Source organism: Mesoplodon bidens (genome assembly GCF_964165515.1).
Source record: "Mesoplodon bidens genome assembly, chromosome: 9".
Classification (NCBI taxonomy): domain Eukaryota; kingdom Metazoa; phylum Chordata; class Mammalia; order Artiodactyla; family Ziphiidae; genus Mesoplodon; species Mesoplodon bidens.
The window spans coordinates 57,982,923-58,127,101 of NC_138166.1; the positions used below are offsets into that span (position 1 = coordinate 57,982,923).

Below are 144,179 nucleotides of genomic sequence, written 5' to 3' on the forward strand. Positions count from 1 at the left end.
GGTTGGAGCCTTCTTGTCAGTACCCACGTAGAGGGCTCCTCCCAGGCAAGTGCACCTGCCTGAAAGATGCCGTCAGGTGTATTCCCCCGTGGAAGCTGAGAGAGATGTAGAAAAGGGCAAGTTGGAGGGGGATCTCCCTATGAGGAAATACTGTGTGTGTGCATGTGTGTGGGTGCGGGGGACGGGAGTGTCAGAAAAGGGACCTGTAAGGCCCTCCAAGGCCTCATGTATGTTCCCTTGAGAGATACAGAATGCATGTGACCCAGCTTTCCTAAGGAGTACAGGTGTCTTGCTTGGTCACAAATGGATTTCACTGGAACCCTCTCCCTAGCAATCTTCACAAGCAGGCAACTCAACAAGACCTCCTCTTTCTCCTCAGCCTAATCAAACCCATCTGGAGAAACACAGGGCACGGCCTCCCTTTACACCCACTATCCATCTGAATTACCTGGACAGGACCTGGAGTCCTGGCCAAGTCAGTATGAAATTGTCCCCGGACTTTTTTCTAACACTTACCAGAGCTGGAACTTTTTTTTTTCAGAGTGGAATGTCTCCAAGGTGACATTTATACGAGTGTGCTGATTTGATCTGGCTTCTAGGAAACAGGGTAAGGTTGAGGTCCTTGGCCTTGACAAGGCCAGACACAGAGGCTGAAGGTTATTATTTAAACCCAAGTTCCCAAATGAGCAAGTTAGTGTCACCAATGTTTACAATACTTAAAAGCATCTCTCATAAGCAGAACGATGCTGCTGCAAGCCAAATAGACCACTGCCCACCATCAATTCATTGCCTTTTTGGAAGGTCAGAGTTGAAAACTTCTGATATCATTTCATTTTCTTTAGAAATTGTTTATTTTCAAAGTTCTCAGTTGTCTCTAACTGAGCTGCCCATTTGTTATCTATTCAAGGATGAGAGTAAGCAAAGGTTGTCTTTTGACATTTTCTTCACTCCAAAATTTAAGGAGAGAAGATATTCTTGATTTCTGATAGCAAGGCAATTACTAGTTATTCTGAAAATCAAAAATAAAAGTGCAGTTAGACTGATCAGAGGATCTTTTCTCTCTGGGAATACTGGTCTTACTATCTCTCAAGCAAAGGGCTGCTAACTAGCGGAGATTTTAGAACGTGTGCTTCCTTTCCTCTACTGTTCCCATTTCTCCATAATGGTAGGCTCTAGAAGGTAGGCTCCGTGAAGGCAGGGCTTCTCTCTGCCTTCAACACTGAGGGAGGGAAGCCCAGCCCGTAGAACACAGCCTGGCTCCAAAGAGGTCCTCCAGAAACTTTGGAAGGTAAATAAATATTTGTGGTCTGAGTCTGCAGCTCCATGTTACCTTTTCTGTGATAATTCAGATTAATCCTCCTTTATCTCTCAAATAACATAGGAAGGGAGAAAAGCCTTTTTGTAACCCAATTTTAAACTCATAACCTACGTCCTTCATTATATCCTTCACCATTTGGAGCAAGCAAAACAGGTCATCATTTTCCCATTAGCTGCTGACAGCAAGGGTTCACTTTATATGAATATTCTTTCCCTTTCCCACAAAGTAATTACCTAAGATTTCTAGCTAGAAAAAAAAAATGGTGTAATTTCTAACCTGAAACGGCATCGCTCATTAAGGTTGAAAAAGTGACTGGGGCTTGCTGAATCCTATGCAAATCAGTCCTGATGAGCCCTTAACTAATCTGTTTACAAACCAGACCTGCTAGACAGGCCTCAGTGATTTTCTATCAAAGCAAAGCACTGCTCTTTATGGGCATCTGGCTGTCCCTGAATGGGGAGTTTAAACATAGACTCTTTCTTTCAAAGTAAGATCAAAGGCTTTATTACTCTTAAATGAGTGCATTATTTCCACTTACTACCTTCTTGTTTGTAATCTGTGTTTATTAACAGCACTGTCTCAGGTTTACTTTGTGAATTACTAGTCTCTGAGAACAGTATGGCAGTTTTATGGACCACAGTATACATTGGTGGAGATTATGTAGCATATAATACATAGAATGGCCCATCAGATAGGACATTATGCAAAGAAAATTCTCTGCAACGATGACAATACCTGACCATGCAGAATTCATTTATGATTTCTTTTTTTAAGAGGAAACCATCTGGGGACTTCCCTGGTGGCACAATGGTTAAGAATCCACCTGCCAATGCAGGGGACACGGGTTCGAGCCCTGGTCTGGGAAGATCCCACATGCCGCGGAGCAACTAAGCCCGTGCACCACAACTACTGAGCCCGCGTTCCGCAACTACTGAAGCCTGCACGCCTAGAGCCCGTGCTCCGTAACGAGAAGCCACCGCAATGAGAAGCACACACACTGCAACGAAGAGTAGCCCCTGCTCGTTGCAACTAGAGAAAGCCCGCGCACAGCAACGAAGACCCAACGCAGCCAAAAATCAATCAATCAATCAGTCAATAAAATTAAAAAAAAAAAAAAGAGGAAACCATCTGGCATAACAGGTCTAACATGAGAAAAGATTCCCCAACTCTAAAGAGCTGGAGATGAGGTAACTCTTTGACTGCCTTGAGGAGAATTTTCTTTGAAGTTTTATTTCTTCCGAAGAGAGCAAGTATGCCAAGCTGTACCATGGATGAGGGATGCTATCAGTACTGTTCCAGGAGAAGCACAACCAGGTATTTTCAAAAGATAACACGCAGATTGTTGTTAAAAACCAAAAATGCCAGCGTGTGACTAATATCACTAATGGAATCCTTCTTTCAGAGAGTCCTTTAAGCCAGCAGTCTCCCCAGGGCCCGAGTGCGGGAGGACAGAGGCTGTGCCCTCCCTGGTCTTAACACGGAGGTCAGAACCCTGTCCTTCACTCCCACCCTCCAATTCACCTTAGGAGGATGAAGCTGCCAAGAAAAGTGCATCTTTTAAGATTTGTGGTGACACAGGTATACAAGCTTGAGGGTGTCACTGACCTACAAAAGGGGCCAGACTAAACTGCTATGAGCACAGTGCAACTCAGAACATGCAACGTCAGAAGAGGCAGCTTTTTTTTTTTTTGCAGTACACGGGCCTCTCACTGTTGTGGCCTCTCCCATTGCGGAGCACAGGCTCCGGACACGCAGGCTCAGTGGCCATGGCTCACGGGCCCAGCCACTCCGCGGCATGTGGGATCTTCCCGGACCGGGGCACGAACCCGTGTCCCCTGCATCAGCAGGCAGACTCTCAACCACTGTGCCACCAGGGAAGCCCGAGGCAGCTTTTAATGCCGCTAGTTGGACCAGCCAGAAATTAAATGGGATGGCCGGGAAAGGCCATAATCAGGGATCAAGCCACTGTTCAGAGTAATATCAATTTTTAATAGTGTTTTGTTTTGGACACTGAAGCAAGAATAAATTCACAAGGATAAAAATACATTTGTCAGAACCCCATGGTCAGACCCTTACCAACCCAAAATGAGTTGGGCTGAAAGTGGAGAGGCGGACCACAGGGGAACTAAACCTATCGTAAAGTCTCTTCCTGCTTATCACTTTCCAAGCGTTCTTGATGGCCCAGGTATGCCACTGCAGAATTGAAAAAAAAATCAGATAATATGTATTAAAAACCATGTCAAAAAAGCATTCCTGCACACACAAACAGGATCAGAAATTACGTTACAGAGGCTGAAGAAATAAGACATTCAGACCGCAAAGTCGCAAGCTCAAAAAATATTTAACCTGGAGACATTATGACTCCTACAACTCAGAAGAGGAAAGTGGTTCTGCGAAACAGCACACTAGGGCGTAACTGCACAATAAAATATGTTCTTAATGAACATTTGTACTGTTATCTATAACATGGTACACATATTTGTGTGCAGAGGCACAGAATACAAAGACTCTCTCCTTCTCGAGCAGTTTGCTTTATCTTTCATTCCTGGGTAGTGTCTGTCTCCTGACTGGCTTGTTAATGTTAACTGTTTGCATCTCCTTTGTCTAAAATATGGACTTTTCATCTCTGAGACAAAGGGCCAATTCTAGGCAAAAGTAAAAGCCAAATAAATGAGTTAGGAGTTAACTAGTCGAGCATACTTATATTAGCACAAATAAGCTATCAGGTCTCCCCTGGTCATCTTGGCTCATTAAAGGGACAAAACTAAACCAAGCAAGGAGAATGAATCATGTTTGGCACTTATAGAGAGCAGGCTTGGGGTCAGGGTTAAGGTCATTAAGAGGAGAGAGGGATTAAAGCTACATTTGCCCTTAGGGTCTCTGAGATTGGAACTCTAATGTGAAGTTTCTGGAGAAAAGCTTCAAATTGTCTAAAATTACCATAGACTATTTCAAGTTCTATCCATAAATGGAATGAAAATTAAGTTCAATAGGCATAAAACAAATGTAAAAGAATAGCGAAATTGATATCATCTGAGCTCTACTCAGAGGGGCTGAGAAGCTCCATCTGGAGGTGAGTTAACCCTTTCAGGGCACAAAGCTATCTCTTCTTAGAGTCAGGAGGAGTAATCCACCTCCAAAAGGGCCAGACTGTACATTTTTATAAGGAGAACTGGCGACAATTATGCCCAATTTCCTATGATTTAAAGGGAAAATCATGAAGGATTTTTTTAATTTTCTGATTTGACGATGTCAGTGAGAAGTTTTCTACTGTAGGATAGCGTTTGGTCCTGAAACAATATTTGTTCTAACCTACAATAATCCCAACTCTCAAGCATTTTAGGCATTTATCATTTTTAATGACTATAGCAAATGCCAAATTTTGTCCTTTTGAAGATAAAATGCTACACTCAAAAAGTCACGGGATTTGCATATACAGCCAAGGCTGAGAAACACACCCCAAACCTGCCCTTTGATTTTATGAGTCTGGCTGTGAGGAAGGTTTCCATAGTCTCTCCCTCTGCCAATGTCATTATTTTACAGAGAGGCCTGCCAAAATGCAGCTCGGAGCTAAGCGTGTGTGTCAGGTTTATTCAAGTGGCTCATTCTAGATGAGCTCTCTTGCCATCTCTTTACCAGGCATGACGGACTATCATTAATAAAAATGTATTGATCTCTGAATCTATTCCCAGCTATATATATAAAAAAAAACTCTAATACATGAAATGGCTATATGAGCAATAAATAATCCCTAACCAGACAGAGTCCAAAAACTGTCAGAAGCACATGCCTCACATTTTCTTAAACCCTTAACTAAGAGGTATAAGAATTTTAAGCTAAAACAAACCTCGGAGATCAGTGCAATGCCCTCATTTTAAACAGAAGGAAACTGACCCATGGTATTAGACAGGTGAGTGCTGACGCAGGGCTAGAACGCAGATCTCCTGTCTCCCAGCCAGGGGCAACTCTAGGAACCAGGACACTTGAAGTCACTCCCTACAGGCTGCTTGCAAAGCGCCTCAGCTTTACTGTATTTTCCTATTAACATTCTGAGAGAGTCAAATTCTAGTCTGAATGAAGAAGTCTTCATCCCTTTTAGGTATTCTTGAATTATTAAATGATGAATACAATTAAATAGTAAAAGGTCATCTTCAATCTCTCTGCCACCAACGAGAGACGATTCCCCGTGCACATCGGCGCGATGGACGTGCTGGTTTATGGGCCTGACACCTTGCACGGAACGTTACAAATCCCTATGATGTCCTTAAGCTCCCTCTTCAATTGAACTGAAAGATGGCTAAAAACCCTACTCAGGCAGATGACTCCCCATTGGCTGGCCATCTGAGAATGCTCAAGGGGGCAGTTACTCCAGCTGAGGCTGGTGGTAACCTGTGCGCTTTTCCTGAGCAGCAGCAGGCTTCTGACAGTAGCCTGGGTAGGATTTATGCACCTGGATAACACCGCCCCCCATTCTCTGCCCGCGTTTGCCTTTCTCTCCCACCCCCCCCCACCCCCCCATAGGAAGCAGACAGATCGCACACATTTCTGAGTGCTTAGAAAACAAGTCAAGATCAAAATCCCTGCAATGAGAAGAATGGCCAAAGAGTAGACCCAAACCATTTGGGGTTCACTTAAATACAGACCCAGCTGTGCCTGAGCATATGCTCCATCAACATGGTGTCAGATCTCTAGGATAGCAAAAGAGTCTCTCAAACACCTAACTATTCACAGAACCCCTTGAATAAATCAAACTTGTGTTATTATGAAATTTACCTTATGCCTCAAGGCCTAGGCAGCACGGTATAAAAGATCCCATTCGGAACTGCTGTGCTCCTTAAAGGGGAATATGTGTGCTTTATCTGCATTCAAGTTGACGTTTAAAGTACATAAAAACATGAGAGTAAAGCTTGCTATCAAAAATGCATATTTTGACCCCATAAGTTTCTTCAGTCAAACAGCATAAGCTAACCTTTTGACTAAGAAACCTTTGTAAAAGATCCACATTCTGCAAGACTGCTGTGTGTAGCAAACTGCATCATTTATAACCCAAAGGAAAATAAACTTGATCTGCTAAGGAAGAATCTTTCAGGGAAAAGTTCATGCAGTTTGTAGTTGACCTAACACAAAGGCAATGCCGCCGCTTCCGCTCACTTGGTCATTTATTGAGCTCTTATTCAATGCCAGGTGCTGTCCTCAACAGGGGGACTCAAAGCTGAATACGACACATTCTATGCCCTCAAAGAGCTCACAGTCTGTTGTAGAAGACAGATGAACATAATGCAAACATAATGTAAGAAGTCCTATGATGCAGGCTGTATCAACAAAGAGCTATGGAAACATAGGGGAAGTGACTCAGCCTGAGGTGGCCAAAGAAGGCCTTTCAGATGATATGGTGCCTGAGCCAGTCAGTCAGGAGTGGAGGAGAAGGGCATTTCAGGTGAAGGAAGCAGCACGTGCAAAGGTCCTGAGGTGTGAGAAACATGGCATGCTTGGGAAATGGCAAGTGCTGTGATTCACAACCTGTTGCCCACAGGGTACCATAGAGGAAGCAAAGGGCAACAGCGTTGGTGAAGTAAAATAAGAGCCAGAGCATGAAATTGAGGGGTTCACACTGCACCCGAGACTAAACAGTTTGATGCAGGTGAATTTCAGCCTTCCACTTCCCATGCAGCGGGGTGAAAAATGAATTGTGGAAGAACCAGATTGGTGCCCAAGAAGCAGCTGCGAATCTACAGAGGCAGAAAGATTAGTGGTTGCCTGTAGCTTCGAGGTTGGGGGAGGGAGAGAATGCGAGTGACTAAATGAGACTTTTCAGGGAGGGGGTGGCAGTGATGGAAAACTGGATTGTGGTGATGACTGAAAGTCACTAAATCATACATTTAAAATGAGCAAATTTTACTGTATGTAAAATTATACCTCAGCGAAGCTCTTAGGAAAAAAAAGAGAAGCAACAACAAAGCGACAGAAGTATTCTAGACAGGAATCCATGAGGGTGTGAAGTAGGCACCAGAGATTTAGAATTCGCTTTGGAGAGTGAGTGGAGGAGAGAGCGGAGTCAGGGATGGCTCCTGGGAACCTGGATGGGACAGGGACCAGGAGGAAAAGCAGGTCTGCTGGGGAGGATGCAGAGCTTGGGTTCTGATACACTGAGTTTAAGATACTTGTGGAATATACACCTGAGCAAGGTTTCTCAAACCCCCTGTTATTGACATTTGGGGCAGGATTATTCTGATTGAGGGGGCCTGTCGTGTGCACTGTAGGATGTTTAGCTGCATCCCTGGCTTCTACCCACTAGATGCCAGTAGAATCCCCTCCCCCAATGTCTCCAGACATTGCTGTATGTCACCCAGGGCAAAACCTGGTTGAGAATCACTTATCAATAGAGAAGGATCTTAACTCATGACTTTTCCTTAGTTTTTCTTTTTCAAAGTTATTTCACACACCATAAAACTCACCATTTAAAGTGTACAATTCCATGGTTTTCAACACATTCGCTAAGTTGTGCAACCATCACTACTAATTCCAGAACATTTTCATCACCCCAGAAACCCCATACCTAGTAGCAGTCGCTTCCCATTTCCCCCTCTCCCCTAGTCCCTGGAAACCACTAATCTACTTTGTCCCTGCAGATTCACCTTTTCCCAACAGTTCATATAGAATCACAGTGTGTGGCTTTTTGTGACTGGCTTCTTTCACTTGGCATCTGTTTTCACAGTTGATCCATGTTGTAGCGTGTATCAGTACTTCAATAAATTTATTTCTTTATCTATTTATTTATTTATTTTTGGCTGCATTGGGCCTTTGTTGCTGCATGCGGGCTTCCTCTAGTTGTGGCGAGCGGGGGCTACTCTGTTGCAGTGCACGGGCTTCTCATTGCGGTGGCTTCTCTTGTTGAGGAGCACGGGCTCTAGGCGCAGGCTTCAGTAGTTGTGGCACGCGGGCTCAGTAGTTGTGGCTTGTGGGCTCTAAAGCGCAGGCTCAGTAGTTGTGGTGCATGGGCTTAGCTGCTCCGCGGCATGTGGGATCTTCCCAGACCAGGGCTCAAACCTGTGTCCCCTGCACTGGCAGGCGGATTCTTAACCACTGTGCCACCAGGGAAGTCCCTTCATTCCTTTTTATGGCCTACCTTCCATTGTATGGATATACCACGGTTTGTTTATGCAATCGTCAGTTGAGGGATGTTTGGATTGGTTTCCACTTTTTGGCTATTTTGAATAATGTTGCTATGAACATTCATGTACAAGTTTTTGTGCAGATGTATATTTTCATTTTTCTTGAGCACTTTCTAGGAGCAGAACTGCTGGATCATATGGTAACTCCATGTTTAACCTTTCGACGAACTGCCAAACTATTTTCCAAAGTGGATGCAATGTTACGAGGGTTCCACTTTCTCCACATGCTTGCCAACATCTGTGATTGTCTTTGACTTATGTTTTGTTTCAAGTTTCCAAAAGAGCACTTAATATTAGGCTACACTGTTCATAACTTTATAGATGAGAAAACTAATGGTCAGGAGGGTGACTTACAGGGGTAAGGCTTAGAGGTCAGGGGTAAGGCTTAGAGGTCAGTAAAGTACTTTCCAGCACTAAAATTTATTATTCTCTGTTGAAAAACTGTATAGTTAATTACAATACTACTCTATCCTTCATATAAGATGCTGGCAGCTTGACACATGGTGTCTGTGCTGGGTTTTAGTTTTTAAAGCTCCATCCATGCTTCTACCCTTCCTCTCTCAACTACTCAAAAGATACCACTTAGCAAGTATCCTCTTTTGTGCATCATTACTTTTTCCCTCTATGTGATCATTCCACCTCCATCAGCATAACCCCATAACATCTCCCATCCTAAAAATATAATTAAACTTCCCTTGACCCCATGTTCCCTACCAGTATCTATCCCATTTGTCTGTTTTCTTTTTACAGCAAAACTTGAAATTTGTCTCTATTCACTTCTTCCAGTTTCTTTCCTCTCATTCCCAATCTCGTTTCTAACACTCCACCAAAGCACCTGTCAGAGTCAAAGACTTCTATTTCACCAAATCCAAATGACTAATTCTCAGCCCTTACATTGCTCAACTTATCAGTAGCTTTTGATACAAATTTGCATTCCCTCCTTAAAGCGTGTCTTCACTTGGCTTCTAGGACACTGTTCCTAGAACTGGTTTTTACCTACCTTACTGGTCACTGAGTCTCATCTGCTGGTTCTGCCTCATGTTCCCAACCATTAAAAGCTAGAGTAACACAGGGCTTGGTCCTTGGACCTGTTTTTCTCTACTCACATGTCTATTAGGCACCTCAAATAAACTCCTGATTTTTTTCTCCTACACCTCCCCCGATCCTACCTCAATTCTTCTTCTACAATCTTGCTCTCACAGAAGATGGTCTTTCTTCCACCTTCTCCACCAACCTTGGAGTCATCCTTGACTCCTCCTTTTCTCTCTCTCCCCATCCATCAGTTAGTGGCTCTATCTTGTACGTTCAGAATCTGACGACTTCTTGCCTCCCATCTTTATCATTCTGGTCCCAGCCACCATCACGTCTCACCTAGATTATTATAACTGCCTCCTACCTGGCCTCCTTGCTTCCACCCTTGCCCCAGGCTCTATTCTCCACACCACAGCCAGAGCGATCCCTCTAAAAGTAGCTCAGAGCACATCAATCCTCTGAACAAAATCTCCCATGGGCTGGCTATGATATTACGGTGTTTGCAAAATGGCCCCCCTACTGCCCCTGTGTCCACACTCTTACGTAGTCCGTGTCCCATGCTAACTCTGGGGTTGGCTAGGTGACTTTGACCAATGGGACAATACAGCCATAAAGCAAGCAGAGGCTTAAAAAGCACTTGTTCATTTGGTCTTGTCCTATGTTGCTGCTGGGAACCTTCTGCCACCAGGTCAGCAAACTTGGGTTAGCTTCCTGAAGGATGAGTGACCATGTGGACAGAAGCCCCAACCATTCCAGCTGTCCCTGCTGAGTGAGGCCAAACTAGACCCTTCAGCTCCAAATGAGTTAGCCCAGTCAGATGAATAACACAGCGCACCTTGAGAATCTTGAAAAATAATAAACGTTTGTTATGTTAAACCACCAAACTTGGGGGGTGGCAGTGTATCAGTTAGCTTTTGCTTTTGGTAACTGACACACTGCCTGTTTCACTCAGAATAAAAGCCAACGTCCTAACATGGCCTCCAAGGTCCTACACGATCTGGCCTCCCTCATGTTATGACACTTCACTTACAGCCTCGTTAGTCCTCCTATCTGCTGTTATCCTACCTCAGTGCCTTTGTACTTTCTGTTCCCTATGCCTACAATGTTCTTTCCCCAGATACCTACATGGCTTGTTCCCTCACTTCCTTCCTATCTCTGCTCAAATGCCACCTTACAAAGATACCTTCCCTCGCCACCCTAATAAAATACCCCAGGACGCCCCATCCATCCCCCTTACCCTGCTTTATTTCTCCTTTTAGTCCTGATTATCACCTGACATACACATTAAACATTTATTTCTTGTCTGTCACACCTCCTCACATACACACATACGAGACACCAGAATTTATGGTCTACAAGGGCAGGATTTTATCGGTTTTGCTTATCACTGCAGCCCCAGCACTTATACTAATGCCTGGAATTTTTGATCACCAGGAAAATGATGGACATAGCAGTCCTTCTGCTAAATCTGGTATCTAGGCCTAATCGCCTGAAGTATTTCTAGGGGCTGTGGTGGGGAAAGTGGCAACTATGCTCCCTACTGGGACATATTTCATTTATTGCAGGCCAAATTCCTATAGCACCCACAACCCAGAAAACACTCAAACAAATTCCTGTTAAGGATGCAGGCAGAGCAGTAGGCTGAGGGCTGTGGCCGCCGGTCAGTTCACACTCGGTTCCTCTTGACCTCCCCTCCCTTCCCTTTCTTCTCATCCTTTCCCCATTAGTCTGCAACACCAGTTTGTCAGATCATTTGACTGTGCACCAAATGGTTAGGAAGACACAAAAACTCCAAGAAAGTATTATCAGCATAGAAATTTATTTGAATTCAAAATAATATGGTTATATTTAGGATAATATAATAATTATCTAAAGCACATATCATCGTAGGCTCTGAAACAGTTCTAAAGATGTCATTCTTTTGAAGTCAAAAAATATGTAGTAAGAATGTACAAGGAAGCAAAAATATAAAAAATAAGTTTGCTGAGTATTGGGAGTTGTTACAAGAGGGGCACACCAAGGTAATGTAACAGAGTCCAAATTACGCAGCATGCAGCAAGGAGTTCTCTTGCTTTATCAAGTCCTGGAAAATAAACCGGTAACTTCAGAATGCAAAAATACCACCATTGGGTTAACAGGACAAACTTTCTGAGGGACACAGTGAGTAATTCACTATACTTCCCCTTTCTCTAACTCCTTTCCTCACACCGATTTCTTTTCTTTCCTCCAGGAGAGGTTTTATCCTGTGGAAAAAAATTTGGTTTTATTTGTAAAGTGGAGTAAATAATATCCTGATTGAAGTAGGCTAATGATGCTCAGGAATCAAACTTTTGAAAAAGGTCAATCAGCTAGCTAGCAGAGACCATCAGTGGCTTGCAGGAAAAAAAAAAATCAGATAATACGTGTTTGCTAAATAGATAAAAAGAATAAGCAGGACTTCCCTGGTTGCGCAGTGGTTGAGAGTCCGCCTGCCGATGCAGGGAACACGGGTTCGTGCCCCGGTCCGGGAAGATCCCACATGCCACGGAGCGGCTGGCCCCGTGAGCCATGGCCGCTGAGCCTGCGCGTCCGGAGCCTGTGCTCCGCAACGGGAGAGGCCACAACAGTGAGAGGCCCGCGTACAGCAAAAAAAAAAAAAAACCAAAACAGACTAAAAAAAGAATAAGCAGTTAAAAATGGGTGAAAAATCCCAGGGTTTACTGTGAACTAGACAAACAAAAGCAGACAGGTGACCTTTGATTAAGCCCATTTACTTGTGGAGTGAGCTATAATAAGAGGCTCCAAGACAGAGTTTGGTTCCCAACAGTGTCCACAGCCAAAGGGCAAACTCAGAACGTCTCCTCCTCTCGTAGAAACTGGAACACGGATGAGAAGTCTTTTTTGGAGTAGCCCTTCGCACACATCACCCTGTAGATCTGATGGGCCTGACTGCCCAGAAGGATTGGGCTCTTCGTGCTGGTAGCAGAGTCTTGTGCTAATCCCAGATCCTAAGTCAAACAAGGGCGGAGGGAATACATTGAGGTTGGTAGTTAAGGCTCACTTCAGAACCGTGGCTCCTAATGCTTGGGTTTCAAAGAAGAAAAAATGAAGCCTGAAAAAATAAGATACTTACAAGCACGATGTTAAGTTATATATATATATATATTTTATACGTCCTTTCTTATAGCTGCAAAACTGCTCCAGAGAGAAACCTTGATTTCTGAGTGGCCTCTCCACTCCTCCACCCTCCACAAAACCTATCTGTTTTGTTTTGACTTCGGCCAGGTGTTCCTATCCAGGTGAGATCACACAGGGGAATGCTTTTTCAAATCTACAGAAGCCTGTAAGCCTAAGACAAGCCCCATTATGAAATTGAGCATGATGAAATTATCAGTGATGAAAATATCCATTCGATCTCTTAGTCAACACATATTTAACAACTGCTGTGTGCTGGGCACTGGTGATGTGCAGTCATGATAATAAAACCAAGTCACTGTTCTCAGGAACTTACTATCCAGCGTGGAAGATAGACAGTAAAACAAATACTAAACTTCCAGACAATGACAAGTGCTCTGAAGAAAAATAAAGCAGGGTAAGGGGTCAGAAAGTCATACATAGCAAGGGGTGGGGTGGAAGGAAGAGAGTTCTGAGAGTTCTGATTGATGAGATGTTTAGGGAAGACCTCCCGAGGCAAAGACACTTGACCTAAGATCTGAATGTGAGGGGGCAGAGAGTTTCAGGCAGGTGGAAGAGCAAGGGAAAGGCCCCCTGGCGGTGGGGGGCATGGCTTGGATGCTCAAGAAACAGTAAGAAGGCCAATGAGGCTGAACTAGAATAAGCAAGGGGCTGGGGAGGGAAATGAGACTGGGGATGGGCAGAGGTGCAACATGGAAGCTTTATGATGTCTGGAGAGGAAGCTGGATTTTCTTTCAAGTGCAACAGACAATCAGCTTCATAACAACACTTTAACATCTCTGAGAGCTAATGTTTCATTCAGAGAGTTTTGGAAAACTTATGGTTGTTTCAAAATAGACAAAAGTTAACGTTATAAATCTTTTATAGTTAAACTGTAGTTAATGGTATCCTCTACTCTAAGAATGGAATCTTGTCCAACCTTGAAACATCTGGGGGTAGATGGAAGACAAGGAAGGCATAGTTAACTGAAACAATATTCCCCACATTTCATTTTATTTGTGATTAAATAAGTGCTGAAAACAAGTGGCAAAACCAAGACTTCCTTCTTACCATTACCATCTTCATTTCCTCCATCAATGGAAAAGCCAACAAGCAATGAAAGAGGAAGACAAGAAGCAAGATGAGGACTATTTGTATTCTTTGAGGAACACCCTTGATAACGGAGTAGTTATTGATACCATCCACTCAAAGGAGGAAATGATTCAAGGGAAAAATAAGCAAAGTTTAAAGAATGGATTAAATCTCTAGCCTCTTGGATATCTATGATGCTATAGGTGTTAACAGTATTTTGTGCTTACTTGTATAATTTTCACATGTAAACCCACAGATTTGGAAAATCTACTTAACCTTAAAGTCTTCTATAGCTTCCACTAAAAAGCAAGTTTAATTATTACCCACACACTTCACAAATGTGGACAGCTACATTATTGCTTATACCCAGACAAGCAGATAAGCCTCTTTTGTCAACATCATTTTGCTGCACATCTGCAAGATGCATTTATTTAAAAATGACAGAAAATCTACATAGAAAGACTGCCTATAATTTTTAACCTAGTAGTATAACTAGAATATAAGAACTTAGAGTAAACACAACGTATCGAGGAGAAGACAACGCTATTGAGAAGAAGAGGCTATTAGAGGTTTTCAAAGGGGCAAGTAAATATCCCAAATAATAGCTAATGAAACCAAAAAGGGGAAGCTAAAATAGCTTTGGTGGCTGCTACCTTAAAGGGTGGACATTCTAAAAAGAGAAAGGTGATTTAGTCTATAAAATCCTAAGTGGCTTGCCAACCCTGAAATGTTAGAAAAGAAGGTATCCTTTGAAGCTTGTAACATATAATTTAAAATAAACAAACACCTCACTTCACTAATCAAATAAAAATATTTATGAATTCATGAGCTCAGTGGGTGGTTCAGGAAAAAAATATAAAACAATTGCAAAAGGTTTCAACAAATTAATGGAGGACCAAATCGTTACGTATTACAAGGACACAGGTACACTGGTTGAGTAATAAGAGTGGTCATAATTTTCCATCATTTGTGCCTTAGTGGCCATCAGAAACAGACTTCTAAGTTGTGGGGTTTAGAAGAAAGATCTAGTTTTTGTATTGATTATGTTCTGATTATATACACACAATGTATTAGAATCTTATGATGTTAAGACCTAGAAATAGGGCTTCCCTGGTGGCACAGTGGTTGGGAGTCCGCCTGCCAAAGCAGGGGACACAGGTTCGTGCCCTGGTCCGGGAGGATCCCACATGCCGCGGAGCGGCTGAGCCCGTGAGCCATGGCCACTGAGCCTGCGCGTCCGGAGCCTGTGCTCCGCAATGGGAGAAGCCACAACAGTGAGAGGCCCACATACCGCAAAAAAAAAAAGACCTAGAAATAAATGTACAAGCCTCTACTTCAAGGACACATTAACATCATCTCCCCCAACACAATGAGATCTAATGGCAGTTGAGCAAAATATCTCCTAGTAAGTAAAGGCCTGATCAGCCCAAGCAGGTATGATTGCTTTAATCAATGTAGCACTGATGGGGACTTCTTTAATCTCTATCAAATTCTCTACACAAGTCTAATTAGTTATGGTGTGTTTTGCTAACAGCTATCTGAGGTGATGAAAGCATTTTTTAAGTTCCTTTCTAAATGCTTTCATTTTAAGCAAAATTCAGAACTCTTGCTCTTTATAAGGGAAATAACAACTTATAAAGAGCAAAAGAGAACAGGAATGTCCGTATGTTTTACTACTGTACTGTCTTATGCTATCTTTTATAATCAAGAAAATAATTTTAAAGGACCTCAACAGGAGCAGATTCTTCCTGGGCAGGGACACTGGAGAAAATGATGGAAGTAAAGGTGTGACGTAGAGGAGAGTCCCCAGATAAAGCCAGCACTGCTTACAGGTTACTTGTTAGCTGCTTCCTCTGCTGGAGCCATTAGCAGTATTTTAGGAACCAAATAAGCTAACAGGTCACAACCCACTTCATACATGTACATAAAGCAAACTGGGCATAAATGCGATTCTTTCACTCTTCTGTGTGCCCTAATAAACGACCCTGCAGCTTTGTGAAAACAATCCACTTAAGGAGCTACTTTCTGTTTCCAACAAGAGCAACACAGCACAACTACAAAAGCCTGCGTGGAGGATATGCAAACCTAAATACAAGGTACAGATTAGCATAAAAATAAATATTTTCTTAAATGAAACACGAGGAGAAATAAAACTACAAAATAAGAAACATAGTTTCAAACATTGCTTGATCCAATAAATATTTAAAGTGAGCCAACAATGCGCCAGGGGTCCAGCTGGAGGGGCAAGGAAGAATGAGGCAGGCAGAGGGAAGAGCAGGCGTGGAGGGCTGCCAGGGAGAGGGAACAAGAGGCCAAACGAGTTCGGTGTGGCTGAAGCAAAGGAGGAGGGTGGGAAGGCAGAAATGAGCTGGTGAGGAGAGCAAAGGCCTTTAAGACAATGTGCAGAGATGGACTTTAATCTACAAGTAACTGGAAACCACGAGAGAGACTTAACAGGAGAGATGACATAATCAGGGTTTTACATTTTAGGAAGTCCACTCTTTACCACAGAAAATGAACTGGAGAAGAAGATGAGAATGAAAGGCAAGGAGACCAGTTAAGGGCAGATGTGGTAGAATCTAAACAAGGTTCAGCCAAGGTACTGGTAGTGGTAGAGAGGGCAAGTGGGTGAATTCAAGGCACAGCCGAGAAGTAGAATGGATGAAACATCATGGGAAATGAAGGAGAGTAAGCTGAATACGGTATACAACCGTACATATTACTACTTTTGTCAAAAAGTAAATGGCAGGGGTGTGGGGAGTGGGGTAGGGAATAAGTTCTACACAAAAATCTACAAGTCTGTTTGTCTAAAAAGTATTTTCTAACGTTGAGATCACAAATGAGAGGAGGCCAACAATTTGCATTTCAAATGACTTTATACATAAATATATATATATATATTCTTAAAGTAGGAAGATGTATTTAGAAACCTAGCATCATGCGAAAGGTCCTCTCTTCTTTTGTGATATGTATATCCAATGTCATTATATTAATAACCGTCGGAAAATGCTTATTACTGCTTCCATTCTAAGGGCTTGGTAAATTAATGTAAATTTATGATGAAGAACAACATTTTACCGGCTCACATTACAAACAAACCCAAGCACAAAAGAAAAATCTCATCTGAAAGGCCAGGATTAAAAATGAACAAGATAAAAGGTTTTTATCCAAGCTAAGTTTTAAATAATTTCCAGTGGCTGGGTCACTATTTTAGTAATCTTGCCTTCTAGGATAGACGTATGCTTTGTTACGAGAGAAGTGGGGGTGGGGTGAGGTGGGGAGAGAGAGAAGGGAGGGAAGAAGAACGAGACCACTAAACATCCCCCCCCAACCCCCGCTCTCTTGGGTAGTCTCTGCCTTTACCATACCTTAGCCATGAGTGTTGTTCCGAATCCACCCTGATAGTTATTAGCCGAGGGAACTCCATCCATCACCCCAGGTACAGGATTATAGGTGTCACTTGACCAACATCGTCCTGAGCTCATATTTAGGATTTTAGCCAAGAGTTTTGGGTCAAGCCCTAACCTGTCAAAGAAAAGAAGTGTTAAATGTCAAAATGTACAAGTCACGTGTGACTTATTTACGTGTGAGGATGCTCCATCTTCTCTCTCCATTTATGATATGTCTTCAAATATCTAAGCAGACTGATGAGAGTGAAGAATCCAATCTTAAATTATAGGGTATTAAAAGCTAGTGATTAAACATTTCTGAGCCAGGACATTCTGCACTGAGAGAAAACCTTCTGCACTACCCTGCTTTTAAGAAATAACATACGACTGCATAAAAGTATTGTTGGTTTATCACACACATGGGTTTTCTAGTCTTTTGGACATTATTGCATTTATGTGTCACATAAGAACCTTAAGCCAAGATGATCATCTAAATTCTACAGTCTTTACTCACAAGTGATGTATTTCAGAAAGGAATATTGACAGTTAAATTATGTATCATGGGAGTCCATGTGGATGCATTTATATGTATGTTTATTCCTTTAGCTCTTATGAGAGAATAAATGCAAGAGATGAGCCACGAGCAGTAAAATGAGCTTAAGGGAAGTTATCATTATAAAAGAAGACATTTCTTGCTGTAAACTTTTCCTTATTTATTAAATTTTCATTAGACATTCTTGCTTATGAAGCAAGTCTGCACAGAGTTGTGACATATGCTATCTATTCAGAGACATGCATTATAGTTCTGGGTCAACTGCTGATAAGGTTACTGATCCTGATAAAACAAAGCTTGCCCAAGCGGAAACATCATTTGTTCTATCACTGAGCTGATGGCATAAACGGCTGTTCAATGTGGACCCAGAAAAAAAGTAGAATTAAAATGCTCTATTACTTTATTCCAAGTATCTTAGTGCAGCCTGGGAAGCACAGTTTTGCTACGTATCTTTGAATCAAGTTTCAAATAAAACTTTCTGCCTTTTCTTAAAACCAATCCCTTCCAGAATAAAAAAAAAAAATTAAACAGAGGCACATGTAAATATTAAACGAACTGTGCATTTTGGGGTGCTGCTTATTACTTGTGTGTTCAAAATTGTCTATTTCCAGATCAGAATAGAATGACGAGTAAAACCTTTTTCCAATGCTCGAGCAGGGTCTAGGGCTAATAGCCAGAATGTGTACGGACTTACCACATAATACAACTGTTATGTAATCAGGCTTTCAAGGAGCAGCTGTGGTTCAAGGAATACTATATGGCATGCCATGAAGATGAACTCACATGGTGGCCTGTGTTATAATGAGCAGTTTTTACTAAGATTATAACTGATAAAGATTCCATCTAAATCAGCTGTCATACATTCTGTTCAATTGTACACTGCTGGAAAGAAACCTGATGGTTTCATTCATTCTTTTATAAAGATCCAAGTTTGTTACATGTATAATTTGCTACTGATGCTTCCTTTCCCCTTTCAAATATAATTAGGCTATCAGGATGCTATGGTAACAGATGACTTAGGAAAAGATAAAGCCAATGCACTTAGGGAAAAATTGTGAAAAGTAAAATCACAAATGAACAACTAGTTAATTTGCTATAACTGCAAATATATTGTCTAAGCACAAATATGCAAGAATATATATGTCTAATGTGCTCTATGAGCAGGGGATATTTTTAAAGACCCCAAAACATTGTCTTTACCTTCCATTTGGAATATAATTCAGGCTTCCTAATTTAGATTTTTAAAAATGGCTCATTACATTCAAAGCAGCAGAGATACTCCCCCTCCTTATAACCTACCAGGTTAGACCCAACAGTGCCTCACAACACTCTTTATTGCTAAAGAAATTCATACTCTGTCTATAATACTCACCAAAATGGGAGCAAAGCTTATTATCCTTTGTAAAACACTACATTTCATTTTTCTTGAATGTTCAAGGAAAAATACTGGCGCTGATATGGAACCCTTTTTGGTGAACATATTACTATTTAGAAGCATTCTGACGGGCACACACAAAAATGAGGTGGCAGTTGTTATGTGCTCACTTTTCAAATCTGATGCTTCCCCACCATGCTGATTCTCTTTAGGAGATGGCTACTCCCTCTCCAGTCCCCCACAACCCCCCAACAGCAAAGTGTATCATTAAAAAGAGCAAGTTAGAAGTGTTTTGCATTTCATCTTTCTGAGGATTCTTTCACTGGCATATATATAACTGACAGTTAAAATTAGACATGATATTAAAATCAGTTACTGAAGTCCTCTGTCTTCCACTGTGCCCAAGGCTTGTAATGGTCTGAAACCAGCTAGAATACACAGTAATTGTCATTCAGGGAGTCTATCCTAGAACGTCATGCTTCACTGGAGAAGACTGAGTTTCATTTGAAATCAACAAATTAATCCAAGACAGGTATCTGAAAGGGCAAGTTTAATAGGAAGCAGCTACTGGGCTCTCAACCATGATAAAATGTTATTGCTGTTTCCCTGTAAATTGGCTGGGAACATATGATACTTTCTGCATAAGAGCCCCATTGCTGTTCAGGAGATATACAGCTCAAGCCGTCAAAAGGATGACAGTCTGTCAGTCCCCATAATAACTTGCCACTGGATGTGGTTCGAGAGTGTGCGCATGCATGCATGTGGCTTTACAATTGCTGGAATGTTCTCTGATATAAACAGAATGAATTCATTGCTCTGACCGCATATATAACGCAACTCAAATAAACGTCACTGTGTCAAATCTACTCACCTTTAAAACGCAAGAATTTTAAATGAACTTTTGGGAGAAGTAAAAATGATGCATAAACTATAAGAAAAATTAAAGAGAAGCCAAGTGTCTGCCTTCACTGTAACCAAGGCTTTTAAGGGCCAAAAAAGTTTGTTCACCTTATAGTCTCTCTAAGTATCTATACTGTCTGGTTTTATGTAAGAACAAAGCAAACAATGTCCCTAAACTGAGATGTTTGTATCACAGAACCAATCTGGAAATGAAACATCTAAGACTATGTCAACTTAAATCAATCATTCCGTTATTCACCAATGTTTACGCAGACCTGTCATCTAAGAAGAGGCTGTGCCTGCCCTCCAGGAGTGGGCCAGTTAAGACACCTGCCCAGTAACGTTTACCTGAGGCAGGGGAAGAGCCCCCCGACCCCCACCTCATTCGTCTGACAAATCTTCATTGAGTGCCTGTTACATGCCGGGGATGTTCTTAAGATACAGTGGTGAGGGACTTCCCTGGTGGCGCAGTGGTTAAGAATCCGCCTGCCAATGCAGGGGACATGGGTTCGAGACCTGGTCCGGGAAGATCCCACATGCCACGGAGCAACTAAGCCTATGCACCACAACTACTGAGCCTGCGCTCTAGAGCCCGCGAGCCACAACTACTGAGCCCGCGTGCCACAACTACTAAAGCCCGCACACCTAGAGCCTGTGCTCTGCAACATGAGAAGCCACCACAGTGAGAAGCCTGAACACCTCAATGAAGAGTAGCTCCCATTCTCCGCAACTAGAGAAAGCCCGCGTGCAGCAACGAAGACCCAATGCGGCCAAAAATAAATAAATTAATTAATTAATTTAAAAAAAAAAAGATACAGTGGTGAGCAGACAAAGCTCATAGAGCCTGCATTCTAGTTGGGAAGACAGACAATAAACAAACAAATAAATATATAATGCTAGACAGTGAGAAGTGTTATGAAGAAAAAAACATTAACGTACAATTCAATTCAAATACAAACCACCACCACCATCACGTCAATAACTACCATGTATTGAGCACCTACTATGTATCGGGCACTGTTTTAAAAGATTTACATGGATGACTTAATTTACTCTTCACAACAGATACTACTGCTACTGTGGATAGATACTATTATTTTTGTCATTTTACAGATGAGAAAAGCTTAAGTCTGTGACAGAGCTGGGATGTGGTCATCAACAGACACCCACACTCACTGCCCTGAGTCTCACTGGGTCATCTGGGTAGTCACTTAATCAGCCAACATGATGGCATCCTATCAGTTTAATAAGAAATTGGGCCAAACCTTTATTATAAACCTTTTGCCATATGTTATATCTATCAGGGTATACAACTAAAAGGTTTCAGTCATCACCTAAATGAAATGGCAACACCTCCTTAGGGAAGTAACCAGGAAGCTAAAATTATGCTTGTGGGAAAGTTCTCATCTTGAACGGCCTTCCAGAAGTTTGACTGTTTTAAGCTTCTTTTGGTGGAAGGAGACAATATGGCTGTTGCTAGAGGGGCCTGGGCCCTGTTGGCAATGCAAATAACTTGTTATACCACCCATATTGAAAAAAAAAAAAAGCAAACCAAACAAAAAACATAATTTCCAGCAGAATAAAAATGAAAACAAAAAAACAAAACTCACATTACCAATGTTATTCTTATGTGGTGCATGGGAATAAGACCTCTCTAACGCAAGTAAGGCCCTTTCAGTACCATAAAACTAGGTTCTGAGTCCTAAATAGATCCCAGTTAGAAGGCAGAAAGCTCTAGTAAAAAAGAATTTCCAAATATGTTGTATACCAATATTTTTTATGCTTTACTTTTTTACAGCATTTAAAAATCTCACTAACATCCATAAACACTCATTGTAAAAGATCATAGGGTCAACAGGAGTTTAAAACTATAAGGTTTTATTCTTCTATTTAAAAAAGGGAAACGTCAGTGTTCAAGAAAAGACACTGACTTATGAGAATGAAATTAATCAGAAACGATCACTTCATAGGAATAGGTAACTCAATTTGTAAATGTTGACATTAATTCTTTAAAAAAATTTTTACTTCAGAGTGAACAGAATATAAATGTGGCTGAACCACTTTGATGCTATACTACTTTGTGGGAATTTACTACTTGGGAATTTATGCTTGCTGATGCCAATTTTCTCTTTCACCTTGCAATGCTCAATAAATCGTGGCCGCTCTCTATACTCTATTAGAGAACATTCCTGTCATTTTAAACCATGTCTGTAAACCATGGAGAAAAGACAATAGCAGAAGCAATCATTTTTAGGACTTTCAAACCACTGGGAATCTCTGTAAGATAAACCGATAAAATCCTAATGTCATGAAAATAAGCAATTCATTAGTACAATGTAGTGCACCATAAACTTACAAATTATTGTAACAGTTAAGTAAAAACAATGAGTTCCTGCTTTGTGTTCAGACATGTGTGTGTGTGTGTGTGTGTGTGTGTGTGTATGTGTAAATATTTCATTTACACACATATACATCAGTAACAGTAATAGAGTTTTGGAAAAATTAAACATTGAAAGTTTCATATTTCTAAATATTGTTTTTGTAATAGTGGATCAAGGCCAACAATAAGGGAAAATCTATTTATTGCTTCTGCTCTTAATATTGCTGTTTGGAATTTTATCACTTTCTTTTCTCTTTGATAATAAACTTGCTCTAGTAGCCAGTGTATACATTTCATTGTATACATTTTATTCATATGATTCAACTGATTTTCATACTATTCTTTATTAGCTGGCTTTTGGAGTTAGACTTCCATAAGCACTTATTATACAAAAACTTCATTTTAGAATGATCATCTAATAAGACTTTTGCTAGGAAAATTATTTGAGGAATGCTAGAGGATGCCTAAGGAACATTCTAGATCCAGTGACGTTTAAAGTAAGAAGCAGAATATAAAATAAACTGGCAAAAAGAGAGGGAAATTTCAGTATAGTATAACCTAGGCTTTTACTTTTTTTATTATATACTCATTTATATCCAGAAAAAATGAAAATAAAATTCTAAAGATGCAAATGCATACTAATGCTCTAATCCTACTGTCAACACCAATTAATTTTGTATGCAATTTTGGTTCCAGAAATTTACATTTTCCTCCTCCATAAAATTAATCTAGAGGATGAACATAAAAAGTTACTAGTAACTGGTTTTTCAATTATGATAAGTGACCCATAGCCTAAACTGGCTACAATACAGACATAACACTCTGAACAGCTTCTTATATACCACCAGTTTTATTAAGGCTTTGTACAAATATGCCTTACCATCTTACAGACATTCAATTTTAAAATGTAAATGGTACAGGATATTGATAAACCAATTAGCGCTGATGCAAAGCAAATTCCTCTTTTGTCTCAATTACAACATGACAACTTAATAGGTCAAGACAGTTTAACATCTGAGCCAAGGGCAATTCAATAAAACAACAGCATCTTGATATGGTAATTAAGAGGAAATGTGAATCCATTACTGTGTTTTAAAAAATATCTCAAACACTTTGGCTCTTTTTATTGCTTTCATCAAAAGCTATGGTATGAAACACTACTCTGATTCGTGATATATTTGGCAAGCAGTTTGGGGACGTGTGAAAAAAACACCTCAGTAAAAGCATCTTTCTCATTAAGCATTTTCTAAAGTAAGAAATGTATATTTATTATATTCATGAAATGCAAAACACCCAAAAAATTAATTAGGTGATTAATCATATGTAGCATTCCTAACCCAAAAGATTAAAGGCTAAAATTAAGACATTAACCTTAAGCATTCTAAAGGATGATCACCATCGTAGGAAAAACTGAATTCCTGAATCACTTTCAGCAAAGTATGAATGCCATTTTATTTCAATGAAAAGATATATACTTAATGTAAAGTAACAAAACCCTAGGGAAGTTAAAATGAAAAGAGTTATTATGCATACGAGTTGCAGCTTCATGAATGCCATCCAGTTTATCCTGAGAATAAACAACCAAGAACACTTTTAGTGTAGATTTTGGGGACTATATTTAAAATAGATACATAAAACCAGTCACATGGTAGCATAACACCTGAATTCACTATACATTAAAACTGTATTTTAGGGCCTCCCTGGTGGCGCAGTGGTTGAGAGTCCGCCTGCCGATGCAGGGGATACGGGTTCGTGCCCCGGTCTGGGAGGATCCCATATGCCGCGGAGCGGCTGGGCCCGTGAGCCATGGCCGCTGGGCCTGCGCATCCGGAGCCTGTGCTCCGCAACGGGAGAGGCCACAACAGTGAGAGGCCCGCATACCGCAAAAAGAAAAAAAAAAAAAAAAAAAAAAAAACTGTATTTTATACAAATTTGTCCTACACTACCAGAGATTGTTTAAATTTTATAGTAAAAGTGTCTCTTGCATTTCAACATAATAGAAGAAATGGAGCTCCCATATAAAAAGGATAATGTAACTTCAAATATAAAGCACAATACATTTTATGGCTTACGGCAGAGAGCATTCATGCTCTCCAGGGTCCTATTGGTCGCCCAATAAGCAAAGTCTATTAAAGTTCAATAATGAAATACTTTCAAAATGTTCCTGGATCAACGGATTTATCTCTCATGAACATTTGTTTTCAACATCAGAAAATCAAAACGGAAAGCTCATAAAAACTGTTAGTATATGAAAATGTACTATTCAACAAACCTGATTCCCAGATTCATAGCTTCAGCAGTTCCAATCATACTAATAGCTAACAGCAAGTTGTTGCAGATCTTCGCAGCCTGAAAATAAATTGAGTACATATTAAATATCTTTATTTTCAAGCTATAACTCACAGGAAGATTTCTTCACCCTATTCCACATTTCTAAAAGTAAGAGCATTCAACTGTTGATTCTTTCAAAGGAGGAAAGGCACTTGGTGCTGCAAGCCTCCCTCTGAGCTTAACACTAGATCCCAGAGCAGACTGGGAGGGGGTCCTCTTCCCCTAGGGAAGAGCTCTGCAGTGTGGCGACTGAGCTACTCCTATGGGCGCAAGCACAACAGGGAATACTGATTGATGTGGCACAACTGCTCCTTCAGGAATGAGGCTGACATTCTAACTGGGGAAACAGGAGTAACACACCAAATGAAAAGGCAATGAACAAGGAAACACAACTAAGTGGTAAACTGTATGGTAGAAACCGTAAGACAGACAGAGTAGGAGTTCAGAGAAACCAGATCACTGAGGGCAGGTGCAGAGAGGAAGCAGAACCTGAAACCATCTCTCAGAAGGCCAGGCAGGATTTAAATAGGCAAGAGAGGGAAAGAAGGAGAGCAGGGAAAAAAATAAATACACAAGGGCATGAGATATTCCTGAGAACAGTAAGAAAATGGACTCATGTGCAGTGGTTTTAAGGAATGAGGAGAAGTTTGATAGTTAAGACTGGGTCAAGAGCTATGGAAGCTAGTGTCCAAACTTGACGTGGTACGAAATAGGGATCTATGCAAAGTGTCAGAACTGGGAAACCTATGATGATACAAGCATCTTGATGGAGTTGGTTTTGGTTACAATGTTGGCAAAGTGGTAAACCTGGTATCCAGAGATCTACTAGGCCCTGTGAGCAGTAAACAAGGTGTGAGATAATGAAAGATTGAACCAGGTAATGTGTGGAATGAACAAGATAGCCAACAATGAGAGCCACTGAAGCAAAAATCAATAGAACCTGGAGACTGACTGGACAAGGGAATGGAGACAACAGATATATCTAAGATCATACCGAAGTCCTGAATAAGATAAAGCTGGTACCACTGACCAGGACAAAGCATGAAGAGGAGCGAGTGATAGTGTGTGTGTTGGGTGGGAGGGGGACAACCAGTTTGATTTCAGAGTTCATTGTAGTCATTCACCTCTACCTGATTAGAGAATCGATATAACACATTTCTTAATGAAAATGGTCTGGTTTTTTAAGAAAAAGACTAAAGTGCATAGGTTGCTTCTACCCGACAGTACTACAAATAGAGCTGTGGCGAGCAATTACAAAATTAGAGGGAAGATAACAGCAAATCAGATAACATGAGCACTTCATACAGAAGCCGTTTTAAGGATAATTTCTGTGGTCACTGGGATAAATATGTCAAAGTCTGAAAGGATGGAACTTTTGATGTCTTTTTAAATTACTGGTTTATCTCTGCTTACTTCCAACAGGAATGATGGAAAACTAACTCATTCCAAATTAATTTAAGAAAATCTGAGCAAACAAAGAATCCACAGATTGAACAGAGTAAGGAGGAATCAAATTGTGGTCAGGAAAGAAAAATGAACATTAGCTGATTCTACATCATCAAGTCAGTGTCACTGCTGTGCAGACGTTACCTGCCCAGTCCCGACGGCTCCACAATGCACCACATTGGAGCCCATGCACCCCAGAAGCTCCTGGGCAGCAGCAAATTCTTCTTCGACTCCGCCCACCATAAACGTGAGGTTCCCAGACCGAGCAGCTCCCACACCTGAATAGTTTGGGGGGTAAAGGGATAGAAGAAGAGGGATACATTTCTTCAAGTGTTTAAGTATAGTATAAAATTAGAGAAAATCCTCAAACCAAATGAAAACACCTTGCCTCCAAGTTATATTTATGTCAGGCATAAGCCTCTCTTGGAATATTTTAATTGTCAAGTAACATGCAGGTTACTTATAAGCCAAAGGGGACATACAGATTCAGTCAAACTCTGCATTCATCTCAAATATTTTGGCACGATCATGGAGTACCATGGGGATTTAAAATGTGAATTTTATTATTCCCGTGCATCTCTTAGTCTCCTGAGAAACCTATTCAGTAATAGAAAGTATATAAAAAAGATGACCTGTGCCCTGACCAGCATGGGAGCAGCCAGAGGGGTCAGCTGCCTGAGTCTGGATCTGGGGTCTCTGGCTCACTCACTCGCTCTCTGTACACTATGTACAGATGAGATCTACAAAGAGAGGGACTTGTCTCTTTCTCCCATAAACAAGTAGGCATTTCAGATGGAAAGACTCTTTGTAGGTAAAGAAAGATTCTTTGTAGGTAAAGATTCTTTAAGGTAGGGCTTCTCTGGTGGTGCAGTGGTTGAGAGTCCGCCTGCCGAGGCAGGGGACACGGGTTCGTGCCCCAGTCTGGGAAGATCCCACATGCTGCGGAGCAGCTAGGCCCGTGAGCCATGGCTGCTGAGCCTGCACGTCCGGAGCCTGTGCTCCGCAACGGGAGAGGCCACAAAGTGAGAGGCCCATGTACCGCAAAAAAAAAAAATTCTTTAAGGTAAAGAAAACAGTTGCTTAGCTAGACTGATTATTCTGATGTGCACTTTCTAATACTATTTGATTTTTCTTTTCCCTCCTGCTATACAGGCACGCATAGCTTGAAGATTTTGTGGGGTCAGTTCCAGACCACCCCTATAAGGTGAATATTGAAATAAGGTGAGAGTCACATGAATACTGTAGTCTATTACGTGGGCAATAGCATTATGTCTATAAAAACAATGTACACACCTTAATTTAAAAATTCTTTACTGCTAAAAATGCTAAGCATCATCTGACACCTCAAGGTTACCACAATATTTGTCTTTTTAAAATAAATTATTGAAGTATAGTTGATTTACAATGTCATGTTAATTTCCGCTGTATAGCAAAGTGATTCAGTTATACATATATACATTCCTTTAAAAATTCTTTTCCATTATGGTTTATCACAGGATATTGAATATAGTTCCCTGTGCTATACAGTAGGACCTTGCTGTTTATCCATTCTATATACAGTATAATGGAAAAACCCAATATTTGTGAAGAGCAATAAAATGAGGTATGCCTGTACACCTTTTGGGCAATTCATTCTTAGTGATATGTCAGGAAGAAGAAATAAATTTTAACATTGGTTTGGCCACTCGTTAGCAAAGGTTTGATGTATGTTCACTAATGGAAATGATTGGAGAAGCAACTTTTACTTCAGCACAGAAAATATGGCCTAGACTTGTCTTAAAAAGGAAGTGGGGGGGGAACTTCACTCATCTAAGTTTTTATTAACTATAAAATAAAACCGAGAGCATTATTATTACTTTTAGCATTAGAGAAATCTTCATTCATAATTTTCAAGTTAGGTTTTGTTGTTCACAACCAGGAAAGTGTGTGGAAGAGCTATATTAGTACAATTTTTGCCTTTACAACTTATTTATAGTACAGCTAGGAATAAAGAAACCATAATTGGGGCTTCCCTGGTGGCGCAGTGGTTGAGAATCTGCCTGCCAATGCAGGGGACACGGGTTCAAGGCCTGGTCTGGGAAGATCCCACATGCCGCGGAGCAACTGGGCCCGTGAGCCACAACTACTGAGCCTGCACGTCTGGAGCCTGTGCTCCACAAGAGAGGCTGCGATAGTGAGAGGCCCGCGCACCGCGATGAAGAGCGGCCCCTGCTTGCTGCAACTAGGGAAAGCCCTCGCGCAGAAACGAAGACCCAACACAGCCAAAAGTAAATAAATAAATTTATATATATAAAAAAGAAACCATAATTGTACTATGTATCAAACCTGGCCATTCGAATATAGACAGCTGCAAGTAATGGCCTACTTTTGAATTTAACTTATGCAATGAAATACACAGTTTTTAATACATAAAAAGCCAAATGAGGAGATCCTTATTTCATTCAAATTGTGAATATTTTGCTACTGCCAAACCAAGTAGCCTTTCTATTTTACAGTTCATGCTATTTTTAACTAATTATTGAGAGCAAAAGAAGTCAGCATTATGTTAGCCAGACAGTGTTGGCAGAGGAAGTGTTCACATGTTATGAAAGCCTGAGATGCTTATATATGGTTAAATTACATTATTTCACAATATTTTCAGACACTGTGGAACTGATTATGTACAAAAACCCAATTATAAGAAATGCTTTTAATTAACTCATCTGTGTCATTTGAACATTCTGATAATGTTGAAGTTTAAGTGACTGTCATTTCATTAGTTTCTAATTTACTTCACCAAGATGGTGGGATCATTAATGTTTTACAATTATTTTTGCTCAATTTCTATGGCCATTTTAATTTCAACCACATAACCAACCTTATTCTAAATCCTGTTGCTCTGACCTGGAGAAATTATGTAGACGATATAAGTCAAAGCTTACAAACAAATCCAGCACTATCCATCATAGGTCAATAGCTTTGTATCTAGATTACAGGCTGCTAAATAGCTTCAGAGAGTCATTTATTAAAGGAAAATTAATGCTGACAATGGTTCTCAGCTGGTTAATCTTTTGACAGGTGTACTTTCTCACGTGTTCAAACATGTACTTCAAAAAGAAGAAATAAGTTACTTAAGAGAAGACCACAAAAGAAAGAATAATTCATCTTTTAATTCACAAGTCTGTGGTATTTCCACTCCTTCCTCCTCTCATTATGGTGGGGTTATTATTTCCAACTTTATCATAATCTACATTCAAATGTAAGTGTCTGACTAAACTGGGTAATTCTGAAGTTTTGGCATTCCCTGGGACCAAATTCTAACTTTCCATGCATATTCAACCATATGACACTATCAAGGCTAGTCCCATTGCAAAGGCAAAATTAAGAACTAAGTTATCCCAAAATAAATGCAACCATTTTGAGCTTTGAAATAACATATAGAAAGCTAGAACTCTAAAGCTGTGTAAGACATCTCATGGATTTCAGAAGACATTGTATATAAATATTTTGATGTCTATGAATAAGAAACCATAAATTACATTGCTGCGCCATTTTAATTCAGGTCCACTCCCCAAAATAGGAAAATATAGAATATATAATTAGGCAGCTGAAAGAATATTGGGAGAAGTATTTATTTTACCTTATATTTTAGTAATTGTACATACAAAACCAAAATATGTCCTGTGCTTAATTTTATTACAGCATTTATACACCTTATTAAATTAAAATCTTTGACTTTCTTACCCAATTCCTCTGTGACACCATAAAGCACTCACAAGGTGAACACTGGGTCATGTTTATGTCAGCATTCCCTTATCTGTCACAGTGCGTGATACATTCAATAAATAGTTGTTCAGTAAATTAATTTATGAGCATGGAACAAACAGTAAATGATCTAGAGATGAAATATCTGGTTTTGGGATGTGCTGGCTATGTTATTTGTTATTATAAACAAATTATATTATAAACAAATTACATAACTTCTCTAAGTTTCAGTGTATAAAATAGGAAAAGCATTAATAACTTCTTCATAGAGTAGCTGTGAATATATGATGCTATAAAATATAAAATGCTATTTAAATGTAAGGCATTACTACTTCATAATCTGAATCTGCAAAGTGGGAGTTTTATCCGCACCTATATAATGCCTTGAGTCCTTTCCTATTTGGTTACCTAAGCCACTGTCTTTTCCAGGAAAATTTTAGCCTCTCTGGCTAAACATTGGCTGGCTTGAGCCAATCCTATAAATAATGGAAGCAGGTTGGTCCAGATTAAGAAATACGGGACTGGGCTTCCCTGGTGGCGCAGTGGTTGAGAGTCCGCCTGCCGATGCAGGGGACACGGGTTCGTGCCCCAGTCCGGGAAGATCCCACATGCCGCGGAGCGGCTGGGCCCGTGAGCCATGGCCGCTGAGCCTGTGCGTCCGGAGCCTGTGCTCCGCAACGGGAGAGGCCACAACAGTGAGAGGCCCGCGTACCGCAAAAAAAAAAAAAGCAATACGGGACTTCCCTGGTGGCGCAGTGGTTAAGAATCCACCTGCCAATGAAGGGGACATGGGTTCTAGCCCTGGTCTGGGAGGATCCCACATGCCGCGGAGCAACTAAGCCCATGCACCACAACTACTGAGCCTGTGCTCTAGAGCCCGTGAGCCACACCTACTGAGCTTGCATGCCATAACTACTGAAGCTCGCGTGCCTAGAGTCCATGCTCCGAAACAAGAGAAGCCACTGTAATGAGAAGCCCGTGCACCGCAACAAAGAGTAGCCCCCATCAACACAACTAGAGAAAGCCTGAGCGCAGCAGTGAAGACCCAATGCAGCCAAAAATAAATAAATAAATCTTAAAAAAAAAGAGAATTACTAAAGTGGTCCATAGCCAGTGATATTAAGATTACAGTGAAGACCTCTTGTAAAACCTTTCAAAAGCATCATAGCGTGGGAAAATGACAAGAATGCTGCATTTGTTTGGTTTTATTCATTCAGCAAAATTAATCTACTAAGAATCAAGCCCATGGTAAGCCCTAGGGTTATAGATGAATAACATATGTCCCTGATCCTTAAGTTACACATTTGTGATCCAGCCCCTTCTCTCCTTAGCCATCACTACCACCTGGGCTGAGCCATCACCATCTCTCACCTGAATTACTGCAATAGCCTCCTACCTGATCTCCCTTTAGCTCTTGCCTCCAAAGTCTATTCTCCATACAGCAGCCAGAGGGATCCTTTTAAAATACAGCTGACCCTTGAACAATGCAGGGGTGAGGGGCACTGACCCCCCACACAGGTGAAAATCTGAGTCTATTTATGGTCAGCCCTCTGCAGCTGCAGATTCAACCAACCATGGATCGTGTAGTACAGTAATATTTACTACTGAAAAAAATCTGCATATAAGTACATCTCCTGCTGTTCAAGGGTCAACTGTATAAATCTAGTTCATGTTCCTTCCCCTCTCTCCAGACTCCAAAGTGTCCCATCGCTCTCATATAAAATCCAAAAGTCCTACAAAGCGGTACATGATGTGGCCCTTGGCTACCTCTCCTATCTCATTTCATACCATTCTCTTCATTGCTCTCTGCTTTCCAGCCATCCTGGCCTCCTTGCTGTTCCTGAAACAGGTCAAGTAACTTCCCATCTCAAAGCCTTGCACTTGCTATTCCTTCTGCCTGGAATGTTCTTTTCCTAGATATTGATGACTTGTTTCCTTTATTTCATTCAGGTTTCTTCTCAAAATTCACCTCTTTAGAGAGGCCGTCCCTGACCCCTCAACCTAACAATCTAAAATGGCATCCTGCCACTCTCTATCCCCTTTTCCTGATTTAATTTTATTCACAGCATTGATTACCACCTGTTTATATTAACACCTCTATTTGTTTCTGATCTGTATTCCCTACATGAAAATTAGCTCCATGAGAGCAGCGACTCTGGCTTATTCACCCCATATTCCCAGTGTCCGGTACATAAGAGATGCTCAGTAAATGCAGTATGCATTCCAAGAGAGAAGAGGAAGCAATGGTGAAGGGAAGAGCAAGGTAATGAGTGACTGCAGTACGTGCGAGAGCTGCTCTCCTAGAGACACGAACAAAGCATTTGTCGTTCTAGCAAGTTTTTTCACCTATAAAGTGAGATGATCAGACAAGATTATCACTGAGTTAATTTTAAGCTTTTGAAATTCTGTAATTTGGGATTCTCAAGTTCACATACATACACTTTCCCACATCATATTAATACACAAAACTGCAGCATGTTTCATTTTATACAAATAATATATTAAATGTTCCAGATTAGAGAAAAGAGATAGAAAATGAATTTTCTCATGTAACGACGGTAATTAAATCTGACAAGCCTAAAGACTTGTGGTTGCCTTTAATGCTTTATCTAACACTTTCCTGTGATGATGTCTTCCGTGTTTCTCTCCCAAGACCGTAGAATCAGAAAAACTGAACTCATTTGTACAGACAAATGAAAAGGAAAATGCCCAAACCATTCAAAATGGGTGGCGGACTACCCTGCTTTTAAAGTGATAGACATCTATCACTTCTCTTGGTAGCAGTTTGATTTCAATCAACCTTACAGTAGAGAAGCACTTTAAATCTAATCCAAGTCTCTAAGTCTCTCCTCCCCTTTCTAGACAAGGTATCACAGGGAGCCTCCATTATCTAAACTACCTTCCTTCTTTCTTTCCTGCCACTCCTACTAATAGTTGACATAAAAAATGTGACCATTCGAAATCCATTCCTCAGTGGTTCTCAACCCTGAGAATGACAAAGAAACAGCCCTTGCCCTCAAGGAGTTTGACAACTAGTGTTTGTGGTGGTGGCAGTGTGTGGGTGTGTGGGTGTGTGGGTATGGAGATGGGAAAAGAGATAAGGAAAACACACAAATATGATGCACAATAAAAGACTGTTGGGCTTCCCTGGTGGCGCAGTGGTTGGGAGTCTGCCTGCCGATGCAGGGGACACGGGTTCGTGCCCTGGTCTGGGAAGATCCCACATGCCGCGGAGCTGCTGTGCCCGTGAGCCATGGCCACTGAGCCTGCGCATCCGGAGCCAGTGCTCCGCAACGGGAGAGGCCACAACAGTGAGAGGCCCGCGTACCGCAAAAAAATAAATAAATAAATAAAGGTATTATGAATCCACTTGTAAATTGTGTTCAGAGCAGTTTCAAATAACATGAACTGAGCAAATAATTTTGGCTGTTTATACAGACACTGAGTTCTGCCTGTTATCTAAATGTACATAATACCCTACCCCTCTTTACAACAGATTTCAGTTTGCTTACTAGAACAAAACAATCAGAAAACTGAAAATCTGAATTAAGAACAAATACCAAAATGAAACCATAAGATTTCACAATGAATTTCTAATACAGATCTCAGTTTTTTGGCAAACCCTATTTGGGAGAGAAATAAAGCAGTCTCAAGGAAAACATAACTTATCCTTGAACTAAATTACATGCTTAAAATATTATTTGGAACTTTATGCAGGCGACAGTAAATGAAGTAATGGACAATGTTCTTCATATTTTTACATCAAAAGCAGTGATAATTTTTTCAAGTTAAACTGAGCTAAAACTCAGTTCCCACTTTACATCATTTTCTGGCTAATCTTAGCCTTGTACCTGTAATATAAGTCAATATTAATAACCTCATTCTAATATTTATGTTTATCCTAATCTTTGGCATTTTTATTTGACAGAAGAACCAAAACAAGCTTAAGTCTTAAGTCATGCATTAACATGAATGTAACCAGCGGCTGAAGACATTATTCATTATTCCTCACCATTTCTATACAGTCTCACAGTTTCTATTTTTTCCATTAAGTAAAAGTTATTTTTTCTGAACTACTTAAATGTTTATGTTTCGGCAAAAAAGAGAACTACATAACTCACTGTATCTTCCCCCCTCTTCTTGAGTTGCAGGAAGCAATAACTTTCTCTTCTTTCTCCTTAAATGGTTTCTGATAATTTCATTTTTAATATTCTTCTCAATGAACTCCAACCACTACTCTGGTTTCCTCATCTACCCCCTGCAACAAAACCCACTATGCAATGCATACTGGAAACCATTTACAGTGGCTGTCATGTGCAATGACTTTTCATGCATCCATGCCTTTCCTGGGCTGTTCCCTCGCAAGAAATTCCCTTCCCTTTCTTCTTTGCCTAACTCCTGCTTATCTTTCAAGACTCAACTCAGGTCAACTCTGAGAAGCAGTGCATGACCATGACCCCCTTCTTCTATTCTTATAACATTCCTAGTGATACCTCTAATAAAGCACTGATACTAATCAATGATTTTTCTGGTGTCTTGATAAGATCCTTATAGGCATGAGCTGTTTGAATCTTAGCATCCAGCATGTGTCTGATAAACATTCATTGTCTTTTTAGGAGGTAGGCAGAGAAGAAATCAATGATCAATAAAATGACCAAGAATAGTAAGACAATGTTTTCTAGCTTATCAAAAAAGCTCAACTTTGGAGCAGCATGATTCTCCACATGTGATAATGGCATTTTCACTCACTGCTGAATAAACATGCATGAGCATAAGTGCACATGTATGGAGACATTATCATGAAGACTTAAAAAATGAACTTGTGATCTGAGTTAAGTGACCTGGAGTGAAGGTCACACCACTTGGACCAGTTACAACACCTCTCAATCTTGGTTGCTCCGTCTGAAAATGGTGATATAAAAACACTTGCCATCCTTAATTTGAAGCTCAAATGAAAGAATACATTGGAAAGACATTTTACACAGTTATTACCCTGGTGTTATAAAAAACTTAAATATAACAAAAAGTAGATCTACTCAGCTTGAACATGTCGAAGACTTTAGCCTAGCAGTAGCAAAGAACTGAAATATGGAATTTAGCCTTACTGAGAAGCTGAACCAAGGGTTTTGATAGAAAAACTATTATGCAAGTGCAGGTAACTTAGAATAACCATTTATAAGTCACAAATAAGGAGATCATTTTCGATCCTATGACTCTTGAAAGAAGTCTTCAAATCCAGAGAAGGAAGAGATGGAAATCTAAAAAGTACAGTCGAGTTAGATTTGTCTTTAATACTGTAAAAATCCTGCCACCAAAGCACTCTCATTGATATATAGCAAAACGTAGTACATCACTTAATTTACTCAAAAGAACGTAAACGTTTTAACCAGCCTGCCATCAAAAGAGATCAAGAAGAGGGCCAATGGGACTTGGGCTGCAACGTGAGCCATCTTTAAAATGCAATTGTTCTTATCATTTTCTACAGATGCAGCCTCGCAAGGGGCTGTTGTCACAGGGACCATTTACGACTTGTTATGGTGTCTCTATTGTTTACCAGCGACATTCGCTGAAAAAGGCGACAGCTGGGACAGAAAGCTGCTACTCAACGAACAATATAATCTCGTGAAAGTAATCAACAAATTTAAGGGTGTTAATTAACTTTACACTTTATCATGTTCAATTAGTTGTCCTTTCTAGAAAAGATTGCCGTGCACAATCAGTTTAGAGCGTGCCATGTTTGATTTGTAAGTGATCACTGTTTCTGTTTCAGAGTCCATGTCAGATGTTCTCTTGGGTTTTGGTGACACAGATGAATGGCTCTGCACATGTTAGGGGGTGATCTGGTTTAACATAAGCCAGCATAACATAACCCCTTGTTAACACTATTTCTGGCATTATCCAAGCTGGAAACGGAAAAGCAAAAATGTTCACTGCACTGTTCTGGAGCCAGATAAACAAAGTTTAGTTAGTTTTTTCCTGAAATAAACATAGACACAAATACATGGAGAAATAATCAATTTTTCATCATTATTTTTCAAAATAAGACTTTTCTTTTGGGGGCATGTTTGGGATCATTTCCTCCCAGCAAGATCTCAAAGCTCTGCTGCATTATGCACAAAGCACCACTGTATCCTCAGCCTTTACAAAGGCAGATAGCCTTTTCCATGGCAGGTGAACAAATGCTAGGGATGTGTTGTTAAGTACTAGCTGGTGTTAAATTCTAGAATGTGACTTTTAAATCCAGACGCTCTATTTTATAAGTGTGGGAAATCCGCAAGGGAGTATATTAATCTATGAATGCAATGTGTTTTTCTCTTACCTTTAATGCACCTGTTCCTACTTGCTAATAGCATAAGGAAAAGTTCATGACGCAGTGACAATATATTCAGTACTGCATTTTAATGAAAGTCACTGCAGTTCCTCTGAACTGATAAATAAAGCTTTGTATCAAAATATTTCATAAGTCATTGATGCAGTGAACAAAACCCAAATCTGAGGTTTGGCAAAAGGTGTCCATCTATAAGAAAACAGAAGCAACGGACATGCATCTATCTCTTTAAAAACAAAACAAAACAAACAAAACACCCATCTACATAGGATTTTGAAACATCTTCATAAAGCTGCAACTTGCTCTTTCAGGCTAGCTGTTTCCCACATAATACAAATTAAATGCATACAAATAAACTACAGCTGGTCAGCTAGTTATAGCACACACAAGGACAAAGCTGAACTTCTTCAAAATAGAAAAGTTGTTAACTCTGAAAGCTAATAATGTCCTAAGTTAAATATTAAAGAAGGAAATTATAGGCTCTATCTGAAACAGCTGAAACCACAATACACAGCAGCAGAAAACATTAGTTTTCTGCGGAAGATCTGCAGGGAGAAGGGAAGTGGTCGATAGATCCTTAAATTGGAAGCAATAGCCATTCTTCTATCCCAAGTTGGCAGCTGCTACATTTGCAGACCTGGTTCATTATTTACCCATAATGACCATCAAGCTGCAGTCAAAGTCAGATCACAACAACTGTCAGCAGCTCTTTTAATTAGCCTTGTTTGAATTCACATAAATATCACAATAGACCTGCTTATGCTGAAAGAGCAACAGAATGTTCCGCATGGAGCTGGGCTGGTTTGAGAAGGACCAACGCAGAAAAGAAGCCATCAGAGTGGGGTTTTTTAAGGGTGGGGTAAATCAGAGAATGAAATGGTTTGCTTTTATTTTGAAAATCACTTTAAAAACCAATTCTCTGACATCCACCCCAGATCAAGATGGTACATAACATTGGATTTGCTATGAAACTCTAGCCTCCTAAAAGCTACATAACTGGAGCCCAAGGAGAAAGTTAACGATGTCTTGGGAGAATGTAATTTTTAAAACTCCATCTTGCAGATAATGTATCTTTCAGCTTTAAAAAAAATCATTTTAAAAAGCCAAATAAGAAATCTGGTATTAAACAGCTTGCAGCCTTTATGTCCTTCTATTTTACTTTCTTTACAAGTTGCATAATTTGCAACATTTTTCTGTGATAGGAGTCAGATACTTCCCTGTACACTTTCTATACATTCCTTGCATTCAGCATTAACAATCACAAAGTATAGCAAAGGCTAATAAACCAAATTGAGTAATCCAATCACTGCCATATTCTACAAACCTCTGGGGTTCCCCTCCATCTCCAGTTTGCTTGAGAAGAAACACAAGCATAATGATCATCCGCCCTCTATTTTATAGAGAACTGATTGTTCACATGAGTTCTGTTATAACTTTGGGGGAAGGTAAAAGAAGTGGTGGCTGACAAAGAAGGGAGGGTAGACAATAAGGAGGAATAAGCAAAAGGCCAGGTGATAACCTGGTAGCAAATCAGAGTAAACTCAGGATAGCAAGAAACTAAAGATTATGAAGGCTGTGCTAACAAGCTACACTCAGCTAACTGGGAATTATCGTCTCCAGAACCCACTGGGGAATCCCTTGAGAATCTGGACTCTGGAATTGTGGGGCAGGCATAGTTGAAGAGGTGGCACTTCCAAAGGTAAGCCAGACTTAGTCCACTCTGCCATTCTTTCCAGCCCCTTAGTTATTCAGTACCCTTTTGCCACCATTTCTATGTTGCATGATATCATATTAAGAAAGGGTAATTATCAGATCTGCATGAGGATCAAGGACACATTACTGTTTATACAGAGTTTAGAGCTCACTTGAATAGAGAAACAATCCTATAGGAAGTAATAAAAAATCATTATATTTGTGGTCAACTTCAAGTACTAAAACCTACAGAACAAAACTTTTACTGAATGCTGTGAGACCAAATATGTGGTAAAGGCAACTACTGAATGTTGACGATGTAAGTGGTATGAGAACTCTTCACCTGGTTTCATAAGAATGAATCATGGCAGAAAGGAATGTTTCTTGCCCTACGTTTTTTTCCCTGAAAGTAAAGAATAAGCCATATACATCATCCTATCACAGATGACAGCCTTCTCCCTCCTCACCTCTTAATACAAACTACCTCCTGACGACACTCACAGCCAGCAGCTTCATTTTGTTCAGGATGCTGAGTACAAAGTCAACTTGTCAGTTCCAAGTCTGGCTCAGGGTACTTGAACCAGGATCTATTCTGTAAGAATACCAAAGAAAACCTCGTATCTGTTAGGATGGCAACTCTAAAACAAAACAGAAATATAACAAGCAATGGCGAGAATGTGAGAAATTAGAACCCCTATGCGCTGTTGGTGGGAATGTAAAACGGTGCAGAAGTACAATGGAGTATTACTCAGCCTTAAAAAGGAAAGAAATTCTAACACGTGCTACAACATGGATGAAACTTGAGGACACTGTGCTAAGTGAAATAGGCCAGTCCCCAAAGGACAAATGCTGTATGAGGCACCCAGAGTAGTCAAATTGATACGGACAGAAAGTAGATGGGCTTTCCGGGAGAAAGGAGAAGAGGGAAATAGGGAGCTACTGTTTAATGGGTACAGAGTTCCAGTTTTGCAAGATGAAAACAGTTCTGGAGATCGCTGATGGTTTAGTATTTGCAACCACTGTACGTTTAAATTAAATAAGTAAATTAATTAGAATACCAAAGAAAAAATTTTAATTGGTGGCATTCTGATTCTCACATACTCCAAAAGATCAGAGTATTTCAATGAGATGCTATTAACTTCAATATAATGAATTTTACAAATCATTAATGCAGTTACGTAGAGAAAATTGAAGACTAGAGTCTTATAACCTCCATTTAAAAAATACATAACAGTTAACGGGAAATAAGTAAGTGTACACAGTTGAGCCAAATGGCTCAAAACTAGGATCCTCTAATTTTCAATATTACGCTCATTCCACTAGGCCAAGTTGCCCCCCCAAAGAAAAATGCACAAATTCTGATGAGAGGTCAGCTAGGAGTTAAGGTGAAAAAGGAGACTGATCAAAGCACAAGGTCTAGGATCAAGAACTGGTTAAACTAAAAGCACAGGCTAAAGAAAGAAGCAAATGATTTTAAGTCCATGCAGATTGGTACTTAAATTTAAACCACAAACATGGGAGCAGGGGAAAATATCCCAATATGTTATACATGCCATATATACACATGCCATCATACATAAAAATAACACCTAGTGGCTTGACTTAGTTGGAGGGAAGGGCAGGCATGTGGAACATGAGAAAATATAAAACAAAGTGAAATGGCTTCAAGATTCAAGAGAAGGCAATAATCCCAAGATAATACGACTTGGAAGCAGAGTGACGGTTGTCTGATTTGCCTAATTATGAAGCCAGATTTAGGCCAATGGGTTAGGGTTATTTAATCTTCTTCTAACCCAAAAGCATGAGACATGATGGTGCCTTTGTGTGAACTGTAAAAAGGTACCCTTCAGGGCAGATGACCCAGAAAAAGGCAGCCCCTTTGGGTGACCAAATCAGAAAAAGGCTTTACCTTAAACAGACAGAAGAAGGTGAGAACACCAAGTTTGGCATGTGGAGAGTAAACTGAATTTCACCCCCAATTCAGGTCTCCTCAGCGGGGCACAACCTGCAGAGTGTAACACCTTGAGAAGGCACACCAGACCTATGTTCCAGCTCCAGTTCTGACAGGACAGTGTTATTTTGGGTAAATCAATTGCTTTGAGCCTTAGAGCCCTCTCCTATAAAATGAATCTCATCTCCAACTGTTCCAACCTGTGAAAATGACAAGTTAATCACAGGTAATCCACATACCCATTCAGCATTACCGAACTCCTACTACAATCCACAGCATTAGGCTAAGCAACTTCAAGACAGGGTTGAAGTCCCTTGGCCCCCAAATCTTCCAATCCAAAACTGTCCAGTCTAACGAGCTCAGCATGTTTTGTCCCCCCAGCCCTCCTCTCACACAGACCCCAACCTGGTTCTTCCTTCTGCACGTCCTTTCTCAGTTAAGACATTACTACTATCCACGTACACTAGAAACCCCACGGCAACATTTCTCAAGGCCAGTTCCTCAGAACACTACTTCTACAGGATGTTTTTGGATGTTTACAGTGATGTGGTAGCTATGTTGTTTGTTTCTGGCCAGTAAGGTTTCCCATTCTCCTTCTGTTAACAAATCCTGCCTCTCTGGCCAAAGGGTTGCTCTCAAGGACAATAAGGGTACCTCATCCTCAAGAAAACAGTACCTAGTCCATGGGGCCAAGGAAATCCACCAAACCAAGAGTTCTGTCCTGAGTTGCTAAGCTAAGGTTACTGAAGGCCCAGGTGAACAGTGTCTGCAGTAAAAGATAATGAGGTTGACAAGCAAAAGCACAGCAGAAACTAGCAGATAATAAAGACCAAAAAGGGTGTTTTAGCAGCGCATCAGGTGCTCAGTTCTAGTCACTAACACCCTGGTTCTTGAAGCTCTTCTTTCAATTTGAGAGCTACCCAGTAATTTCCTACCCTCCTGACCCCAGTCTGTCAGACTGATTAAAGGTTCTGTGGTCAAATACATACTGGGTTAAACAAAGTTAAACAGATATCTAAGAATTTAAGGGCTTACTTTAATATGCAAATATGCACTTTGAATAGTTCCAAAAGGGGGACAAAGAATGCATCATTTCTCAAATTTATTTGAATACAAAAAAAGAGACCTCCTCAGAATTAGTTTTCTCAGGAGTGATGTCTCAGGAAATGCTACTTCAGTCATCTGACTTCTTTTTAACTGTCTATATATCCAGCTACTGATTTCTGTCGATTCTGATCTGAAATTTCTACTTTGGTTAATATTTTCTCAGTGTGCTTTCTCTCCCCTTATGTTTAATCTTTTTGTATAGCTTTTTTTTCCTTACTTTCTTTCCTTTTTTTTTTTTTTGGCCACGCAGCTCAGCTTACAGGATCTTAGTTCCCCGACGAGGGACTGAACCTGGGCCCTTGGCAGTGAGGGCACGGATTCCTAACCACTGGATGCCAGGGAATTACCTCTTTTCTTTTTTTAAAATATGTTTGGTACATGACTCTTTTTGAATTATGGTTTTCTCAGGGTATATGCCCAGTAGTGGGATTGCTGGGTCATATGGTAGTTCTATTTTCAGTTTTGTAAAGAACCTCCATACTGTTCTCCATAGTGGCTGTATCAATTTACATTCCCACCAACAGTGCAAGAGGGTTTCCTTTTCTCCACACCCTCTCCAGCATTTACTGTTTGTATATTTTTTGATGATGGCCATTCTGACTGGTGTGAGATGATATCTTATTGTAGTTTTGATTTGCATTTCTCTAATGATTAATGATGTTGAGCATTCTTTCATGTGTTTGTTAGCAATCTGTATATCTTCTTTGGAGAAATGTCTATTTAGGTCTTCTGCCCATTTTTGGATTGGGTTGTTTGTTTTTTTGATATTGAGCTGCATACGCTGCTTGTAAATTTTGGAGATTAATCCTTTGTCAATTGCTTCATTTGCAAAATGTTCATTGCAGCTCTATTTACAATAGCAAGGACATGGAAGCAACCTAAGTGTCCATCAACAGATGAATGGATAAAGAAGATGTGGCACATACATACAATGGAATATTACTCAGCCATAAAAAGAAACGAAATTGAGTTATTTGTAGTGAGGTGGATGGACCTAGAGTCTGTCATACAGAGTGAAGTAAGTCAGAAAGAGAAAAACAAATACCATATGCTAACACATATATATGGAATCTAAAAAAAAAAAAAAAAACTGGTCATGAAGAACCTAGGGGCAAGACGGGAATAAAGACACAGACCTACTAGAGAATGGACTTGAAGATACGGGGCGGGGGAAGGGTAAGGTGGGACAAAGTGAGAGAGTGGCATGGACATATATACACTATCAAACATAAAATAGATAGCTAGTGGGAAGCAGCCACATAGCACAGGGAGATCAGCTCGCTGCTTTGTGACCACCTAGAGGGGTGGGATAGGGAGGGTGGGAGGGAGGGAGATGCAAGAGGGAAGAGATATGGGGACATATGTATATGTATAACTGATTCACTTTGTTATAAAGCAGAAACTAACACACCATTGTAAAGCAATTATACTCCAATAAAGATGTTAAAAGAAGAAAAAAAAGATGTTTCGGTATGTCTCTTATAGGGGGTAGATAGCTGAATTCTTAAATTACAATCTCATGAGAAATGAATTTAATTTGCTTATATTTATTGTAATTAGATTTATTCCTAACACAGTTTTTTGTATTCAGTTTCATTTTTCCTTACATTTTTTTTTTCCTCTTCTCTCCCCTTCTGTTGGATTGGAAAAAGTTTTCTAAGATCCTTTTCTTCCCCCCTGTGGGCTCTGGAAGCTATGAATCACTTTTCTATTCTTCTGATGATAGTCCTCACAAATTTTACAGATACAAAATTAACTATAAAGTTTTCTAATAATATCTGAAGGTTTTCAGTGTTTCTATTCGCTTCTCGATTGTGAACCTCAGCCTGCTTTAAGCCAGGGGACACCACTCTACTCCCCCACCACACTCACACCTCAAATCTTAGTGTGGTCCAGTGTTAGTTTTATCTTTTTTAACACACAAAAACAGGTTTTTTAAACAGTCAGTACTTAAAGTTTGTGATTTGATTTTTAAAATCATTTCATGTTCATGGTTGTTTCTTTTTTTAAAATTAATTTTTATTGGACTATAGTTGCTTTAAAATGTTGTGTTAGTTTCTGCTGCACAGCAAAGTGAATCAGCTATACGTATACATACATCCTTATATCCCCTTTTTTTGGATTTCCTTCCCATTTAGGTCACCAGAGAGCACTGAGTAGAGTTCCCTGTATACAGTAGGTTCTTGTTAGTTATCTATTTTATAGATAGTGGTGTATATGTGTCAATCCCAATCTCCCAATTCATCCCACCCCCAACCCTTCCATCACTGGTATCCATACGTCCATTCTCTATGTCTGTGTCTCTGTTCCTTCTTTGTAAATAAGTTCATCTGTATCATTTTTCTAGATTCCACATATAAGCGATATTATACGATATCTGTTTTTCTCTTTCTGATGTACTTCATTCTGTATGACAGTCTCTAGGTCCAATACACGTCTCTGCAAATTGCAGTTTCGTTCCTTTTTATGGCTGAGGGTTGTTTCTTATATTTTATGCCTTTCTCCTTAGATTCATTTTTAATTCTTACTGAAGAATATTTAAAAATAATTTCTTAGGTAAGGTTATTATTATTATTATTTTCTTTCTTTACATGTGTAGAATTCTAGTTTGCAGGCTCACAAGAATGAGAGCTTTTTGTTTAATCCCTACTCCCCACCCTCCCACCTCTCCCTCTGGCCATCTGTGCTCACTTCTCCCTGTATATTTTATAGTTGACTCTTTTGGCCTCCCAGGCCCCCAGTTTAAGACCAGTTCTTACACTGGTGGGGGTTGGAGCTCCTGCTCTGTGGGATATTAGGGACATTCCAGAACCAGGCATGGAGTCAGCAGGCAGCTTGGTTCAGTGCCTCGACTTACCATTGTAATTGTGTCTTCCCATGTCCTAGGTTCAGGACTTGCTTCTGGACTCAGAGATTAGCTGGCTGATGGCTGTAGTGCCACTCAATGCACTATATTTCCACTCTATTTTTGGTCCATGGAGACATGTATCTTATCTTAAAGCACAACTATGTCTTACTGACTTTCTCATATATTTGATTACAATATTCTATTATTTTCATGCACTTGGAACTAGTACATCAAAACATGAAGTTATTCTACCATCTTAACAAAATACATTTTATTTTTCTCTAATTGCTCTTTTCTTTCCATTATCATCTACTATGCTGGCTATGACTCTGTTCATCTCTCACCTAGAATATCGCAAAACTTAGCTGGTCTTCCTCGGTCTGCAAACACTCCCTTGAACCCAATTCTCACCAATTCCATGAGAACCATTCATCTTATTTGTCTCCTTGAAATCTTTCAATCTCTCTAATTTACCTCAAAATTGGAGTTTTCTTAGCATGGCATGCTAGGTCCTTCAAGGTCTGGTCTCGCTCACCTTTCTAGATTAATTTCTCAGCCTCTGACACCCAACACCTGACACTCTAACCAAACCAGATGACTCTTTCTTTTCTCCACTAGAAAAGATGAACATCTTTCTTGCCTCCCACACTCATGCTGTCTCCTCTTCCTGGTATGTTGTATCCACATGCACTCCCTACTCCAGCACCCATCTCAGGTTCTGCTTAGCCAGCAAAACTCTACTTACTCCTCAAAGTTCAGCTCAAGGGCTATATCCAACCACCATCCCCTCAAGTACTCAGTAAGCCTGTCTATGCACCCTCCTCAAGTGCTTTATTCATCCCTCTGTTCTCAATCACATCACTCTGTTATACTTGTTTACCTGTTTGCTTGCCCTAGACCATGAGCTCTTTACATAATGGCCGTTTAACAAACTGACAGAAATTTTCAGCAAAGAGAGGTAGAGGAGGTCTTATAATGTAGAAAATAATGACTAAGAGAAATAATGAATAGCATTTTATTAAAAATTTTTTTTCTTGATTTGTCAATGAAAACAGAAGGTGAGGAAAGCCATGGAAATCTGTATGATACAATGTATAAAATACTATTGAGTTCTGGTCACCGTAATATCAGAAAGAAAGTCATTACATTACTTAAAAAGAATAAAAAAAGAGGGTTTGCTCTAGCACTGTTGGTGAGAATGTAAATTGATACAGCCACTATGGAGAACAGTATGGAGGTTCCTTAAAAAACTAAAAATAGAAGTACCATACGACCCAGCAATCCCACTACTGGGCATATGCCCTGAGAAAACCATAATTCAAAAAAATCATGTACCACAATGTTCACTGCAGCTCTATTTACAGTAGCCAGGACATGGAAGCAACCTAAGTGTCCATCGACAGATGAATGGATAAAGAAGATGTGGCACATATATATAATGGAATATTACTCAGCCATAAAAAGAAACAAAATTGAGTTATTCGTAGTGAGATGGATGGACCTAGAGTCTGTCATTACAGAGTGAAGTAAGTCAGAAAGAGAAAAACAAATACCGTATGCTAACATATATATATGGAATATAAAAAAAAATGGTTATGAAGAACCTAGGGGCAGGACAGGAATAAAGAGAAGACATAGAGAATGGACTTGGGGACACAGGGAGGGGGAAGGGTAAACTGGGATAAAGTGAGAGAGTGGCATGGACTTATATATACTACCAAGTGTAAAACAGGTAGCTAGTGGGAAGCAGCCACACAGCACAGGGAGATCAGCTCTGTGCTTTGTGTCCACCTAGAGGGGTGGGATAGGGAGGGTGGGAAGGAGACGCAAGAGGGAGGAGATATGGGGATATATGTATATGTATAGCTGATCCACTTTGTTATAAAGCAGAAACTAACACACCATTCATTGTAAAGCAATTATACTCCAATAAAGATGTTTAAAAAAAAAAGGGGGCTTCCCTGGTGGCGCAGTGGTTGAGAGTCCGCCTGCCGATGCAGGGGAAACGGGTTCGTGCCCCGGTCTGGGAAGATCCCACATGCCGCGGAGCGGCTGGGCCCGTGAGCCATGGCCGCTGAGTCTGCGCGTCCGGAGCCTGTGCTCCGCAACGGGAGAGGCCACAGCCCACATACCGCAAAAAAAAAAAAAAAAAAAGGGTTTGGTGTTAAAAAAACCAACAAACAAACAGAATTTAAATGAATACATTTTAAAGAACTTATTGGATTTATCCAATGCTTCATCAATCAGACAGCAACCAATCTAAAAGACAGAAAAAGGAGTTCTAAGGAGCTATACAAAATGAAAGATTTTACAGGAGGAAGGGAGTGGGAACAAGGAACTTATACTAGACAGAACAGCACATTAGTTTTTGGAAGGTCATTTTCCTTTAGGTGATTATCAGGGGTATACTGGGCAGATTACCTAACTAGTGCTGATCAGGCAATTCCTGATGGACTGGTTTAAGATTACATTTCTGGGAGAGCTGAAACTGTAATTAAGGTAAGTCTCAGTTTGGAGATGTGGGGCTTCGCATAAGTGACTCCATTTTGGGCCTGTTGTCTTGTTTTTAACAATTGCTAATCGTAGGATTAAAAAAAATAAAGAAAAAAAATTTTACCCACTAAATTAAAAAATACACACACACACAAACACACATATATAAATATATACAACAAGAATTAAGTACACTGTTCAGGAAAATATTTTTTACCAAAGAAAAATGATAAAGAAGCCATATATCATAAAATAATCAATTGCATGATTCCCCATCAAGCTTCCAAAAACAAAAACAAACAAACAAACAAAACACTGGACCATCAACTGAAAGGCAATTCAGTAACTATTATATACCAGGAAGTATCCACTATGCCCAAATCTAGAAACTAGATTTAAGCAGTATTCACCAAAATAAAACAAAAATACATCCTTGCAAAACTCATGTTTATCTTCTCAAGTCAAATACATGTGTGTATGTGTTTGTATGTCTTGAAAGCTTGACTAGAGGGTGAAACCAAGAGTCACATGATCAAAGGTGTAAACTGCATTTCTTTCCTTGCCCTCTTCAGGGTCTATACTAAATTAACACCAAAAATGTATTCTGAAAATAAAATTTATATTAAAGATAACCATAAATTAGAGAATATATAGTTTCAATTTAATGGAGAAAACAGTCCACTCTCCTTCCATAAGCTGCAGTATTGGAAGAAATGTCCATCAGTAAGTTAGTTCACTAATCCTAAGACTCAGTTTTCTCTTTTCTTTTTTTTTTAATTGGAGTATAGTTGATGTACAATGCTTTTACTTTCTGCTGTACAGCAAAGTGAATCAGTTATATATATATACATATATCCACTTTTTTACATTCTTTTCGCATACAGGTTATTACAGAGTATTAAGTAGGGTTCCCTGTGCTATACAGTAGGTTCTCATTAGTTATCTATTTTATATATAGTAGTGTGTATATGTCAATCCCAATCTCCCACTAACACTTGTCATCTTGTTTTGTTTTTTCCATAGTAGCCATTATAATGAGTGTGAAGTGGTATCTCATTGTGATTTTAATTTGCATTTCCCTAATGATTAGTGATGTTGAGCATCTTTTCATGTGCTTATAGGCCATTTGTATACCTTCTTTGGAGAAGTCCACTCAAGTCCTTTGCCCAATTTTAAATTGGGTTGTTTTCTATTATTGTTGTTGACTTAATTTTATTTTTCAAAATGTGTTTTATTTTTGTTTTGAAAATTAAAAAAGAATTTAGGAGCTCTTTCCTATACTCAGCTTGCTTCCCTATAATATACTTTCAAAATCTATTCAAAATTTGCATTTGCATTCTCCCAGAAGTCTTACTTTAGCTGCATCGCATTTGAATGTATATTTTTTCCATTATTGTTGAGTACTACTCTTTTTCTCTCATATGACTTCTTTGAGTAAAGAATATGAACTCTTTAGAAATGTGATTTTAAATTTCAAATGTATAGAAGCTTTTAATTGTAATTAAATTGCACTGTTAGACAATGCAGTCTATAAGATATAGATTCTTTGGAGTTAGAGACTTGCTTTATAGCCAACTTTATGGTCACTTTTTAGTACTTTTTCCATATGTCTTGAGAAATACATTTCTTCTTCAATTTCCGGGTATGGGGTTCTATATACGTCCTCCAGATCAAGCTTGTTAATTGTGTTACTCAAATCTATTGCATTTTTAAAAAATTGATCATCAATTGCTTAAGAGAGGTACACTGAAATCCACTATTATGGTGGACCTTTACCAATTTCTCCTTGTGGTTCTATTCTTTTTTGCTTCATAAATTTTGGACGTTATTTTATTACGTGCAGTACATAATGTTTTTAAAGTAGGTCTGCTGGAGATAAATTCTCTTAGTTTTCCTTTAGCTGAGAATGTCTCTATTTCAACTTCATTCATGAAGGATATTTTGCCATATATAGAATTCTGGTTTCAGCACTCTAAAAATGTTGTTCTACTGCCTTCTGGGCTTCATGGTTTCTCTGAAGTCATTCAAATCATTGTTCCTCTGTAATGCATCATTTTTCTCTGGCTCCTTTCAAGATAATTTTCTTTTTCTCTGATTTTCGGCAGTTTGTTTGTGATATATCTGGGCATGAATCTCTTTGAGTTTATTCTGTTTCAGGCTCACTGAGCTTACTGGATTTATAAGTTTGTCTTTTGTCAAATTGGGGGCACTTTCAGTCACTTTCTCAGTCATTTTTTTCTTCAAATATTTTTTTCTTCACCACACTCTCTCATCTCCTTTTGGAACACCAATGGCACAAACATTAGACCTTTTGATGTTATTTCACAGGATCCTGAGGCTCTGTTCATTGTTTTAAAGTCTTTTTTCTCTCTGTTGTTCAGAACAAATAATTTGTATTCGTGTCATTTCTATCTTTGATTTCACTGACTCTTACCTTTGTCATATCCACTCTGCTTTTGAACACTTAGTGATTTTTTTCAAATTTCTAGTTACTGTTTTTTTCAGTTATAAAATTTCAATTTGGTTCTTTTTTATAGCTTCTATTTCTTTACTTCTTGGAACATGGTTATGATAGCTATTTTAAAGTCACTGCTTGATACGAAATATCTAGGTAATCTCAGAGTTGGCATTTTGATTGTCTTTTCACTTGAGAATTTATCAGATTTTCCTGGTTCTTTCCATGTCAAGTAATTTTTCATCATATCACAGACATTTGGAATATTATATGCTATGGGACTTTGGGTCCTGCTCAAATTCTATGAAGAATACTGTGTTTTGGTTTTTGTCTGTCTGTTTGCTTTACCAGACAATTGTCCAGGTTAGGGTCAAGCTGCACACTGCAAACCTTTTGTGGGTTGTGGTTTCAATGTCAGTTCAGCTTTCAAAGTCTCAGTGGTGCTATTTGAACTGTACTACATATGCATTAGCAGGAGCCAGTCTGATACTTAGGAGATTGTCTACCCCATAGTTAAGTTCTTAAAGCTTCTGGTATGCTGTTTAGGGTGAGATCCATGCTGTATGGCTCTGGGATAGACCCAACAGAACAGAAAGGTAGAGATTCTTGGCAGAGAAATATAGACTATTAAAAAGGACTAAAAGGGGGGCTTCCCTGGTGGCACAGTGGTTGAGAATCCGCCTGCCAATGCAGGGGACACAGGTTCGAGCTCTGGTTGGGGAAGATCCCACATGCTGCGGAGCAACTAAGCCCATGCACCACATCTACTGAGCCTGTGCTCTAGAGCCTGCGAGCTACAACTACTGAGCCCAAATGCCACAACTACTGAACCTCATGCACCTAGAGCCCGTGCTCCACAACAAGAGAAGCCACTACAATGAAAAGCCCATGCACCGCAATGAAGAGTAGCTTCTGCTCACCGCAACTAGAGAAAGCCCGTGCACAGCAACGAAGACCCAACGCAGCAAGAAAAAAAATAAATTCCACATATAAGTGAGATCATATGGCATTTGTCTTCCTGTCTGACTTATTTCACTTATCATACTGCCCTCAAGGTCCATCCAAGTTGTCACAATGGCAAGATTTCCTTCTTTTCTTCAGCTGAATAGTATTCCACTGTATGTATGTATGTGTGTATATTTAGATAGATAGATGATAGAGAGAGAGGAGAGAGAGAGAGAGAGAGAGATCTCCACATCTACTTAATCCATTCATCCATCAATGGACACTTAGGTTATTTCCATATCTTGGTTATTGAAAATACTGTTGAAATGGAACACAGGGGTACATGTATCTTTTTGAATTAGTGTTTTCATTTTCTCTGGATAAATACCCAGGAGTGGAATTGCTAAATCACACAGGAGTTCTATTTTAACATTCTGAAGAACCTCCGTACTGCTCTCCATAGTGGCTGAACCAACTCACATTCCCACCAGCAGTGCACGAGGGTCCCCTTTCTCCACACCCTCCCCAACGCTTGTTATTTCTTGTCTTTTTTACATTAGCCATACTAACAGGCATGAAGTGATGTTCTTGTGGTTTTGATTTCCATTTCCCTAATGATTAGTGATGTTCAGCATCTTTTTATTTGCCTGTTGGCCATCTGTATGTCTTCTTTGGGAAAATGTCTATTCAGATCCTCTGCCTACTTTTTAATAGGACTGTTTGGTTTTTTTGCTACTGAGGTGTGTGAGTTCTTTATATATATTGCATATTAGCCCCTTATTAGATATATGATTTATAAATATTTTCTCCCATTCAGTAGGCTGCCTTTTCATTTTGTTGATGATTTCCTTTGCTGTGCAGAAACTTTTTAGTTTGATGTAGTCCCACTTATTTATTTTTACTTTTATTGCCTTTGTTTTTGGAGTCAGATCCAAAAAATCACCAAGACCAATGTCAAGGACCTTACCGCTTGTGTTTTCTTCTAGGAATTTTATGGTTTCAGATCTTATATTCAAGTCTTTGATCCATGTTGAGTTGATTTTTGTGTATGGTGTAAGACAGTAGTCTAGTTTCATTCTTATGCATGTGGCTGTACAGTTTTCTCAACACCATTTATTGAAGAGACTGTCCTTTCCCCATTGTATATTCTTGCCTCCTTTGTCATATATTAATTGACCATGGGTTTATTTCTGGGCTCTCTATTCTGTTCCATAGATCTAAGTGTCTGTTTTTATGCCAATACCATACTGTTTCGATTACTATGGCTTTGTAATAGTTTGAAATCAGGGAGTGTGATGCCTCCAGCTTTGTTCTTCTCAAGATTGCTGTCGCTATTTGGGGTCTTCTGTGGTTCCATACAAGTTTTAAGATTATTTGTTCTACTTCTGTGGAAAATGCCGTTGGAATTTTGACTGGAATTGAACTTAATCTATAGATTGCTTTGGGTAATATGGATATTTTAACAGTATTAATTCTTGCAATCCATGAACATGGAATATTGTTCCATTTATTTGTATCTTCTTCAATTTCTTTCATTAAAGTATTATAGTTTTCAGTGTACAGGTCTTTCACCTCCTTGATTAAATTTATTCATAGGTATTTTATTCTTTTCAAAACAATTTTAAATGCGATTGTTTTCTTAATGTGCTTTAGGTGTAAAATGAACACCAGATTTTAAAGACTTAGTGTGGAAAAAAAAGATGTAAAACACTTCCATAATTTTTATATTGATTACATGTTAAAGTGATAATATTTTAGGTACACTGGGTTAAATGAAATATTATTAAATTATGTTCCCATGTCTTTAATGTGACTACTAGAAAAATTTTAATTACCTATATGGCTTGCATTATATTTCTATTGGACAGTGCTGTTCTCAGAGTTTAAACCTAAAAGTTAAAAAATTTGAAACTGGAGCACACTATAAATAGAGAATCAAGAGGAAGAACTTGTTTTATAGAAAAGATGAGCTTGACTGAGAAAATGAGTTTAATTTAAGGAGTCCAATAGATTAAAATGCAGGTCTAGAAAGTAAAAAATCTGTGATGGAAATACAGAATTAGGAAAACACTTCAGAGATGACCTACTTAAATTTTGGAAGAGTAAATAAATGCTCATAGGAAAATTTAGAGCCCACAGCTTAGGAAGAGGAGGAAGAAGCAGTAGGTAGATTTTCTCAAAGAACAGGAAGGGCTGGCTGGCATCCTGGCTGGCATTCCAAGCTGGATCTCTGAAATCACTTCCCACAGAAACATGATACTAATCGTAACTTAGGAATATTCTGTGTTGACTACATTTTAGGTAGAAAATAGGGACCTAAATATATTAGAAAATGTTTCCAAGGAAAAGTATATTCCAAATTCAAACAGGTAACACTTTACCTTTTTATAAACCCTCTGTAAGTTAGTGTCTATCATAATAAAGTACATACTTTATTCCTCTAATAATATGGAATTTACATATGTATTCAGTCACTGGAAATAATAATTGAAAAGAGCTGGAGAATACAGTTCAAGTTCAAAATGCACATATCCTCCAACTTTTTAAAATTTTGATAAAAACACAAGAAATTTGTAGCTGTTATAAGCAAAAGGTTATTTTTAACTAAACTCTCAATCTCTTTATAAATAGAGCTATGCAAATATGAGAAACATCATTTCAAAGAATAAAATACATTTCCTCTCCCCTAGGTGATTTAATAAAGAACTATTTGTACTTAATAAGAACTGTTTGTATTTTAGTACTTTTAATTTATTTGCCAAGAATCCTTGGACTCAATGGATCTGCAATGTAGTTGAGGAGAGAACACAGGTACACAAGCCATTACAATGCAAGGTGGGATAGTAAGTGTCCTATATGTTACGGTGGTTCACAGGAAGGGTGACCTCTACCTAAGGAGAGTATCACAGGAGGTGGCATCTATGTTGGGCTTAGAATTTGACAGATAGGAAATGAGGAAGAGATTAAAATCCCAGTAAAAGAAAAGTATAAACAAGAACTGGAGACTTGAGTAAATGAAATATACATTTAAGAAATAGTGAAGGGTCCAGTTTGGCTAGAAGTCAAGGCATGTGAAGAGAAGTAGTAAGAAACAAGAGTAGAAGAGTTAGCTGGCTCCAGACTCTGGAGGACCTTGAATGGCAGGCTGAGAAGACTGGGCTGGCCTGGGTGAACAATGTATCAGGTGCAGACAGAAGCAACCCTGACACCACTGAGTGGATACAGGTGGCACCTCCTACCTGTGAATGCGGAAACTCGGGTACCGAGGACCGACTGTTCTATGCCTTTTATATAAGAGACTTGGGCACAGGTGGATTTTGGTAACCTCAGGGGGTCCTGGGACCAATCCCCTGTGGATACTGAGGGCTGACTGTATAAGCACTCAGCAGTTGCCTAGGAGCAGGGATAGTAAAGGCAACAAGAAGCAGAGGAAGTCTGAGCAGCAAAGCGCTGAGGTACCTGCTTTCTGAGCAGAATGCACAGAATTGTTTTCAAGAAAAGGAAACACGTGTGCACGTGTTCCGTTTTCTTCCCTGTGATTAGGAGGCCTCCTCTTGGGCAACCAGCCTAGTCTTTAAGGAAGAAAACAAATTTTTATCACATGAGCAGGGAAATCTGCCTTTTCCTTAATGGATTCCAAGCTGGACAGGCTGCGGAGAGACATCTGCTTGGAGGAGCGGTGGCGGTGGCGGCGGCAGCAGCAACACAGCACACTTGCTCACACGCGTACAGTCTTCCCTTTGGTGGCTGGCTCAGTCCAAGTCGCCCACCCTGGGATGCCTTTAACATATGCAGTAAGAGTCACATTCTACTACTCACTGAATCAAGGCTGGAAAGCTTGAGGAGAAACAGTCACTGAGTAAATAAACCAGCTGATTCACATTAAAGTAGAAAAGGAGCCCAAAGGAGAGAAGAAAGAAACCAGGTGAGACAAAACAGAGAGCAGAGATGGGATCAAGAGAAACCAAGAATGAAGCATGAAGATTTGAGACAGGGGAAAGAGGGTGGAATGGATCAGAACCATTACATCTATGATCACATAAATGGATCTTTCATTTACAGTGGAACTTTAAGTTCAAAAGAACTTTTGGTCCATGAAAGGGGTGAAGGTGATAACAAAGTTAATTACATCTCATAATTAGTAATTAAGACTAGATAACAAAGCCTTTGGCAATACTACTCTAATGATGGAGGACCAGCATCTCAGAAATAGTACATTAGCATAAGCACATATGCAAAATACATAGAATCACTGCCACAGTTAACCTGTCACTGAATGATTAAATATGAATTCATAATTAGAAAAACCCACACTGTAATTTACTGGCTTTCCTGACTGTTCTGGTTCATTAAACGTTGATTACTAAACAGTGACCTCTAGTGGCCTGCAATTTTCTAACGCTATGTTTCTCTTTGAATCAGCATAGATTCCAAGAACGTGTTTATTCTAAATAAGGCTGTTACTCTAAAGATGTTAATATTCCTTTTTCTTATAAAGGGAAATATTTCTTTTACCGTCCCTCCTTAAAATACATTCTGTGTGACAAATACAAAGTGCTAAGTAAGTTTTTCTGCTTCTGCCCAAGTGTCACATATTCATTAACAAATCGTTACTGAGCACCCATCTATATATGACCCTGAGCTGGGTGTTTGGGGTATTTTATTACTACTTTATTACTACTTGACTTCATTCATTCTATACTGTCCAATCAGAAACTAAATCAACATTAATACAATAGTAATGCTACTATTCATTGCCTATACACACATGAGACATGCTGAAAACACATTTTAATTTAAAACTCAAAGAGACTAGTAACTTCAGATTCACTGCATTACTGAACTACTGAAGTTTATCTTAAAAGGTAGTTGATTAGCAGCTGTTCTTTAAAAATCTAGCCCAATTCTTAAAATTTTTCTTTAAAAAGAGGTTTTTCTAACAATGACACTTCTCAAGAAATCTACTTCCATAGTACATAAGTGAACTTTCCAAGTATCATCTCTCCCTTAAAATGAATACATCTTTTTAAAATATCCATATGCCTAAAATTTAATATTAAACCCAACTTACAAGACTGTAAACATACTTGCATTTATTAGTTGCTACCCAGGTATACTCATTCTTCAGACAAGTTTTCAGAAGGGTTCACAGTATGAAGAGAAGACTTTGGGTATGTTATTTAAAGAATTCTACAACCCTCTGTCCCCTAAGATCAGTCAAGTATTGATCCCAGTTCTCTAAAGTAGTGGCAGTGTTGCAGCTTCTTTAGAGAACATGATTAAGCCTCCAATAAATTTAAGATGTATCAATAAACAAAAGAAATACATACTTCCTCATCTACTATTTCTACAGAACACACTGGTGTGGGATACCAGTTGTTTTCCATGATGATTTAATATAGTAGCTGGATAATGAGTTGTACCTTCTGCAACAACCGAATCACCATTTAATGCTATTATCAACAGTTCATGACCCACCAGCAAGAAATGTCAACCTGATTAATCTAAACACTGCTGACCTCAATAAAAAAAAAAAAGGAAAAATACTTACTCCCCACTGTTATTAACATCTACTGTTCCTCGGTATGAAAATACAGAAAACAAATCTTTAGACGAAAAAAGTATTTTTAGAGAATGTGGTATTTTTTTTTAAAGTTTTGCTAAGTGAAAGTTAATACGAGTTCTGAAAAGGTAGAGCTGAAAACAATAAATATAAACATTTGTTACAACGAAGGGAACTATTTTTTTGGAGATACCTGTTTTTATAAGTTCAATTTATTATTTAAAGTATTTGCTTTATTTTCTTAAACAGAGAACATCCTAAACCAGGGTTAGAGTAAGATGTCATTTTGGTTTTAAAGTTCACTGTTAAACTCTTCTTATACACAAGTTTCAAAATTAACCAGAGATAAGCTCAGAATAATCTAAAAATACAGATTTTGGAATGCCATTTGCAACCATGAGCATAAGGTATAAGAGTGCTGGTATGAAATACTCATTTTCTTGGTATTATTGTAGTATATCCGCTTGCATTTCAGCCTGTTTCTGTTTTACACAATGGGTATTTTTGATGGGATGTAAACCTAAATGACTTGCATTTCAGAAGAATTTATTTAATCCTGCTGTTTTAAGATTTCTATGAGGTAACAGAAAAGCACACACCCTACCATCAGGTTTCAGAAAGGCTCATTAGATCACAAATTGGACAGATGATTTTTGCTTAAAAAAAAAACTTTCTTCTTTACAATATGCCAGGTTTTCAGCATCTACAAAAAAACAAATTCAACTGCTGCTTCCTTGTACCTGACTGAGACTCTAAGGAAAGCATCTGAGAATAGGCAGAACAAGTCAAGATTCTCTACAATTGAATGACAACTTTTTTTTTCAAATCAAGCCCTGTATGGTAACTAAAAAGGTTTAACCTGAAACCAATAATAAGGAAATAATCAGACAAATCCAGAATGAGAAAAATTTCCATAAGATGACTTATCTGGATTCCAAAAATGTCATCATGAAAGTTTTTTTAAAGGAAGAATATGGGAACTGTTCTAGATTAAAGAAGGCTGATGAAACATGACAATCAAATGTAATACATGAACTTTTATTAGAAAGTGGATCACAGAAAAGGAAAAGCCCAGTTATTTGGGGGAGTAATTGAGAAAATTTGAATATGGGCTATATGTTAGATGACACTGAATCAATGTTAAATTTCTCGTATGTGATAGTAGTCTTGGATTTATACAGGAGGATGTCCTCGTTCTCAGGAGATTTATGCTAACGGTTTTTAGATGGGAGTGAATGCTTCAGACAAAAAGAACAAAGTATGGAGGCAAGAGTCTACAAATTGAAACGAAAAAGAGAACAAACACAACGTCATAAATCAACTATACTCCAATAAAATAAAAAAATGAACAAATAAATAGCACTGATCCACATATAAATGGCACCTCTGTATACTTATTATTTAGGAATGTTTCATAAATTCTACTTTTACTGTTTTTTTTTAAAAAGTCAGGAGGCGAAGGAGGAAAAATTCTGACAGAAAGACCAATGGAGGTAAATACTTGCATCTTGATTTACAAAAGATACTTTCCTAAAACATCTGAGTCAAATTTCTATAAATGGAGTAATTCTTCATTAATTTACATTATTTTATTATATTGCTGAGTTACTCGGTATCTCCATTTTTTTTTTTTTTTTCTTTTTTTGCAGTACGCGGGCCTCTCACTGTTGTGGCTTCTCCCTTTGCGGAGCACAGGCTCCGGACACGCAGGCTCAGCGGCCATGACTCACGGGCCCAGCCGCTCCACGGCATGTGGGATCTTCCCAGACCGGGGCACGAACCCGTTTCCCCTGCATCGGCAGGCGGACTCTCAACCACTGCGCCACCAGGGAAGCCCTGTATCTCCATTTTTACAATCAGGTTTACATATGTGCTTTCTGTCCCTAGTAGCTCTGAGTCTGCCCTGGCAATAGCTTTCCAAGTAAATGACTAACCACACTAATGGTATTTGTTCTAGGCTATCTACCATGGCATACATATAGAAATTACCTGAGTTCCATTTTATGTTTGTTTTACAAATAAAAATTCAACTGCCAAAAAACAAGCTAGTATCTTTATCCTAATATTATTGGACTGACATCAGTAAGTAAACAGGGCTCAGGAACTATTTCTGTAACATAGTGCCATGCTGTTGAGTTAAAGTCCATGAAAATCCATAATGCTTCTGTACTAAACCACACGCATGTACATTGCACATGTACATTTTCAAAATACACAGAAGTCCGAATAGCCACATTTCTATAAATTCGGATTTAGGGAAAAGAGATATAGAACAAATTGAAATATGTATGGCTGTTTTTCCTATGACTTTTCATGAAACAGAGGTGTCAGGAAAATAAACACTCTTCTTCTGATTTTAATCAAAGAAATTCAATCAGTTAGATTACAGCCACAATAGAATCTGCCTCCTTAACAGGAGAGAAAAAGGATGGAGCAGGCATTTGAACCCAGGCCTTCTGAGCAGCAGATTTATACAGATCCACTCATTTGTGAAACTGCCACCAATGAAATCCATTAGAAAAAGCTTGAGCACTTAGATATCAGAAAAACCTCAGCTCTCAATAACCAAAAAATATCCAAATAACTAGAATTATCTGCAAAAAAATTCTAGGAAAAAATTTCAGATAAGCATATTCGTAGGAACTCAGTAGAAAACTCTTTAAAACAATTATTTTTTTGTGAACAGATCTAAACCTCTAATTATAAAACATAGGGATTTATTAGGTATGTATGTTTTGTCCTTTTCAGAGCTTATAATTTATATCTTTTTTCTTTCTAGAAAGGTCCATTCATTCACTAATTTATCCATTCAACACAAGTCTGGGTGCATAACTATTATGTGTTATGTACTGTTATAAGCACTGAACAGAACAGAACAAATCTCTGCTCTCCAGGAGCTTATATTCTAATAGAGTAGTTCTTAACTGGAACTGCAAAGAACAACTGCTAGAGATTCTGATTTAATTGGGGAGAAAGCAAGAGGGGTAGAAATCAGAGCAGAAGTACAGAGGTAAACTTTAGAGCCCTCCAGGTTCATCCACTGCGACAGGAGGGAAGGCAGAATATACGCATAATACGCATGTAGGTTAGTAGATGTGGTGCTGGGATCACGTGGAAGTTCTTTCAGGACTGTCTATTTCCTCAGTGAAAGTTAAGAAGGAAGCTCATGAGCTGACGTTGGGGAAGGGTCCCAGAAGTCTGAAGAGAGAAGAGAAGGTATGAAAGAATTGTTTAGGTAATGGAAAGAGTGGATGAACTAAGGAAATGAAGAACCGCCAAGCAGCCTTAAGGGCCCACTTGAGATTAGTGATAATTACTCAATAATTTAAAAGTGAAACCAGGCCAACATGAGCATCCATTTACTCCAACCATGTTCAGCTCCTCAAGGGCAAGTGAATGGCAGAACAGTTGGATTTGGCCAGGGATGGGGTAAATTCAACAGAGGGAAAGAGGAGCAAAGGCTCTGATCGTGTAAAATCATGTATCATGGCACATAAAGTGAGTAGGAAAAGAAGTGAGACTTGAGGAGGACAGGGATAAAGAATAGGCTGTTTTACTATTCTGCTTCAGTTCTTGGTTCCACCAGGCACAGCCAGTAACTATATTGCTTGTCTTCTCAACATCTGAAACTCCCTTCTTTTAAAATTACTCAATTCTTTTTCTTTTACAAGAGGTAAATTTCTTGAATACTACTGTTCAGGAATAACCAAACATAGCCTATAATCTTAGTCTTTTTTACAGGTCAGGAGAATTTAGTATTTGCAGGTCTTTCAGTATTTAAAGACCAAGACACAGAATATCATTTTTCCATTCTCACCAAAAAAAGAGAGGGAGACATTTTTTTAAGGGAGACATTCTTTTAATCATCTCAGTGTGGAAAAGGTCTTTCCAACTATGACACAAAACCCAGAAGCCACAAAAATTTATTTTACTACAAGAAAAAATCTGCGTAGCAAAGTTAAAATGATAAACCAAAGAAAATACTTACAATTTACATCTTGAAAGCCTATTTTTCCTTATATGTGAGTCAGGTACCAAAAATGAAATGGGCAAAGACAAGGACAGTTCACAAAAAAGAAGACAAAGAGCTCTTAAACGTATGAAACAATGCTTGAGCTCTTTTGAAAGAAAAAGAAATACAAATTAAGCCTTCACCAAGACACCATTTTCTGCTTAGCAGTTTGGCAAACATAAAACAATCTGGTACCTCACTGATTGGTGAGTGTTCTGGAGAACAGCCTTCACGTGCCCTGAGGGAGGTTGGGGGGAAGGGCAGTACAGGCATAGCCCCAACAGAGGCACATTTGTCAAAGTTCCTCAAGATGACAATTTTGACTTGACCTTTGGCTGAACAACTCTTCTAGGAATTCACTCTGCAGGTATCTTTTCACATTTGAATAATGCTGTTCTTACAAAGTCTTAGTGACTCTCTGTTAGCACTGTTTGGAATAGCAGAAGTGTGGAAACAAATGCCAATCAATAAGAAAAAAGATACATTATAGTACATCCATACAGAGAAATACTATACAGCTGTCAAAAGGAATGTGCAGACAAGGAACCATGGGGGGAGAGGGGGAGGGGGCGGGGAGGGGGAGGGGAGAGAGGGAGGGAGGGAGGGAGAGGGAGAGGGAGAGGGAGAGAGAGAGAGAGATTCTATTATAAGAAGAAATCTGGAAAGAAGAGACCAGTCCAAATGGGTTTGGTTTCTTGTGGTTTTTTGATAAAGGCAGATCCTCTAGATGAAATACTGTACTTGAAGCATATTTATGTGAGAGAAGATAAAAGAAGTGGTGTTTGTTTTCTTCTCTTTGGATACAACTAGTATCTGAGATTAGGGGCAAAAAAGACTTACTGCTTCTGACTTAAGATGCAGGGTCTCTTTTGAACAGAACAACCACTTGACTGTTCCTCAGTTGGTAAGGAAATCTATGCTTCTTTATTCTCCTTGAAACATTATTTTGCATGCTTTGAGTCCACAATCCCATCCCTACAACTCTGTTCTACAAAACCTCTAAAAGCAAAAGGTTTTTTCTTCACTCATTTGACAGCAAAACTTTACCTGAACTGACGTGAGGTTATTTATATATTTATAGTCTTTATTTATCTCTATATATTAATGGCACATATTATGCTTAGTGTGAATATTCATATATTTCACTGCAGAAATAATTAATGTGTTTGATTACAGAGGGTGGCCCTGCCCTGCTAGGGATGTTATGTAATATATGGTTAAGTATATAGTATTATCTTCCTAAAAACTTTAAAACAAAACTCACGGTTCCAAGAGTTTCAAGTAAAGGATTATGAACTTAAAGTGATATTTTTTTCTTTTCCTATTTTATGACCAGGAACCCAAATTCTGGCTTGGCCATGGAGTTATATCAATAATAATTCACTTCCATTTACTGAATGATTATGATGTACCAGGCACTGTGTTTTATATGTTATTTTAATTAATTGAACACTGGGGAATAAGTCTTTAAGACCCAGAGATCTTGAAGTTTATGAACCTTAATCCAGGTTTTCCCCGCCTCAGAATCTCCCAGTGAGGAGCTAGGCTAGCTGTTGCTTGTGTTCATCCGGTGGTTTTCATTTCTCTTTTATCAGAGGCAGCATATTATAGGGTTCAAAGAACAAACCTTATAGGTCTGAATTTACTCCACCTCCACAAACGACTGAAGACATGTTCTGTAACTTCTTTGTTCGACCATTTCTACATCAGTAAAATGGGGGTAACAACAGTCCTTACTTCACAGAGTTGTCGTGAGGATTAAATGTGATAATGTCTGTAAAGCATCCGGCTATTTTACAAAAAAGGACCTGGCTGAGGACTTATGTAACTGCAGCTCATTAAATACTAGTTTCCCTTACCTATCTTTACCAAAAGGCATGTGTATGATGCTATTTACTTTTTGTATTATAGCTATTAGTCCACAGGGTTTTTTTTTTCCACAAAAAAATAAGATGACAGTCACCTGATATGCTCTTCTTGTTTTCAAAGGACCCTTATTTTGACTTCAAAGGAAGATTTACTAGCCACTGAATGTCACCGATACGCTGCTGGCATACAGAATTTTAGAGCTGAGAGAAATGTTAGAGGGAAGTAAATACATGGGACAACTATCATATACCAGGCATTATTACCTCACTTAATTCTTTCAACAAACTTGAGAGGTAGCTATTATTGTCCTGATTCTTAAAATAAGGGGAAAAAATTTCAAGTTAGGTAACTTGGTCAGTAAAGAACAAGATGTTTTCATCAAAAGCCAGGAGGAAACAGTATCTCATGATGCAGCCTAACATTCTTACAACTTTTTTAGACTTTTTCTACCTTCTTTCAACTGCTTAGTACGTGAGTGTTACAGAATACATTTGAAATAAACATTATTTATAATAATTTTTAAATGGAATATTGTATACATTGTTTTATAGCCTGCTTTTCTTACCTAACAAAATACTGTAACATTTTTTCATGTCAAACATTTAACATTTTGATTCATATTATGTAATCTCATCAATTCTCCCCTACTGGACATCTGGGTTATTTCCAAGTAATCATTATTTTAAATCAGTGATTCTTAAACTTTCTGGCCTTAAATATTATTGAGGACCCCAAAGCTTTTGCTTACGTGGATTATATCTATCAGTATTTACTACATTAGAAATTAAAATTGAGAAAATTTAAAAATATTTATTCCTTAATTCACTTAAAAATAACAATAAAGCCATTACATGTTAACTATTTTTATGAAAAATAACAAGACTTTCTAAAGCAAACGGTGAGAAGAGTAGCACCATTTTACAATTTTGCAAATTTCTTTAAATCTGCCTTATTAGAAAGCAGCTGGATTTTCATACCAGATTGAATGCAGAAGCAGATATATGTTGTTTTGGTTGATGAATATAAAGAAAAGTGGGCTTCATATGGGTATGAAGTTAAAAAAGGGAGGAGTATTTTAAGAACCTTTTCAGATAATTGTGGACATTTTTCTTTGATAGTAAACCAAAACTTTGAAAAATCATCGGCAACAAATACTTGAAGTAACAGGCTCACTTTGTTCTTTTTCTGTAAAATGTCTTATCGGTCATTCTTTTAAATAAAAATGATATTCCATGGAAAAACAGACAATTCAGCTGGCAACTCAATCACAAAAGTACTTTTCCTTAAGACAATCACAGTACCTGTTATAGCAGAAGTGTTTTATGTATGCTTTCCATTTTATCACATGGGATATTTTAAAAAACACATGTATTCAAAGATCAAGATTTAACAAAATTAATAATTTGTATTGCTTCATCAAGGCCATTCTTATGTGAAATTGCATGCAGGTGGCAGCGAAGAACCTGATGCCAGTGCCTCGATTCATGCTGAGGGCCAGTACTTCTACCCACCATTCCTTTGGCACTGTAATATTAGTATTATCACGAAAATAATTTTGACCTCGTGGTCCCTCTTGGGGTCCACGGATGGCACAATGGGAACCAGTGTTCTGAACAACACTAAACGTGCATTCTCACAGCTAAATCTTTACATACATTCTGAATTCAGGGGGATACATTCTTAAAAGCAGAATAACTAGATAAATTACTTTACATAATTTTTTAAGCTTTTGATGCATCTAGCCAAACTGTTCTCCGAATTGGTTGAAATAACTTACATCCCCAATAGCAGTCAGTGAGGCTACATATTTCCCGTCTTAGCTAAGAACAGACTTTTCTATCTTTGCTAATTTGAAGGTTAAAATGGTAACCTTCTGGACTGTTTTTACTGCCATAAAGTCCAAGTTGCTCCAGTATGAACTGTGTTGTTTCACTAGAATTCGGTTGTACTGAAAGGAAATGAACTTGGGGCTAGTAACAGCAAATTTCTCATTTTACTGAAAAATGCTTCTAAGTAGAGTTTTCCTGCCCTTAAAAAATATTGTACTGTCTAGTTACATGATTTTTTAGAGCAGAAGTGTTATAAGATGGCAAAATTCTCAACTTAAGAACACAGATGTAAACTTCATTAATAGCAAGCACAGAGCTGGACTTCCTGCATGTTTGTTCTAATCTGAGAAGATGGGTGGTTATATAATTCTTCCACATAAATGCAGTCCACCTGGACATAGGACTGGGGTGGGGGTGGGGTGGCCTGAACAAACTAACTTCATACCAGTTCACTCACTTTCTCTGCAGCTTGTTCTTGAAACATATGGTTTTTTCCTATGAGCAATAAATCCAAGATAAATCATTAAAGTATCACCAATTTCCCCCCAAACAAATATGCCCTTGTTGCCAGTATGCAAAGACAGAGGGAAAACATAAAAAGTAATATTCTCTTCCATCTCGACTGACAGTCAACACGTGCTCCCAGGAAGGTGGCCACCTTGGTTTCAAAGTTTTAAGAATACAACATAGGGCTTCCCTGGTGGCGCAGTGGTTGAGAGTCCGCCTGCCGATGCCGGGGACGCAGGTTCGTTCCCCGGTCCGGGAAGATCCCATATGCCGGCGGAGTGGCTGGGCCCGTGAGCCGTGGACTGAGCCTGCGCGTCCAGAGCCTGTGCTCCGCAACGGGAGAGGCCACAACAGTGAGAGCCCTCGTACCGCAAAAAAAAAAAAAAAAAAAGAATACAACATAATCCAGAATGACTGCAGTCTAGAGCAAATGTGTTTTTTAAAAAAAGCCTGTCCTCTTTGAAAAGGAGGGGAATCGCCCTGGGAGGCGTTAGCTTTGCGGCTGCGACGGTGACCACCTCTACTTCCCTGGGACAGATTTCTTCAGCTTAACAACCCTCACTGGTGACTTGTGACATTCTCCTGCCAGTCCCTGCAGGTCCCGTACCCTGACAGGCCATTATGAAAAGGCTCTCTAACAGGGCCACTGGCTGTCAGAAGCCACCAGCTGGCCTGCCACAGCCCTGCAGTCGCCAGGGTCCAGCTGCCAGTCTGGGCAGTGCTGTCCATGCTGAGCAACGTGCCGCCCAGCTGCTGCGTGGTCACGTCCATCTGGAGCTCGCTAGCTAGACAAATCTCTATGCCTGTCAGATCTCCTCAGCAAGCCTTATTATGCAAATTCAATTACTCAAGTGTGCCCTATTACTGCTGGCTAACTGCTCCTAGAACCAAGCTCACACTGACAGTCAGTTCACATTTTTTGCTCACCAGAAAGTACCTCATTTATTCTTTTTTTTTTTTTTTTTTTTTTTTTTTTTTTTTTCTTTTTGCGGTATGCGGGCCTCTCACTGTTGTGGCCTCTCCCGTTGCGGAGCACAGGCTCCGGATGCGCAGGCCCAGCGGCCATGGCTCACGGGCCCAGCCGCTCCGCGGCATATGGGATCCTCCCAGACCGGGGCACGAACCCGTATCCCCTGCATCGGCAGGCGGACTCTCAACCACTGCGCCACCAGGGAGGCCCAACCTCATTTATTCTTGCTTTGCTATTCCCTTGTATCATTAAAGCTGAACAGCCAAAGTCCACAGTATTCTAACCTCTCTGCAGTGGGCTACGGTTCTCCACAAAAAGCTCAGAGGAAAATTAATTACAAAAGGAAACCTTCTAATCAGACATGAAGTGGTGTTAAAGCTATAGCCTCCCTACACTTGACAGGGATGATTTTACTACTAGAAATGTGAAATTTAAATCTTAATGACCAAAAGAAAAATCTAGTATAACAAGTTATACTGCGCCAAAAAAAAAAAAAAGAATTATTAGGAGAAAAATGCTGTAGTAGTACTTTTACTAATATCCACTTTTAAATAAAAAGGAAAGAAGTGACAAGAAATTTCATCAGGTACAGTTCATGTTGATGGCTCACTGCCTTGTCTACATTCCTCCCTCCCCAGCCAGGCACCCCCAAGACATGCACACCCTCCCTCCTTTGCCTGCACCCTCTTCACCTCCCCTTTCAATTAGGTTTCTTTCTCTTTTAACACCTCTTTTTAACCAACCAATAATTTGAAGATTATTTGGGATATGAGTATTCAAGGGCATTTAACTATTTCTAACCCTTTCAAAAAGCACCTGAGAAAATATTCCACCAGGCTAAAGCTATAGTTCAAAGAGTCTCACCCAAGTAATGTCATTATAAAATTAGACATTTTAAAGAAGTGAGAAGGTAAGAGAAAAAGATGAGTGTATCAAGTAGTTGTACTTCCAAACTAGTGGTTTCTATGCTCTGAGTAGAGCAGTTTAGGAGGCAGAGGGTGTCTAAGTAAATGTTTATGAATCATTCAGTGGTACAAATACCAACAGAAACGTAGCTAAAACAGATATTGCAGAGTGACAGAATGATATTTGGACCTCAGTCCTCAAGGAATGTTCCTGGTACAGGAAAGTTTAGGGTCTTTACTCTGAAAATAACAATTTACTGTTGACTGCAAAACTGAAAGAATGAAGACACTGCTGGCCATGCACAAGCCACATTTAAAACGTATTTCAGGTTTAAAGCCTAAAGACAAGGGAGGGAGGGTTACTATTGGTTTTTTTTTTTTATTTTGGGTGGGGTTTTTGCTTCATTTTCTAGCTAAGTAAGGAAATAAGGAAAGACAGTCCAAGATAAATGCAAGGCAATATTTTGGTAACTACTGATACAGATACAGTATTTTTTTTTCTTTTTTTAAAATTTTTATTGAAGTATGGTTGATTTACAATGTTGTGGTAGTTTCAGGTGTACAGCAGAATGATTCATATATATTTACAAATATATATATATATTATTTTTTAGATTCTTTTCCATCATAGGTTATCACAAGATATTGAGTTTATTTCCCTGTGCTTTACACTAGGTCCTTGTTGGTTATCTATTTTACATATAGTAGTGTGTATATTTTAATCCCAAACTCCTAATTTATCCCTCGCCCACTTTACACATTTCTCTCCAGCTTGATTAAATCTTTTGTATTTTTGTAGACTACAGATACAGTATTTTTAATATCAGTTATACAGTATTTTTACATCGGTATATACACTATTTTCAATATATGTAATAAAATATATAGTACTTTAAAATATATCTCAAAACTATCTTGTTATCTGATAAGATTATTTAATTCATAATTCTCTAGTTTTGCTTCTAGAAATTACTACCATTTCCTTAATTATATCTGAAGAATAAACACTCTAAAAGCATGTAATAGGGAATTCCCTGGTGGTCCAGTGGTTAGGACTCCTCGTTTTCACTGCCAAGGGCCTGGGTTCAATCCCTGCTCAGGAAACTAATTCTGCAAACCATGTGGCATGGCCAAAAAATAAAATTTTAAATTAAAAAATAAAAGCCTATTATATTCTCTAATTATTTTTACTGCTTTACCTGTTCTTGATCAAATGGGGAAAGCACAGTGCCTACTATATGCTTGGCCTTAAACCCCTAAAAATGTATCGCTTAAGAATCACTTCTCAAATGCTTCATCATGATTTTAAAAATCAAGTATCTTTTATCTTTTGAGAGACAAATTTCAAAAGAAATTTACACAAGTTAAAATTGAAATGGAAAACAAATGATTTCACTGAAGTATATAAAAGTATAAATATATTATGTATGCAAATTAAAAACCGTTTGTATTTGTAAGAACAAATAGCTATCCCATAGTCATGACGTTAAAAATAAACACTGTAATGGCAATGTTAGGAAATAAAGGTAATACTGAAAATGTGTATTTTTATTTAATGAAATGTTTTTATCAACATGCTATATTTCTACTTATAAATTCAAATTAATAAAAAAGGGTAAGTATATTTCTGTTACATTTAGAAATCATTAAAATGTATATACTTTGATTAGGAGAAACCTAAGATTTATTTTAGTTGTTTTAATTTTTATGGTGGTGATGGGATTCAGAACACACTATCCCAAAATAGTGTGATATTGATACACTGAATATTTTAAACTGGAGGAATATGAGAACAGCAGGTATAGGAAGGACTCTCTGACCTTCCCTTTTCCCTAAAACAGATTGTAAGACCCTCACGTGAGAGGTGCCCTCCCTATATCCAGAGGAAAGGAGCATCCTTATCTCCAAAGACAAAGAGACACAGAGGAAATGGAATGAACAGGCTTTGCTACATTTACCCCAGTTTACTATCCTTAACTCACACCCTTTTGTCCTATCATGTTTCTCTACGATTTTCCACTCTTCATCAAACTTAGTATAAAAACAATCAGGTTTAGGGCTTCCCTGGTGGCGCAGTGGTTGAGAGTCCGCCTGCCGATGCAGGAGACACGGGTTCATGCCCCGGTCCGGGAAGATCCCACATGCCACGGAGCGGCTGGGCCCGTGAGCCATGGCCGCTGAGCCTGCGCGTCCGGAGCCTGTGCTCCACAAGGGGAGAGGCCACAACAGTGAGAGGCCCACGTACCGCAAAAAAAAAAAAAAAAAAAAAAAAATCAGGTTTAAACACTTCTTCAGGTCTTCATTTCCTCATGAAGGTTCTCTATTTCACAAAACTGATATTAAAGAAATGTTTGGGACTTCCCTGGTGGTCCTGTGGTTAAGAATCCGCCTTCCAATGCAGGGGACATGGGTTCGATCCCTGGCTGGGGAACCAAGATCCCACATGCCACGGGGCAACTAAGCCCGCGCACTGCAACAAAGAGCCCACACACCTCAACGAAAGATCCCATGTGCCACAACTAAGACCCGACACAGCCAAAATAAATAAATAAATAAATATTTTAAAAAACAAATAAAGAAAGAAATGCTTATGTTTTTCTCTTGTTAATCTGTCTTCTGTCAGTCTCATTTACAGGGCCCCAGCCAGAAAACCTAGGAGGGTAAAAGACATTTTTTTCCTCCTCTATAAAACCATTTCCCCCAAATCTTTGTATACAAAGTAGAAAATCAGTAACTTGGATTCACCCTTAAACTACTCTGCTCAAATTCGTATTAACTAAATGAGAACTTCACCTTTTTCTCCTTAATACAGAAAGTTCCCAGCTTAGTAATGGTTCGACTTAATATGTTTCAACTTTACGATGGTGTGAAAGCCATACGCAATCAGTAGAAACCGCACTTCAAATTTTGAATTTCTATCTTCTCCCTGGCTAGCGATATGCAGTATAACACTCTCTTGTGGTGCTGGGCAGGGCAGCAAGCCACAGCTCCCAGTGAGCCACTTGATCACGAAGGTACACTAACAACCCTTCTGTACCCAAATCACAACTGTTTTTTACTTTCGGTATAGTATTCAATAAATTACATGAGATATCCAACACCTAATTATAAAATAGATGATTTTGCCAACTGTAGGCTAATGTAAGTGCTCTGGGGACATTTAAGGTAGGCAAGGCTAAGCCACGATGTTGGGTAGGTTAGTTGTATTAAATGCATTTCAACTTATAGTTTCAACTTACAATGGTTTAACGGGATGTAAATCCATGTAAGAAAGATCTGTGAAAGATCTATAATTCCAAGGTGATTTTAATGATAATAGGAGTAACTAACACTATTGAGCGCAACTATGGACCAGGCACCTTTCTCTAGAAGCAACCCTATGTGGTAGGTATTATTTATAACATCCATTTTATACATGAAGAAACCGAGGCACAGAGGTATTAAATAACTTGCTCAAGGTCATATGGCTAGTACGCAGCAGAGAAACTGACCCTAAACTTCACTACCTCCAATTTATTGTAGAAACTAAGAGAAAAATAGAAATCAACCACTTGGTGTAAGACAATCCTAAAAACATGATCTGGGGAAATACTCCTCAGCACATAAATTAAATTGAAAACAGTTATGTTCTCTGAGCAGTTTTCTCTATGGCAGAGATTCTATGGTTCACTTCTGGAAATGTGTGAACTTGAAGACCAGACATCTAGTAAGCAACCTGAACTTGAATCCTGAATCCAAATCCTATGAAATTTCCATCGCAACATGCTCCCTCTTCTCAAAGCTCTAGAAGTCCTGTTTTGTGAATCGGAGTCAGATATCTGATTTGGGATACAACATACCCAAATAAATAGTAATGTGTATCTTTCCTTCCACTCTGATTACATTAGAACATTCTGGTAAACTTGACCCTGAAGTTGGAGTTTTGGTGAGGGAAAAAAAAGGAAAGACAGAAATCTCATTATTTTATTTTCACAAGAACCACAGACCTTAAAAATGGCATTACAGAAAGGAATATGCTCACTCTGGAAATTCAATGGTTTTATTTTTATGGACCAATAAGAGTTTTCATCTCATACAATATTTCACTTAAGCCTCAAAATAAATAACTTATATAGACTCAGTATTAATACTCTCACCACTTTTATATATACCCAGAAAAGCCGAGGCTCAGAGAAGTCAAGTTATTTTCCCAAAGCTACACTACAGGTGGTGGAAACAATGGAACTTAAACCTGTCTTCAGATTCCTCCTAATGTAAGTGTTCTTTTCACTACACCCAACTTGCTTTCATACAGTAATTAAATACTCTGCTGCCCCACTATAGTAAATCAGAATTTCCTTTCTATGCAAATCTGTCTACTTTACAAAGCAAAAATACTGGTCTGCAATCATCTGAATAGTTTCTTCTTGATTCTTTCATAAGCATAAAGGTTTCCCACAGAATCAAGTCAGCAAAAAACAAGCACCATTCTTAAAGACCTCTGGTTTGAAGATTTTAAAAGGAACATCTGCTATTACTTAACTACCACCCATCTGGTCCCTTTAGAGCTTTACCTCTATCTATATACCTCAGTTGTAGAGCATTCTGAAAGTATCTGTTAATTCCTTCAGAGTCCTAGATAAGGATCTCACTTAATTCTGTAAACTAGCAATATCACTTTCCTCAAAGTCTGGACATAATACTAGCACCTGGAATTAGGAAAGTATTTTCTTATCACATTTAGAAGATACTACCAGAAACAGTTAAGTGAAATTATATTTCCAGCCTTTCAGTGAAGCACTCTGCTAGTATCAGTGCTTGAAGAGCTCTTTCAAGGAACAGAGAAATGGTTAACAGGAGAAAACAGCTCAGGAAAAGTGCTAATACTGCAAGAGAACTGCCTTAGTTTTCCTTTTCATAAGTGACTTAAATGATAACACCATCATATTTTGGTATCAAATGGTCTCATCTAAGGTTAAATTTTTTTATAAGCTTAGCTTTCATCTTTTCTGAATAGAGGCATTATCCAATTCGATTAACTGAGTAGAGTCAAAATTATCATTTAAAAGACTCTCCACAAACCTCAAGTCTCTCCAGGCCCTGAGCCCTCTCAGCTCACTCATCCCTGAGCCCATTGCAAATTATGACTGCGTCCAGTCAACAACACAGGCACTCTCATTATTTAGTTTTATTACCTGCAAGCATTTATAGTTAACACAGCATAAGGCATTTACAAAGATGATATTTTCTACAAAATACAACGAAATGTGCCTTCTTGAAACTCAGTTTAACAACTTACTTGTTAACTAGGCAAAAAGACATTTTTTAAAATGAAATCATGGGGTTTCCCTGGTGGCGCAGTGGTTGAGGGTCCGCCTGCTGATGCAGGGGACACGGGTTCGTGCCCCGGTCCGGGAGGATCCCACATGCCGCGGAGTGGCTAGGCCTGTGAGCCATGGCCGCTGAGCCTGCGCTCCGCAACGGGAGAGGCCACAACAGTGCGAGGCCCACGTACCGCGCAAAAAAAAAAAAAATGAAATCATGAGCTTCTAAAAACAAAATATTTTGTTACGTTAATTTCTCAGCTAGCCTTTTCTACTCCCCAGTCAACACAAATGCTTTTCTGAATGCAGTGATTCTGGAAGAACCTTCACGGTAAATGTCTTGCCAATCTGGCCCATTTCATCTCTTGCCAATTCCCCCTCCATTTACAACCAGAAATGCCCAAATCCAGAAATATCAAACTGCCATATTTCAGTAAAAACACTGTGCTATTTCAAGTTTCTGTGTCCTTGCACATGCTATATTCCCTTTGCCTGTTCTCCCCTGGCAAATTTCTATTTCGCTTTTAAAATGTAATTTAGACCTCACCTATTCCAAAAAGCCAGCCATGAGATCCTCCCCGCCGAAAAGGATCAATAACTTCATTTTGCATGTTTTATGTTACATTTAGTAAAATGTGTTGTTTTATGAATATGCATCTGCCTCATCTAATACATTATGATGACTCTGAGGGCCCACTCATTTCTATTCCCAGCACCCAGCAGAGAACACAGCACATGAGGTGCTCAATAAATGTTTGCCGGATGAAGAATGCTGAAGAATAAAGGAGAGAAATCTGATGAAAAGAGACTGGATTTTTAAGTCAGGAAACAAAAGAGTAAAGATGAGAAGCAATAGAAGACAAGGATAGAAACAAAACAAACCACTGGGATGAACATGGATATTTTTTATTCAAAAGCTGCACCTCCGCCTGGCTTCCCCCATCCTGAGTTATTCTTGGTGAATTTCATACACTGACTTCTTGTAATGTCTAAATCTAAGATACTTTTAGGAACACAACCAAATAATCAGTTAGGTTACCATTTTCTCTAACTCCACAACCACAACTCTAGCTCAAACTGCAATCCCCCTGTGCCTGGCCTATTGCAATAGCCTCCCAATTAGTCTCCCGGCTTTTACCCTCACCCTGCCTCTAAAATATTTTCCACACTGTAGCTATTGTGATCCTTTAGAAATCCAAATCCGATCGTGCTGCCTCCCTGCTTAAAACTTTCAATGGCTTCCCATTCTCCTTAGCATAGAGAACAAAATAAGTAGCATGACTGAAAAGGTCTTGATAGTCCAACCTAACTCCTCTCTTCAGCAATGTCCAACACCATGCTTCCCTGCAAATGTGCCACCCTCTGCTTGGAATGTTCTTCCCCTGTGCCTAGTTAATTCATTCCCTTATCGAAGATCACAAATCAGTGGCTACTTTCTCCAACAAGAAAATCTCCCTCTGTATATACTCCTATAGCCCAATGTATCCCCACTGCACCACAGGAGTAAAAATACTGTACAGCTTTTTTTTTTTTTTTTTTTTTTGTGGTACACGGGCCTCTCACTATTGTGGCCTCTCCCGTTGCAGAGCACAGGCTCCAGATGCGCAGGCTCAGCGGCCATGGCTCACGGGCCCAGCCGCTCCGTGGCATATGGGATCCTCCCGGACCGGGGCACGAACCCGTGTCTCCTGAATCGGCAGGCGGACTCTCAACCACTGCGCCACCAGGGAAGCCCCACTGTACAGCTTTTTGTGATCATATGACTAACATCTGACTCCCCTCAACTAGATTATAAATTTCGTGAGGGCAGGGACTGTGCCTATTCTGACTGTTTACTTTCCAGTACCAACGTAGTGTCTGACCCACACTAGAAACATAATAAATATCTGTTGAGGAAATGAATAACAAAAGCACACATTAAAATAAGAATAATGGAATACTTCCCTCACATAAGTTTTTCAATCTCCCTCAAACCAAAAGCTACCATTGTATTTACGATCAAATCCATAAAAGCATTCTCATTAACGTCAGAAACAGTGGCACCTGTTACCACTACTGTTATTCAAAACTGTTCTGGAAGTATTAACCACTGTAATTAGTTAAGAAAGAGATAAGAGATCTGAAATTTGGAAAAGAAACAAAATTATTATTTTAGAATTGGAAAATCCAAAAGAACCAACTGAAAAACCACTAGAAACAGTAAGAGAATTCAAAAGGGAAGTGGAATTCAAATTAATATATAGAAATCAATACTTCTTATATTTACAAACAAGTTAGAATTATACAAAAAGAAAGGGCTCCATGTTTGCCAACAACAATAACAAAGATAAAAAGACTTTGGAGGGACTTCCCTGGTGGTGCAGTGGTTAAGACTCCGCCTGCCGATGCAGGGGACACGGGTTTGATTCCCGGTCCGGGAAGATCCCACAGGCCGTGGAGCAATTAAGCCCGTGTGCCACAACTACTGAGCCTGCTCTCTAGAGCCCGTGCTCCGCAAAAAGAGAAGCCACCGCAAAGAGAAGAGTAGCCCCCGCTCATCACAACTAGAGAAAGCCCGTGCACAGCGACAAAGACACAACGCAGTGAGAAAAATTAAAAAAGACTTTGGAATAAACTGCACGAGAAACATTTGGTGCACAAATAGAAAACTTTAAAATCCTAATAAGAGACATAAAAGAAGAAATCAATAATGTGTAAATCTTACTCTTCAATAGTTTTGTAACTATATCAATTTTTCATAAATTCATCCATAAACTCAGCACAATCCCAATCAAAATATTAACAGAATGTTTTGGGAGGAACATGATAAAATGCCTCTCATGTCTATTTGGAACAATAAACAGGCAAAAGTAGTCTGGAAAATTCTGAGAGGGGGAAAAAAAGACTAATGAAAGAAGACTAACCTAGACAGGAAAATAAAGCAACAGAAAGTTAAAATGTCCTACCTAGGAAAGAATCAACAATAAGGTATCAACAGAAGAGTACAGAGAGCTCGGAATAGACTCAAATACATATGGGAATTTAGTGCATGAAATTAAGAGTATTTGAAATTAATAGGGAAAGATGGATTTTTCATTAAGTGAGTTAAAAAAAGTAATTTGGATCTCTACCCTCATTCCCTCCACCATAATAAATTCTAAATGAATCAAAGATTTAAATTTTTTAAAAATGAAATCATAAAATAACTAAAAGAAAAATGTGAAATTAAAAAAATTTTTTTTATAATCTTGGAGAGGGTAAGGCTTTTTTAAATAGGACATAGGGAATTCCCTGGCGGTCCAGTGGTTAGGACTCCACGCTTTCACTGCCAAGGGCCCTGGTCAGGGAACTAAGATCCCACAAGCCGCGCAGTGCAGCCAAGAGAAAAGACAAAAGAAAAAGAAAAAGAACTAGGACATAAAACTCAGAAGGCATAAAAGGTAAGACTGACAAATTCAACTACATATAAATTCAAAACTTCCATATTTCAAAAAGTACTATAAACAAAATGAATAAAGAAAGGACAAACTGGCAGAAGATATTTGCAGAATATGTATCTCCCTATACATATTCACACTCATTAAAAATATAGCCTAAGAGCATGTGTGTGTACACACGCATGTGTGTGTTTTCTCATTTATGTATTCCCAGGCCTGAACTAGTACTTAATATATGGTAGATGGTCAATAAATATTTGCTGAATAAATGAATGAGCAGCTGACATTCATACGTATCAATTAGAAAAGATCAATGCCTAGAACAGTGCCCTGCACCCTCTAAGTACTCAACAAATAGCTGCTGAAGGAATGAATCCAATAAAAACATGCCTAAAGGACAGGAAGAAGCAATTACTGGAAAAAAGAAAAACAAATAAATGGTCAATAAACATTCTTAAAATGCTCAAACGAACTCATAATTTAAAAAAAAGAAGAAAGAAAGAAAATCAAGGCCACACTATGACATTTTTAAACAGATTAAAAAAGAAATGTAAAGATAGTGTTGACAAGAGTGTGAATAAATACTTTCCTATATTGTTGGTGGAAGTACAAACTTTGGTGGAAAAACTGGCAATGTCTAGCAAAACTGAAAAGACACATACTCTTTGACCTAGCTATTCCATTTCTTAGAATTTCTCTGATAAATCTGCATATACAGGAAAAGACCTATGTTCAAGAATATTCAGAGTAGCTTTTTTGTAATAGCAGAAGTCTGTCCACGTAATAGAGTACTTTGTAGTAATTAAAGTGTAAAATAAATCCATTACATATTAAAAGATATTAAATTACATTAAAAAATAAGTTGCAATAAAAGAATCCCATTTTTGTTTTTTTAACAAGTGTGCATGTGCATATACATGCACTAAAATATTTTTAAAATATTAAGATGCAGTCTTCAATTACAATATACAGAAGCTTTAAGAAGAAACGGGAGAGAGCCTTCACTTTGTTTTAAAAAACTGAGGGGTAGGGCATTAGGAGGTACAAACTATTATGTATAAAATAAACTATACGGATAAATTGTACAACACAGGAAATACAGCCAATATTTCATAATAACTGTAAATGGAGTATAACCTTCAAAAATTGTGAGTCACTGCATTGTATACCTGTAACCTATATAATACTGTACATCAACTATATAACTCAGTTAAAAAAAGAATAAGAAAAATAAACATTTTTACTTTACCTTTAAAAAATAAATAAATAACTGAAGAACAAAATAAGCAAAAACTAGAAAAGAAGGCAGGAATAAAAGTACACAGAGGAAGATTTTAAAAAGAGAGTGAGAGAAGTGATAAGAGAACCTTATGGCCTTGAGTCCATCTTTATGACTCATATCCTTACTTCCAAAAAAGATTTTGAGATAGTTGATAAAATGACACAAACACATAGATCATAAGCATTAAGAGTAGGGAAAGCAGGTCTCTCACGTTCACCATTGTATTCCCAGTGCCCAGCAGCACACAGTTCAGACTAAATAAATATGTGTTAAGCTAAAGCTACAAGTGAGAATGGAAACCATATGGAAGAAGGGAACATTGGGGGAAATAATGATTACTACTGGGTACCTTAGCTCTGAGTCTCCTAGCAACCTCAGTAAAAGGAAGAATGTGATGCTGCGAGTCAATCATCTTCCAACAGGTACATCACGGTGGGAAGTCCTGCCAGGATCCCCCAAACCAGACTCTTTTGCATCCTGTAACTCAGATGCAGTAACCATAGTCAAAGACCTGTGTGCACTCCAGACACCACTGAGACCACCTAGTATTCTTATTCTTTCCCCCAATACCAGCAAAAAGAGGGGCTTAAGACTGTGGACACGCTTACTATTATGCTTTGATATGTTACTCTGGACTATTGAAGCTATGAATACGTTAAGAGGTAGAATATAAAAGATAAAGGAGCTGGAGGAGGGAGTTTCAGATCAAAAACTACAATCTATTTTTAACTTCCTATATTAATGTAAGGAAGGAAGTATTAATGCAAATAACTGAAATGTGAAGATAATAAAAATTTGCAAATTGCTGCCACAGACTCAGTTCAGGCTCCAACTTTACTCCCAGATGTATCACAGCCAATCTAGAGTAAGAATCACCCAAGAAAGAAATAAACTGTCCTCATTTTTTTTGGCCGGGCCACACAGCTGGCAGGATCTTAGCTCCTGACCAGGGATCTAACTTGTGCCCTTGGCAGTGAAACTGTCTTCAAATGCCAGGTAATTTGGTTAGAATCTCCTTTGTGTTTTTAGCTACAAGTTTATTTGTAAGGAGGATTCAATCAATCAAAATTTACTTCAATACAGTAGCTAGGTGGTGGACAATATCTTTCAACTCCAGTGTAGATAAACCACAGATTTGCATAAAAGCTAGAACTACACAATTATCTAAAAATACTACTAGTCTAATTAACCAGAATTAAACTAAAAAAGCTGTGGCCAAAGAGGGAAATAAATTCCTCTTAGAATATTAGAAACAAGCACCAGGAAGTCTTTTTAGCCATAAAACTAAGGATAGCTATGCTATAAAGACTTCAACACTGTGTCCCATGAATAATCTTTCTATGAACACAGAGAACTGCATAACTGCTTTGCATTCATTCTTCTTTTATAAAACGGGAACAATCCTTCATTACAGCCATCTCTCCCTGTAGGCGCTGAGAAAAAAGGTTTGACTATTTTTACCACTTATTTTACTTCAGACAAAACTGATCATCATGTCTAGCTTTTATTCCTAAACCTTCTTTTTTAAAGGCGGGGGGAAAGTCACAAGCATCAATGAGAAGTACACATTATTACTGCTGATCTGCTGATGGGCTTGTTTGCTCAAGAGTTTGAACACTCTTGATTCCATTTTCTTCAGGAAACTGAAAGAAATAGTAATCTTTCCAGATCAAACTTCCACCAAGCAGTTTTAGTACAACATTTATCATACCTAGCAAAACCACCAGAGGACAACTCCATCTGCTACAACAAAACAGAGGAAGATAAAGGTCTCCCAACACTTAATAGCACTTTCCAAAAAAAGGGCCATAAACCTAACACCACTGAAAGAGAAATGCAATCTGCACTTTGCAGACCTAGACAGGAATTGCTTCAATACTATCTTTTTCCCTCTTCCTCGCCATAAAAACTACCCACCCCTAGTTGTGATGTACAAATCTACATCCCAAGGCTCTTAGGAGATTAGGAACCCGCAAGCACCAACAAAGACAGGAAACAAGGACTTCTTTCCCACACAAGCTTTATCACCATTTCATTTCAATAATTACGTAGAGTGAACATTGAAAAGAAAAGCAAAAACTATGCCCACTTAGAAGCATAGCCAAGACAAAGTGGGTACAACTCAAACTGGACATACAACATAATCACCCCTGTCAAACAAAGGTTAGATGCAGAACACCTTAAGAGAATATGAGGTTGATCCCATCCATTTTAGATCATTACTGAGAAGGAATCATTAAGGAGCCCTTCAGAATCCAAACACCGTATCAAAGATGTGTGTTCAGATATGAGTATATATACACCAATAAGTCAACCTTTGGGGTCCAGAGGAAAAAAGTTAATGAAATGCCTTCCTTGGGTTTAATTTAAAGCACGGTTAAAAGGAAGGAAGTTTAAGAAATTTCAGTAGAAAACACAGAAAAAAACAGATGCAATTAGATATATTTTTCATCCTAAACTTTATTTTGAATCCTTTACATTTACACTTTTAATTCGTTTTTTAAATTATGATTAAAATTAAGCAGGAGAAAGGATAATAATGCAAATAAAATTAAATAGCAACGACTCAAAAGATCAGGTTTTTTTTTTTTTAAGGGAAGGTTTTAGAAAAGTTTTTCCTCAAAAAAGGTTTGCACGAAAAAATCATACATTAAAAAAAAAATCATACATAGATGCTTGTTCCTTTCTTTGTAATTGTGTACACTGTGTACACATTGTGTACATACAAAAAAATTCAAGAACATTTAAAATTCAGACATAAGTAAAAGGAAGGTATATCACCTTCATTTTTGTTGCCAAGGGAAAAAAATTCAGAGTTTAAGTTACTAAAAGATGTGGAGGACATAACAGAGAAAAATAACCTCTTATTTCTTGGACATTAGGAAATAATGTCTTAATTGTCTTTATTTGGCCAGATAGGGGAGAAGAACCAGATGAAGATGCACATCCACAAAGATGCACATCTATCATTCTCAATGGAAAGTAAGCGGGAAATAGTAAATGGTTAGGGCGTGAAACCACAAACAGCTCATTTTCACAGTACCTTTTCCCAAAACTAATTCCCTAGTTGTGACTCTCATGTCCACATGACACATACTACAAATTAAAATAAAAGTCAACAACTCCTTATTTCGGAATTTATTTGAAGTTTATTCTGGTGTTCAACTGTACTACAAATATACTTAATAAGGGGTAGACATCAAAGTTACCATTACAAAGCTGTTTTACATATCTACATATAATTGATAGTATATACAAATTCCCTAGTTCTCTCCCTTCAACAACAAAACAGAACAGGTATTGTTCTTTTAGGTTCCATATTATTCTTCACCTCATTACTACAGTTTTCCCATATCACCTCCCCTTCATGAAAACACTGTCATATGTTCACATTAGCATACTTCCTGAAATATCACAGTTCACTCTCTTAAAGTCACAACCTCCATGTTCAAAAAACACATCACCACTTAGAACTGATGCACAGATAAAAAACAAGAATTCCTCATTTTTTTTCCATGAAGAATCTCATTATCACAGGCCACTTTGGTTAGAAAAGATAACATCACTGAAGTCAGGCAAAGCTAATCTTGACCTTACCATAATCAGATGATCCACTAAAGGTCCCTTCCAATACAACCAACAACAGGAAAAGAGCAAAACCACACAAAACTTACATTTGACTAACTTCCAGTTTTCATCACTATCCAGTTGGACAATTTTCTGACCAGCAATAATCTTTATTCCCTTGGAACTTCAGCCCAGTAAAGAGCAGAGTCAAAATATCCTTAAGAAAAAATTTTTTCCAGAAATTTCTTGCCAGTATTCTCTACTCTGACTTTTCTATCCTTGCTTTTCACAGCAATCCATCTAGTATGCATTTCTGGAGACAACTGGGTAATCCTTAGAATAAGAACAAACTGAAATGAAAGAAGCTTCACATATGGCTTCCAAAATAACCTGGGAACTGGTACAAGGCTCTTCTTTAGTGTTCTGAGCTACAGTAACAAGAATGGACGTTTGTTTTTTCCCCGTTTAACTCACCAATATAAGGGGAAGAAGGGCCTACTCATCACTCTTCTTTCCAAACTACTGCCAATCATGCTTGAAGCTAGAAATCTATGAGGATGAAACCAAACATATCACACTTGAAATTCTCACTCTTAGCATATGCAAAGTAAGAGGTTTAGGCGAGGTTCAGTTTGTTTTCCAAATATATACTAGCATTTCGAACTTCAGCACACTTGATCTTTACAAAATTCAGAGAAAAACTGGCAAAGCAAAATGTCATAAACATCGTATTTTCTTATAGCTTTCAATGAAACCTATGTTTTATACTTAAGCTATGAGGAGTACGGGTTTGTTCATTTTTTTTTTAAACTAATCTGAATTAGGTATAGAGTTAACTTTAGAATAAAACTATCAAAAGACACAGACAAACACACACCCGACACTACTCCTAAAGGCCTTCTATAAAAGCTGTTGGGACAGATTTCTTTTAATAATATGACTGAAGAATTGTGCATATTGAGAGGGGTTAAAAATATGACAAAATAAAAACCATTAACTCCCGATACATTATAATTCTTTCAGTAAAACACATAATGATAGTCATAATGTCAAATCAGACTAAATACTGTACTTTATTATTATCGAGCAATAAACTTTGATACACTGTTAGTCGTAAGTCTTAATGTTGAATAATATAAACATACTAAAAAAAGTATACATGAACACTGAAACTCATTATTTTTGTAAAGGCCAATTTTGGGTATTTAACAAGTTGTAAAAGTGCATTTAAATAATTTATTTTTGAAAATAAAAATTTTAAAACACAAGTTAAAAGAGTAAACATATGTGAAACTGTCCTGTGTACTCAATACATCAACTACATAGCTAAAAAGATACCCTCTGGCTCCTTTTAATCTTCCAAGGAAGTTATTTTAGAGGGTTTAAAACTTCTGGTTTTCACTTCTGGTTTTGCATTTTCTTGTCCCTTTTATTCTTGTAGTTGACTAGATTCAAGCATACAAGACCAAAATCAAAATTGGTTTAAATTACCTAAGTTGACTTTCAGTTGGTTAATGACTCCTCCTATATTTGGGGACGTGGTGGTGGGGGTGCCACTGAATGGTGATAGCAATGGACCATGAAGAAGTATTTCTGTTGATTTTGTTTTTAAATTACAAAAAAAAAAAAAATCAAAACATTCGTTATTCTAGCAACCAAAGAAATTCCAAACTTGAAGGTACTGCTCCTTTCATAATTTCTTAAAGTCCTCTACCTAAAATGTTTTCTTTTTTTGCTATGAATCAGGCTAATTCTTATAATAATTCCATGTTGTCATATCGTCCCTTCCTAAATGAGCCTCAACTTGCACACTAAAAAAATGAGGGCAATCTGCATTTCATGAAGTTACTATAGGATTAAGTGGTTTAAAATACACAATCACCTAGCATGACAGCCTGACACACCAAAGGTACTTAATAAATATTAGTTGCCTTCTTCTAAAAATTTCTGTATTATGAATTTTAAGGTGATTAAAGATATTCTGAATCTACTTATCGATAAGGCTATGTGCACTTTTATGTCTTCCACTCCATTAAGATTGTCAGGTTTTTTCTAAGGAAGGGGGGAAGGGAAGCAGCAGACAAAAACTGAAACAGAAAAACAACACAGATGCTGTTGCCCTTACTTTCATTCTCATTTTTTTTAATAAACTTGACTTTTTATCCCTCTTGTCTATTTTTTCAAGCAATAAAATTTTTCTTTGTCTTTTTGTTAAGAAATCAAGTCTACAACTAAGCTGACATTCTGTGTCAAAAGTACACCTAAAAGTGAGCATGGTATATCTTGGTGGCTGAACATTTTATACTGTAAAGGGCCTCATGCAGTCTCTTAAAAAAAAAATCACACTGAAGATTACTGAAGACTAAGCATTCTCTCTCAGTTATGAATTATTTCACACCACTTGAAGGTTTCACTTGATTAATTTTATATGAAACATACTTTCTCCTTCTTTACTCTCATTCCCGTTGTTTTTTAAGCCACAGAATCCACTGATGACTAAACTCTTCGCATTCCAGTTCATTTCTCAACAGCCCAACACCCACCCACCCCAGGAGATGCCAGCATTGTTTGTGAGCAGTTGGAAACAATACACTTCCACTGCTGGTTAATTTACATCAGATTCAGCCAGGCCTGGGGAGCAGTGTGCGGTCTTTTCCCCCTCTTCCTCCTCCCGTTCCCCCCTCCCTTTTTTTAAATTTAAATTACTCTTTTTAATTTAAAAACTTCCGGATGTTTTATTACCTTGGCAGCTTTACTTTTTCTCTGGATGGACTAAAAAGGTAAAGCTTAAACAGTTTTTGTCAGGTTAATGTCTTTTCTTTTTTTTACACATGTATCTGACATCCAGAATCCATAGTGTATAAAACTGCGATAATGATGTTGCATTTTCCACACTAACTCATGTTTGGCACAATTTCATTGGTTTTTATGACATAAATAACAGCAGCCTCTTTTTCAGCAGCTACACATGTGCTCCTAAGCGATATAAAAGGATTTGATGCTTGCTTTTTGCTATTTTCATTCTTTATTTTAGAAAACCATAAAATATTATACATGCAAATACAGTAAGTCATTGTTTCCTTGACCAATATTTATAGAAAAGTACAAACTTCTTTCATTTTAAAAATCTAATATTAAAAATACTATGAAGTCTAAAAGCCAGCTTTTCTTTGAAAGCCACATTAACTGTCTCCGTGTCAGCAAAGTTATGGTTTAAAAAAATTTTTTTTCAGATATCTGGAAAAAAATTATGTTAAACTCTTTAATAAAATTTATAATTAAAGCCATCTCAGAGACTGAAATCCTAACTTTCCAACCAAGAAATTTCACTGAATTAAATATTTTATCTAAAATCAAGTAAGTTAAACATGTTCCATCAACACACTTTAAAAATAAGGTATGCAAAGACTCCCCAACATATGCAAATGATACAAATAATTAAGAATCACATTTCATCCATTTAAATTTTAAAATACTTCCACCTATGAGACCCCAAAAGTATGAGTACATGATGTTAACTTTTAATATTTACTTTCTGTACTACTTTCTCTTCCCTTCTTATCCTAGCTCCCCCTAAACCCCCAGCACATACAGAAAATAGATCATTTAGGCCAGTGGTATCTGAGTACATTGCCCCTCCTCCTCTACTTAGACAGTCTTGCCTTTTATATCTATGTGGAGGTTCCCATGGCAACACTCACTTACACCAATAGTATTTCCAACTGAAATGAGAGAAGCCCAAATCTTAATGCTTCACTACTAAATTACACACACCCTAACTAGCAAGGATTTTTTTTCTATTATTTTTAATAAAAAAGTAGATTTCTAGAGTTTCAGCAAAAAAAGTCATTTAATATTTTAGAAATAAGTAGAAAAATAGTCACTGTAGGCAATTATAAATATATATGCATATTATTACATGAGATTTGCATGTGCTTATTCTTATTACATAAAAGCTGACTCAATTATAATTATAAATGGTAAGTATAATTTTTACTAATCCAGCCTACTGTATCAAATTCTTTTTTTTTTCCCCTTAATGTTGGCTACATAGCTCACAAAAACCCTGGTGAGAAATTCTAACAAAAAAAGCCAAGAAGCAATTCATGGACAGCAGGAGGCAATTCCAGAACACAGGCACAATCTTTAAAGAAAAACCACTACAGCTTTTTGATGTTAAATAAGTAGAAATATCAGCATACAACAAAGCTAAGAAGCAGACTGTTGTATCAAGTTTAAAAGTAAAATATTCAGTGTCAAATGTCACGAGCACCTTTGTCTAGACTACTTTCAAATGTAAAATTTTCCTAATTTTTAAAACAAAGTTTTCTTTGTAGTACCACAGGTTCGAATGTATTTAGTTTTAGTACAACACACATTACAATCGAGTTATTCAAAATATAGGGAAGGGGAGGGTTGTGTGTGTGTGTGTACAAAAGCGGGAACAACAAGGTGGGAGGTCAAACATTTACTTTGAAAACATATACATTTCTTAATCAGGTTGTACACACTAAGAAGCCTCAGAGGAAGAGGTGAGTGTATAAAATGAGCAACATTTCATAAAGCTTTTTGATAAATAATCAAAGCTAATCAAAGCTAAGCATTAAACATCTCTCTGTACAGTGAACACATTTTTTAAAAGGATAAAAATCAATAGAATGTACACTGAACCTTATTTATTCTGACAAATACTGTGGCACCTGAATACTTGTATTAAACAATGTTTTCTGAACAGTTTATTAACTTATATATGAGTTCATAAAATAGAACATTAATATGTATTTTAATGAAAATTTTTTTTATTAAAATTTATAATGAGCCTTTTTTTCCTGCTTTTACATTATCACTTTCTTAAAATGAGCTGATTCAAAAGACTATAAAGACTTCCTCAAAACCAGTACAGGAAACTCCAAGAATTTACTTTCCCAAAAACAGCTTTTAAGACATGAACATGAACTGCCTAATGAATCTCATAGTTAGGCTTGTGAAAAGGACCAACTTGCACCTTTCAGAGCTCTTTCCCTCTTTTTAAAAATTCCCATACAGTGAAGCCTGCTGACACTTTTTTTTATAAGGGCTGGGGCGGGTGTCGAGGGGAGTAGGGCAGTGATTTGCTGCACTGGGGGGTTTCTGCAACATTTGTGAGGGTTTTATAGGCAGGATCCCCTCTCGAGTGTTTAGACAAGTAAAACAAAACCAAAAAAATAGCCAACTGTTAAATGTTCATATTATTTTTTAAAAAAGGCAATCCTCTGCAAATGTTTCAACATTTTAATTTACTTTCATTTCAGTATTAACCACCTAAAAGCAAACACTCGCAGAGTTCAGAAATCTTTTTCAGTTCTTTGGAGAGAGACATTTCATCAACCTTGATATTAGATGTATTTTTAAGCTAACTGCAAAAGCAAAATCTAGAAAAAGTATTATGACCTCTCCTAAACAAAAAAGAATGTATTTTAAAATCCTCCCTTTATCACAAGCAGGTTTGGATGCAATGCCACCTGGTGGCACAGAAAAAAATTTTTTTAACAAGGCTTAGGTTTTTAGAAACTGAGCTGTTCTATGAAACACCAACCACCCCTTTTGACTACTCTGCCTTCCTCCTAAACAAGTTATTCATCCCGTAGTTTAACAATAACAGCTAATTTTTATTTGAAAACTTTAAAAATTTTAAGCAATTAACTGCAGCGACAATTTCCTTAGTGTTTAAATATCATAAAGGAAGCAAAACATTTTTTTCAAAAACCTAAATTGTACGAAAGCTTTAATTTTTAAAAGGTGAAATTCTCAAGAATTGGGGGTATAGGGACGGAGTAACCAAACTGCTTTGTAAAATTACACTGTATAATTAATTCCATGGTAAGAACGTTTTTATGGTGTGTTTTGGTGACCTTTTATTACCATCAAGTTCACAATGCTGGTGGGCTGCCTTTTAATCCCTCCGCAGACAAAGGCCCTAAATAAACACAGATCCCTTCCTGGGAAAAAGTCCACTCTGGTTAAATGGTAAGGAAATGAGTAAATCATTAGTAATCTTTAAAGCCAAAGCTATAAACTCAAGTTACCTTAAGTTGAAATGAAAGTGTCCTGCAAGAGTTTCAAAGTTCTGTCACAGATAGAAATCTCCAGCTCTTGACTCCAGACTAGGCGCCAGCTGATAAACAAACAATTTAAGTCAAGAGCTGGAGAATTCCCAGCTTTTTCATTTAATGGCTTTGGCCCAGAGTATTTACTGCCTCCAGTTTTATTCTCACTTAGCTCTAAGAGGAAATTTAAACTCATCATTATCTTAAAGCCCCATATGGGTAGCAGTCAGCTCACCTGATAGAGCTCCGCTTACTCAGTAGAAGTTTGAGTCTCAACTAGAAGTGATGTCATAATGTAAACTAATTAACTAGAGTTTTAGATTGACTTTTTAACAGGCTAAATAAATTTTGTTCAATATAGTTTATATTCCCACTTGGGGTAGTAACAATTCCAAAAAATTTAATTCTGCAGTTTTAATCCAAACTACCAGCTACAATGGAGGACAGCGTAATGGCTCTCTCACTCCCCAACAGGCGCCCACCCTGCCTCCCCCTCTACCGCCACTCTCACCCTTGTCCACTAGCCCTTGAATATTATATAAAGCAACTTTTCTGCATAAAATATAGACTATTCCTATTAACTTCAAAATACCCAGTGTTGCTGGGTGTGTTTCCTAACAGAGCAGTGTGTAAGATTTAAGATGTAAATGCTCAATCATGAAAAGCTGTTGATTTTATACGAGTACTAATAAGAATATAAAAGTACAGCCCAATTAAAGCCCATGAGATACCATCAAATATTTCTAAATGCTGTTTTTAAAAGTTTGCTACTAAAGATTATAGATCTCAAAGTCAGAACTATACTGTTGCTCCTATTCCTTTCTCAAAATTATCATTTACTTTTAGAGAAAAATCTCATCTCTACTCAGGATTTTATGTCAAAGTAATTCTTTCAGCTATCTGAGTGTTTGCAGATATTTGACAATTACAATAAATCAACTATCCTTCCACTAGCTGCTTATCTAATGAAAAATGGCTGCAAGAAAATTTTTATAGCCTAAGATAAAGGGTTAATGTGGCATTAATGCAAAGAAAAATTCTTTCCCACTTCTTAATTTTCATAAAGTTTTATAAACCTATCTTGGCTGAAAAAGCAAATTAACTATTTCAGTGTCTTCCAAGAATATTTTTCTACTCTTTAATATATGTACATAGTACATTAACAGTGTTGGCTACTTAAGAACAAGTATTATTACCCTTACACATAAGACTTAGTGGAAATGAAATATAATTAATGATAAAATCACTTGTATGCCTGGCCTCATATTATATTTCACTTTAAAAAAACTCCTTACGAACAATGCTATCTTAGAGACTGCAGTGGATAAACATTCTGATGACCACAACTAATAGTCAATAACTCAATAAAAAAAGATGTCAGACACAAACCTTAAAATTCTTAATACTCTTCTAAAAGAGTCCACATTTCTCCATCGCTGGAGATAATCTGAGCTAAATACAAAACAATAACAAAACCCCTCTACCTTCAGGTCAAGTTAAATTACGTAAGGCAGAAGGGAGATGGCGAGTCGGCTATCATACCTTCATTGGCCATGTGGGGAGGATGGCTACTATGAAGTGTGCACGTATACTTAAATTTTTCACAATTAAAACACCCCAAGTAAAACAGAATTATATGGCAAATATATACAGAGAAGGACCTAACCTCAACTTAACATACTTTTCAACTGCTAACATTAGCAAACTTTCTTTAAGAAAACCAGACATCTAAAACACTGCAAATAAGTCTGATAATGGTTTGATTGTGATGACAAGGCCCTTGTCAAATTCTTAATTCCACTGCATCCTCCCACTTCACCCCCAAGAGCTATCCAGGGATCACAAACAGAACACAATAAAGACATAAGGGATACTGGAACTAATTTCACACTGCTTAGGAATCAATAGATGTTAATGAAAGATAAATTATATACAATTAATAGCTTTAGAAGGTTTATTTACTAAATCTACTTCACCTTTATATAAATACTGCTAGGCAGTCCTGAACTATGTGACCAGATCCAGTTGTGTCTGGTCTGACTTACATCCTGAATGGCAATTAAAGGACATTAAAAATACCCTGGGATTACTTGAGGTAGGACGCCTGCCTTATCCACGCACTTTCCAACAGACCCATGTGAGGAGAACCCTCCACCACAGGACACAGCCTGGCAAGAGCAACTCTGGTAATGGTTACTTGACTGGAAATTGCAATGCAGTTAAAATCTGGTCTGCAGATTTGGAGATGAGGGAATCGCAAACTGCAAGAGAGTAAATTCTTAGAAATAAACTAGGTTCTTGTTAGCAATAATCATTATTACTAACAATAATTGATAGCAATAATACAAACACTGAGTGAAGTGATCACTTTGCCTTCTCTAGCCCACTCTTCTACTATTTTCTGAGGAGACAAATTATTAAAGCTGCCTCAAACATGTTATCTTGGGCAGTGAGTCAGCAGTCTTCTCTAAACATGCTAAGAACTCATTAACACCTTATATAGGGACTCTTGTCCCTGACAACTGTTGTAAGGGAGTCTCAGGCACGCCAAAGAATGTAAAAAGAGGTTTTTATGGGCACCTCTTCTTTGGGACTAATTTCAAAGAAATCCTTGGAATTTATTTACCAAACATTTCTGAACCACTTTGTGCAAACTGGAGAAAATCCCAGGCAAAATGTGTTCTCCAGAGACAGAAAGGATACTTAATGGATCAGGGTGATAAGTAAAATTATGGTTAAGTGTAAGTGGATATCATAATTAACCCATTTCTGGGTGTACTGGTACTGATGAATCTTATGTCATTTCTGAGGAAACGGATTTGTCCATTAAATCAAGTTAAAGAAAATTTTAATTACTTGAGCTACTAACGCTTTAAATACCACAAATCAGACCAAGCAGAAGCTCACTTTAATATTTTTCAAGATAGAATAATCCAAGTCTCTGAGACAGAAGTCAATGTCACAAAGTACTTTTAAATTTTATAATAAATAATAGAATTGATCATTTTAGAAGAACTAAAAAGCATCATAGTAGTACAATTCTTTAAAGGGAAGAACCCATGAAAATGAATTATCTTAATCATGTTAAATCAACTTATTCAAAACATTTAAAAAAATAAAATGTTACTGACATAAGACTAAAATCTAAGAATAAACACTGCACACAATACTACTGTGTAATCAAACAGCTTGTGAGAGCATCAAAGACCTACTGTGATAGCCCTTTCCCCTCCACACATTCTAAACTATGGAAAATTCAGCTATATGAAATTTGAGAAAAGAATCTACTTTTGGACAGAAATAGCAATGTTTCAGCCTGAAGCCAAGTAAAATTGCCAAGTTATAAACCTCTCTAAGAAAATGTTTTAATGGAAATGCCAATAGACCTTTAACCATAATGGTGTTAGGTGCCAAAATATAAATAATTTTTGTTTTTGTGCTCCCTTTACCATAAATTAGGTACAGGTCAAGTGGAAAAACAGTAGGTATCCAGTTCAGTGAGCAGTAAAGGCCAAGACTTGCACACTGGATTTTAAAAACAATAATGGAGTCTATATGAGACTTTCATTGAAGAATTTAGCAAGCAAGTCTAGCTCTCTAAGAGAAAGTCCTTAATAGGTTTCGTGCTTACTATTCCATATTCTAAGAATATCTCAAACAAATTACTAAAACTTAACCCAGCCAAGTAAGTAGAGTATTAAATCTGGTTTCCTGGTAGGGAACTGTTATACAAACACATACACCCAAGTTCAATTATTTAATTTTGACATTAATCCCTAACCGGAGCAATATTTTAGCAAATCTATGAGGCTTGCCAGCACAGAAAGCCTTGGGCTAATAACTACAAGGGCCACTTCAGAGTCTCTTCAACTCAAGGTTTCTATGCAAACCTACAGACGTACTAGGCAATCAGTGAGCTTATTCTTCAATTATTCAAGCACAGTTAAGTGCTGTAGTTATGCCCTTGGAGCAGACTGAACAGTATTTAGTCATTAGTCGCAAACAATAGTTTTTAATTTGCTTTATGTCTAGCATTCATTATACAAGAGAGCTAATCAAATTGGAACTAACACTGTGGTAGCAGACCCATTCCATACTAAAAAAAATGTATGCGTCCAAATTGGTGTGACTAAACAACATTTCACATTAAAGGATTACAACTTTCATAAAGATGTGATTTACACAAGACAGATAAACAGATTAGGGCATCATACTTATGAGGCCAGTGTCATGGGCTACTGGAGAGCCTGGTTAGCTTTAGTTTGATAACCACAAACAGTTAAACAAAGGCACGGTATTAGACATATGGGGGAGTCAGTGTAAAGATCATTCAGTTTAACTAACTCCGAGTGAAACTATCTGCTAAATCCTAGGGATACAAAGATAAATGTTCCACAAACATACCAAGCTTGTTCATGCCTCAGAGCCCTCACAGAGCACCTCCCTCTACTGAGAACACTCTTTCCCTTGACCTGCACATTCAGATCTCTGCTTAAATGTCATCTCCCCGGAGAAGGCATCCTGTCCACTCTATGTAAAAGGGCCCTCCCCTTAGTCTCTGTCTCCTTAACTGTTTACTCTGTGTTTTTTTTCCTTCATAGTACTTATCATTGAAATTATTCTTGTTTACTTGTTTATTCTCTCTATTCCTACCAAATCATAAGCTCCACGAGGCAAAAGATGTTGACTATCTTTAAAGCTCTAACTCTAGTACCTAGAACATACCTAGTATATAAGTACTCAATAAATGTTTATTATATGAAATCAGCAATCAAGGTGCTGTCAGCATAATAGGATTAGAATGTATAATCAGAAAACAGTATATAATCTTATAAGAATTATATAAACACAATAATTTAAGTATAAGACATTTCATTAAAGAAAAAATGAAGACCTTCATTTTTAGAGTTACTTTTAAAGTTCCAGGCTCTCCCTAATACCCAAGTAAACTTCTTTTAACTTATTAACAGAAGTACAGCAGAAAATGAAACTAAAGGTGGTAGGAGAATTATAGGAACTAACCAATTTCCTTTCTTCCTTGCTTAAAGAATATTTACTAAAGAACCATCAAATCTAATTCCAAATTCCACTGGTTCCCCCTAGGATATAATCAGGAATCATCTATAAGATTTCTAGTTGATCTTCAACATAAATTTTCCATTTCTAGAACTAAAAATCCTCTCTAGCCCTAGCATCAGCTGTATAAATCAGATCTGGTGTTACTCTCTCTCTTTAAATATCCACAGAGGTGAATATAAGATAAAAGTCAAATTAAGTATTAATAGAGTAGAAGAAACACACAAGGTAACAGTAAGGCCCTATTTCTTAAACTGAGAGGAGAGTACACATGGGCCTGATGTATACTTATACTTGGTACCCTCATAATTTTATAAATATTTTGTATATAAATTCAATATTTAACAACAATTGAAAAAAAAAGTGTTACTCCCTGCACTCAAAAAGCTTAAATTCTACAGGAGGAAGTGAATCAATGCCTATAAATATAATGTAATGTGGGCTTTGATAAAAGCATGTACAGTTTGACAGCTTCAAAAGGAAGCACCAAATCAGTTGAGGCATGCCAAAGTACTTTATAAAGTAATATCTATGCTACAAAGTGTTAACTGTACAAGTATAAAAGTTACTCACATTGGTTTCAGGATGATAATTTTAGCAGTTTAAGCATCACTTGCTTTTGATTTTTTAAAAAAGTCACATGGAACTTAAATAAAATTATATTATTTGTAGTAAGGATGATGTATAAAAAGCTGCAATAATGAAACCTGAGGAAAACCTTCAATATATCACTCCATGGGCTAGTGAAATGATGCAGTAAAGATTCTTTTCATTGCATTCCCCAGAATAAAAGTTAGTAGAAAGCAGAGGAAGGGGCTGGACTAAAGAAATGAATCACTATCTCAAAAATCTATACAACTTCAAATTCATCTAGGTTAAAAAAAAAAGCTTCTCCTTAAAATGCTAACCACAGAATAAGGAGTATAAAATGTTCCTATTTTAATTTTTAGAATACTACTGTATTTGTAGGTAATAGCTCTATATAAATACACAAAAATGCATTTTTTTAAGTCTAAGATAAGGAACAAACGAGGGGTGAGGGAAAAGGGACAAACATGGGGGAAATTTTTTAAGGTTTTATTCAAATTACCTCAAATAATCCATGTTTAAGACTGACAAATATAGAACCTCTATAAAATTGTGGTCCCATCTTGGGTATCTAACTTGGGTATCTATGCTTTTTCCAGGTCCCTTTTCCTTAATTTTATTTAGGTAAAATATAATGATTTTTAAACCAGCCAACTGTAACTTACAGAAAGTTTCCTCTATTTTATTTTAACTGAGAAAGTGGAGACATTTTTAATCCATCATATTAAAAATATAAAGATAAAAACTATGAGAAGACAAACATAAGCTTCCATTGTATACTGGCTAATCTCATAATGATTGTGTCAACCAATAAATTATTACAAACCACCTCTACACAAAGCTTCCAGTCTATAATATAGCACAGATTCAAGTGTATTCACTATTACAAATTAACATTTTAGCATTCTAAAACTACAAAAGTAGGTTTAAAAACAGCTTGATAAGAACAAGGAGTAATTTCAAAGTTTTATCCCAAAGAAGACCATATTATTTTTAAAACTTAAAATAACACTTAAAAAATCAAGTTGGTATTCTTCATTATCAAATGATAATTTCAGGCTATACTCCTGAAGCAAAAGAAGATCAACCAACAGCAAGATCATATGTACCATGTATCAATTTTTTAATTAAATCACAGAACCACTCAAAGAAGAAAGAATTGTTCAGTTTATTAAATCCATTCTACAAAAAAAATACCAACACCAAGCTTAAAACTGCTTATTAGTATTTTATGATCAAAGATCCATACCACATTATAAATCTTAACACCCCAAATTCTACTTAACCAAGTCAATATAACAATTATAGGGGCTAAAAATTATTTATACCTGCACCTATACTCAAAAGTGGTTTGGGATATAAGATACCTTTACAAGACCATTAGGTTCTTTATGAAAAAAAGAAACTGATTTAAATTATTATACATGTGTGTATATATATATATATATATGTTGTTGTTGTTGTTGTTGTTGTTGCGGTACGCGGGCCTCTCACTGCTGTGGCCTCTCCCGTTGCGGAGCACAGGCTCCGGACGCGCAGGCTCAGCGGCCATGGCTCACGGGCCCAGCCGCTCCGCGGCATGTGGGATCTTCCCGGACCAGGGCACGAACCCGTGTCCCCTGCATCGTCAGGCGGACTCTCAACCACTGCACCACCAGGGAAGCCCTATTTTACTATTTTTTAATCCCAAAGCCAACAATCGAGTTTAACATAATAGGAATAAAATTGCTACTCCATTGCCTACTGCTATATTGCTATAATTACATATGTATATACGTGTATATGTATGCAAATACATGTGTGTATGTGCATATATATTATATTCGATTACGCAGTAATGTTGGAAAATTTGGAAATTATGGAGAGTCATAATACCCATAATCCTGCCATTCCAAAATACCCAGATACCTGCTACTAGTATTTTATATACTATTAAGCTTTCAGAATTTTATTAGTGGGTCTCCTCATCCTCTGATTGAGATGATGATGATTTCTAAGTATGTCAATGTGGTGAAATTTATTTATTTATAGACCTTCTAATATTAAGCCATCTGTACATACATGAGATAAACCAAACTTGGTTGTAGTGTTTGATCTCTTTCCTATGTGGTTGGATTTAGTTTGTTAATATACTCTATAAAGTTTTTACTTCTATATTCATGACTGATGTAGACCTACAGTTTTTCTCTCTCATAATGTTTCCATCTGGTTTAATTATCAGAGTTATACACATCTTACAGAATGAGTTGGGGAAGCATTTCCTCTTTTTGTATTGTCTGGAAAAGTCTGTATAAAATTGAGATGGGGTTCGAGCCCTGGTCCGGGGAGATCCCACATGCCGCGGAGCAACTAAGCCCATGCGCCACATCTACTGAGCCTGCGCTCTAGAGCCCGTGAGCCACAACTACTGATCCTGCATGCCACAACTACTGAAGCCCACGTGCCTAGAGCCAGTGCTCCGCAACAAGAGAAGCCACTGCAATGAGAAGTCCACGCACTGCAACGAAGAGTAGCCCGCCACAACTAGAGAAAGCCCGCGCGCAGCAACGAAGACCTCACACAGCCAAAAATAAATAAATTAAATTAATTAATTAAAAAAAAATTTGAGACGATCTGGTCCTTGAAATTCTGGTAATACTCACCTGTAAAATCACCTGGATCTAATGTTTCCCTTATGAAATTATTTTTTCTTTTTTTGCCACTTCTTCAGTTTCTTTAATAGCTACAAGATTATTCAGGCTAATTATTTCTTGAATCTGTTCTGAAAAGTTAAAATTTTCTAGGAATCGATCTATTCCTACCCACAGTAATTTGAACCAAAAATTCATAGCTCTTCAAAGTTGTAACATCCTATTATCTGAATTTAGAAAAAAGCATTGTGTATTGAGAGTACTAAATAACATAAGTCAGTTTTGCTTTGTTTTTATTTTTAATGAGGAAATTGAGAATCTGCAATAGCTCTAAAAATAACTAGATATATCTTGGGTAGCACAAAATCATAACTGTTACTTATGACAAACAGAATAGATGTGCATATATTTTAGCTACCACTTACCACCAGAAACAGGGGCATCCATGAAAACTGCTCCCATTTTCTCAACTTCTTTGGCCAATTCTTTCGAAACCATAGGATCAATAGTACTGGAATCTATTAATAGTGAGCCTTTCTTCACTTTTCTAAGTAAATGAACAGAAATACTGTTTTAAAAAACTATAGTTTTATAATTTAAAAAATATAGTTTACAACTCTGAATAAGCATTTCATGCAACTACCTATATCAGAATCTGCTAAAATTCACCAGATATCAAGGAGGTCTTTGGTTTAATATTAAAAACATTATTGGAACTGGTTCAAAATCTCAAATTCATTTTCAGATCAATTATAGTTCAAAGTAAACTTGAACTATTTCAAAGAAACCAAAATAATCTAATAATCTATATGGTATAAATTCTGGTTTCAGGTGAAATACACACTAACCATAATAATATAGGTAAGCTAAGATGTAAGCAATTTAAAACACCTATTAACTTTAAAAGGGCTACTTAGTAGGATTTAAATTTTTGTTTGTAAAGTAGCTGGGTCTCTTTAAAAAGTAATTTATTTGTCTTTAACAAGCCATATTGCAAATTTCACATATCCATTTCTTTTCCACTAGGTAGAATAAACATAAGCAGTTAAAATTTAGCCATTTGCTTTAGGATGGCATATTCTTTAATAACTGCAACTTTGTAAAGACAAAATAAAACATCAAACAGGCAGAAAGGAAAATACAGGAATGGACCTATAAAATCTCACAGAGACTTTTTGTTCTTTACAGTAAATTTATATACAAACATTGGTAAAAGGGGGAAGCAGTCTTCTCATATATCATATTTTACATCAATATTTAAATGGCATTCTTAAAGTAAAACAGTTCTATATATACCTATATAGTTCCCTTACAGTCTATAATCTACGCCTATCTTCACTGGCTTGGAAACCGACCTAAATTACAATTTATTTAAAGGGCTATGGCTAACCTTGAATTCAAACGTTCCAAAATTCTTACTACAGATAAACTAACCCAGAGGACATTTAATCATAACCATGATTGGAAAGTTAGAACTGAATAAATAAAAATATTGAAGGGGAAATAGAAAATCATTGCTAAAAACTATAAAAAAGAAATTTTTTTCTACAGAAAAAAAATAGCACGCAAAATGCTTTAAACAACAATTTTAGACATATGAATTGATCTGGTCCAAATGCAATGGCTGGGTATGTTCCATAGAAAAGAAATAGCACACTCTGTTATAGATCACCTCAGTATGTGGAATTCCACTTTACATACCCTAAAAATATAAGAATTAAGTTTACCAGTCTTCTGTGATATTAATATTTTTAAGATCTTAAAGCTTTAAGCAAATGGGAAATGGTCCCAAAAATTATGCATGCACAGGGTGTGGGGAAATGATCCTGACCCAGAAGAAAATAAAGAACTACCCATGAGAAGCAAATTACAGTTCAATGTAAAGCCACAATCTTTCAAAGCACTCCCTAGACAAAATTGCCCTGGTTGCTGGCCACCATATTCCTAGTAAAGGATATTAATAAACATAGGATTTTGTCTCCACAAAGTTTTTAGTAACTTTTTCTTCAGACGTAAAACAGGGCCATAATTGGAAAAGGCTAGGTAATGTGACAGCTAGGTCACCTCAGGACCACTCACACACTGTGGGCCTGAGGGCTCCATCCAAAATGAGAGTCTTTCAACTTTCCCTGAAATCTAAACATTTATCTTATCAGTTTTCTGCCTAATATTCAAGTGTCTGTTGCTTCTAAGTTTGCTAGTTTTCCAAAGCAATTCAATTTCCCAAAACCTCAAATTTCATGTATTACAGCTTCATGAAATTAAACCCTTTCCTTGAGCCCTTCATGTGTCTACAAAGCCTACCAGTTTGCTCTAGCTCTCTGCTGAACTTCAACAACAAAACAAGTTAGGAACTGGAATCAGTAAGACCAGAAAACTAAACTCAACCGCTGTCATCCTAATATAACCACAAGGGTTTGGCAATAGGTAGCAATTAACCAAAAGGTTCTCAAAGCCAGGGAAGCTAGTTACTGAGTAGGAAACTCTGACCTAAATTATATATTATTTAAAGAGCTACTGCTAATCTTTAATTCCACCTTCTCAAAGTTCTTACTACAGATGTACTAACCCAAAGGACATACAATAACTTTTTATTTTATAATAAATTTTTAATAATGGTGTTCTTTCCAATGCTTCATTTTATTTTTCATAGAAATCTTTTCCTGAATTTCTATAAACCGTAAGAAAATTATGCTTGTAACATTTGTACAGTTTAAAATGCAAGCTTTAAAAATCTCTTAAACAGGTTACCAATGTACGTTTAACGCAAGATTAAAAGGAAGAAACAGAAAGCAAAAAAAATTTATTCCCAAAAGTCACATACTTGACTTCAGTGAAAAAATAAACCCTTTAACAATGAGAGAAACCACACCATTCACTTTTAAGACATAAGAAAACAGTAAAAGAAAGTTTAACAAACATAATTGTTATTTCACAATAGTTCTAACAAATGTGAAATTCATAAACTATCATAACAAGAACATATCTACAGTTGAGAAATACATACTTTAGAATTCCATTTGCTCCAGAATAAGCTTCTATTGCATTGATGCTGGTGGGCAACATTGTAATAATTCTGTCAGCTTTTTCAGCTACATCTGCTGGGGAAGACACTACCTTTAAAAAAAAAAATTGCAACGGCACATTATTTAAATTAAATGCAAGCGGCTTCTACAGTACAAGTAGGATCCACTTTTTATGCATGCCCATAATAGTGACAGTGAATAAAAACTAATCCTTGTTTTCAAAAGACAAAAACAAAAAAAGGGCAAAAAAAACCCTTACTGCCTAAAATAGAGTCCATTCCTTCACACATACAGATGCAATTTCTATGGAATCACATCCATTGTTTACTTTAAAAAGTGCAAAGTGAGTTGAGGGGGAAAAGGGCAAAACCCAACAGTCCTGGGAACAGACACACTTCTCATGGATTCCTCTAAGTTGGATTCTTAAACAGCATACTTTTTGGTAGATGCTCTAAGAAAAACATTCTAGTATATCAGACTTGGTAGCTGAACTACAGGATACGCCAATTATTTCATGGGCAGCAAAATCCACAAGTAAATTCTCAAGCCCCCATTAGCACTATCTTCCAGCCTCTATTTTCAAGAAAAAAAAAAATTTAAGCCTGTTTTATAAAAAGTCAGGACAAGGACATAAGCATGTACTGCACTGAATGTACCATCGTGAAGCCCGAGAGCATGAGCTGTCAGGTCTCCTGTGGAAACCATATATACAACAACGACATACGAACAGGCATCAAGGTTCGCTCTCTCTCTCAGAAGTCAGAATTCTGCCTTCTGCTTTAATGATGACCGTGAACATACTGTACAGGAAAGCTGCTCTGCCCATCCTCTGTACATATGTTTACAAGTATGGGTGTACATACGCTCACTCACATTTCCACCACCCCCTGCTCTCTCGAATATATACACCATGATACCCCTGGCCAGCTGATCAGCAACCAAAGAGGCCGGAAGAGACCAGGAGATCACTTCTTGACTGAAACTCTCCATTAACAGAAAGAATCTATCACCCCAATTATCACGAAAGCTCCTTTCCAAAGCCTTTTCTCTCTTTAAAGAAAAGACAAAGAACTATCAGAAGGATAATCAAAAATTTCTCCATAGGAATATTTACATATGCATTAGAAACTGACGTCTTTTCTACTAGGAAATGTGAACTGGCACATAAGCATCTTAGGAATGGGAATGCCTCTGCTTTTCATGTGGTGGAAGTAAATGAAACATTTTCGTTCTGTCTTTGATGTACAGCTGATGAAAGAATGAGAAACCAAACACAGTGTGCAATCTAAATATTATGAGCTAGAAGCAATTACATTTCATTCTTCCATAAGAGACTATCAGCTTCTAAATCAAATTCTACAGAAATGCAGTTTTAACATAATTTCATAAGTTGTATTCTAAAATTTCAGATAATCAAGTATCCTGGCACTTTGTGTACTAAATGATAATATTAAACACCTCAGAGTCTAAAGCCAAAAACAAACAAAAAAAAAGACAGTCTCTCTCATCTAAAGGCGATACAGCATTTTAGAGTCTACAAAGTGGCATATTCAACAATATGTATATTTTGATATATAGTGGGGATTGGCCACAAATAATTATGGAAAAAAATTTTTTTCCATCAAATTACAAAGTAATACTTAAGTTAGGTGAAAACCTTTCCTACACTCAAACAGATACTGAGATTTGAAAAGAGGCAACTATTTCCTGGCAAACAATTCAAGTTTCCTCAAGAAAAAAAACAGCTCAGTAAGATGAGAAGAAAAGGAAAAGCTATAGGAGTCATAATTCTCTACTCTTGGACTGTGTCAAGAATATGGGTTACACAGAGAGCCCCATCTGTTCATCCTATTTAAATGAAGTAATAAAGGCATGCATAATGGTGGCATACCTTTCAGTTGCCTTTCCTTCTATCTCAGCTCCATCTCTCTTGATCTTTCAGGGACTGTAGTAAGCCAGCCCTGAGGTCTAAGAGTCAACTTCAGACTTTCTCTTAGGAATTGAGAGTCTCTTCCACTGAAGGAAATTCAATTCCATCTAGATAACTCCTTGAGACATGCCCTCAGGGGCACCAACAATTAGCTCACAGATCTAGGAATACTTCACACCTCCAAGCTTCTTGTGCTCATGAATTGGCAGTGCCAATTCATGCAACTGCCAAGTGCATGGGGTGGCCAATCAGCCCCCTGCATCCCTAGCATCTGCTTCTTGGGATGCCTGGGTTGCCAGAGTACTGCTAACCCCTCAAATATATAGGAAAGTAGTGTCAAAGCTCACAGGTCCGGAAAAAAACACACAATGACAGCGATAGCTGGAATGTCACCACTGTACTGGCCACAACTGCTCCATATGTAACAACTATATACATTTGGTACGTTATAATAACCGTCTCTAATTTGCACTACAGAAGGCATGTTTATTAGACAGACAGACACGTGTGTCCAGTTATTCAAATCATCTTGCCTTCCAAGTGATGACTTCAAGACTTTGAAATAACTCACTAGCAAAATTTGGCCATGACTCAAAAGCTGGCAGGAACAAAACAAACCTTATTGCCAGTCTGACACTCACCACAAAAGCCTTTAGGAGCCAATCTAATTAGAGTCCCTTCAGTTACATTTGCTAATTGAATGGATAAGCAAAGACAGCATGGATGAGGGAAAGGAACACTAATTTGGGAAGCCAGAGACTGGGTTTAGTTATAGCTTAGCCACTAAATCATCTGTGCTTTTGTGCAAATCACTTAACCTCTCTGGCTTCAGTTTACGAGTCTACAAAATAAGAATAGTGATTTGGATTATCTTTAATCGTTTCTATCTCCAAAGTAGAAAGGAAACTTAGGCAAGGGAAGTTTTCACATTTAGTAACCTTAAATTCTAGGAAGGTACGGACTCTGTGAAAAAGGGCTGATGGTATAGGAAGCATCTGCAATGACTCAGTACAAATGTAAAGCATTAGCAGGACTCTTTGACACCTCCACGTGTGTGGACGGTCGCTGATCTGGCTGACTCTGGAACATGGCTCTGCTCCGACTGTCATGGCCATCCCAGAAGAATCTCTTGATAATTCCAACTGCCTCGTTCTTACACCACTGTGAATTAAGGTGACCCTACTTTTCCATTATTTTAATTTTGATGACAGGAGATTGGTTCCCTTCACAATATCTACAGTCTTTAAGAATTTCTGCAACTAGATTCATCTGTATGCTAGTAAGCACCAATGGCAGGTGTACAATATAAAGATTAGACAACTGGACAGATTAAAGACAAAATCTGCTTTGCTGGGTGGGTGACGGGAGGAATGATGGGGGCATCAGGGCCCAGAGTAATCTGAAGTAACTGCACTTCCTTTTTACATATCCAATGGGAGGAGACAACAGTTAACCTAGTTGTTTTACATAAAGAGAAAAATCTCGCTGTCTCTGTTAGACAAAACAGTCACATAAGCGAAGCTCAGCATTGCTTCCACATAAACCAAATGGGTAAGAGAAACTTGCAAAGAAACAAGATGAACATGACCTTGGTTAAACTTGCCACTCAGCGTATTTTAATCTTTCCAAGTAGAAAAGCATATTGTTGCTTCAAAATTGCACTACCCTTAAAACGCTGACCAGAACGGTTTTTGCCTACATCTTGAAACATGTGGTCAACAATGATGAAGCCCACTCAGCAAGAGACTTCTAAAGTTCTCATCTAACAAAACCTGAGTGGATGCCAGATTAGATCTCAATAGAATTACTTAACCAAACATGTTCAGCCTTATAACCCAGGAACAACAAGATGGTTCCCAAGTTTTTAGAGAGAAAACAAGAGAATCCAATTAAACCTAGTTCAACCAGAAAACTCAAACAGAAATGGTGCATAAGTCCCAAGACTTCTGGCACCAATCAGAGGCATCTCCAAGGAAATTCCCAGACAATGAAAATGAAAACAAAGCACAAGTCACATGCCCTTAATGCTACCGCTTGAAAAGAGAAATTGGTATCTTCTGTAAAATAAAAGGACACAGGGGACTCTGCAGAATATATTCTTAAGCAGGGATGCAGTCAAATCACTTTATCTCCTAATTTGGTTTTAATTTTTATCATCACTCCTCCTTCATTTAAAAATATGTCTACAATTCTATTCCCAACGACTCTGGACTCAGTGACTCAGCCAACACAGTGGTGTATTTATATGTGTGGTGTTGGGGAATGAAGATTTGGGAGAAATATGGTATAGATACTAAAGCAGCAACCATTAACAGTAATAACAGTAGTGATAGTAGTAACAGCACTTTCTATGCGCCAGGTTCCCTAGGGCTAAGAGTAAGGTACTATACTACTGCCAATTTATAAGACGAGAAAATTTAAGTACAAAGAAGTTAAATAATCTGTCTACAAGTCACACAGCCAGCACATGATAGAGCTGAGATCTGAGCTCAGGCAGCCAGGTTCCTTCTGCGTTTATGCTTTTAAACCACTACATTCACAATTTATTGATTCATGATTTCTAATACCCAAACGCCTGATAATTATCATGGGTTACATTCTTAGAACAGATGCTAGAAGTTGAAATGATGCATTGTATGTTAAACCCGAGTTTCCAACAGAAATAAAGATATAATAAAGGGATACGGAGAGAGGAAACCGTAAATTTTTTATGGGAATGACCACAAGTAACATATTAAACCAATTATAAGTGCCCTAATAGAACTGGTTAACATGTAAAGATATAAATAAGTTCATTAAATACAGTCAGGCACATGAAGCATTTTAACATGTCCAAGTTTTTATTTCCTTCATAACCCACGTAGTATTTTTTACTACTAGGTACAGCTGGAAGGAAAACCTCCAGGGTGGTAACACCCTAAAGCACTTCACCTGGAACTGCAGGTGGACCTTGCACCTTGAGGGGAGGGAGGAGCCGGCCCGTGGAAAGCAGAGCCAAGAAGCAGACAGAAACGGATCTAATTACATCTGTGCCCAAACTTCGGCTGTGCCTGGGTTCAGGCCACTCCCCAACTCTTCACTCACATGAAACAATAAATCCCCAGTTTTTGCTTTTAAAAAAACGAAAAAGCACTTCTTCATGGAGATGTCCAAAGATCTTTAGAACTAGTTGATTGCTTTTTGATCCAGATATGTCTAGTTTAGTACTTTCTCTCCCTGCAAATTTCCCACTGAAAGCACAGTTGACATTTGAAATCAACTAGCCATGTTTTCTGCAAACTTTGAGGGAAAAAATTTCTGTTTTCTTTGGCTGCCATTTCATCGACTTCACTTGAGATAGTAACATCAGGGAAAGAAAGGGACACCTGTCCTTTAAATGTAAGAGTCAACTCAAATATACTCTGAATTTTTGAACTCTTAATCCATTCACTGCACTATTGTGCACAATGGCAAGAAGTTTTCACCTATATTTTTCCATCTCATCCCAAGTCTTCTCTTTGTCTTTTAGTAGTAAAATGAAACTCACTTTTTCCTTTATCAAACATTTTAAAACAATATAGCTATGAATTAGTACTACTGACATTTTAACACATCAGAAGTCACACATCCAAATTAACATTACCTTTTAATGTAGGGGTCTTAGGAAATTACATTTGCTCAAATGACACTGCCGCTGTTCAAAACGGTTTTTAAGCTGCCGGCATAAAAATCATTTATCAACAAATGTTTTCATTTTATTATGACAGAATATTTCCCCTCAGGCCCAAAGCTTTTTTACCCTTTACCCTTCTCCTGTCATTTATCTCAATTTCACGTTCTCCTGCCCTCCACTGCTGTTGTAATCAATACTCAGAGGACCTCTTAGAGTCAAGACTCTTGAGAGGAAGCAGAGCGGTGAGGGAGATGGGACGTGGGAAAAGAGGGTTCTGCCTTCCAGGCTTTGCCGCCCCAGTGTGAACCGCCCACGCAACTTTCCCACCGTGTGCTGGGAGCGGGGCAGGGCTGGGAGCTGTGGGCAGAAGCTAAGAGAGTCTCACGCTTCACTAATCTGGGACGGGCAGCCACCCAGAACCCATCCTCCTTCCTTCCCCACACCCACTCATGTATCTCAAGGAAGAAGGAAAATCTAATGACCGAGTCTGTGTCCTAGAACCCTCTGATTTCTATCCAGGAATCCAAGAGATCTCGTCTCCAAGACTTTCATTTCAGGCTACAGCATTTCTGTTTGTAGGTGAGCGAAGATTAAGCACAATATTTATGTAGCTCTCTATCAGAAATGAAATGACTCTTAAGAGTTACTTATTATTTTTCCCCTCAAAACCTGCTTCAGCACATTACTGTCAAAATACAATTTTAATAAAAACTCCCTTCTATTATTTAGTCTTGCCACCTGAGACACATCTAATACATTGCCACATCCAACTCAACCTGTTTTATACTCCACAGCACTAGGTGGACTGCTAGACACATGGGAAGTACTCAACCTGTATCGGTCGACCTAAAGTAGAAATCTCTAGAAACCTGGAGAGAGAGGCTTCCATTTTTAAAGAAAATTGCTCCTTTGTCCCCATTCTTCACCTGGATAAATCCTGCTTATTCTTGTGCTATCTACCTAAATGTCTAGTCTTCAGACAACGTCCCTGACTGCCCTCACAGCCAACGTAATGCGGATTTTACTGAAAACTGAGGAGACTCTTCTTTCCACATCACAATTTGGAATCACATATTTGTGTGGTTTGATAATCTAACACCTCCTGTTGGTCCCCAAAGGCAAAGACTGTAACTGTTTTGTTCTGGGCTATATTCCCAGTACCTAGCACATAGAAAGTACTCAAGAAACATCAGTCAAATTAGTAAATTAATGAACGTCCTATCCCATTTTGCTAAGAGATTCTAAGGTAGCCTTAACCCATAGTGATCAAAGCAATAAAAAGTAACTTTTCTTCACAAAGAAGTGAGAGACTCTGACATTGTCATGTGAATAGAAAGCATTAGAAACGGAATAACAGCTCGGTAGAGCAGAGGTGAAACCAAGACTTATGGGAACTTAGAGCTAACACACACACTGTTTACTGTGCCATACACAATTTTAAGCTCGTTACATATATGAATTCATTTAATCCTCGTAACAACTCCCTGAGAAAGGTTATTATTATTATCCTTATTATTTCACACATGAGGAAACAGATATAGAGACACTAAATAACTTGCCTGAGATTGCAGATACTAAGTGGAAAGGGCAGGTTCTAAACCCATTTTGTAGATTCTAGCTGTACTGGTTTCCAGTGGCTGCCACAATGTTACCCCAAGCACGGTGGCTTAAAACAGAAATGTATTCTCACAGCTCTGGAGGCCACAAGTATGAAAGCAAGGTGTAGGCAGCACCACGCTGCCTCCAAAGGAAGATCCTCCTTTGCCTCTACTAGCTTCTGGCTGCCCCTGGTGTTCCTTGGCTTGCCACAGTATAACTCTGAAGTCTGCCTACGACTTCCCACGGCCTTCCCCTCGTGGCTCTCTGTAAGGACACTCATCACTGCCTTTAGGGCCCACCTGAAATCCAGGATGACCTCATCTCAAGATCTTAAACCTAATTACATCTGCCAAGACCCTGTTTCCAAATAAGGTCACTTTCACAAGTACTGGGGGTTAGAACTTGGACATTTATCTTTTTTTTAAATCGCTTTATTGAGATACAATTCACATAACATATAATTTGCCCACCTAAAGTATATAATTTGATGGTTTTTAGTGTATTCACAGATATGTGCAACCATCACAATTTTAGAACTTTTCATGACTTCAAGAAAAAAATCCCATGTCCATTAGCTATCTCTCCCCTCTGCCTGCCTCCCTCTTTCCCCTCCTCTCCCAGCCAGCACTAAACAGCCACTAATCTACTTTCTGTCTCTACAGATTTCTCTCTTCTGGACTTTCATGTGTCAGTGCTTCATCCCTTTTTATGGCTGAATAATATATCATTGTATGGATATACCACATTTTGCTTACCACTGATGGGGCGTTTAGGTTGTTTCTATCTTTTGGCTATAATGAATAATGCTGCCATTTATATACAAGTTTCTGTGTGGGTATGTGTTTTCATTTCTCTTTCATATATACCTAGGAGTAGAATTACAATCTCATCAGCAGTGTGTGACAGTTCAATTTCTCCAAACTTCTTGTTATCTGCCTTTGTAATTCTAGCCAACCCAGTGGGTGTGGAAATCTCATTGTGGTTTTGGTTGCATTTATCTGATGACTAATGATATTGGCATCTTTTCATGTGTTTATCAGTCATTTGTACCTTCTTTGGAGAAATGTCTATTCAGATCCTTTGTCCATTTAATTTAATTGAGTCACTTGTCTTTCTGTTTGAATTGTATGACTTCTTTATACATGCTAGATACAAGTCCTTATCAGATATATGATTTGCAAATATTTTATCCCATTCTGTGGGTTACCTTTTCACTTTCTTGCTGGTGTTCTTTGGAGCACAAAAGTTTTCAATTTTGATGAAGTCTTATTTTTAATTTTGTTGCTCATGACCTTGGGTGTCATATTTAAGAATCCTTTGCCAAATTCAAGGTCATGAAGATTTACCCCTATGTTTTCTTCTAAGAATTTTGTAGGACATCTTTTGGGGGGCCACTATTCAACCCACTGTATACCCACTCACTATACAATCCATCATAATAGAGAACTATTATTTAATTCCAACAAATTTCATTGGTGCAAAACAACATATTAAATAAGGGTGTGGTATATAATCATTACTGGCCTGACATTAACTGATCCAAAAGAAATCCAGGCACTTTATTTTCTAGTAGTCTAGTTTATAAATAGGTAACAGGTAGCTACATTTCAGAATCATCAAGGAAGACGCCACACATACACTTAAAAATGTCTCATACATAAATATCATTAATTAGTGACTACACATCATGTAATTAAAAGAGCTAAAGCTCCGAAGTCAAAGACAGACCTTTGTTCAGATCCTGGCTCTTGCCATTCACTCACTGTGCAACCTTGGGGATGTTATTTAACTTCTCCAAGCATCAGTTTCCTGAAAATACTTCTGTTACAAAGATAAAATTAGATAATATGTACAAAATATTTAGTAAAAGACCTGACACGTAGTAGGTACTCATTAAATATTAGTTTCTTTTCTCTCTCTTTTAAAATGTAAATGTCTCCTTCACTCAAGTGTAAGTCTTATTCTTAAGGTAGCCTTCCTTCACACCTACCTAAAATTAGCAACACTAAAAATATAAGAATTTTGTTGGGAAATGGAGGTACAAGGCTAACTTCAGAATATGAGGCAATTCAGGCAGAGCATCAGAAGCTCCGGAAATCTGGCAAGCAGCAGAAAAGAGATTCACAAAGGGATGATGACCATTTCAGTTCTCCATAGGCAAGTTGTTAAGTGTTACAGGAATAGAGGGAAGAGTAATGGCACTGGTCACAATTTGAAAGGCCCTAAGCTTCTGCTTTCCCAGTCCAGGGTAAATCAGTTTCCATTCAATTTCCACCTCTGTATTACTAGAAGGGGTAGAAAGAGGAAGAGAAATTCATGTGATCTTTCATAAACACACACACACATGAAAACTTTGGGAACATTATTCTCCAAAACGCCGGAAGAATATGCTGTTATTACTTTGATTAAATTCTGTATTTAATTGAAGATATTTCCTCTGTTTAGAGACCAAGTACCATTGTTACTCTTACAAATAAATATAGAAACCACTGTAAAGTGCCAACATCAAACAGATGTGTTATCCCAAAAAGTAATATCCATCTCCTCCAAAAAACAATCCAGCCCAGACTGAATATCAACTTGGAACTCCTTACCATCCTTGAAGATGGTAAAGCCACCTTTCCCAGAACAAAGAACTGATCAAACCTCTCCAACAAGTCTAAGTCCCTAAGCTACTTAAGGTCATCAGTAAACCTGCTGCACTGGTGGTACAGTGTCAATATTCAGAGACTATGTGGGCATAAGCAGCCACAACCCTACCCTGAAAAGTTCCAAGATGGTACTCACACATCCTCAAACAACACTGCTGCCACCCCCAGATGGCACACAAACCATGATGGAGAAGGAGATGGAGGATATCCAGATCTGCAAGTAGCCTCTAAGTTGCTTAAACCTGTTCTTTAGGTACACATTGCATTTTCTCAGTATTTATTTCAAGTCTATTACCTAGAAGTTGACTATTTATTTGTTCTCTAGACTTTTTCTATATTTCTCAGGAATTTTTTAGTATTCACCCAGTTCTGGGATTACATTCAGCCCTCAATTACCACTCTACAAGAAGAATTTCCTTCATATCTTGAAAAAAACTCTAAATTCAGTTACTAGTACCCGGTCTCGTGTGGGTGTGTGTGTACACATATTTTACATATCATATAATATTACATATAGAGAAATAAAATTAACAAGTTAACTTTACAAATCCATTGTGTATACTTCTAAGAAGATGTCACTTATTTGAATGTGGAATGTCAAAATCTAAAAAACATTTTTAAACATCAAAATCTAAAAACATCTTAAGAAAAGGTCTTACCTGTTCACCTGCATCTAGAAACTCTTTGCATGCATCAGGGAACACATCATATATAATGAGTGGATAGCCATGTTTCATGAGATTTTTTGCCATTGGATTCCCCATGTTGCCTACTCCAATGAATCCAACTGGAGTCTTAGAAGCCATTGACCTAGAACACACTGATTTCAATACATTAGTTTTAACAGGAGCAGATAACATGTTTTATTGTAAATATTCACTCAATATTAAGAAGTCAATTGTTATTTTGATATTTTCTATTTTAAAAAAAACCTTTGTAAAGATTAGTTTTAAACTAATGATCATTTAAAGATATCAACAATGTATAGGCAGACTAACTTCTGAGTATATAGTTCTCCAGGAAACAATCATAAAATTTTAAGCATTCTCTCTTCTGCTTTCTATCTCTATAACATCCCTTTACTATTTTTAACAATAAACTTAATGTTATCATTTATTAAATACCTATTATATACTTTACCTGTTAAGTGAAGTATCCTAGATTCTCTTATCTATATTACCTTCTCTAATAATGTGTATTAAAAACTGGAAGTATTCAATAAAACCTGTATCTTGGACAAGGTCCAAGAATGGGAAAACGTTTTACCTTCCCACTTCCACATTTATAGAAACCATCCCCTCCAATGGTATAAAAAACAATCTTAATAAAAATGTTAAACCCAGAAGAATGTATTTCAACCAAAAGTCACCAGTTTATAAATGGGGTCCTAGGAGAGAGCAGGGGGACACTTCCATGGGCTTTCCATGGCCAGGGTAACAGTCTCAGGACCCTGAGATAACAACTCCGTGCACTTTCAGAGAAGAGGCATCTCCATTTACAGAAAAAGAAAATCATTCTTAAAAAGCTGTATGCAGGGCTTCCCTGGTGGCACAGTGGTTAAGAATCCGCCTGCCAATGCAGGGGACATGGGCTCAAGCCCCAGTCCGGGAAGATCCCACATGCCTGCCTCAGAGCAACTAAGCCCATGAGCCACAACTACTGAGCCTGCGCTCTAGAGCCCGCAAGCCACAACTACTGAAGCCCGCATGCCTAGAGCCCGTGCTCCGCAACAAGAGAAGCCACCACAATGAGAAGCCCGCGCACCGCAACGAAGAGTAGCCCCCGCTTGCCGCAACTAGAGAAAGCCCACGCACAGCAACGCAGCCAAAAATAAATAAATAAATTCACACACACACACACACACACACACACACACACACACACAAAAGCTGTATGCAGGTTTTGTTTGATTTGATTTTCTTCCTTTTTACAAAAGGCTTTTTGAAATCACACTGGGGCATACAATTCAAGGTAATGCTTTTTGCAAGAGAGCAGACAGGCTTCGCATCACCATGAAAATAATATTAGACACGATTTCTCTATTTCTAGATTTAGAACTCCACTCAAGTATTTACTGCATGAAGTACTATGACACAAGCAAGATGTGGTCCTTGCCCTCCGAAAGTTCACGGTCTAGTGAGAGAACAAAGAGAAATAACTCCACTTGCCCATTTCCGTATCATTTCCCGGCTTTATTTTTCCTTTTTCTTTCAAGGACTCCAGTTTTAAAACCGTGTAGTGCACCAACTAATCACAGTCACCCTTTTTCAGATCCTCCCAACTAATGGATCCCTGCTCTTCCTTCAACTTAATCTCAGTGTAGTGAGATTTCCTAAAAGCAAATTATGTGAAGCTCTAATGCTTAAGAAATAGAGGTCTTCTTGGGTCAGAAGCACATATCATTCCTATGAACTCCATGACCGTCTCTAACATTTCTGTTAAAGATGGGTGTCATTCCTGTGCATCATCGCCTTACCAGCGCTGAGTTTAACATGCTGGGTATGATAGGAGTCCTGTGCCTAACTTTCTGGTTCACAAGGGGTTTAATGACAGAGAAATGACACCTCACTGAATTTTTATTTTGATATGAAGCAGAATGAGAAGTATACTTTGTAAGAGAACTCTAATACTAACAACTAGCATGCCTGACTACTGTGTTAAGCTTGAAAAGGTATAATTTAACTAAGAACATCAGAAACTAGGAATATTATTATTTAAATGCAGTTAATTTTAACAGGCAACTCACTCTAAGTCAAACACTTAACTATGGCAAGGTAGAACCATAATTCATTCACACATTCAACAAATATGAAGCAACTATCATATGTACCATGGCAGATGCCATCAAAGACACAAATGACATACAGTCCTTGCTTTCAACCAGCTTAAAACACAAGAGGACAACTATGTACACAGACACTAAAACATGAAAGTGAAGGATAAAGTATGAAAAATAATGCTGATACTAAAGAACTCATCTGGTTTGGGAACTTGAAAAAGCTAGCATTTGACCTCAGTATTCTAGGATGGGTAGGCTTTCAAATGGAATCAGAGTAGGAAAAAAGGGAGCTCCATACAGAAAAGGAATAAGTATGCACATGAGTATATGCAAGGAAATAGTAAAGCCAAGAAAAAATGAATAATAGTAAAAGTTAATATTTGTGGCAATTTTACTACATGCCAGACACTATACTCAGTACTTTATAAATAGCACTGTCATCCCAGCCCATCATTAAACCTATCTTCCAGCTCAGGTCCCTGACACTTGGTTAGTTTAAATAAAATGCCCAAGACTTTATAAGGTAGTAATGCCAAGATTCATATTCAGCCAATCTGACTCTAGGTTCTTCATTTTTAAGTGCCCTCCACTCTTCCTACAGGACGCACCAAGAAACAAAACAAGAAGATTAAGATTGAAAGAAAAAATGCAACCATAATGTGGAAGGCTGGGAAGTATGCTCTAAACAATTTGAGTGTATTTTGTAAGCAAGTGGCGGTACCACAGACTGAATGTTTGGTCCTCCCAAAATTTCTACATTGAAAAAATAATTCCCACTGTGAGGGTATTTGGAGGTGGGGCCTTTGGGCAGTGATTAGATCATGAGGGGAGAACCCTCACGAACGGGACTAATGCCTTTACAAAACAGGCCGCAGAGAGCTCCCTCATCCCCTTCCACCATGTGAGGACACAGGGAAAAGATGGCTGTCTTTGAACCAAGAAGTGGGCCCTCACCTGACATTAAATATGCCAGCACCTTTATTTTGGAATTCCCAGCCTCCAGAACTGTGAGAAATAGTTCTCTGCTGTTTATAAGCCACCCAGTCTATGGTATTTTGTTACAGCAGCCCAAACAGACTAAGACAGGTAGTTACTGAAAGGTTTGGGCAAGAGAAGTGACCTGACCAAACCCGTGCTTTAGGACAGAAATGAGGCAGCAGTGTCCAATGGCTGAACTAAAGGAAGAGCCTGGAGGCAAAAAGACCCACACAAAAGTGACTGTCTAGGCCGGTCTTAGTCCATTCCAGCTGCTGTAACAAATATACCATAGTATAGTTGTTATGATGACTTAAACAACAAGCATTTATTTCTTACAGTTCCGGAGGCTGGGAAGACCAAGATCAAGTAGGCAACAGATCCAGTATCTGGTGAGGGCTCACTTCCTGGCTTGTAGATGACCATTTTCTTGTATCTCTGGAGCGCAGAGAGAGAGGACAAGCTCTCCTTCCTGTTTTTAGGACACTAATCCCATTCATGAGGGCTTCACCCTCATAACCCAATTACTTCCCAAAGGCCCCACCTCCTAATACTACCACAGTGGGGATTAGGATTCAACACATGAATTTTGGAGGGTTACAAACATTCAGTCCACAGTAAGGGCAGAGTTAATAAAGACTGGTGGCTATAGAAAAGACAGATATGAAAAATATTTCAAATACAGTAGTAAAAGGACACAGCAATAGGTTGGATTATAATATAATTACAGAAGAAAAGGATAGTGACCTTAAAAACAAAGCAACGGAAACTATCCAAAACAAAACACAGAAAAAAGAATTTAGAAAATAAAAAGAACATTAGTAAGCAGTGAGACAGCTTCAACCAGCCAAATACATAGTGAAATTGGAGTCCTCAAATGAGAGGAGAGCAAAGTGGGGACAAGAAAAATATGTGAAGAACTAATGGGAAAAATTTCCAAATTTGATGAAAACCATAAACCCCATGCATCCAAGCTCAGTGAACCCCAACACAAGAAACATGAAGAAAACTATACCAAGACACATCATAATCAAAATGCTCAAAAGCAACTGGCAGAAAAAAGACATTATGTACAAAGGAACAAAGATAAGAATGAAGGCAGATTTCCTGTCAGAAACAAAGCCAGTGAGAAAACAGGAGGGCATCATCTTTAAAGAACTGAAACAAAAAACAACTGTTAAGATACGAATCTATCTAGCCAGTGAAACTGTACAATTATAGATGTTTGAGTATGTAGAGAGGCATGAGGAAACTGATGGGGGAGGGGTGAATGGATACATTCACTGCCTTGATTGTGAAGATGGTTTGATGGTTTCACAGGTATAAACACGTCAAAACTCATCAAACTGTAAATGTTAAACAGGTGCAGTTTATTGTAAGTCAACGACATTGCAATAAAGCTGTTTTTAAAGAGTCAACATGTTTACAGAAAAAACAAACAAGAGAAGATATTTCTCAATCTAAAGATACTAAAGTGATATATCAACCGAATGCAATGTGTGAAGTTTGAATGGATCTGGATTTGGGGGGGAAAAAGTCTTATGACATTCTAAGGAAAATTATGAAATTTTAAATATGAGCTGTATATTAGGATGATACCAGGGAAGTGCTAATTGTCTTAGGTAATGGTAATTTGGTTATGTAGGAGACAGTCTTTCTTAGGAGATTCACACTGAATCATTTAGGGATGAAAGTGTCATAGTGTCTGCATTTTAATTTCAAATGATACAGGTGGGATATGAATATACTTGGAAAGAAATAAAGCAAATATGGCAAAAGGTTGGTTAACAACCGTTGACACTGAGCAAAGAGTACACAGATGTTCATGGCATTATTCTTTCAACACTTTGTTTGAAACTGTTCATAATAAAACAAGGGGGAAAAACTTAGCACATCTCAAAAAAAAATCACAAACATGACAAAATACAAATAACTAGGAAGAACACTTGCAACACACGATAGAAATAGGGCTACTTTACTATATATGCAAATAACTTTAAAATCTGGAAAAAAATGTAAATAATCCATTGTTTTAAAGTATGCCAAAATCACAAAATGACAGTTAACAGAAAATATTTTTTAAAAAACTTTGGAAAAATGTTCAACTTGTCATAACTAGAGTAATGCAAAACAAAGCAATGTAATACCATTTTCACCTATCAGCTGGACAAATGTGTTTCTTGGATAAACTCACACTTGGTTAGAAGGGACTGCTAAAACATATACTCTCATACACTGTAGAATTGTATTTTATGTCATCCTTTTAGACAGCAATTTGAAAAAAGGATCTACATTTGAATTTTATTATAAAATTTAAATTTAAAATGTACATACTCTTTGACCCAGTAATTCCATTTCCAGGAATTTATACTATACATAAGGGGTCAGCACACTTTTTCTTAAAGGGTGAGGGGGTAAACAATTTCAGTTTGGGGCCATGAGGCCTCTGTCACAACTATTCAACTCATCTACTATAGTTTTAAAACAGCCATACACAATATAAAAACAAGTGGCTGTGCTTGTTTTCCAATATAATTTTATTTACAAAAACAGGGACCCAGCTATTGGGCCACAGTTTGCTGACCTCTACTATATATAAACTCTGAACAACACAAAAATATAGTTTACTATAGGAATGTTTGTAACAACAGAAACATTATAAATAACTAAATACACATTAACAGGGCACTTAATTTATAATAACTAAATATACATTAACAAGGTACTTGATATTTCATAGAAAATCAATACAATGAAATTGTAATGTTCAAAAGAATGTGATATATCTATCTAAAAGTATAAGGAAAAAAATCTCCAGGACATGTTATATTAAGTGAAAAAAAGCAAGATGCAGAGCATTATATATAGTAACACACAGTATATGAGAAAAAAGAATACATATGCATTAAACGTTTTCAAATTTCTGTAAGATGCTTAAGAAACGGCAGTTACAACTAGAAAGTTGGACTGATGGGTCAGAGTTAGAGAAAAGACTCTTTTACTTTTCATTTTATAACCTTTTGAGTTTTTACCATGTGCATATAACTTTTATAACTACTTTTATAATAAATGAAATAAATAAATTGGCATACAGTGAGTGTTTAATAATGTTACATGAATCAATTACTAACTAGAGAGAGTTTTCATCAAATGAAGATAAAAGTCAGTGCTGAAGCAAGAGTAAAGATAGTGATAAAGTGGATCCAGCAAAGGTAATTTGTACTGCAGCAACCATTAAGCAAACGCTGCAGGCTGACTCTCCAATATCCTTTCCTCCCAGACCTATGGTCAAGTTCCAAACTACCTAAACCAATTATGGTACCTCCATCTCTCTGCAAATGACTGTTCACAGATTGGCAGCCCTAAGTAAAAGATTTAGAAATGCTGTGAAAAATCAGAGTATGTAATAGGAAATGAACTAGAGATTAAAGAAAAGATTGTATCTAATCAGCAAACTCTTGTGACTCTCAGTACCACTACTTAAGCGGCAGCCAGGAGGAAGAAGAAACTAGCCAGAAAAGTTGGCAAAGTTAGTTTCTAAATTTATAGATGTAAATTTACAGATTACGACCTTTTTCTCCAATGGGACATGGACAAAGTTATCCATATCTTGGTAACATGAAGTGCCACCAAAAACCGGGCGACTCTAAGTTTCAAAATGCAAAAATTGGTAATAGGTTAATTATTTTACATTTCTAAAGGTTTTTTTCCTCATCAAAGTAATTCATTGTAGAAAACTGAAAAATACGAAAAAGTATAAAGTCATAAGGGAAAAAGTTAATCTCACTACACAAAAATAATCAGTTAGCATTTTGTATAGCCCTTCCAGTCTTCTGAATGCATTTTTTCATTATGAGACTCTATACTGTATATACAACTTTGTGTCCTACTTTATTACATATTATGTCATAAGCATTCTTTTTGCTTTAATGCTAAGAGTTACTAAACTAAGGGTAGTGACTTACTCTATAAAGGCCTTTCTTATTTGGGTCAAGTTATTTTAGAAATACAGTTGACCCTTGAACAATGAGTGGGGTTGGGGCACTAACGCTCCTCACAAAATCCAAATATAATTTACAGTTGGCCCTCCACAGCCTGCTCCAAATCTTCAGGTTAAACCAATTGTAGTACAAATTTATTGAAAAAAATCCATGCATAAGCTGACCCATGCAGTTCAAACCCATTTTGTTCAAGGGTCAACTGTATTCTCCTTATGCAATTTCACAAGTTTAAGGTCAACTTTTGGTCCCCAGAGTCATGTGCAGCTTTTCAGAGTTTCATGTGCAACCCTAGAAGCTAATGTAAAGAGGAAAAAAATGGCATATATTTTATTTACACAACGAGTTATGCTGTTTTGAAGGCAGATTTCGTACACACACAAAGAGCCAATAATAAAAAAGAACTGTATTCCCATTTCTGTCTATAATGCTGGCTAATTTTCCCATTCCACTTTTGGTCAGGTGGTCGCTTTAAGATGATTTGTTACAAATTATTTTTCCTTGTACTTGTTAGTGAATCAAATGACAGTAGAGGGTCAACATCTGTCATTTTTTTGTCTGTACAAAGAAGTCTGAAACTAAACTTAATTATCTTTTAAGATAAAACATAAAACTTACTTTTATTAAATGGTGATGAAATAGTAATGTATAAAAAATAGTAATGTATGTCTAGTTTAATAGTTCTCATTTTTCTATTTCCTTTTCGATGCTTTAAATATTTTAAAAGTATGACATGCTATTACTAGCAACTTTTAGATCTCATTTTTTTCAAACTGTAAATAACTGTATAGATCTTTATAATATTACCCTCCATATGATATAAACATCTTAAACATATCATGGAGACAAACATCCCACAGAATTCAGAACACTAAATAATGTTACTACTTGAACACAGTTCTTTTTCTTAATGTCCCTAGACTCCAAACTGGCACATAATTTTTCTTTTAAGACTCCAACATCAAAAAAGTTAACACTTTTGTAGTAAATTAAAATTAACAAAAATGTTTAAAACAATTCCACAGAGTAAAAACAATTACTGAAGCATTTTAAACAATCATCACACACAAAAAATTTTTTTTAATTTATCATAAATCTATATTCTTACAATGTGTTTGGGTCAAAGAACAAGATTATAGGCCAAAGTAGTCTACCAGCATTTCAAGGTAGGCCTTTCCAGTCTACAGAAGCATTTATTATAGTCACAGGCCTCAGACTCTTCTTCCATGCATTTTAAGAACTTTCCTGTAACTCTAAAAGGTACTTCAAGGGTTCATTAAAATAGCGTTAGAACACCTTGTAAAACCACTAAACAGCACGTATGTCTTCCTTGACTAATCAAAAGTGAAAGAATTGTGCATTCATGTGAAAACTGGTGCTACATTTACTACTGCAGAAGAGTGATTTTTTTTTTTAAGTATCTCCAATGTAGGAGGCATTTTTTGTAGTTCAATACATGTAGCTCAAACAGTAGTTACACTCAAGTTTGGCAATTTCTGTGAGTTTGTATCTCATTACTGTGATTCTGTATCATACATCTGTTCTCTCCCATCGTATGGAGCTTTCCCTTTTCAAGCCAGAGAGGAAATTCACTCTTCTGCTTAGATTTTTACTGAGGGGGAGGAAGGGAGGCTGTTAAGAACTCAATTCCCAGCCTTTTTTTTAAAAGTAAAGATCAGAAAAAATTAATACCAAGGCTTTTTCAATCTCCCAAGTATGAGAGTGCTAAATAGTGCATTTTCAAAACTAAAAATTTTACAGGAAGACAATGGCAGTTTCCCCAAAAATCAACCAATTTTCCAACTAAAGAGGAATCCTGCTGTAGAAGAAAAGTGCAGGAATCATAAAGAATCAAGGACTACTTTCTAGATCCTGCTGTAATATCCTAATTCACTTATCCAAGGGGCTTTAGGTTCTTCCATCCGAAAAGTTAAAGATTAGTTCTCTGTGGGTCTAAAAACTGCCTCTTCCTAAATCGATGGTTAGCTTCCATAACTTATAATGTTATGAGGGGTGGGAGGGGACGGAAGCAGGATAGGTTCAGGCCACAATTTTGAGAACGTTGAAAGTATTCTGGTTAATAATTTGACAGAAGTGCCATCTTCAGGTAGCACAGTTACAGAGAAGCGGTGGAAGCCCGCCTGGCCGATCAAGGGTGACTTAAAACTTTGCTGGAAAGACTGATCACCTGATTTGTAAGACTTCACGTGTGTAAAAACATCAGAAACAATTAAGGTGATTAAAACAAAAATCAGGGCTGCGGCCGGAGAGCGCGCCCACCCGCGGCGCTGCAAGGCCAGCCAGCGCTGCAAGGCCAGGGGTCGTTGGGGTGGGTAGGGGGTGGGCCCTCCAATTGTCCTCATAAGCCCTAACTCCAAAGAAGCACGACTCGGACCCAAATACTCCCTCCTCTCTCTACCCCAAGATCTTCCCATTCCTTCCTAAGTCCCGAAAGGACGCCGAACGCCATTCATCTAGATCTGGGTGGGGAGAATGGGGGCAAGCACTAGTGGCGCGAGCCGCAGAAGGGGCCAGGCCTTGGAACCAGTCAAAATGTTGGGTTTTAAGCCCCGATCCAACCGCAGTGCCTCCGGTGAAAAGACCTCTTCAGCCGTCAGGGCGCGCGAAGCGGGCGGCCGGAGGAGGGACTGGGGAAGAAGGCGCGAGGTCCTTACCCGCTGCAAGGCTGGCCACTGCCGGTTGCTGCCGGCGGCTCCAGTACCGGAGGCCGGAGGCGGCTCCACGGAGCCGTAAGGAGGCTGCCATGCTGCCCCCGCCCCGCCTCCCCACGGTGACCTCCGCGACTCCCAGCCCAGCTCACCCACTGACTGCTAGGGTGCGTGGTGCGGCGGGCGGGATCGGCTGCGGCGTGGGGCCGCATGCGCACGCGCTCTGCCGCTCGGGGCGGGCACCTACCGCGAGGGGAGGAGCGCGGCGCCGAGGCGCGGCCCGGCGGGACATGGGACGTCAATCCCCTTACGGACAGGGAAGCAGACCAATCAGAATTCCCCTATCCTCCGCCCTTTGCGAACCACAAATAGGAGGCCTTCTCGGAGTAGCACATCCGGAGCCCTGGCCCCGCCCCCAAGCTCCTCCCTCATGTACAGACTGCGGGCTGGAGTCACCTTGTTTATCAAAACGCAAAGGGTGTGTGGGAGGCGGTGGCTGTCACTCACAACCGCCTCCTTGGAGCGTCTGACCCTCAGAACCGCCCCCTTGGAGTGTTGTAACTGCATGTGTTGCTTCCTTGCAGTCAAGGGCATAACTTTGACTCGCGGCAGCTGCTGCAATAGTTAAGCAAGAGCAAAAACTCCCAGTCTTCCCAAGTACAGGGATCCACTTTTAACCTCAATAAAACGTGGGTCTTTTGATGTTAGCATTTGTATTTTTAGTGTCTGTTCGTTGAGAAACATTCATGAAATTCAGAAATCTACCATGAATGCAATAACTTTAAAATTATTTGATTTTATTTTACCCAAAAGTTTCTCCATGAACTTGAAAAATTGTAGGAAAACAACTTAATATTGTTTTCTTTGAAGGATAGAATTGCTGGAAACTTGCACTCTCTATTCCAGTATATATTTCTCTAATGTTTGAAAATCCTGCATCCATTTCATAAGTAAAAACTAAAGGTAAATGAAAATGCAGAAGGTATTGTATATGTATGTGTGTCAGAGAGAAGGAGACATTCATTTCTTGTATCTGTGCTTGGTGTACATATTTGAATCTTTGAACCCTCGGGCGATAATTAGCGGGGTTCTCATCCTCTCTGAGCCCATGAAAGGGTTGGGAGCCGTGGGCACACCAAAGAAAGACTTGCATTTTTTACAGAATGGTAGTACAGGAGGAAAGAGTGAGGAGTGGCTAGGGCAATAGGAACCACTCCCCGAATTCATTTTATTTATTCACGTGCCTAGGTTGTTCTTAACCTTTTAATCGGAGTAGCAGAATCAACAGAGTTGACTTTAACCTTTTTTAACCTTTGACTTTAACCTTTTTTTTAACCTCTGCCCGGTCACTCACAAGTGTAACCTTTTTTAACCTCTGCCCAGTCACTCACAGGTGTTGAAAGTACCTTAAGGAATTGGATAATTTCCAAGGAGGCTCTCTCAGTGTTTTTGACATGCCAGCAATGTTTCCAAAAACTAGTTCAGAGTGAAAGATCCGCGTTTGTAACTGATAGAGAAACAGCTCCCTTCTTTGCCTTTCTCTCCACCCTAACCCTCTACTCCACACAAACCAAAACCCGAGGAAAGGAGGAAGACAAGGAAGAAAAAATTATCTCAGATATTGGGGACAGTCTCCTAGATTTGGGTCCCCGCCCAAATCTATTTATTGCTTTCTGGAGCATTTCCTACCTGATCCTCTTCCTGGTTTATTGAGTTTTAGCTGGAATAGACCTCCTGCAACCAATAAATGTAGCCCTACAGGTTTCTATAATTAACTGATGAAATGCTGTCTGCCTTTCAACTATGTGAACCTACATCGCAGAGCTATTTACAACACAGGCCGACATATCAATTGATCTCCCAGCTCCTGAGGTTTATATCCCTATACTCTTGAGATTTTATATCCAATCAGATGGTGTTTGTCATTTTTATTGTGAGCTACTGTTTTTGTTTCTCTAGGTTGTTTATAGGGCTCTCCTCTCGAAAATGAATATTTCTTTACAAAAGTCTGCCTCTTATGAACAACATTCTCCTAGGACTGGAAGGGGAGAGAAGAAGGAACTCAGAAAGAAGAGGAAGCAGAGATAAAGCTGCACATGAGGCCTTTTTAATTTGCTTTTCTTCAAAACAAAACAAAACAAAACAGATGTGCTGGCTTTGAAAAGGGAGTGAGCAGCATTGAAAGTTTGATGATTTTGGCTCAACTAGGGCCAGGGGATAAGTTACAATTTCTCCATATTCCTACATCATGTGTTTTAAATATCTCCTAGTGGTAGGCCTATATTGATTCATAAATTAAGGCTCTAAGATTTTCATAAAAGTTTTCTCATAAGTATTATGATTTTTTTAAGTAACTGTTACTATTTGAAGATGCTTACAGATCTAATTGGATCTGAAAAGGCAGTTACTCCTTATGGCTGGCTTTATTTGATTGCCTTCCTGATGTCTTTGTTGGAAAGGCCCCGTAACTTCTCCCTAAGTCATTGCCAAGTAGTTTTGCTTGAAATTGTGTTTCAAGGCATTATAGGCTCTTTACTTCTGCTTCTGGGAAGATGTAGTAGATATATTTTTCTCTGTTCCTCCCACTAAGTACAACAAAACTCTGGACATTATATCTAAAATAAACATAATGAAACTGAGTCCCTCTAAAACCAAATTCCCTTAGTAAGTCTATGATTAATCTCTCTACGCAAACCTTTATTCCCTGTCTTGTCCCACCCCTGTACCCCTCAAGATTGAGGAGTATCAAAGAAAAAGGGGGGTTTGAACCTGATCAGGACCCTGAGGGGCCTTCCCAGGTACAAAAGCCCCTCTATATCTTCCATTTCTTGTTTGTAGGGAAAAAAGGCTTTAGTCTCCTAGGCCTTTCCTGTGTTCCAAAGAGCAGGCGCAAGCAGTTAATGATTAGGACTGTAGAATCACAGGACTCCCTCCTAAAGGGATATAGAGAACAATCTGATGCATATCTTTAAGTTGCTCTACAGACACTAAGACCTTCACCCAGGTGGAGGATGGTGACTACACCCTGACGGCAAGCAGGTAGACCCCAGACTGGTTGGGATCACAAAGTTGAGATTCCCAAAACATCATCTTGTTACTTCACCACCAACTGATCAGAAGCTGATCATGCATTCTACGGCCCTCTACCCTAACTGTCTTTAAAAACCCTTGCCTGAAAGCCATCGAGAAGCTCAAGTCTTTCTGAGCATGAGCTGCCCATTCTACTTGCTTGGCACCCTGCAAATAAATCCTTACTTTTGCTGCAAACACCCACCCAAGTCAGAGTTTGGCTTTCCACACTGTGGGCACACAAGCCCTTGCTCTGTAACAATAAGAAGATTCTGAAAGGTGGAGAAAAGAAGGCATACCAGCTAGAGACCACAGGGTCCAAAGAGGAACACAGAGGTAAGTTCTTGGGTTTTCATTTCGCCTTTTATATCACATACTAGGTACTGGAGAACCCAAAAACCGTAAACCCAAAATTGCTAAGAGGCACAAACCAAAATGCCCCAGTAAAAGGCTACTCTCTTTAGCCAAAGGACCAAAAAGGGGCAGCCTAGCAAGACAGATAACCTTTAGAAAATAATCACACTACTGTAGACAAACACTGCATAATAAAAACCTATGGCCCCACTCCCACCAATGCCGGCAAAGGCCAGGTGAGGAGCCCGCTTCCACACGCTAAAGGCCATAATGAGACTCCTCACAATCCTAACACCTCAGTCCCCCTACACCTCAGTCCCACTGGTGTGGTATCAGAGAAGGCCACGTAAAGAGCCAGGACTTTTCCCATTTCTGGATGGTAACAAGTACCTATCCACACATACTCCCCCCACCCCTGTCCCCAAGGTGTCACAGGAGGCCACATGGGGAGCCTGGACTTCCACCCCCAACTGACAGTAATGAGGTACCCCTCCCTCTCCTGGCTAGGGTGGAGTCAGAGTGGCCTAGAGGAGAGGCTGGACTTCCTCCACTACCCTCCCCACCATGGTGTCAGTGGAGGCCACATGGGGAATGCTCCTACCCCTCTTAGCTAGGGATGCGTCAGTGGAAGCCCAGTGGGGAGTTGAAACTGCCACTCCCACCCGCCAGTAATGAGGAGGCCCACCCCCACCCCATAGGTGTCAACAGAGGCAAAATAGGGAGCCTAGACTTCTATCCCCACCTGGCAGTAACAAAGACAATGCCCTGGGACTTCCCTGGTGGTCCAGTGGGTAAGACTCCACTCTGCCAATGCAGGGGGCCCAGGTTGATCCCTGGTCAGGGAACTAGATGCCTCATGCATGCCACAACAAAGAGTCTGCCGGCTGCAACTAAGAAGTCTGCAGGCAGCAACTAAGAAGCCCGCATGCCGCAGCTAAAGATCCCACATGCCGCAACTAAGACCCAGTGCAGCCTAAATAAATAAATATATAAAGACAATGCCCTCCTCCATGCCCTTGCCAGAGCAGTGTTAGAAGAAGCCAGCTAAAAGGGGGGATTAAAATAAGATCCAGAGTGCCATAATATCTAAAACATCCAGGTTTCCATCAAAATCATTCATCATACCAAGAACCAGGAATTGTGTAAACTAATGAAAAGGAAGATGTCAATACAAAGGTGACAGAAAAGTTAAAATTATCTGACAAATATTTTAAAGCAGCCATCAGAAAAATATTGTGGTGAGCGGTTAGAACACACTTAAAACAAATGGAAAAAAATAGTCTCAGCAAAGAAATAGAGGATATAACAAAGAAATAAATGGAAATTTTAGAAATGAAGAATGTAATAACTGAAAAAAAAAAACAAACAGTGAACAGGAAGCTAGAACAATAGAAATTACCCAATCTCAACAACAGAGAGAAAATAGACTAAAAAAAACAAAAACCAACCAAAAGAAAAAAACATGGCCTCAGGGGTGAACGTGACAATAAAAGATCTAACATTCATATCCTCAGAATCTGGGAAAGAGAGGAAAAAAGACTTTCCCAACAACGCCCATGTGATATAATCATTTTTATATCTGTCCCCAAGCTATTATTCTTTTCACTCACCTCCACGATAAAATGATACTATCTCCCTTGCCAGATTGCTCTGAACTCCCAGGTTCTCTCTCTCTCTCTCTTTCTCTCCCTTTCTTTTCCACCACAAGTTCTGATATCCATTCTCTACCCCCTACTCTTTAGGACTCAGTTCTAAATGACCTTCCTCATACAAACTCCCAGTTATAAAATATTTCACAGGTATGAAATATGCAGTGTGGGGAATATAGTCAATAACAGACCTTATGGTGACAGATGGTAACTAGATTTATCATGGTGATCATTTTGAAATGTATAGAAATATAGGATCACTATACTGTGCACCAGAAACTAACATAGTGTTGTAGGTCAATTATGCTTCTAAAACAAAGTCATAGAAAAAGAGATCAGATTCATGGTTACCAGAGGCAGGGGGTGGGGGGTCAGGGGAATTGGATGAAGGTAGTCAAAGGCACAAACTTCCAGTTATAAAATAAATAAGTACTAGGGATGTAATGCACATCTTGATAAATATAATTAACCCTGCTATATGATATATATGAAAGTTATTGAGAGTTAATCCTGAGTCCTCCTCACAAGGAAAAGAAAATTTTTTTCTTTTTCTTTTATTTTGTATCTATATTAGATGATGGATGTTCACTAAACTTACTGTGGTCATCATTTCATGATTTATATAAGTCAAATCATTGTGCTGTACACCTTAACCTTATACAGTGCTGTACGTCAATTATATCTCAATAAAACTAGAAGGAAAAAAATAAATAAATGACCTTCCTCAAGAAATTTTTTTTTGGAGGGTGGGGGAACAGACAATAAACAAGCAGTCAAGAAAATGATCGAGGGACTTCCCTAGTGGTCCAGTGGTTAAGAATCCACCTTGCAATGCAGGGGACGCCGGTCGGGGAACTACGATACCACGTGCCACGGGGCAACTAAGCCGTCGGGACACAACTACTGAGCTCCTGCGCCACAACTAGAGAGAAGCCCACGCACCACAAGGAAGAGCCCACATGCTGCAACAAAAAAATCCCGTGTGCCGCAACTAAGACCCGATGCAGGCAAAAAATAAAATAAACATTTTTTTTTTAAAGAAGAAAATGATAAAGTTTGGTTAAGAAACTATATCTAAAGGTACTTTCAAAAATTGTACCGGTTAGCATCAGGTTTATCTGAATGAAACAGAACGGCAAAATGATAGCAGTCTAGTTTATCGTCACATAAAAGAAGTCTACATGTAGACAAACCAGGGTCATTATGGCAGCTCTGAGTTATCAAAAACCCAGGCTCCTCTTTTTGTTTTACTATCTAGCACTGGTTTCTAGCTTCATGATTACTTCACCATCCAAGGTGGCTGCTGGTGATCACAGATAACAGAAAAGGAGGAGAAAAGGTAAAGGAAAGGGATATGCAGTGGACTGTCCTCATTTTCAGAATTCTTCCTTGTAAGTTCCACCCAACAATTTCCCTTCCTCACTGGCCAGAACTTAGTCACTTAGCCATTCTTAGCTGCAAAGAAAGGTTAGAAATGTAGTCTTTTAGCTGAGTGGGGCAGGGCAGGGCGTCAGGGGTGGAGGGAGGTGGAAGGAGAATGGATTTGGAAAGGCAATGACCAATCTTTGCCACAGGCAGTTTCAAAAATATTTTGGAATATAAAACATTGATAAAATAATCGAATTGTGTCCCAAATTGAGAGCATATCTAAGTACATACTGTTACATTTGTTTAAATGGATTAGAGGGGCTTCCCTGGTGGCGCAATGGTTAAGAATCCTCCTGCCAATGCAGGGGACATGGGTTCCATCCCTGGTCTGGGAAGATCCCACATGCCATGGAGCAACTAAGCCCGTGCACCACAACTACTGAGCCTGCGCTCTAGAGCCCGGGAGCCACAACTACTGAAGCCGGCATGCCTAGAGCCCATGCTCTGCAACAAGAGAAGCCACCACAATGAGGGGCCCGCACACTGCAACAAAGAGTAACCCCCGCTTACCACAACTAGAGAAAGCCTGTATGCGGCAGTAAAGACCCAATGCAGCCAAAAATAAATAAATTTATAAAAAATAAATAAGTAAATAAATGGATTAGAGTTTGTTACATATATACATATTTATCAATATGTATATGTATACACAGGTTAGTATATACATATACAACTCCTTGTTCTGGCATCTGAGAGGGCCTAGAAACAATGATATTCCAGTAGCAAAGAGCATACCTAGTATTTTGTGTTTTCCAGCTACATGTCTACCTTTGACTGTGGTGGTCAATAACTATCAAACCTTATAAATATGGACTACACGACGTTATTGAATAAATTTAATTATAAAGGTAGGTACTATTTTTTTTTTTAACCCAAAGAAGGATGAAAAGCTAGAGTAACAACAATGGCTGTCAACCTCAGACAGTGACTGAGCAAATTAATATATGGACACAACTCTAGACAAGTTACTAAACTGGAGCTCCAAGAAAAGTATGGTCCCTAAAATGTACTACAGTGCTTTTTTTTTTAATCTAGTTTTTAAATGAAGTATAGTTGATTTACAATGTTGTGTTACTTTCTGCTGTACAGCATAGTGACTCAGTTATACACATATATACATTCTTTTTTATATTCTTTTCCATTATGGTTTACCCCAAGATATTGAATATAGTTCCCTGTGCTATACAGTAGGACCTTGTTGTTTACCCATTCCATGTGTAATAGTTTGCATCTACTAACCCCAAACTCCCAGTCCATTCCTCCCCCACACCCCTCCCCCTTGGCAACCACAAGTCTGTTCTCTATGTCTGTGAGTCTGATTCTGTACAGTGCTTTTAAAAACTGGTGTCAGAATGCCTTTGAACAAGTCATGCATTCACCAATATTCACATCATATGCTTATATAACCTATTGGCCCTTTTGTGATTGAGGATGCAGCACATCACCTTTGTTCTATATCCAATATATCAATTATAACAAAAATAACAGAGGTTTTTGGTTTTACTTTTGTTTATTTAGTTTTGCTTAAGGCTATAATTACCAGAGACCCGTGACATAATTTTGGTAGCCTTCGGTCACTCTGTTTCCTAGTCAGATTATTTCCGTATGGTCCAATTCATCTACGAAGATCATAAAGCCACGGTTTGGAGTCCCAAATGCATGTTAGAACTTTTCCAAAATACCAAAGCCCAGGCCTCATCACAAAGCAATTTCTGGGGTGAGTCATTGGGCAGCTGGATTTAGTTTTTAATTTTCTCAAGTAATTCTGCTGCAGAATGAGTAGTGAGAATGGCTGCCATATAAGGTAAAACTATCTTAAGACATGAGAGATGCTCAGGAACTAGTCATGCTGGCAATGACAGTGGGCATACGGAGAAAGAGACAGGTAGGAGAGATATCTGGGAGGCAAAATTGATAGTACCAGTTACTTCCGGAAGTTGAAGGAGACTTGAAAGAGAAGAAATAATCGATGTAGACTCCTAGGTTTTGGGCTTGGGTGACTGGGTAGATGAAAGTGCCATTTCCCAAAACAGAGAACTGGGTTATGTTGGGTTTGAAGTGGACATGTCCGGGGCAGTTGGCCAGATGGAGAGTTGAAGTTAGGCGTATATATTTGGAAGTCATGGGCTAATAGATGATAATGAAAGTCATGGGTGTAGATGGGGTCCCTCCGAACATTTCTACAGTGGATAAAACTCCAGAGAACACTCTAGGGTATGGGTGGAAGAATTAGAGCATATAAAGACCAAGAGGGGGAGTCTAGAGAAGGAGGGAAATGAGGACAGGATGATGTCAGAGAAGTTAAAGCAGGAGAACAGTTCAAAGAAGGAATATTTCCAGTGCCAGTTCTTATCAAGTGAGGGATATGATAAGCACAGAAAAGTCTTTGAAGGCTTTTGCAACTAAGAATTACTGTTGCCTTTAGTAAATAAAGGAGAGAAGTTGCAGTGAAATGGTGGGACCAGATCACAATAGATCGAGGAGAGAATGACAAATGGCAAAATGGACAAACAGAGACAATGAGTATTGTCTTCCCCCCCACCCCCAGGAAACATGGCCTGTGAAGGAAAGGAGAAATTAGCAGGAAGTAAATTCAAGGGAGTTTTTCATTTGTTTTCATTTTTTTTCTTTTATTGAAGTATAGTTGCAGTACAATATTATATAAGTTTCAGGTATACAACATAGTGATTTACAATTTTTACAGGTTATACTCCATTTATAGTTATTATAAAATATTGGCTATATTCCCTGTGATATATGATATATCCTTGTAGCTTATTTTAGACCTAGTAGTTTGTATTTCGTGATTCTCTAACCCCTAAAATGGCCCTCCCCCCTTCCCTCACCCCACTGGTAACCACTAGTTTGTTCTCTATATCTGTGAGTCTGCTTTTTTGTTATATTCACTAGTGTGTTGCATTTTTTAGAAGCCACATATCAGTGATATCATAATGTTTTGTCTTTCTCCGTCTGACCTATTTCACTTAGCATAATGCCCTCCAAAGCCATCCATGTTGCTGCAGATGGCAAACTTCCGTTCTTTTATATGGCCGCGTTTGCTTTCATTTCAAAGAGAAAAGAGATTTAAGTATATTTAAATGCTAAGGAGGAAGTCAATAGTGAGGCTGAGTTGAAGGAGGGGAGCTGATGCAAGACACCTTTGGGGTTTATTACTGAACAATCCCCAGGATTCTTCCTCCTTAATTCATTTAACTTAAAGAAAAATACTTCCCCATTTAGTTTGTAATGTAAGACCTATAGTCAGAGAGAAAGCACATAGAGAGCCTTAGTTAATAAGGCTGTGGGTTTTCTTTCCAGCAACCACACAAATTTGGAATGATACCAAAATATAAGCATAGTTACATATAATAATTTTTTAAGTACAGATCAAGGCAGAAACACACAAACATCCAAGATGACTATTTGGCAGAAAGAATTTTAGGGAAAGAAAGTTGCTGTAACCTTTTCTCTTATTACTGAGTCAGACTTCCTCTGTATACGATAACAGTTCACTTATAGTTCGAATCAGAGGGAGAAACTAGTTAATAGGTCTTGTTATCTCATGATTCCCCTTTTCTAGTACCAGATGATATGGAAATAACCAGTAAGTTCACTGAAGCCCTGGATTAATTAATGACCTTCTGCTCCAAGTACTCTTCCCTTAGAGAAATGAATGTTGACATGCAGTAGCATTCTGTGTGCTCGTAAGCATGTCTCTTCTTCAGATCTCTGTATAACTTTGATCAAAGCACATATTGAGAATCTGTTTATCCATTGCTCCAATGTTCTTGAAAAGCACTTTGAAAAACTTTTTTAAAAACCACACCCTTTGACCCGAAGGATACAACCCTAAAAATCAATCAAAAAGAAATAATGGTAAATATAGAGAGAGGTGTTCACAGAAGTGCTATGCATAAAAGAGGAGAACAATTCCAATGTACAAAAGGAAGGAATAGATTAATGCGTTCTGTTACATGTACACTGCAGGACACTGGCGCCCAATGTCTGTTCTTCCCTTCTTCCAGAATAATAGAATTTCTAGCTAAACATATGGTTAGTCAGCATAAAAACTAAATTGCCCAGCTTCTTTTGCAGTTAAGTGTGGCAATACAACTAAGTTCTGGACATTGGGACATAAGCAGAATAGAAGCCACCTTTAGTGGGCACTTGGTATACGCTTTGTCCCTTCTTCCTTCATCCCGCTAATTGAAACTTTGATGTGACAGCTGGCATGCTATCCTAGACTATGAGCACAGGCCTATGACAAGGACTGGCGGAGCAAAGAGATAAAAGGAGTGCCCAAGTATACCCAAGTACTGCATGGAGAAGAGCTGTCATACCAGCCTGAGTTGCCCACGTCCAGATTTATACAGGAGAGAGGAATGAACTACGATCTTTTTTTAAATAGAACTATAGTTGATTTATGATATTCTGGTAGTTTCAGGTGTACAGCATAGTGATTCAATTTTTTTCAGATTATATTCCATTACAGGTTATGACAAGATATTGAAAATACTTCCCTGTGCTACACAGTATATCCTTGTTGCTTATCTGTTTTATCTCTAGTAGTTTGTATCTGTTAATCCCACACTCCTAATGTGTCCCTCTTCCCCTCCCTCTCCCCTTTGGTAACCATAAGGTTGTTTTCTACATCTGTGAGTCTGGTTCCATTTTGTATATAGAATCATTTGTATCATTTTTTAGTTTCCACATATAAGTGATATCACAAAGCGTTTGTCTTTGACTAGCTTCACTAAGCATAATATTCTCTAGGTCCACCCATGTTGCTGCAACTTCTGTCCTTTTCAAAGTCACTGTTATTTTGAGATTTGGGTCACTCACAGATAAACCTAAGTCTAACTAGAATACCATCTAGTGATAACTAGAATACATCTATGAATGTTTATCAAAACATCTAAAATATTGTTTCCTAAGAATTTTTAGTAGTACAGTATAAGAAAAGTCTCATAATATAATGTTAAGTGAAAAAAATCAGGACACAAAACTGTTATTGCAATATTTTATAATTTTGTATTTTATTAAATGCATACATATATGCATAAGGGGAAAAAGTAGGATTATAGATATTTTTCCTTCTCTCTGCTTTTCTTCACCTTCTCTACCTCATTGTACACAAAACTCAATTCCAGACAAACCAAAGGCTTATATATGGAAGGCAAAACTTTAAAGTTATTGGAAGAAAATATGAGGGAGTTCCCTGGCTGTCTAGTGGTTAGGACTCTGCACTTTCAGCACGGCCATAAAGAAAGAAAAGGAAAGTATGGAAGGATATCTTTATGACTTTGGGATAAGGAAGAATTTTTAAACAAGTCACAAAAGCACAAACAATAAAGAAAAGTATTAATATACTCAACAGCGTTATAATTAAGAACATCTGTTCATCAAAAGATACCAAAAAGAAAATGAAAAAACAAGCCACTAGGAAAAGATATTTGCAACCTGTAAAACCATCAAAGTACATTTTTAGAAATTCCACAAGGCAACATGAAACATAAGCAACCAATAGAACAGAAAAAGGTGAAAATTACAAACAGCCATTTTATTAATAATCATGGAATGCATATTAAATCATAATGAAGAGATGGAACAACAGGAACTTTCTTACACAGCTAGAAGGAGTGTAAATTAGTCAATGACATTGGAAAATTATTTGCTATTACTTAGTAAAGTTGCACAAACTCGGTACTTCCACTCTTAAGTATTTCGTTTAGAGAAAAGCATTTATATGTGCATTAGGAGCCCTCCTAAGACCACAGCACCATTGTTCCAAATGGCAAAAAACTAGAAACAACGCAACAGAACAGGTAAATATAGTGTGGTCTGGGCATAAAATGGAAAGCCATTACAGAGGTGAGAATGAATGGAAGATAGCTGTTCTTGTCAACATGCATGACCCTCAAAAGCAATGTTGAGAGAGTCACAAAAGAATAAATAACTTTATATAGAGCTCAAAACAGGCAGAACAGAAAGTGTTTCTTTTTATGAATATATACACAGGTAGTAAAACTATATGAAAGCAAAAGAATGATTAACACAGATTTCAGGGTAGAGGTTACCCATGATTGGGAGGAAGGGGAGGCAGAGGTGACTGGGAGGTACACAGGGACTGGCCAAACTATTAGCAAAGTGCTATTTATTAAGATTCATGATAGATACCAGTATTCATTTTATTATTACTCTTTAAACAATAATAAGGTTATTGTTACGTTGTTATATATATATCGTACACTCTTTTGTAGGTATATTTTGTAATTTAAAAGAGTTTTAAAAAGGAACAACTTGAAGCTAATTTTAAAAAACTAAGCCACAAGCCCATAGCGTGTCCCAGCAATGTAAATTTTTAACAAATTAACAGGTAGGACACATTTCACAGGGATCATTTACAGATTCTGACAAATTATTCAAAGAAATCAAGTGTTTTGTATGTTTTTGGTCACAGGGCATAAAACTGAGCAGAACATTCTCAGTCCCGTTTGCAGCCAGTTATGGCTGTGTAACTAAACTGGGGTCAACAGGATACGAGTGGAAGTGACATGCGCATTTCTAGGGGCTTTCCTTAAAGTTGCAGTCCCTTGCCCTGGACGTTTTCTTTCTCATTTCCTCTGGGGGGGCCCCAGACATGGAGGAGGCTGGTTTCCACCGTGCGGATAAAGACAAACTGCCAAGGGGATGGTGAAACAAGATGGAATGAACCTGGGTCTCTCCATGAAACCTGGGCCTCTGCTCTTGTGCAGCAGGACCACGAGGCCGGCCCTGGACTTCTTACCCTAGACTATTGAAGTGACTATAGTCTGGAATGTCTTTATTGCAGCAGCTTAGTTTGTACCTTGACTCATAAATCCACTGTCATTCTTTATGTGTTCCTTGTAAACATCAGTAGAGAGACATGACTCTGAAAATGGAACAGTAATACATGGTATTATCTACAAGAAAACCAGGTGCCTCCACAGCCTAGAAATTTCCTCTTCTCAGTGTCTAGCAGTGATCAGGCCCTGAGACACTGGGACAAGTCTAAAATGCACAAGAGACCAAAATAGACACCTGAATGCAAATTTATTAATTTACTGGGAGAAATAAAACAGCAATAGCCCTGTAAGCATAATTAACACATTCTCTCCCCTGTGATGAAACTACGTAGAAATCCAAGTTATCAAAAGCCATTTCAGTGACTTACCAGAAATGTTTAAAGTTCATGGAATCAACTCATTCTCTCTCTGTAGGCAGACCTATATGGAACTGAGAAGGTTGCTTCATGAGCATGAAATCAAAACAAGGAGAAACCAACGAATCAAAGGTCTAGTGAATGTCCTTTCAACTTTATGACCATAGTGACAGGAAGTACTCAAAATCAGATGCCTAAGTCTCCCATATTTACCTTCGCATTAGAAATGTTGTTGCGGACTTCCTTGGTGGCGCAGTGGTTAAGAATCTGCCTGCCAATGCAGGGGACACGGGTTCGAGCCCTCGTCTGGGAAGATTCCCACATGCCGAGGAGCAACTAAGCCCGTGCGCCACAACTACTGAGCCTGCGCTCTAGAGCCCGTGAGCCACAACTACTGAAGCCCGCGCACCTGGAGCCCGTGCTCCACAACAAGAGAAGCCACCACAATGAGAAGCCCACACGCCACAACGAACGGTAGCCCCCGCTCGCTACAACTAGAAAAAGTCCGCACACAGCAACAAAGAACCAATGCGGCCAAAAATAAATAAATAAACTAATAAAGTTATTTTAAAAAAAAAGAAATGGTGTTGCAACTGGGACAAGGAAAAGGTCAGAGATTGACAGTAAGGCTTCCTTTTCCCTGGAGAACAGGCACTACCAATGTTTCCCTCTGTGATCCTTCTTTTCTTATCCCAAGGGCTGGTCCAAGAGGGTGTTGCTTGTCTTTAATGAGATTTTCACCTGTTTTGGAAGAAAAGAAAAAAATATCTCCCTGGGTTAGTGGACTTTCTGGGAAGAATTGTGTTTGTTCTGAGAATATGGTATTTATTAATTTTGGGTGGTAAACTTCTTTTCTTCTATGCCATGATGGTGGCAGCAGACTGGTGGATCTTTTTCATGCCTGTCTTTGGTAAATTGAAAAGTTGGCAGCACTTCATCAGATCCTCCTTTTTTTTTTAACTGAGTCATAAAACCTAAAGGCCTGGAACTACTGTTCTATCCTCCCACAGATGAACAAACACTTTTTTTGACTGACACATTCTTAAGATATGGTAATGACTTCAAACTGGTTATACTGAAATTTTCTGAGCCTTCAAGCTATCCTTCGGGTGATTCATTTTTTATTCATTTTATGGCTCTAAATTCTTAGAGGTTTTATTTTATCTCATTTACAAGTTAGCAGGGCATATCTTTATAGCCCTCAAGTATTTAGAACATCCTATAAACTCACTTTCTAAGAGCACAAGAAGTATGTCGTATTGCAATAATAACACCTACCATTTCTTGAGCATATACTATATGCCAGGCCCTGTGAATTCTTTTCTTTTTATGGATTAATTTAAGTAGCCCTTTCACAGCACTATGAAGTAATTATAATTATTACTTGCATTTTAAGATGAGATGATTAGGGTGTAAAGAGTTAATTAATCTGTCCAAGATCACATAGCTAGCAGCGAGACCTAGAACTAAAAACAGGCTTCTGATTCCAAAGTCCATTTTCATGTTATGTCTCTCAAAAAATCAGGGTCCGGGCCTCCCTGGTGGCGCAGTGGTTGAGAGTCCGCCTGCCAATGCAGGGGATACGGGTTCGTGCCCCGGTCTGGGAGGATCCCATGTGCCGCGGAGCGGCTGGGCCCGTGAGCCATGGCCTCTGGGCCTGCGCGTCCGGAGCCTGTGCTCCGCAACGGGAGAGGCCACAACAGTGAGAAGCCCGCATACCGCAAAAAAAAAAAAAAAAAAAAAAAAAAAATCAGGGTCCGCCTTCTCATTAGGAAATTAAACCTTGGTTTCCTGTGAGATAGTAAAACTAATGAGGCCTAGTATATTTTTGAATATTTGATAATTTAAAAATATTCAGTGCTGGGCTTCCCTGGTGGCGCAGTGGTTGAGAGCCCGCCTGTCGATGCAGGGGACGCGGGTTCGTGCCCCGGTCCGGGAGGATCCCGCATGCCGCGGAGCCGCTGGGCCTGTGAGCCATGGCCGCTGGGCCTGCGCGTCCGGAGCCTGTGCTCCGCAACGGGAGAGGCCACAACGAGAGGTCCGCGCACTGCAAAAAAAAAAAAAAAAATTCAGTGCTAAACCTAATTCACCCTATCCATAGAAATACATAAACAACTTGCATTTTCTAGGGAAAAAAATGAAAATACTTCTTAATAACTCCCTCTATCCTTTTTTAATCTTCTATTTGTGAACATTTTGTCCCTAAAATAACTTCTGACTGCAGCTTTATCAAGACAGTATTTCTTTTTTCTTTTTTATAAATTTATTTATTTATTTATTTTTGGCTGCATTTGGGTCTTCGTTGCTGCGCATGGGCTACTCTTTGTTGCAGTGTGCGGACTTCTTATTGCAGTGGCTTCTCTTGTTGTGGAGCATGGGCTCTAGGCACGTGGGCTTCAGTAGTTGTGGCACACTGGCTCAGTAGCTGTGGCTCACAGGCTCTAGAGCGCAGGCTCAGTAGTTGGGATGCACGGGCTCAGTTCCTCCGCAGCATGTGAGATCTTCCCGGATGAGGGCTCGAACCCGTGTCCCCTGTATTGGCAGGCGGATTCTTAACCACTGCGCCACCAGGAAAGTCCCAAGAACAGTATTTCTTAAGAAAGAAGTTTTTCCTTGTGCTGATACTAGTTTTTTGTTTTGTTTTGTTTCAACAGAATTCCTGGTTTTAACCTACTCTATCATTGTGACTGGGACAAGACCAGTCCTTGTCCCTCTATTTGCTTTTCTAGGACATGGCCTTGGATTCTGTTCAAGGAGAGTCCTGCCTCTGATTTGTGTGTCTTTCTGCCATGCTGAATCCTCCAAAACTTCCTTGGCCTTCCTCCACTGACCTCTCTTGAGTGTACCTTTCCTAGCAGGTGTCTTTTGAGAAGTTTACATCATCTGCCAATTTTCCACATACTGTTAGTCTCAGCTTTAGTGCTTTGGGTCTCCCAACCACATTCTGAAATGTTAGGTGTATCAGAGGGTTCCAACTTCTAACTCTTTTTTTTTTTTTTAATAATCTTCTTTTTCTTTTTTTGAATTTTATTTAATTTATTTTTTATACAGTAGGTTCTTATTAGTTATCTATTTTATACATATTAGTGTATATATGTCAATCCCAATCTCCCAGTTCATCACACCACCACCCTCCCTCCCTGCCACTTTCCCCCCTTGGTGTCCATATGTTTGTATTCTACATCTGTGTCTCTACCAACTTCTAACTCTTTAAGAGAGAAAATCAAACCAAAAATCATTTACATTCAAGTCTTCCTCTAGTGGGTTCAGTATATTACCTCATGTGTCAACGGATCTCCAAGACCACCTCTAGGTTTAGGGATTCGCTAGAAGGACAGGACTCAGCATACAGTCATACCCATGGCTATGATTCATTTCCACAAAAAAGATACAAAGCAAAATAGCAAGAGTAAAAGGCACATGGGGCAAAGTCCAGAGGAAACCAAGAACAAGATTCTAAGAATCCTCTGCTGGTAGAGTCGCATAGGCCATGCTTAATTCCCCAGCATTTAACACATGTAGAATGTTATCTACCAGGGACGCTCATTAGAGACTCTGTGCCCAGAGTTTTCACTGGCAGCTGGTCACAAAGGTGCTCTCTGCCTAACACAAAATTCCAGACTCTAGAAGGTGTTCAACATAAACCACATTGTTGGGCTTCCCTGGTGGCGCAGTGGTTAAGAATCTGCCTGCCAATGCAGAGGACACGGGTTCAAGCCCTGGTCCCAGAAGATCCCACATGCCATGGAGCAACTAAGTGTGTGCCACAACTACTGTCCTCACGTGCCACAACTACTGAAGCCCACGTGCCTAAAGCCCGTGCTCCACAACAAATAAGCCACCACAATGAGAAGCCCGCGCACCGGAACAAAGAGTAGCCCCCGCTCGCCGCAGCTAGAGAAAGCCTGCGCACAGCAACGAAGACCCAATGCTGCCCAAAATAAATAAATAAATAGATAAATAAATTTTAAAAAATAAATAAATAACTGATAACATACAAATAAAGAAGATCTGGTAGAACAGGTCTAAGGCAAAGTCCTTGAGGGAGAGCCAAGAGCCTGAAGCTGGAGCTTCCAGACATAACTGTCAAGTCCAAAGGTCTATGCTGGACAGTGAATGAGAAAGAAAACCAGAAATGGGAAAACAAGCAGGAAGCTGATTGAAGTAAAGTCCACCGAGGGTTTTGATCCGAGGTGATTGATCCCAAATGCTGCTGGTGCCCAAGGGTACCCCTCCTGGTCCATAGCTGAATTAAATGCTTGAAGATACAGAGCCAAGGCTGGCACGTGCTCTCCAGATGCCCCCACAGCATGGCAAGGATATTTCAGGGAAGAAGGGCTGAGACTGGTCATTGAGGTGTGTGCTTGTCTTGGAAAGCCAGTGCCATGACAATTTTCTGGGCCTCACTTTATCCATTACCCCAGCTTCTTTGGTGCCAGCCAAAGTCTAATGTCTCCTAAGAGACTGACACAGACCCAAGCAACCTTTCAGAAGTGCATCTGTGGCTGAGGCTGGCTTCTGTGGATAGTGTTCCCATGACACACAGCCAGCTGTTCTTGAAGAAGGGCCCCCTCCTCAATTCAAATCAGACTGCCGGTGTCCCATGATCCTTGTGAAGAATGAGACCGTATTTCAGGAATTCTGTGACTGCACATGGTGACCATAGGATACCTTTATCCACTAACCTCCTTCTCAGCCAGTATTAATGGGCCCCGAAAGTCTCATCAGAGAGTTGGGTCTCCAAGGAAGATAGAGCCTTGGGCATGTCTCTCATGCCCAAATAAAAACATTTTTCCAAACCCAATTGAAGCTGTTTGAGTACTGGTTACAAATATTACTACTGTTTTCTTGCATTAATTAAGAATATGTTTATGACTCTCTAGATTAATAAACTTCTTTGCTCCCTGGATCTTGCCTCACATGAGCTGAGGTGCTGAAAGTCCTGGAATGAAATGGAGGCAGAATATTCATCTCTGGGCCAGTCCTGAGACATTCGCTTGTAGATGCCTGAATACCGAGCGAACCTCCTCAGACATGAGAAAGAGTCATAGATTTCGGATTTTCTAGGCTCTGGACACACTTTCAATAGTCTAACCATGTCCCTGACTTTCCTCAAGAACAGTACCGTGCAAAAGAAATATGATGTGAGCCACATGTCATTGTAAATTTTCCAGTAGCCACATTTTAAAAGAGTAAAAGAAACAAGTGAAATTAATTTTAATAGTAAATATTATATAACCAATATTAAAAATCATTTCCTCATAGAATCAATATGAAAAATTATTAATGAGATATTTCCATTCTTTTTTCATACAAAATCTTTGAAATTTGGGGTCTATTTTATACTTACAGCACATCTCAATTTGGATCAGTCTCATTTCAAGTGCTCAATAACCACATGTGACAAGGACCTACTGGATAGCACAGGGATCTATACTCAATATCTTGTAGTAACCTATAATAGCAAAGAATCTAAAAAAAAAAAAGAATCACTTTACTGCCACTTGAAACTAACACAACATTGTAAATCAATGATATTTCAATAAAAACTTTTTAAAAAATAGCCACGTGTGGCCAGTGGCTACCGTATTGGACAGTGCCACTCAAGAGAAAGGCCAAGAGGCCACTCAGAATCTAGCTACTGCCAGAACAGTCAGGAGGGTGGAGATGCTGTAATGTACTCTACCCCTTGGTAGGGGTAATAGAGACTGATGCTTCCAATGCCGCTGTCCCAGGAAAATGCCTGGGCAGGTGCCCTGATATACGTTCAGTACTTTCACACAGTCTAATACCACGTGAACTTAATTACTAGGATAGAAAAGTAGCTCCTCACGATGAAGTTCACCTTTAACCCTTAAAGACATACTTCATGTTAGTATGTTAGAATGACATACTTAGTAAGTTCAGAATGAAACCCTGAACAGCTATTGCCCTTAGAAATTAAGGGCAAGGCTTAGTTCTTCCAATGGTGAACTTTAGGTTTCAATGTGCTTTGAGACTAAGAAGTCAGAAAGCTATCCCATCCCAGATCAGTCGTTCAAAACCCTCTGTAGTCCTGAGAACTCAAAAGGATTGGCAAAACTCATCCAGTGCCACCAAAAGAAAATCCCTACATCTGTCCATGCTCGGCAGAACTCTGGGAACACCCTGACAGTTAGCACTGTGAACTGGGGATAAGGAAGGCCTCCTGTGCGACTACAGCCAGTTACATTTACATGTGCCGGCAGACAAGCTTGGATCCGGGCCTTTCTGCTGTGCCAGGATGCAAACTGATAGGGCCACTGGGGACTTTTCAAGAGAACTAATTTGACTCATTAGGGACTCTAATAGTCGCATATGCAACATAATTCTTTCATTAATCAGACAAATGCAAAGGATACTGTCAGCCAAAAGATAAGTCAGTGATCCCCAAGGAGCTATTTTGTTCCTTTTCCTGCCCCCTAAGACTGCTAGTCATGCAATTTAATCATAGACCTTCCTTCTTCTCTGTGTCCATCTCAGGGTGATGGGGCTACTGGTGAAGAGAGTTTATATATCACCTGTGTCTGTTCACCCAGCACTGGACACTCAACCATGTGCCTGCAAGATACCCCTGCATCACATACCCGCAAAATGTGGTGGAACAGTATAGACTACCAAATACACTCTTCTTCTACAGAACCCTTGGGGGGCACCAGACTTGTAACCCCTCCATAGGCATTTCAAATACAGGTCCAAGTCTACTTCTCATCACCTCTAAACTCACGGTCAAGAATCCATGAACCAAATACCAGACTATTTCGGATTTAGGCCATCTTATTAATAGGGCAGTTATCCCTAATAGAGCAGCCTTCACACTATGAAATTTTTCTATGACTCTGTTCAACCAGTATTTAAATATCCACTACAGTTATGGGTTTCACTCATTATTCACTTCGATTACCTCTCCAGCAACCTACCTATAAGAATTCCATGCAGTTCTGGAGAAACTTCAGGCTTTTTGAGACCTACACGATTGGACTCTGAAGTCTGAAATATGGCGAAACAATAACTGTTTCGTAGATGGTGCCCATGAAATTTTCAGCTTTACTTGCACTCTGCAGTCATTCAGGAATATCATCTTTTGCTAGGCATACTATGAGAAACAGATAAGCCAGAATGTTCAGGATTGCTGTGCCTTCCCTTGAGAATACCAATATTTACTCTAAATTGGTTTAGATCTGGAAGAAAGAGAATGTCCATAGTATTTTAACTTGATTCTATTATTAGCAAGGAAATATTCTGTTGCTTATTTGTCAGGCTTTTTGTGGGTTTCTTACTGTAACTTTTACATTGTTACTTTTCAGCCAATCATTAGTGAGGAAAAGTTAAGTCTAATGAATTCCACTTTGGAGTTTATAATTATTGTACATACATCATGATGAGCATTATTCTATATTCTCTCCAAGCCTGACATTCTTGAAGGATATAGTCCTATTCCCCTGAGGATTGTATTCTAAGTAATAGGATAATCTAACAAATGACCTATTCTATATCAAATGGGAGAGCTTCGTATAAATTACATCTTTTTTTTTTTTTTTTTTTTGGCCATGCAGCATGTGGAACTTCCCCAGCCAGGGATTGAACCCGTGCCCGCTGCTTGGAAGCATGGAGTCTTAACCACTGGACCACCAGGGAAGTCCTAAATTATATCTTTCAAAGGATATATCATGATCATTATGGCCAGGCTTTACTGCATTGCTGCAGAAGACTAATTTATTTTCCTTGACAATAGTTTTATGAGTTAGAATAATTTTGGGAAGGCAATAGTAAAAAGGCTTTTGTAATAGCACTGAGGAAGATCAGGGTGGGAGTAATGGTCATTGTTGTTTTCCTGCAAGACACCCATTTCCATTTCCTTCTCTCCCCTTCCTAACAGCATCCTAATTTGGGTACCAGTACAACTCTTTTTCATGTACGTCAGGGGAAACCGTCACACCCAACTCCAGAGAAAAACTGTTTTGAATTAAGGATAATACTATGTCCCTTGTTATAGTTACCGGTGCTGGAACCCAGGCCTAAGCTGATTTGCACATGGCATACCTCTGGCCCCAGGGACTGGTTCAGGAAGAACATAGTAAACCTGTTTGGGCTGATAAGAAATGACAAGAGACATGCAGAAACTTCTGAGAAAGAGTTTTCCTTGTTCTTGCAAGAGAATCACAGGAAAAAATACTCTTTCTTTGGACATTGAGGAGAGCATATGTGAAGGCAGCACTTTGCCGTAAGAAAGCCTGTGTGAAGATGAATCTGACAAACAGTCCTAACAGGCTGAACTAGGCTGAACATGAAGCTCACCCTTCTCCAGACTTCCATTATGTGAACCAATGAATTCCCAGTTACATGAGCCAGTAAAAACTAAGTGGAGTCTGGTTTTCTGTTACTTTTGGGCAAAAGTATCCTAAGTGAAAAGGTGAGTTAGTTTTAATTTTGTTTCACTTTCCAAATGTTTTAAAGCTTAAAAACAATTTTTACAAGCAAGCATATGGTAAAATTCAAGCAGTGTAAAAAGACAAAGAAAATGTCCATCTCATTTCAGACATCATTCAACCTCTCCAGAGTCAACCACAGAATAAGTTTCACAGATGTACATGTGTGTATTCTTGTTTCTACTCAAGCAGAAGCACAATGTACAAATTTTTCTAACATCTTGTTTTTTGTACTTTCTATATCTTGGAGATTATTTCAAATCATACCTATAGATTTACCTCATTCTTTGTAAAGCCTGTGTGGTATTCTATTGTATAGATGTACCACAATTCCTTTAACCAATTCTAATTTTTTGCCACTATAAATAATGATGAAATGAACATCCATAAATTTAACTATTGAGCAAAGATATGAATATAAATCTGAGGATAAATTCCTAGAGTGGAATACCTGGGTCAAAAAGTGTATACATTCTGGGCTTCCCTGGTGGTGCAGTGGTTGAGAGTCCGCCTGCCGATGCAGGGGACACGGGTTCATGCCCCGGTCCGGGAAGATCCCACATGCCGCGGAGCGGCTGGGCCCGTGAGCCATGGCCAATGAGCCTGCGCGTCCGGAACCTGTACTCTGCAACGGGAGAGGCCACAACAGTGAGAGGCCCACGTACCGCAAAAAAAAAAAAAAAAAAAGTGTATACATTTTATATCTTAATAGTTATTGCCAAAACTGATAGAACCTCTTTAGAAGGGATTTTGGTAATAGCTATTAAAATATAAAATGCATACACATTTGTATAGTCAAATACATTTTTTTCCTTGTACTCTACCAATTGCTCAAAATTATAGTGCATTTTAGATTGATTACTATTTGGACCACAACTATTTGTTTTCTCTATTTTTCTGGAGTTTTTAATTGTCTTTTTTTTCTCTTGGGAAAAGGAACATGCCTTCTTCACCATATCCAAATAACTTCCAACACCTTATTTATTCTATCTATAGCATGGAATTTATTCTTTTCGTATTACAGACATTCTTTTCGGTCCCCACTGAGTTCTTGTTCTAATTTGGAAAGACATTTCTAGGCCTTCAGTGCTAGCAGTCATTTGGGATTTCTGTTCATTGAACCCTGGGTTAGGTCCATGTTTTCTGTACTCCAGGTCATTTTCTTTCTAATTTCCCTCGCTCCTGTTTTTTCTCAAGTACATCAAGTAACTTCCTAAGAAAAGGAGTTTCTGAGTCCTTCAATTTCTTTGCAGTGGGCCCTCCCTGCCCGTGGTTTTGGCATCCACCATTATGGGGGGCCAACTGTTAGGGACTTGAGCATCTGTGGATTTGGTATCCACTGGGGTCCTGGAATGAATTCTCTGAAAACCGAGGGATGACTGTATCTTGTTCTATTGCTTACTTGACGGTTTGACTCTAAGTTTCCAACCTCAGAAAATCTCTGAGGTTTTACTGGACAAATTCACTCCTACTGCCACTGCAGCCCCTCCTGATTGTATCTGGGTTGTGGCTTCTTTCTCTCTGTTTAATCCATCACATGATTCCATCTCTTTTCTGACTTCCATAAAATTTTTAAAATCTTTCATCTCCTGGTGATTCTCTTCCTATTCTCTTCATTCATGTAATTTTATTTCCTTTTCTGATTTTTGTTCCTTTACTATCATTTTAATTGCATCCAGACCAAATACATGTGTACAGTTTGCCATTCAAGTGGGAAGCCTCTCCCTAGTCCTTCTTATTTTTCAGAGTCTCAAACTAATTTTTTCGGTTGTCATCATACATAAGAATTTGCCTGTCTACTTTTTCCATGAAAAAGGAAAAAGTAGCTCATGATGAGATCTAACCTCTTATATAATTGTATAAATTTGAACTTCCAGAAATATTAGTCACTTAGCACTTCAAGATGGTTTTAAAGTAGCACCATAGATGTCATAGGAATTCACTTGTCTCTTTACCAACAAAGTACTTAAGGAAACCGAATGGGTATTCCTATTAAGTATTGGTAACAGCCTGAACTTTTTTGTAGCATTGATGGAGTATGACTCAGGATGGAATCGTATTGCTCTGGAACTAAGTGGGTGTGAGTGGAATGACGTGATGCATTATTTATATTTTGTAATTATGAGCAATTCATTATAAACACATAACCTATAAGCAGTAGTGTGCTAGTAAATAATAGTCAACTCTTCAGGGAAAAAGAGTGTGCATATATATATATGTTTATTGTAAATTTTTATAAAATAAAGAATGTGTAGCATAAATTTACAAATAATAATAAAATATACAATATACTTTTATTGTAACTGCCACATAGCCAATGGATTCTTACACACTGCTCTTGCCAAACTTTTGTATCTGTGGCCAAAATATGGTTGCAATTGAATTATGATTTGACAAATGGAGTTGCATCCCAGTCTGCTAACTCTTTTCCTGATAAATCTATTGTCATTAAATCTGACATATGTAGTCAATTTTTCACGACATTTTTGCTTAACAACGAGCTTGCAAAATTCCTAAAAATTTAATAATCAGCTCTGGCAAACTGGCACAAACGAACACCAGGACATCTATAAACTCCCCTTTGGGGGATCAAAATGAGGACCCACCTATTTTTGTTATCCAAACAATACTTCTCTGATATCATGAAAACATCCTTCTTCTCAGTAATCCCCACTCTCTAACCATTCCTCATCTCCCACCATATGAAATCCATACACCTCAGTGACTGAGAAGTTAGCCCCACTTAGGTCACCTACGGAAGAGAAAACTAGAAATTCAGCTATTCAACCAAGGTGGCATATTAGGCTGGGGCTAAGCTGTTGCTGGTGTCACAACCACATGGTGGCACTATTGAAACACAGGTATTGCAACTGCCTCAGTACCCCTCCACACACCGCCCTCACCTCAGCTTGCTCCCAGTTATGCAAAGCTTTACAGCGCACCAGCCTACACCTCCTCTGAAAACCTAGCATCCCTCTCCCCTTTCACACACAGCTCCTTTCATGCAGGAAATTCCATCAATGCAAACAAGCTGATGCACATTCTGCTTGTTAAATGTTATATAACAGGACCTTCTGGTGGCGTCTGTCCCAGCAAGTTCTACTTGTTGACCTCTGGTTTTTAGACCCTGTCATCCATATGTCACTGGGAGCCGCCCTGTCTCAGATTTACCCGTGATGCAGGTAAATCTTTGACTACCAGTTCAGGGCCTAGGGAAGCTCAAGCCCTTTTTATAATGTATCTGTCCTTAACTTATTTGCATCTTTCTGTCTTTTGCTGTCCACTGTATCTACATGGTCTGCTAGGTTTCATTTCACATTAAACTCCAATGGAAAAGCTCCATTATTTATCATCTCCCATAAGAAATTCAACAAAACTCAGCATTTTTGTGTTTGGGTGAATTGCCCCCAATTTCATGTAAATATCCCAGGGAGGGACTCTAATTGGCCCAGCTTGGGTCATGTGCCTACCACTGGGCCAGTGTATGGTCAGGAGGTTGGGATAGTATGACCGATCAGACCTGTATCACATGCCAGCTTCTATGATGGGGGCAGTATAAGTGGCAGCCCAGAACTGCTTGGAGTGAGGAAAGGAGAACACTCCAAAGGAAATGGAGAAATCTTACCTGAAGATGAAAGACAGAAATGCTGAAAGAACAAAAGCACCAAGCATCCACTCCTGGTAGAGATTCGACCCTTCCTCGTGGCTAGTTTTTCCTTTTTGGGGTGTTTTAACAATTCCTAGAGAACAACAGGGAAAGGTATTCTTTGTAGGAAACAACTGTAAAATGAAAACATATTTAACACAAAGCAATGCTGAAGGATGTCCTTTGAAGCATTCCTTTGAAATACTAGCTTCTCTATTATGAAGTTTAGATTTTTATATTATTGGTGTTCTCACAGTGGGGCACAAGTTTGCATGCTTTCCAACTCTCTGATGTGTGGAATTACTTTAAATTTTCACTTAATGTGACACAGTAATTTAGAACCTTCAGTGGTAACATGAAGTCAGAAGATGCCTTATGCTACTTAGAGGCAAAAAAGGTAAATAATCTCACTGCTATTTATTCACCACGATTCTAGCTTTATGATTTTGTATCTTATAGGATTTTTCATCTCTTAAATGTTCTGTATTAAAATATGATTGTATTCTGTATCAAAATATGATTGGAATGTGAGCTGTTCTGATGATAGGAAGCATTAACAAAGTAGTTCCCTTTGTCCTACTGAGTTTCTGGTATGCCTGTTGCCGTCTGAGTGTCTCACCATTGGAAGGCTATCTTGTATCTTGAATCTTTGTACCACATGTACTCTTCCAAATAGGGTTTAGAGAAGCCACCTTCAAACTGGGTACTCATGCTCCTAGGGTACGAGAAGACTTTCCCAAAACACATCGTGATTGGATAGTTTTAATGCAACCAATTTCCAGTTCTCAATTTCCACAGGTCCCTTTCCTGAGAGCCCCCTCCCTAGGCTTGCCAATGTCTCCTTTTACACATTCACCCTTCTCCCCCCTCAGAGAAGATGGACACATCTCTCTCCCTACCTGAATCTTACCTTGGTGCATTGCTCCAGGCTATAAAAATTTCGAAGGCAACTCAAAAGGGGAAAATTAGACATGCACTGCACTTGAGGGGGCATCCTCCCATTCCCTACCTTCCCCCCCAAAAAAGCAAAGAAAGTCTCAGTAAAAAGTACTAAAGTCTTATTTTATCTAGGTAACAACTCTTGGCAAGTCTCCATGCCTTCTCTATCTCCTGTCTCTGTTACGTGGAATTAGGCTTCAGAAGGATATCATCTCAATTGTTTAAATTTTAAAATGATAGACAGTAAGTCTGATTTAACTGATTGATTTGACAATGAAGACTGGCTTCAGAAGTGTTATATTCATATATTGGACTTATTCTATAAACTGAATGAGCTAAACTTTCAGCTCCAAGGATTTGATGAAAACAAAGTTAAAATATATGTTCAAATTACAATACACCCGAAAGTACTTTGCAGTGACTTAAACTTAAGATGTTATAAAACTTAAGATGTTATAAAACATTTTTAGATGTCAATGTAAAATGTTCAAGGGGCCTTATGTTTTTCAAAATTCTTACAAGATTACATATGCAAAGAATTTTGAAGATCCCCATGTAAGAACCGACAAACCACCTAAAGCAAATTAAACTCTTCATTAGGGAAACACAACTATACATACAACTTACAGCTATAATTAACTATGAAAAAATCCCATTTAAAAGAAGGTTGTAAAAGAACATAACATCTTAGTAAAAATTCATACTTAACTGAGCTAACATTTTTCTTCTGTTGATTTAATTACTCTTGAGTCTAATCAACTGTGGGTTTCTCCCTGTTAAATATAGAATTTGACCTGAGGACATACTAAAGCTTTCCATCCGGGTCTTTCAGCCTGTTTGTTTATGCTGTAGGTGGGAAGCGGTTTGTGTTTAAACTC

At 38.5% G+C, this 144,179-nt stretch overlaps 1 protein-coding gene across 1 annotated transcript; it reads right to left on the bottom strand.

Annotated features, from left to right (window-relative positions):
- Nucleotides 1–11,322: 11,322 nt before the first annotated feature.
- HIBADH (3-hydroxyisobutyrate dehydrogenase) lies at nucleotides 11,323–116,771 on the bottom strand. Its single transcript, XM_081243745.1, has 8 exons — nucleotides 116,593–116,771; nucleotides 106,825–106,985; nucleotides 96,315–96,424; nucleotides 93,733–93,854; nucleotides 26,286–26,419; nucleotides 24,637–24,713; nucleotides 17,136–17,292; nucleotides 11,323–12,509 (listed from the first exon to the last, which is right to left on the bottom strand). Exons 1-8 carry the CDS (start codon nucleotides 116,681–116,683, stop codon nucleotides 12,351–12,353), a joined length of 1,011 nt encoding a protein of 336 aa, XP_081099871.1. The 5' UTR covers nucleotides 116,684–116,771; the 3' UTR covers nucleotides 11,323–12,350.
- Between the last annotated feature and the right edge of the window lie 27,408 nt (nucleotides 116,772–144,179).

Coding starts and splice junctions, on each gene's coding strand:
- HIBADH (XM_081243745.1), bottom strand. CDS start 116,683: ATGGCAGCCTCCTTACGGCTCCGTGGAGCCGCCTCCGGCCTCCGGTAC. Junction 96,425..106,824: donor TTCTAGATGCAGGTGAACAG/GTAAGACCTTTT, acceptor TTTTTTTTAAAG/GTAGTGTCTTCCCCAGCAGA. Junction 24,714..26,285: donor GAGCCGTCGGGACTGGGCAG/GTAACGTCTGCA, acceptor ATTTATTTTCAG/GCTGCGAAGATCTGCAACAA.